Source organism: Lepidochelys kempii, chromosome 3 (assembly GCF_965140285.1).
Source record: "Lepidochelys kempii isolate rLepKem1 chromosome 3, rLepKem1.hap1, whole genome shotgun sequence".
Classification (NCBI taxonomy): Eukaryota; Metazoa; Chordata; order Testudines; family Cheloniidae; genus Lepidochelys; species Lepidochelys kempii.
In genome coordinates this window covers 89,752,529-89,896,707 of record NC_136382.1, presented here as the reverse complement: position 1 = coordinate 89,896,707, position 144,179 = coordinate 89,752,529, and positions in this window count along the sequence as shown.

The window sequence follows — 144,179 nt, the reverse complement described above, 5'->3', positions numbered from 1 at the left end:
CCATTGGAACAATGTACTTAGGGATGTGGTGGAGTCTCTATTGCTTTCAATCTTTCAATAAAGGTTGGATGTATTTCTAAAAATTATGCAGTGGGTCAAACAGAAGTTAGGGACTTACGCAGAAATTATTGGGTAAGGTTCCACAACTTGTGTTGCTGTGCAGAAGATCAGTCTAATTGATCCATAATAGTGCTTTCTCGCCTGAAAATCTATAAATTTATGAAAAAAGAGAAAAGAAAGCAGAAAAAAAGAGAAATCCAGAGGCAGATTTATTTATTTAGATTTTTTTTAAATGCTAAAATGAAAAGGAAAATGAGACAAGAAGACATTTTTCCAGGTGATGTTTGAAAATCTTTGATGTATGGAAGAAGTGATGAAATACTGGAAGGTTATTCCAGATGGCAGAAGCTGCAGAGGCTAAGGTTCTCCATACCTACAATCATGAGAAGGAGGAGAGGGGGCAGAGAGGAGGCTAGTGCTAGATGTGCACAGAGAGTGAAGAGAAAGACAATCCACCACATACAGGGGAACACATCTATAGGAGGTTTAAGAACAAGGAAGGCAGTTTTTAACTGAATCCTGAAATGAATAGGAAGCTCATGGAGTTGTTTAATATTGCAGTCCACTTTTCTCTGAAAAGTGGGCAGCATCATTTCACATATGCTGGAGTCTAGAGAGATGGGAGTTCAGTAGAGATGGGTGCTGCAGTAGTCCCAACAAGTAGAAATGAAGAGTATTTCAGCATAGGCGACATCAAGTCAGTGTTGATGAAATTTATCCCTATGCAGAGGGACAGCAGAAGAATTATATACTACTAAAACCAGGATTTAAATGTGAAATAAGGGAATTAATTATCTTCAGTGAGGAGCAGAGTACATAGGTAGGTGAGAGGAGGGCAACAAGTGTGATTACAATATAACTTCTATCTTGTAAAAGGTAGGGGTAGAATCACATCCTCCCATACACCCAGTCCTGTGAAATGCTGAATGCTTTAAACTCCCATTAATTTACATGAGCTTGATCCAGCCCCTATTCATTGTAAGGGAGTTCTTCCATTCCTTGAGTGGCAGCAGGATCAGTTCCAGTGGTAACTTCTGATGGTCAGCATCTGTCTGGAGACAATGAGTTTTTGAAGAACCAGGCCACATTTCTGGACGTGTCATCATAGGAACTTTTGTGATTCTGTCAACCAAACCATGCATGAGGCACCTAATGTGCCAAATCCTCAACTTGTGTATATTGTCACAACTCTGTGCAAGTCAATGGAGCAATAAGAAAAGGAGTACTTGTGGCACCTTAGAGACTAATTCCACCATGATTTCAACAATTTCCATCCCACCACCAACCTCAGCCTGGTCCAGTCCACACAAGAGATCCACTTCCTGGACACTACAGTGCTAATAAACAATGGTCACATAAACACCACCCTATACCGGAAACCTACTGACCGCTATTCCTACCTGCATGCCTCCAGCTTTCACCCTGACCACACCACACGATCCATCGTCTACGGCCAAGCTCTGCGATACAACCGCATTTGCTCCAACCCCTCAGACAGAGACAAACACCTACAAGATCTCTGTCAAGCTTTCTTACAACTACAATACCCACCTGCAGAAGTAAAGAAACAGATTGATAGAGCCAGAAGAGTTCCCAGAAGTTACCTACTACAGGACAGGCCTAACAAAGAAAATAACAGAACGCCACTAGCCGTCACCTTCAGCCCCCAACTAAAACCCCTCCAACGCATTATTAAGGATCTACAACCTATCCTAAAGGATGACCCAACACTCTCACAAATTTTGGGAGACAGGCCAGTCCTTGCCTACAGACAGCCCCGCAACCTGAAGCAAATACTCACCAACAATCACATACCACACAACAGAACCACTAACCCAGGAACTTATCCTTGCAACAAAGCCCGTTGCCAATTGTGCCCACATATCTATTCAGGGGACACCATCACAGGGCCTAATAACATCAGCCACACTATCAGAGGCTCGTTCACCTGCACATCCACCAATGTGATATATGCCATCATGTGCCAGCAACCCCCCTCTGCCATGTACATTGGTCAAACTGGACAGTCTCTACGTAAAAGAATAAATGGACACAAATCAGATGTCAAGAATTATAACATTCATAAACCAGTCGGAGAACACTTCAATCTCTCTGGTCACGCAATCACAGACATGAAGGTCGCTATCTTAAAACAAAAAAACTTCAAATCCAGACTCCAGCGAGAAACTGCTGAATTGGAATTCATTTGCAAATTGGATACTATTAATTTAGGCTTAAATAGAGACTGGGAGTGGCTAAGTCATTATGCAAGGTAGCCTGTTTCCTCTTGTTTTTTCCTACCCCCCCCAGATGTTCTGGTTTAACTTGGATTTAAACTTGAAGAGTGGTCAGTTTGGATGAGCTATTACCAGCAGGAGAGTGGGTTTGTGTGTGTATGGGGGTGGGGGGGATGTGAGAAAACCTGGATTTGTGCAGGAAATAGCCCAACTTGATTGTCATGCACATTGTGTAAAGAGTTGTCACTTTGGATGGGCTATCACCAGCAGGAGAGTGAATTTGTGTGGGGGGGGTGGAGGGTGAGAAAACCTGGATTTGTGCTGGAAATGGCCCACCTGATGATCACTTTAGATAAGCTATTACCAGCAGGACAGTGGGGTGGGAGGAGGTATTGTTTCATATTCTCTGTGTATATATAAAGTCTGCTGCAGTTTCCACGATATGCATCTGATGAAGTGAGCTGTAGCTCACGAAAGCTTATGCTCTAATAAATTGGTTAGTCTCTAAGGTGCCACAAGTACTCCTTTTCTTTTTGCGAATACAGACTAACACGGCTGTTACAATGGAGCAATGACACCTTACACAAGCTGAGGATTTGATCCTGTGTACCTTACTTCTTTACTGACACAATGATTTCATTCTTAATTATTCTAATGTTTCAGCATGATAGATTATTTTGCTTTATAGCACCACCCATCCCTGTTTAACATATCCATACTGAGCAGTGCTTGGAATTCTGTTGTGATTATTTATTCACATTATACTGCAACATGATCTAGAAGTTGTCAGGATGGAGACAACTTTGGTCTTTGTGTGTGTGTGTGTGTGTGTGTGTGTGTGTGTGTGTGGTGTGTGTATATCTTTTAAATTGAATTTGATCTACATAAATTTAGTTGGTTTTCTATTATAATATGTAAGGAAAGGAAGAGTATAATTGGTGCTTTGAAATGCTGTTTTGCATTTCTTTACCTTAATTAACTTCTCTAACAAAAGATTACATTATAAAGAATAGAACTTTGCAGGCTCTTTATATCATAGACTAACCCCTTTTAGTGTTATGACTAAAATATTGTCGAAATGGCAGTTTCTAAAGTCTGAAATGTGTCTACTTGACACACACAATAGTTCTATAGTATTTCACAGTGCTTTGAATATGGATTTCATTCCATATTATACATTGCATGAGTAACATTCCAATGGTACTTTTGTAAAGAGATTTGCAATAGAATTGGTCCTTTTGGTGCTGTTACCATGTCACCTTTATGGAAGGATTTTAGTAAGCTTACTGCACAGTGTGTATTATTCTTAATGCATATCTTGACAAATACAATAATGTGTCAATTATTATTTAATTATAGGTGATTAAATGCTGTGCTAAATCCTCAGAGAGGTTGGTTTAAATGGAAGAACTGGGACAATTCAGGTTAGGATCCAAAAGGAAAGAAACTTAATAGTTCAGTTCAAATGAGGGAGGTGGCTTTGAAGGCTCTGTAGTCCTTTTATTTACTTGCAGATATTCTAGTTTTGATACGTCCATTCAGTGTCCTGGAATAAATCCAGATCACATGAAAGTAACAAAATTCTGTACAGCAACATTATTGCTAATGAGTTCCTTCCCCCCAAGCCCCTCCTGAAATTTTGAACAGCACATTTACTCTACTGATGCTATATAATTAATAAATAATAGTACCAGTTAAAATATTTAACCTGCAGAATTTAATTTAATTCATTTGACTACCGTTATAAATAACATTTATTTAAGAAGTTAAATGCTACCCATTATATTTCAGTAATGTTATGGGGCCAAATATGGCTGCAGGTTATGCATGTGCATATGGCAGAAAGGACATAGCCAAAGGAGAGGTTGTTCTAGGGCAGAAGTATTTTATGTCTTCTCCCTCCACTGAAGCCCCTGAAGATGCCACATCACAAGTGTTCTGTGATTCGGACAGTCCAGGGTAGGGCCTGGAGGATGTGGTCTAAGTAATTTAGTACATAAACACCCTAACCAGATGCCACACACTCCAGTCTACTGAAGATTTCTCCTGCCTCTGGCTGGGATAATCTGCACACAACACTGTATGGGGCTGGGTCAACCAGAACATAAGCCTCCTTTTAAAAGTGCTACCTGGAATTTAATCTGTGAAAGGTTATTAAGCAGTCATACAGAAGATCTCTCACTGAGGCCAAAAGATGTCACTTTTGCGGCTACATCCTGCTTGTAGTTCAGCTGATCAAATAACATGTTTCTCATTTAGATCCAAATTCAGTAAAGCGCTTAAAGACAGGCTTAATTTTAAACATAACCTTATGTTCACTCCTCTTCAGAAAAATACTTATGTACATGTTTAACTCCCTTTGACTTCAGTGGAATTAAGCATCTATTTACGTACTTTGTAGAATCAGGGCCATAATGTCTACCCACTTGAAACATATCTGAACATGTTAATTCAAAGGTGTTTTTAGTATGATTATTGTTGGCCCCATGTTTTACTACCCTTCCCATATTCCTCATTCTTTTGCATTGCTCCACTGGATTTTTTTCTCTGGGTATTAGTGAGGGTGTTTTAATTATGGGGTTTTATTGTATTTTATTGTACTTAACCTTTTATTAGGTTATGCAGCTCACTGAGCTCTTGGCTAAAATACTATATAAAACAAATATTAATATATTCTATTTTAGTTTTGACTTACTTTGGAGTGTATTCCACATATTTACATTACAAAGTTTAGAAACAAAATAAAAAACAGGTCCGCATAATTTATTGGAACTCTGGTTATATGTTCAACTTCATAAATTATGGCTCAGAGTATAAAACCCAATTGCCATTTACAGAAGTCTTATTTTTGCGTTCCATACTTATATGATCACAGTAGTTATGGATGGAAAAGTCTAAATCATCAAATGCATTGTATAGAGGAGATCTCATATCTTAATTTAATACTAACTTGATGTGAACTAAAGGGAGGATGCATCAGTATAACTGCCTCAGTGGCTGGGCACCAATGGCTGGAACTGGGGCAAATCCTCAGAGTAGACAAGACCTTCAGCTCAGGTCCTTTGAGAATAGTAGTGGAAAATGGAAGAATCCTGTGAAACCCACTCCCCAAAAGTAAAGATATTTAAATGGCAGAAACATAGAACTACACTCGCTATAACTTGCTTCTGCTCATGCTCTTGCCTCTATGGTATATATTTTTTATTTTAATATGGTGTAAGCAGGGTCTGAATGAGCTCTCACCTGACAAACTGGGAGAAAGACTTCAGGAGCAGACCATATTTGCACAGACACACCTATTCTGCCTAGGTGCTCAGCAGGTGGAGTGGCTTTGTGAAAGTGATCAATTTTGGCTGGTTTCCCTTTTGTATTGGAAGCAGGGGTAATGAAATGTAGTTATCCTGGTTGTATGAGTAAAGGGAAGCAGAACTGTACCTAGCCTGTCCTGACTCCTGGATGACTGGTGCCCCCCCCAGTATGTGACCTTCCCATGTGTCTCCTCCCCATCCCACCTCCAGCTTGGGGCCCCCACGCTATCCCTGTCCCCTCCCCTCCACCTCATGTTACCTGTTGTGGGGGAGGGGCTCTGTCCTCCTGCTGCACCGGCTCCCCCCCGCAGCATGTCAGCTGCTCTACCTGACAGCGGGGAGTGGGATGGAGCCACTCCCAGATGCTGCTCGATGCAGCACAGCAGCTTCCTGGCAGAGTGCCTGGTGGCAGTGGTGGCAGACATGCCCCCCCGCTGAGGCTCAGGGACAGGGCCTGACTCTGAGCATGCTAGGAGGTGAGGGGGAACTCCAGCTCTCTCCACCACTGTCCCTGGAAGTTGAGCCTGGGCTGGGTGCAGCCTGACACTGCAGCCAGGTGCTCTCCAAGGCAGCTGCTGCACATCCCAGCATGGCCAGAAGAGGCTCTGGCCTCGTGCCTTTCGCTCCAGGTCTGGCCCTGCCCCTTCTGCTCCCCGCTGGGGCCGGCTGCTTGTGGGGGCGGCACTTGACCCTCTATGTCCTACTGGGGAGTCGCATGCTGGAAACTGAAACTCACTTTGTAAGCAGGGGTAGGAATACCAAATCCCAGTGAAAAAGAGAGGGTCTGAGGACTGTTTCTTTGGGGGTGGTGTGGCCTCTGCTTAAGGAGTCCTAGACACCCATCATTGACTCTCCCTGTTCCAGTGTTTGAGGACAGAGCTGATTAGACACAATGGGGAGTCCATTGTTTCTGTTCAGTGATTACCTGAGTTGAATCCCTGATAAGCAGGTCTAGAAGCAAAACCTTGGGAGGGAGGAGGGCAGTGTTGCAGTAAAAGACAACACAGAGGCTGCCTAGCAGTGGGATTCCCTGCACCTAGTGAAATTGCGGAGAGCTGAAATCTCTAAAAGCTTGGCCAAATGGTCGAACCTCAGAACACAGCATGGCAGAAGTGGCAGTGAGCGGCAAGCAGCCACAGCAGAGGAAACAGCTGCAGCAGTAGCAATAAGCCAGTTGCAGAGGTGTGCGGGAGCAGCAGACATTGTTCAGTGCCCTCTCCTACCTTTCAGAGGTGGGAGGGGAGCCCGCTTGAATGCACCTCAGAACTCTGGGTCTTTGCTGACCAAGGAAAACCAACCGTGAGTGAGGTGCAGAGGAGAAAAAGGGGACATGTTTAATATTTCATTTTAATGCCCCCGTTGCTTGCTACAAGCATGGTAAAGGGACATTCATTCATCAAACTTTCACACTGCAAGGTGGGAAACTGAGGCAAAGGATGCTGCCCACGTACTGTGGGGTGGGTATTTGCTTATGGTTACAAGCTTTTGAATTGTGGTTGTGGTGTTTTCACAAATTAATGCTGGGTTCACTTTCCTTTTTAATAGAAGTGCTCTTTTGCTCTACCTCGACTCAATGCCTGCTGCTAGGGGTGGTGTTTAGTTTCCCCAGATTACTGGGTGGGGCCTCAAGCTGGTTCTGTTTTTAATTGTTAAGAGGAACCCATAGATATTGATCCCACTCCTTGTTGCTGCTGACACCATCAGCCAGAAGGGCTACAATTATGTTATTTTATTATAGTTTCATCTAGAGGCCACATCTTGTATTGGCCCCATCCTACTAGGAGCTATGCAAACACATAGTAAGAGACAATCTCACTCGGGAGGCGTTTGCAGCATAAAAGAGCAGGAGGTTGGAGGGCTAAATAAAGGCACAGAGGTGAAATGACTTGCCCAAAGTCACACAGCAGATCAGTGGGAAAACCAAGAACAGAAGCCAGGTCTGCTGAGTTGCAATCTGTTGTCCTACCCACTAGACTACACTACCTTTCAGTGAAATGTAATTAACATAAAGGGTGTCGGTGTGGAAACAGTGCGGTGAAATCCTTTTTTAACAATACAAAGCGCTGGATGGTGCTTTGAATTACAACAGGAAATGATATACAGTATCCTGTTAGTTTTAAAAAACCGAGTTTAGAAAAATAAAGTACTTGTCTAGTATCGCTACCTAAAAAGAGTAAAATCAAACTAGCACTGTATAGCATGTTAACAAATGGCTCACAGAATTCTTCACACAGAATGGCCCACTCTAAATTTAGAAATTTATTGATAGCAAACCAAGTGAAAAAGTTTTGCAGCTTTATCAGCATTAGAAGTGACTATCAATTTCAAACAGAACATTCAAACATATAAATACATGCCATATTGGTTGCCAGGCTTGAAAATATCACCCTGAGGTGTTTGGATTTTTTAGCCAGTCATTAAGAGTTTAGCATTTCATTTTAACACCCCCATTGCTTGTGGTAGGCATGGGCAAGGATGTTGAACTTACTGGGAGATTTCTTTTAATGCTGTGATTCATCATTCATCGGTGTTTTTTTTAATTATTATTATGCAAATATCTCTGATGGCAAAGACCACTTTACTTCTGACTTTGAACTCAGATTCCTTTAACATTTTTTTCTTATGTGGGCAGAAATTACAGGTACAAAAATGTCTTACAGTTTTTTTCCACTCCAGATTCACTTAACCATTATAAAAATGTTTGAGTTCAACTACAGGCTCTCAATGCTAGCAAATGATTTATAGTTTTTATATTGCTGTGTCTCAACGTGCTAGTCTTAATGCCTAATACAATAAATAGCAGAGTTCAGCAAAGCACAAAAGCTGAAAGTTCAGGGAGAAAACTGTCCATTATTAGGAAGAAGGAGAGAATATTCAGCCCTAATAGGTGACGCTCAGCCTAACAGCGGGGCAGCAAAGCATCTCTGAAACGAACTCATTTAAAGGCTGCTGCCACAGATGTCTGATGTAGCTGTATCACCTTGGCTGTGATCGCATCAGATAGCAGTAATAGCAGAGTTAGATTTGGTGGAAACAGAGTCACTAGAAACATACAAGATGCTGCAGGAAGAGTCACAGACAATTCTTTAAGCTCTCTGAGGGTGTGATCCAACTCCCACTGAAGGCAATGGAAATCTTTTTGGGAGCTGGATCAGATTCTGAGGCTATGTCTATACTAGAGATGGAGGTGTAATTACCAGGTTAGGTAGGCATACCTGGGCTAGCTGTGATCTAGTTAGCATGCAGTGGGACAGGCTAGTATATACATAGGGCTTGTATTCGGCTGGCTAGTCTGTCCTCCAGCTCATGCCAGCGCAGCTACACATCTATTTTTAGGACATGAGCTAGCTCAATCAGAGCTAGCATGGCTATGTCTCCCCAAGTTGGAAATTACACCTCCGCTGCCAGTGCAGACAAACCCTGGGTCAGGACTGAAGCAAAGACTCAGCCTGTTGTTAGCAGGCACTGTGTTGTTGGAGAAGCTGTTTTCCATATGCAATGTAGAACTGACAGTTGCTTACTTTGTATTTGATAAAGAGCTGAAGCAGTGCTGCAGGGCAGGGGTACTGCAGCTGATGATCTGACCAAATTCAAGAGCTGGAAATTACACTCCTCCCATAACTCCAGCAAGCCAGTGAAGCACTTAGCAATCAGTGGGAGGGGTGATGTAGCCAGACAGACTTGTGCGTCATTGATCCCTGGCCAGTAAAATGTTCCCTTAGGGGACAGTTATTGCCAGGATAGTGGTTGCTGAAAGTTACATTGGGACCAAACCAACCCGCACCCAGCCCTAGGCCTGGGGAAGCAGAGAAGTGCCTTAAAAGCCATCTTTTCCTCCTTGGCCTTTGTATCCTGCAGCAAGTGCAGCTGCACCAGGCTGGAGGATCTGGCTCATGAATTTGTGCCCACAAACAGGCAGTCATCAAAGTACCCAGTTAGCACTCAACAAATTCAGTTTGTAAGAGCATGTCTGAGTCTATGCCAGAACAAGAGCTTAGCTATGGACAACAGTGGGCGTAAGTTTAGAAGCACGTTGATGCTTATTTGAAAATTTTGAAGTCACTTACAGGAAAGAATGGATTCATAGATTTATAGAATATATGGCCAGAAGGGACCATTGTGATCATCGAGTATAACACAGGGCATGGGGTTTCTCCAAAATAATTCCTGTTTGAACTAGGGCAGATCTTAGAAAAGCATGCAATCTGGATTGAAATACTTCCAGTGATGGAGAATCCCCCACAACACTTGATAAGTTGTTCCAACAGTTAGGTACCCTCACTGTTAAAAATTCGCATCTTATTTCTAGTCTGAATTTGACTAGCTTGAACTTCCAGTCATTGGATCTTGTTATACCAATAGCTGTAAACTGAAGTCAGACAAATTCATATTAGCTGAAGGTAGATGAGACATACGGTGAAACGGAATTGAACATGTGCAGGAAATGCAAGGATATTTGCTACACAAAACCAAAACATTAAAGACTCTCTTCTTCAGCTTCTTTCCTGTACTGGCATTATGAATTTCTACACTTGCCTAACCCTCTGTAGAACTAGCAGCAGTTATATTATTATTACAATAGTGTTAATAAATTAACTTAGCAATAAATGTGCAAAAAAATGATTTGCTCGCTACAATATTCTGTTCGTCCCTTCAGAGCAATATTCCCTTGTCATCATTTACATTTGTCTCTTCCTCCTTTCCTGTCCACATACTACTTGTCATTTGTGTTATGGTATTGTCCTAATCAAGACTGCAGATTCCTTGTGGCAAGGATCTTGTCTCTTTATTTCCTTAGAAAGTGCCACACAAATGAATGGCACTACAGTCATAATACATAACAGCGTGATAATAAGAATAGGATGAAGCAACTCGTGCTATAACAGTGCTGAGATGACTTGACCCTTCAAGGCATGAGCTGCCTCATCTCCCCTAGAATTCAGCAGGGTTCCAGGATACTCAGCACATCCCAGGACTGGGCTTCAATAAAGCAAAGTCCCTCCCACTTCCCCCTCCCTGAACATGCAGGATTTAAAAATAGGCTGTATGAAGTGCAGTAGCTCTAGTATCTGGACTTAGAGTCTTCTTCAGAGAAGAGACAGTGGAACAAAATAATGTATTAGTCCAAAGGACCATCAGGCAAGATTTTAAAAGATGCAGATAGGCCCCTACTGAGATTTTCAAAAGCACCAAGGGTGCTTTACTCCTATTGATTTCAATAGGAGTTAGGTGCCTAACGTGCTCAGAGGCTTTGGAAAATCCCACTGGTCACCTTATCTGCATTTTTATATTCCTAATTATCTTTGAAAATCTGACCCTTTCCCTACAGAGCTTGATTCTTGGTATATCCCGAAAGCTAACAAAGTGCATAATATTTAGCTGAACTTTAGAAGTCAGAAATCATTCCTTTTCTATTTTGGACATTTTTAAAGTGTTCAAAATACTGCAGCTTAGTCTTTGATTTTAAAGAAAGGAAGGTCTTTGGAAATAGACTCCTCCAAGTTAAGTCAGCAGTTTGATTGCATTCTTCATTATTATTTATTATTTATCCTACATTAATACCCAAAGGTCCCAAATTAATCCTTCCATTAAAATACAATAGATGAATGTAATGAGCTGTGACCTATCATTAGCCTAACTTCTTGTATGCTGGATTTAATTTCTCCTTCCTATGTCTGTCTTGTCTATTTGGATTGCAAACTCTTCAGGGAGGGAAATTCCTTGTTTAGTTGTTTATACAGTGCCCAACACAACAGGACTTCAGTAGGGTCTTTGGTCACTACCATCAACTAATTTTTAATATTAGTACAGCTAACAGGCATTTATCTCACTGTGAGAAAAATAAGTAATGTTTATTTACCCTAATGTTTAGAAATCACTCTTTATTTGTTGTCCCATAGCATTTAGATTGTATCTGTAAGTAGCATTCTGTAAACTTATACAGTATACTATCAACATTCAGTGTAAAGCTGGTAGGAAAATGAGACTTGTCTACAAAAAAATTGTTCCTTTTTTGACCTGCTCTATTTCAATAGGCCAGATGCATCCGGGCCTATGCCAGTTTCCAGATGCAGTGTACCCCAGCAGTGGGAAGTCCACCATCACAAAGCTGCAGTGAGAGATGTGACATTGCACTCCATATACTTTATAAAAATATGCTTATGAGTGTAAATAGATGTAACTGGAATATACTTTATGCAAAAGGTCTCTTATAAGGTATCATTACAAAGCTCAGGATCTACTGAGTGTGTTCATCCCATTTGTTTGCATGTATTATTTCTATGTCTGGAGTTAGGAAAATAAGATATAAACTTGTATTCCATTAAGGGTGCTTCAGAATCAATGAACTGTGAATGAGTTTGTTTACCTACAAGCCTGCCTGGGTACCTGCAGGCCAACACTGGAAGAATGAAGAATGAGGTCTTACAGCGACATGTGTCAATGATACTGGAATCCATCTTAAACCTGGTGCTTTTCCATTTAGAAGGAACGGTGGGGACCCAGAGAAACAAAAGATTCCTGCCTTGTGCCAAAGATATAAAAGGGGGCAGAACAGAACAAAGGGGGTTCCAGTCATGAGAAAGCAGCTACTTTTCACCTAAGATGCCTGCTGGAACTAACAAGGGCTGTACCAGGGGAAGGGAATGGGCCCAGACTAGGAAGGAGTCTAGTCTGTGAAAGAAGCTTATTGGAACATCTCTGAGGGTGAGATATTATCTGTAATTAGTTTCTTAATGTATTAGGCTTAGACTGGCATGTTTTGTTTTATTTTGCTTGGTAACTTACTTTGTTCTGTCTGTTATTACTTGAAACCACTTGAGTCCTACTTTTTATACTTAATAAAATTACTTTTGTTTATTAATTAACTCAGAGTAAGTAATTAATACCTGGGGGAGCAAACAGCTGTGCATATCTCTCTATCAGTATCATAGAGGATGGACAATTTATGAGTTTACCCTGTATAAGCTTTATACACAGTAAAATGGATTTATTTGGGGTTTGGAACCCATTGGGAACTGGGTGTCTGGGTGCTGGAGATAGGTAACCTGCTGAGTGGTTTTCAGTTAAAGTCTGCAGCTTTGAGGGCATGGCCCAGACCTGGGTCTGTGTTGCAGCAGACTAGCGTGTCTGGCTTAACAAGGCAGGGTTCTGGAGTCCCAAGATTGCAGAGAAAATGGACTCAGAGGTAAATTCAGCACATCAGGTGACAGTCCCAAGGGGATCTCTGTGGCCGAACACATCACAATAGGAGGCAGCTACTATCTCCCCTCAGCCAGGGTGCCCCCAGGCAGCCAGCACAACCTCACAAGTAGCAGTGCTGTCATCTGGGGGAGGTGGCTGACTCAGCATATTCCTAACTTCAGTCTCTATTTAGTGAAGTCCTTGAGAACGTGTGGCAGTGGAAACCCCCATCCCTTCCTCTTGGGATGAACTTGCCCCTGTAGAGTGGCCTCTGCCATATCACCAGAATACTGGGCATTCCAGTACTTCCAGGAATGGCATTACCCCTTCTCCCCATGCCACATACTATTCAAAATGGTGTCCCCCATCCATGATACTGGACAAAACCACATCTGGTTTTGTCTCAGTACTGGACAGGGAAGAAACCTTAGAAAAAGAGCGAGGAGCCCGGTGGCACCTTAAAGACTAACAGATTTATTTGGGGATAAGCTTTTGTGGGTAAAAAACCCCATCCCCAAATAAATCTGTTAGTCTTTAAGGTGCCACCGGGCTCCTCATTGTTTTTGTGGATACAGACTAACATGGCTACTCCTCTGATACTTAGAAAAAGAGGACTGTACAGTCCCAAACTGGATGAATGGCCTGTTTATGCCCCTCCTACCCCTCTAGCCTTATTGGAAAAAGAGATGAAGGAAAAAAGTGATGGGGAAAGCCTTGGACTTGGGAGACCTGGGTTCAAGTCACTGCTGCACCACAGACATCTTGTGGTACCTTGGATTTGTCAATTATTCTCTGAATGGCTCAGCTCCCCGTCTGTAATACAGACATACTGGTACTTCGCTACCTCACAGGGGTGTTGTGATGATAACACATTAGGTGCTCAGATAACATGATAATTGGAGAAATTTAAATACCTTGAATAGATAGGTGCTGCAGCCCTCACTGGGGCAAGAATGTGCAAATTATACCTCTCCTGTGCCAACAATGATGGGCCTCTATTATTATAATGATTACAGTATAAACTTAGTTACATGCTGCAGAAATACATACTGTTCACACATTGTTTCTCTGTAAAAATATTCAGGGTATTTAAAAGGTTGCCTGTAAATTTAAATGCTTAAACTGCTTTAGATCTTTATTTTTTGTAACGTAAACCCAGATTTCTCATTGTGAAATCTGGTTCAGGGATCTCTGTCACTCAAAAGTGATTCCCAAGAGCTGGTCATGCAAGCGGGGAAAAAAAAGTAGAAATAGAAGAAAAGGCAAGAGTAATGTTTCTTGTTGGTAGTTTTCTTCAATAATTAATTATTTACTATAATTTCTCTAGATGTGTTGGTTATTCTCTTCTATGGTATGTCTGTTGCCACAATAAACTAAGTGAGCATTTAGATTGCTATGGCCAACGGCCATCTGTGATATGGTTAATCTCTCTGCCTTTGATTCTGGACGCATCCTGCAATTTTGAAATAACTCATGTGGGAATTTTGAGACAGTTCAAACTTCTTTCATCTGTGACCCTCTTTATAGATTTTAGGCATGTATGATACTTGCCCCAGGGGAGACGGCTCACTTCAGAAACTTGTCCTGTGGGTGAAGGCAATAGGCCATCCATTACCCTCTTCCTCCAGTTCTCAGGTTAATGACTATATTAAATATTAAACAGGGTTCTATCTCCAGAGTGCCTGTATAAGTGATTTTACATTATCTCATCCACTTTTGGCATAAGCCCTTCTCTGATTTCTTATAAAGTGTGTTGCTTCTGTCTAGCATAACTCAGAGAAGATCATGATTGATTTGACAGCCATTAATGCAATGTTTAATATTAACCTTCATCTTCAGTAAGTGAGGATGATGGTGGAAAGGAAGGGAGGGGAGGTATTGAGGGAGGTTGTAGATCTTCCCCACATTTTATTTCATATGCAGTCTATGCAGGTTAACTTCTAGAGATGTGTGGCAGGCTGGATGGAGCTGTGTCTGGTACATAAAAGGAACCCTTTGCCTAGATGGGGTTTTAAATCAGGCACAAGGGACAAAGACGGGTTTAAGTTTCTCAGAGTTATGCACCCCATTGTTCCCCATGATGTTCTGTTCAATTGCTAAAGCATCTTTAATTTACATAATTGTACATGCTGCGCTGCTGAAATGCTGTGGTGCCATACTGGAGTGGAGAAAATTCTGGGCTGTGGCATTCCCAGAATGCTCTCTGCTGTGATGCTCCAGGAGCAGGACAGAATGGCATTGCAGCCTTGCAGAGCATGTCAGCAAAACTAGAACGAGATTTTGAAAATGCATCATACCATTTAATAACTCACCCTCCTGCACAAGGTCCTCAACCAATATGCAGCATTTTCAGCATGTGAGAAGAAGCCAGTCACATACTCCCAAGAAGTGTGACTCCATGTGACACAGGAACAAGACAGAGAGGTAAATTTGGAGACTATGCTGGGGTAAATAGACAGTGCAAAGCAGAAGAAAGAATGTTTTGGAGCATTTTGGTTTTAGACCTGGTGTCCTAAAGAGGAGAGCACAGGTAAACGGACAGAGAAGGAGATAGGTAGGATCTGGGAGACAGGAGAGTGGTCACAAGAAGTGTACCTCACAGCATTCCAAGCTCCACAAATAAGATCTCGAGGAAAGGGCTTAGTGCTGGGTTAAGGAATTACTTAAATTCCCTTTTTCTTTGTGTTTAATGAAGGGAATAGGAAAGAGAATATGGAGTGGCAGTGATGGGGGAAGGAAGAGAAAGACATATGGAGTCTGATTCAAGGGTTTGGCTGAGCTATGATCATTTTAGGATATGGAGAGTGGTGGGGGGAAGATGGCTTTATTCTGTGCAACCCCCTTTTCCCTCCCAGGGTACTCGGGAGCAGGCAACCCATCTATTAATAATGGAGATCCTGAGGATCCCAGCTGCGATGGGGAGGGAGGTGGGAATTCTCTAGTCACCCCTCTGCAGTAGTCCCCTTACTCATATGGCTATCTCTAGTTGGCGGTGCCTCCATTGGGCCAGACACTGTCTACACCTGTAGGTGTACTTCAGTTGCCTCCAGGAACAACAGTATAAATAACAGGTCTTACAGATGCAATAAACACCCAAAATAAAACCAACACAATTTTACTTAAAAGTTTTTCCTAGCAACATACAATGGAAAATGCAACCGATTAATATTGGTTAACTGTTATAACTACCGTCCAGGTCAGGAGGTGGTACTGCAATTGTTCGACTAATGGCTGCAGCTTTCAACAGCAACACAAACCTAACCAGTGCTATTAGCATTATACACAAATCCACCCCATAACTGAGTGTGCACTCTCCCTTCAGTGTGTAGTCCTGGGCCCTCTCTTGTGTTGGCACGCTGGGTGAGCAGGAGTTCAGGCCAGCACCCTGTAAGTCTGACAGAGGCGGTCCAGGTGAAACAAGGAGTGAGGCAAGTTTGTACTTTAACCAGCTTAAGTTGCCCAGTACTAGATAGCAGGAACAGCTGTTTATAGCAGTAGCCTCTGTTTCTGACAAAGCCATAAGTTTCCCCTTTTCTTCTTAGACTTACGTAGACACACCAAGTCTTAACACTGTATCTTCAACAAAGAGAGCATGCCCCAGGGCTAACTTACACTTTCCTCAGTTGTCTGTAAGCCAAAGTCAGATCTGCTGCACAACTGACAGCCTCTGGCTTTTGGTCTCAATGCCTAGCTGCGGAGAAGGAGCCCAGTTGTCAACTGTAGTCGCATGTCTTCAACCCCAGCAACTCAACAAAAGGGCTCTGTGACAGCCCATATATTTGGCCCAGACCTCAAAGGGAGCAGCAGCTCTCTTTTCTAGGTCTCTGCCCACAAAATGCAGCCACCTCTGCAGCAGTCTCTGACCCAAGAAGCTTAGTCTAGTCCCCGAGGGCACCCATGACAGCATCCTGGGATTTGCAGTTCTTCAATCCATCAGATGGTATATAGAGGTCTATCTAACCAGAATACCTTTGATAGGTTTCAGAGGCTCCTCCGATAGGGGTCCTACATCTAATTTTGTGGCTCCCCAATTCAAGGGCTACTGCAGGCTGAAGTGTAAATTAGAGCAGCCCCACTGCTGCTGAAACCTACACTGTGCTGCCCAAGATTTTTTTCCAGTGTCTGCAAAAAGCTGGACCATAGAGAAATTCCAGTCATGACCCCTTTTCTGAACAACTTCCCCTACATTCAAGGTTATTGTGGACCATTTGGGGACTCCCTTAATACTGGCACATTTTTGGAGTAGCTGGTTAAGCTGACTTTACTGTCCCTTTCTGCCAACAGAGTGGCACAAATGGAGCCTTAATAGAACAGAGAATGTGACCCAAACTGTAAATGAGGAGGAAATGGGTCCTTTCTGACTCCAACTTCCAAATCAATGCAGTATTTACCATGACCAAAACATATGTCCTAGTTTGGGACTTATAACTAAAGATTATTGCTGAACAAAATGTATTATTGTATATGGGAATCCCGGTGTGAATTACACCAGCTTTTCACTGCTGTTTCTAGATGACTTCCCAGGAGTTATTCTTGATTTAAACTTGTGTTAGCAAGAGGAGAATCTGCCAGCTGCAGTTTAATGTGCATTAGTAGTTTTCTAGTACTATGGGCAAAATCACACATATGGCTTACCAGGAAACAAGCATTATGTGTTGGACAGTTAGTTAAGGTTTTGGACTTCTCCATCTTAGCCCCTGACAGAAGTAGGTTCTTTGGGATCCTGTATAATTCTCTTTTTTTTCTCCCACTGCATGTTTACAGAAGGATCTAATGGGAACAAGCATTCCATTGCATTGTCCAACTCTGCCTTCCAGTCTTTTGCTGTTTAGATAAATGCAGTGAGTGCAGTTCTTTTGCTCAGAGCTTGCACAGCTGCAACCTTGACGTGTGACCTGCGTTTGAAATAGATCTTGACCTGAGCCAACAAAAAATGCCTTCAGTCAAATAGCTGCAAGGAACCCAGTGTGAAATGAGCCTCTTGATTTCATCACTCCACTTTACTGCTGTCCACCTATTCCCAATACTGCTCTCTTCAGAGGCAATAGGTTATCTTAGAGCTGAATGAGCCTGCAGTCTGTAAGTGTCTCTTGGCACGCTCCACTGTAGGTTGAAACCTCCAGGTCAGTACTGAGATACGCAGATGGAACAGCTGACTATAGCATACTATATGTTTAAGCCTCACTGATTCCAACCGAATAAAACAATAATAGTAACACAGAACTAACTTCATTTTCAACTTTTACAGCCTTTTCCATTGAATCTTAGTTAAATCTAAATGTCTCCTATATACTTTTTATTCATAAACCAGGAGCTAGTTTCTTAAAACCTTAATGTAATCATGGTTTTTTTCACTTCATCTCTGGTCCAATATGTCCAATATATTATTTGCAGTCAATCATCTTTACGGAACAGGATAATTTAGCTAGCTGGAAAATATCAAAAGAAAATTTGAAAAAATGATTTAAAGGAGGGATGCTGACTTGGGTCAGGTAAAATACATAAAATGGCATTTTCATAGTTTCTTTAGTGCCAGCTGAAACACATTCTTTTTTGACACTTCTTTTGTCATTACTGTCATGCTGGACCCACAAATCACCAGCAATTAGCTTCAGTGTAAATTGTTGTGATAAAATTTACCATTTACTGGTCAAAAAGAAAAGGAGGACTGGTGGCACCTTAGAGACTAACCAATTTATGTGAGCATAAGCTTTCGTCTGATGAAGTGAGCTGTAGCTCACGAAAGCTTATGCTCAAATAAATTGGTTAGTCTCTAAGGTGTCACAAGTCCTCCTTTTCTTTTTGCGAATACAGACTAACACGGCTGCTACTCTGAAACCTTTCATTTACAGGTCATTATTCTTTGGTTGATACATTAGAAGTTAGAAGCAAATGGCCAAATGGGCTAGAAAATTAGAATTTAATGACAATAAATAAATAAATAAATTAAATTAAAGCTAATAAAATGTAAGGTATTGGAAACACTGTGTAAATAGGGCTGCATATGAGTACAAGGATATGAGACAGACTTTGTTTAGTATTTATCTTCATTTGTTGTTAACTAGAACAGGATGTGAAAATCACAAAGGACACACACTGTCGACATAAATTTAAAAAGCCATTTTCCCCTAAAAACCTAAATGCCAGTTAAGAAGAGTAAACCAGACCCAATTAAATTAGTATTTGCACACGCAGATATTATCAATTATTAAAACATCAGTAGGGGGGGGGAAGAGTGATTACTGCAGCCAATGTAATCGGCCTTTTCCAATGGATTAAAAGAAAAAGTTGACTTTAACTGGCTTTGTGCAGAAAAAAATTTCCATTTAGTTGCACAAGCATGTTTATCTGAATGAAATTAATTCCCACTGGCAATGGGGCAGGATTTGGAGTTGTTCACTTCCCATTATTGCCTGTATATTGTCAGGGCAGATCAGACATTGTAGCCATTAACAGCTTGTCTGCTTAGTTTAATGATCATCAAAGTATGATAAAGGATGACAGATTAATACTATTTTTACTCTAATAGCACAGCAGTTGTGGCTTGGTTTGCTCAGCATGTATTTTCATCTACTTATTCAGGACAGGAGGTTCATGAAAATGAGCTGCTTCATCCCCTCCCTCCATTCTCCTTTAGACTATGTTGTTAAAAAGAACAACTAGAATCTGAATAGCAAGTGGTATGCCCTTCCTCTCTCTTACTGAAATACACTCAGGTGTAATATCCGAAGATGACACAGGGTGCACATGCAGAAACATACAGCACGCACAAAAGATAAAAGCATGAAACTTTTTACGTTTGGATTCTCATTGCACCCTGCATCTCAACTGCCTTTGCCAATGTGCATGGCTGCATTTGTCCTTCAAAGCCTGAGACAGTTGAGAGATGCTGGACATATTTTATGAGACCCTGACAAGCTGCATGCCCATTTTTGAGTTTACAGCACTATGTGCTGCAGCTATCATGATGGATAGTAGACCTACAATTCTGCCTTGCAACATGATTTGAGCTTGCATTCAGAGAAGTCTTTTAAGGAAACAGCTGACAGTATTTATTAGCTGCAGAGTTTATTAACAGAAAGTTCATCACTGCCTAATTTTTTTCCCTTGGATTCTGTGTTTGATTTTAATTGGAACATTTATTTCAATTTGTCTATAATTTTTGTGTGTGACAGCTTTAAATGGTGGTAGCCTGGGGGAATGAGGAAAATGCCTGGGGGTACCAAACTATCACTTTATATTGTGTAACAGTAGAAAAGAAGTATATGTTGGAGTGATTGACATATGGGTTGCAGACCTGCAGACCTGGACCATCTCTGAGATGAATCTTGTGGCCTGTGGAGCTGTGGGAGGGAATGTAAAAGAAGACAGTAAAAGCATAAGAGAGTAATTATATACTCATGATTAATTTCACTTAGTTTGCTCTTTTTTAGATGGCTTCTGTGAAAAACAGAGGAAATAACAAGCCATTGAAAAATAAAATAAGTGGTTTGTAACCCAACACCAGCCAAAATTGATCATTTTGGCAATACAGCTCTGTCTGCTGGTTACCTAGGCAGAGTAAGTGTGTTCATGTAAATTAAATCTGTTCATGAAGAAAATCTTTTTCTCCCCAGCTCATCACTAGCTGTCAGGGGAGAACTCATTCAGACCTTGCTTATAAAGTAATTGAGAAAGATGTCTTAGAAGAACCTAAGTAAAGATTGAGATATGCTTTGAGTTACATGCAACAAACTCTTACCATGGGCCAACTTCTGCCCAAAATTGCACATGAATCCCATGGACTGCGGTGAGAACTTTGCGCCATCTCAGGGCAGGATTGGGTCTACACAGTAGAATTCTGGTGTCCTGCAAGCAGCTATAATAATCACACAACTCTGCTTTATTCTGGCTTCTGGTACAATGTGTTTTAGCAAATGCCAAAGCTTTCAGTCTGATCTCTCTCTCTCTCGCTCTCTGTTCTCAGATGCTATTCTTCCTCTTCTACTCTGTTCCATCAGCACTTTAAGCAGATATGCTTCTGGTTTGAGTGGTGCTTTGGTTCAGTTGCTGTAGGTATTGATTCACTGTGGCAGGAAAGTGGAGGGATGGTTTCATGCTCTATTCAGGAGAAGAGGAAATAGAAATGATTGACTTCTAATTAATTGGTCGGCGTAAACAAATTATTAACACATTGTCAACTCTGAGTTGTTTGCAGGACTGAGCAGACCACCATGGCAAGCTGTAAAAGGTGCGAAACTAAGGGTATGTCTCTCCGTACAGTGCTGCAGGGGAGGAGTTGTACCAATACAGCTGTGCTGCTGTAGCACATCTGGTGAAGACACTCTATGCCAATGGGAGAGCGCTCTCCTGCCAACATAGCACTGTGCAAACAAACACTTATATTGGTGTAACTTATGTCGCTTGAGGGGAGTGGAATATTCACATGCCTGAGCGACATACATTTTCCCAACATATTCTCTAGTGTAGACATAGCCTAAGCAACTCAGTCATTCAGCACCTCATGTACACTTCCCACAAAAGCTCCTCTTAGTCTGAACAACTTCCCTTCCACCCATGCAGCCCATATATCTAGTGCAGACTTACTTTGGATGGAATTTAAAAATAAAGATTTGTAGGGAGTTTAGGGATATCTCATAGCATCTAGCCCCAAAGCACAAATAAGGGGTGCTTCCTGTTATATCTGCCCCCACCCCATCCACCAAGCTCTCTCATGTCAGCAGCAGGAGAAAACCCAGCAATGATCAGTGTGGGTGGAGTGGCAATGCCAGCTGGCAAGGACTGAGAGGAATGGAAAACAGGGAGAACTGTAGCCACAGTGAATAGCTGCCATATTTTGTGCAGCTCTACATGTGACATTTAATGTTAAAATGTTAATGAGTGTATTTGCATACTTGCAACTAATTTGCATACAACTGTATACTCCAGCTTTAAAATAAAAATTATGTGGAATGAATTCAATGCTCACAAAGCCCTGGTGAATGAAGCCCTCCTCTTTACCTATAGAGCGGTAGCAGGGAAAGATTCCCATGCACACTGCCCTGCCAGCATTTGGTAATAGGGGTGCAGCACTCTCCATGGCCCATGAACTTGGTCTCTTTGCTGAGCCTGCCATTTAGTGCAAAGTAAGTTGGTGAGTATGTGGTGATATTGGAGCTGGGACTCACCAAACCTGTTTCATATAGGAGCCAGCAAACATTTGTTAGACTGAAATGACTTTATTCCCTATTAAACTGGACTGTATTCCTAATGAAGACCTACAAGCAAAAGGCTCTAAAGCTTATTGGAAGTGTCCTGAGGCATTCATTCCCTAATAAGGGCTAATAGCAGGGAATGAAGCTGTTTTCTGGAGAGATACGTTTATTAAATCAAGTCATGCTTTTTGGAGTTTGCACAGGCAGGTTTTCCACTCTCTGTACACAGACAAAAATCTCCTATACACTGTTCTCCCTCTTCTTCAAACAAAACTATAGTATGGGTTATAAACCATAACACAAATATAAACACAACATCCAAGTTCACCTCTACATATGTTTTGCTAGATAAAATCATTTCAACAATTATTTCATGTTCCTACACTAACTTACAGATGTGTCTTATCATCATGGGTCAACAGCAGGTTTCAGTCCTCAAATGCACAGAGCCGTTCTATATCACTTCTCCTATCAGAACAACTGGTGTGGGAAGGAATGCTATTATCTTCTATGAGGGAAACACAACACATACATTAGCAGTGGGTTATACATCTCTTTGAGAACTAACATTAGAATGTTGTATGGCAGGATGCAGGATTCCTACCTCCGGGAGGAGAGTAGGTCTAATGCATAATGATACACCTGTTTGGGTCCTCTGCAGTGACTGAATCTGGGACTCGAGAGCTAAAAGCATGAGCTTCTACCACTTGAACTAAAAGGAAAATGTATCTTAGCAGGAGCAGACTCATAAACTTCTGCATGGGGTTGGTCTGTGGTTTGGTCACTAGAGAAGGACTCTATTAGTGTGAGTTAAACTAGCATGTAATTTATGAACCTGTAACTGAAAGGCAGTGTGGTAAAGTGGCTAAGCATTATACCTGTTCTGGTAAGGACCTGTGTTCTGTTCCTGGCTTTGCTTACAGTAACCTTCTTCAACCTCCTGGTCATTTTATCTGTACAATGGGTGAATGGTACAGCTGGGATTATGAAGCCTTGGTCAATGAGGGTTGTGAAGTACACAGAAATATTAAGGACACAGTCAGCAGAAGACTTGGGTTTAGAATTCACTGGCTCTTGGCTTGTAGCTCAGCACACTTCTCTTGACTATGGATATGATCTTTTTCAAGCAGGTTAACCCTGGCATTTCTTTACTGTAGTGGGTTGGCAGTTTGAACTACTGCAGGTGCGTGGGGAGTGAAGTGGATCTGTGGGCTCTGTGTGCTAATTCTGTTCCCTTTTTTGGAGAAGGTGAATAAACACCCTGATGTCTTAACAGCACCCTTCCCATCACCATTGAACCTGTCCCTTACTCTCTAACTGCTAAACCACATTCCTTTAATTCTGTAACTTTTTTCTGAATAGGCCCCCAATAGAGCATAAAGACCTACGTGGCAAAACTGCAAAGTGCTCTCTGTCAGGCATCCCTGATGTATCCATCATCATATTAATATGTCAAAATAGAGGGAAAGAAAATCTGTGCAATCAAAACTTTAAAGCCAGAGTATATTGTATGTTGCTATTTGTGAAATAATTCACTCAATTTACAACAATTTATGATGAGTCCAGGTATGAAAAATAATATTTTTGAGTAAGAAGGCCACTAAATTAAAGCACAGCCACAGAGCTAGGAGGGAGTGGGTGAGTGAAATGCCTTCAGATTTCATAGTGGCATGAAAACTGCTGGAGCCTGGTCCTGAAGTAAAAAGGCAGAGAATCACAAGGGCCTCATCACTTCCACAGGACATTTTTCAATGACACATAAAGAAACTAGGATTCAGAAAATAGGATCCTTGCTATTTTATTGCCTTTAAGAAGGAGCTGGGGTTTTCATGTTTCCTACTTTTTGTACCACTTGTGAATTAACATTAAAACTTGAACAATTGGCTGAAAGAGTTGATGTATTAAGGGAACAATATAAAGCTCACTCTTCCTTCCAATTGCTATATTTACTGTGAAGAAGCTGTACTATCTCCGTTAAATCTTACCTGAACTGAGTCACACAGAGAATTTGATTGATAAAGTGTAGGAGAATTGAACTTTATGACTGAGCACCAGACCTCTATCAACTGTGGGAGGGGATGTGTATCACAAACACAGCTGTCACCGGCACAGCCCAACTATTACATCTTTACAACCAGCAAATTAACAGCCCCATGGATGGAGCACAGGCTGATCCATATATATAGACTGAATATGGAATGAAAACCATTTGAAACTACAATGATTTAAGCTCTGGTGAACAACTTCCTCTTAACTTCCTTGGGAAATTCTGGTTATCTTGTTGCCCTTCATTGGTTAAATGGCAGGCTGAAAGGCAAGCTAAAACTTCCAGCATGGATGTATTAAACTCAGCCTTTTTTAAAATTCAGTTCATGAGGCCATGAGAACAAATAGAGGTGACTTGAGCTTCATCTTTTGTGCCAAAAACCATACAAAGGAGAAACACACACACACACACACACACACACACAGAGGTATAGGAAAGAAAAGTCTTCAATCTGCATTCCACAGGCTATATACAGAAGCCAGAGTAGATACCTTCTGCTGCCCCGTCAAAGTGGCAGTGGACCAGGGGGAATAGTTGGTGGAGGGTAATGCTGCAAAAATTCAGGGTTGATTCTGCATAAAGTAAGACTAATGTTTCGCACAGGACATGAGCTCAGCACATCATAGGTATGATCTGGAGCAACATACACTATGGATTACTGATTTTTTTCTGAACATTTCTGTATAGACTTCAGTTAGGCTCATTGCCCCCTGCCCCAAGCCTAGAGGGCATGGGGGCAGGGTGGTAGAGAGAGAGAGATTTGCTTATCAAATTTTTTTCAAGTATATGCCAGGTAAAAATCTAAAACCAAATTAAGCTGTAACATAGTGTGGAAATAGCAACATGGCCTCTTGCAGCTTCCAGAAATGTCCTTCTTTATATATAGATTTTTAAAGGAACAATGGAACATATACTGTAATCAACATTGCAGTATAATAACATAAACATAAACACAACACTATGTAGAAAATGAGGAAAACCAAGCAGAAGATTTAGGCTCTTTGCTAAGCTGCTGGCTGCTCAGAATCTGCTGGTAGGCTTATTTGTCCAGCTATTGTTTGCCATGTATCATTGTGTGCAGAGGAACATGGATTACAGGCATCACTGCGAGTCTGGATCCAATACCATGGGAGAAATATCACAAAGTGTTCTCCAAACTGAGTGTACCATAAAGTGGAGTATTGCTGATTAAAAGCACTCTGAAACATTTTACAGTGATATTTTAGATCATTGCTTCAGGCTAACATATTCGAATATAGGTGTCTAAAATAAGATACCGGATTCCATATTTCGGCATTTATATAAATTGCCTGATTTTCAGACAGGCTGAAGTCTGAAGACTGAGACTCCCAGTCTCCCAGGTGGAGAGGAAGTACTGGGGCACAAGCTATTTAATGGGATACTATTTAATTTTATAAACTCCAGATCAATTTAACTATCTGTGAGTAATGGGGGTGGAGGTGGTCATATCAAATATTACTTGCATACTAGGAAGTTGAATAAGGCGTAAATTTCCTTGAATTTGCACGTTCATATATTAGTCATTTTTAAGTTTACTTTAATTTACATATTCATATATTAATATTTTTTCTTGCCATACTCCTCCCTTGTGTCTCTCTTGGTTATGAAATGTAACCCTTCTGCCAGGCCAAGTTGATAGCAGCAAGGGCCGAGTTCAGTACACAGGGGTTCCCTCTCATCAAAGCAAATGCAAAACTGGCTAGCCCCCACCCAGTGACCTGGGAAAATCTTACACACCCCCTGGGCGCCTCAAAGAGGCAATACTTCCCCTCTCGCAAGCACAGAGCCTCGTTGTAGTAGAGAATCTTTAATAACATGAGGTAAACAACATCAGCATTAAATTGGAGAAACACCACAACTAGTGTTCATTAACCAAACCATGAGCAAAGACCCACCCCAGAAAATTGGGCCACATCCTTTCCCTCGGGTTCTTGAGTCCCAGAACCCAAACGTCTCTTGAGTCCAGCAATCCACAAATCACCCAAAGTCCAAAAAGTCCAGCCCCAGAGTTCAAAAGTTCATCTGCAGAGTGTTACTCCCCAGTCTGGCTAAAATGTGCCTGTGTGTGGGGGAAAGAGATAAGGGGCACCTTATCAGCTACATGTCCTGAAGCTGACTGCCCCACAGGGCTCTGCTCTGCTACGCTGTCTCACGAACAGCTCCGCTCTGCACAGCTCGCCGTCTCACGAACAGCTCTGCTCCGCTCGCCGTCTCATGAACACACCGCCGTCTCACGAACAGCTCCGCTCCACCACGACCGGCTCCGCTTTGCACAGCTCGCCGTCTCACAAACACTCCGCCAGCCTATCCACAAACAGCACCACTGCACTCTAGATCTTCCCACTCCCCACTACTTGACACAGTGCTCAGTGATTTCAGCTCTCAGTGATTTCAGCTCATAGTAGTGGGAGCCTTAGTGCTGGTGCACCATAAGGCCAAAGTGAATGCAGCACAGTACCTGTAGCAAGATTCTTAATAGACCCAAAATTAGCTCTGACATTCTACAGTGGAGAGAGACAGAGGTCCAATTGGTTCTTCAGGCCCTCACAAAGGGGCCCACACCACCAGGCACTAATACTTGTCTCAAGTCTCTCTCAATTCACAGAGTTTTGGAACCCATGTCCCTTGCCTAGCAAGTGCTACTCAGTTGATGGTGAGTCCCTCCATCATAACAAAAGGCCAAGTACAGTTCCAAGCATAGTTCCCATAATCAGGGTAATAATAATTTATTCTTCCCGCCCCAATAACAGAGACACTGGGGATCCCACAACAGCCAAAGTGACCATTTGGGCAGTTATGGCCTCATTCTAGGTGGGGTGGGTGTGCCTATGCAAATGAGATCAGCCCCTGAAGTTCTTTTCCACAACTTGCCACACCTCACCACCAGATGTCAGGGTGGAGCCCATCCTGACTCTGCTTACAGAATGATGCTGCTGTAGACTCCCTAATGGCTTGGCTACACTGGGAGATATTCTGGATATTCCTACTTAACTATTCATGATTAATTACATGTGTGGACAGTTTTATTCCAGAATAAGAGTGCTTTATTCTGAATTAGTTTAATCCAAAATAGTTTAACGTGCAGTTAACCAAGAATAGCTAATTCCCTTTAAATTCACACTCTACCTTACTCTGATTTTACTTTCACAAGCCTTTAAACAGTTTCAGGCTCAAATAAGGGCCAACTTGAGAGGTTATCTTTATCCCCAAAGGGTGATATGTTGGTAAGTAATTGTAAGTGAGAGTGTAAATCAGTCAATGTAAGGGAAATTAAGGGTGTCTAAACAGGTGTTTAGCTGTGAGAAGAGAGACTGGAAGTAAATGTAAGATGTAAATACCATTATCTGTAAGAAAGTGTAAGCTATAAATTAGATTGCTTTACACTGCGCCACTGTGACCCACCCTATGCTCACTGATGCTGGTGTTAATCCTGAGTTAATACGTGGTACTTTTATATGTGTATGAGGAAAGAAAATGGCCAAATTAGATCCTCTTAGACTCATTTGGGTGCACGTCTGAATTTGAATTTGTCTGAGTGAAAAACTGAATCAGAATCAGATTCTGGCAGTGGCGTGCACAGAAATAAAAATTTGGCCGCTTTTGGTCCGAGGAGCTGGCTCCCTTCCCCCACCCCATGCAGCCCCGGGATCAGAAGAGCTGGCAAGCTGGCTCTCCCCCGCACGGCCATAGGAGATGGTTCTTCCCCCATGGCCCCTGGGCCACTGCAGTTGGCTCTCCCCCCAACCTCCATGGCCCCAGAACCAGAGGAGGTGGCTCTTCTCTCCTCACTCTGCAGCCCAGTGGAGCTTGATGTCCCCTGGCAGCCATAGGAGCTGGATCTCCCAGTCCAACCCAGGGGGCCAGAAGAGCTTGCTCTCCCCACCCCGGAGGAGTTCTGGGCCCTGGCCCTGCTGATTGAGGGGGCCCATGCCCCTGCTTGCCTCCCCCTTTTGCATGCCATCATCAGATCATGGATTTGATATCCCTATTCATCCAATGTATAGGTTGATAAGATAGGAAATTGAGTCTCAGCGGCTTAAATTACCAAAAACTTCCATTGGGATAGTGATGAAAAGTGTCAAGAACAAAACCAGGAGATTCCTTTCTAAATATGCATAATCTTGAATAAAGAGGAAGAATAGCAGAAACATAACACTGAATTTATGTTCCCATTTTGGACCTGCACATTCCCAATCCATGGAACAAGTAGAGTTTCACTTCATCTCCCAGGTGGAGAGGAAGTACTGGGGCTCTAGGGCTTTTTCCAGAGACAATTCAATTGGCAAAAAAAAAAAAAAAAAAAAATTGGTTGTGCATGGGTTTTGTTTTGGTGGCAGCCTGAATAGCGGATAGCTAGGAAATATATTCTTACCATACTACAGCAGTTATTCATTTATGGTGCAAATCCAGTTTCTTTGTTGGCTCATTATTTAAAGTAACATATAGGCTCCTTTTTTTTCAGTAGATATTTATTGTAATGTTACATTTAACTAATGGTGCATTACAAAGGGATTCTTATTGGAGGCAGCAAATGAGAGTTACATGAATACCAAATTAATTCATCATCATCTGAGCTAATAAAAAACTAGCAAATGAATTCATAATGGGACCACTTATTGTGCAACCTTTTTTTCCTACTTGTCTTTAAGAGGTAAGGGGAAGAACAATGATTGAAATCAAAGTAATACAGGAAATGTCCAGGCATTAGCACACAAAACCACACACTTGATATTGCATAGCACCAGTATACACATATGTAGCTTCTGAGTCAGATCCTTACCCGATGTAAATTGACATAACCTCATTAACTTCCAAGGAGTTGCATTGATTTAAACCAGTTGAGGATCTGGCTCTACAGCTAGATGAGAAGTGGTAGTCACAGATGTGTGGTGGATGCATTAAAGGGATGCAGACCTTAGACAGAGGGCAGCACATTGGTGGGCAATAATCGGTGAGGTTTCTTGACTAATCATTGTCTTTGTACTCTTCTGTCACTCTCAGCTTTTTTGAATATGAATGAAATTCCCTTTGCATCTTAGTGTGCCAAATGATCATCCTCTCTTCATACACATAAAACTTACATCCTGCATGAAATCTATCAATGTACATAAGACAGGTGAGCTACTTATGATTTAAAAAAAAATATTCCAATGCCACTGAGGTTTGACCATCACCTGGCCATCTGGTGCCCTTTATCTCAAGTGTATCTCTAATTTAGACTGCAAGCTCCTTGGAGTAAGTACTGTGTCTTCCTTTTTATTTGTTATAGGGTCAAGTACACAGTTAGCACAAAAATAATGACTGCAGATAATGTTGAAGACAATGATAATTGATGTCTTGGACACCACAGCTTTATTAATGGAAATACTCAACTAAGTGAGGAAATTGTGTAGCTATAAATTAAAATGAAGAAAAACAAAACCAAGAGTTTAAAAGCAACTATGTGTCTCTTGCTTTATAGCGCTGCATTTACTGGATGGAGGTGGCTGATGCTGAAGCACAAATCTTCATTCCGATTCTCATTTTAAACGCAGAGCAATGTGATCCATGTTGATGTCCAGGCTCTTGCCCCTGCCTCTCCTGTGGCCATTCATGAATCTGCTCCAGCTTCTTCTCCTCGTTGGATTTCTGAATTTGCTTCTGTGAGTGTCCCATGAAAAATGATGGGTGGCTACTATCCTACTAAAAGCAACATATTTCATAGGTTCTCCTAGTCTTAGCAGTTCTGTATGACAGTGGAGCACTTGTAAGGTAGGTTTATTTTAAAATCAGGTGATTACATAAATCTATAGGGCATGATTCTTATCTCATGATGGTGTAAGTCAGGAGTAAATTCATTCAAGTCACTGGATATGAGTATGATCAGAATCAGGTCCTATTGCTCAGTTGTTAGTGATGTCAGTCTATGAGGTTATGACCAACAGGTGCTGCTAGCCCTACTAGTACAACCAAAATTAGAGATGGAGAAGACCACAGTGTTCTAATACACCATTCCCTTGAAACTGCAGCATATAGTAATAAAAGAGATTAAACTGATATGGCCAGAAGGAACCGTGATCACCACCTGGTCTGACTTCCGGAGTAACACCGACCATAGAATTTCACCCTTGATTTTAGCCAAAAGACCAAGTGGAGTGACTAAATGGCTAATAGAAAAGGAGGACTTGTGGCACCTTAGAGACTAACCAATTTATTTGAGCATGAGCTTTCGTGAGCTACAGCTCACTTCATCAGATGTTTACCGTGGAAACTGCAGCAGACTTTATATACACACAGAAATCATGATTTCTGTGTGTATATAAAGTCTGCTGCAGTTTCCACGGTAAACATCTGATGAAGTGAGCTGTAGCTCACGAAAGCTCATGCTCAAATAAATTGGTTAGTCTCTAAGGTGCCACAAGTCCTCCTTTTCTTTTTGCGAATACAGACTAACACGGCTGTTCCTCTGAAACCTGTCATTATAAATGGCTAATGATATTTGCATTGTCAAATATAATAGTTACAGTATTTGCTTTACAAGGGACCGAGCCTCACTTGTTCAGAACCAGATTGGGTGACCTCCCCATACACTTGTCCTCTCAAGCAAAACAGTTTTAATTGTACCCTCTTCAGACAGATGCTTACATTGTCCCAATCTATTCTACATTTCACCCTTCAGTTTTACTATCAGAAGTGTGTCCACAACTTCATGGCAGCAGCCACATTCTGTTTCCTGCTCATTTCAATACCTGTAATATTAACTTAATTATATAATGTGTGTCATCAGATGTTAGCTCTGTGTGTGTGTTCTCTCTGTGTGCTGTCCCAGCTCTGTGCAGATAGTTGGCACAGCAGACCTCGATCAAACTGCCCAATAAGACCACAAGACCTGTTTCAGTAGCGAAGGTGCTTGGTCAGATTTATTAATGAAGCACAGTCCTAATGCCCAGGCACAATGGTTATAGGACCACTAACACATGTATGCCCCTTGCAGTGGACTCAGCTCAGTGAATGGTGGGACTTTCCATTCCCTCCCCTCGTCTGGCCAAAGACACTCCCTCTTAATTTTATACACTGATACAAACAAGTTACGTATTGCTCCTCTGACAGGGTGAGCTGCCATCCTCTGAAGTGGTTAGCTACCACCCATTATCTTAGAATCACAGAAGATTAGGGTTGGAAGAGACCTCAGGAGGTAGATACGCTGGAGGGTAGGGATAGGATACAGAGGGACCTAGACAAATTAGAGCACTGGGACAAAAGGAATCTGATGAGGTTCAACAAGGACAAATGCAAAGTCCTGCACTTAGGAAGGAAGAATCCCATGCACTACTACAGACTAGGGTCCGAGTGGCTAGGCAGCAGTTCTGCAGAAAAGGACCTAGGGGTTACAGTACGTGAGAAGCTGGATATGAGTCAACGGTGTGCCCTTGTTGTCAAGAAGGCTAACAGCATTTTGGGCTGTATACGTAGGAGCACTGCCAGCAGATCGAGGGATGTGATCATTCCTCTCTATGTGGCATTGGTGAGGCCTCATCTGGAGTACTGTGTCCAGTTTTGGGCCCCACACTACAAGAAGGATGTGGAACTACCTTTAGGTAGTTGAAGGCTGCTATCAAATCCTCCCTCACTCTTCTCTTCTGCAGACTAAATAAGCCTCTCCTCATAAGTCATATGCCCCAGCCCCCTAATCATTTTTGTTGCCCTCCGCTGGACTCTCTCCAATTTGTCCACATCCTTTCTTGTACATGCTGGTTCGATCAAAACATCTCTATCTATCACACTGTCATCCTGACCTTATCTTAAAGATAAGGTCAACCTGTTCCTGTTATCTTTGGGGTATGTGTTAGTATTGGAGCATTCTCGTACCACCCTTCTGGAATGTGTCTGTGCAAGTGTCCTGTGCCTAGCACTTCTCAGGAATGTCTGTGTTTTTGCAATACCAGCCCTGTTCTTGCCAAGTTCTGTGAGCATGCATGCAGGCAGAGCCTGACTCCTGCTCACAAGCTGTCTCTTGCTGACTTTGCTTTATATTAGCAAGGCTTGACCAGTACTTTAATTCAGGCCTCACACCAGACCTCTGATACAAGGGCTGATGTTTCAGGCTCCTTTTCTGCTACAATGGGTGGCACAGGCATTCCTCATACTAGCTTTTTAACAAACATTAGTGTTTTGCTGTGACACAGTATGAGGTTTTACAATGCACATAATATCTCTAGAAGTATGTAGGAGATATATACAGATGGGCTTTCTTTGCATCTAAGTGCCTAATACAGTCTCTGTTTATTCTTTTGAGCCGCCCATGTAAATATTGTTTTTTCAGCTTTATTTCTCGATTTTTGACAAATTTCTCCATTCCAGCAGCATCAACCTAAGTGCACTTTTTTTCCATGAAATGTCATCAAATAAATATAGCCATAATCTTTTATAACCAAGAAAGGACATAGAGTCTCTAGCAGTAAAACCACTCAGCCTCAGAAGCAACCTCTAATGACAGGACCCAGGAGTGGTTAATTTAGTTACTATCTGTCTCATTCTCTCTGGGCTAGATTGTGGCAAATATGCCACTGCCCTATGGAGGGGTTGGGGTGAATCACAATGTCTCCCAGTGCAGATTGCTTTTGTTCCTGGTGCGAACAGGAGGAATGGTCAAGGTGTTACTATGCCTCTGTAATATAATATCACTTCACCTCAAACACCTTCTGTCACAAAATACAGCCATCTCTAGAGGGTGGAACATGGTGACACTTGTTTTAGCAGTGAAAATAAACACTACACAAATGTTCAGGGCAGGACATGAAGAATACTGCATTTGAGGGACACTTCAGGAAGACTTTTGGATGGGTACTATATAATCTGAAACTGGTTGAAAATGTGTTTTTTTTCTCCACAGAAAATTTCATTTTTTTATGAAAAAAACCAAAGTTTTTATCTGGCCAAAAGCTTTCAGTTTTTAGCTGAATAGATTTTGATGAAAACTCAAAATTTGCCATAGAAAGTAGATGCTTTTTGAAAGAAACAACCTTTTAATCAAAACCCCAGTTTTCCATCAAAATCAGTTTTAAATGATTCTTTTTTGACAGCGCTAGTGTTTTGACAGCCTATATTGGAATTTGGCCCTGATGGTTTAACACCTCTACTTCTGCAAAAATTGTGATGAGCTTTTTGTTGACCATAAGTCACCAAGAGCTTAGTCATACATCTCATTTAAAAAATAATGGGCAAAAGATTGACAAAAGCCTAAGTGACTTAGGAGCCTAAGTGCCATCAGGACTTAAGTCCCCCGGTGCAGACGGCCCTTTTGGAAATGGGAATAATGCTCCTAAATCCCTTTGACACTTTTGAAAACATTATTCCATATCTTGAGCTGCTAAGTGCACCAGAGCAGGGAACTGACTCAGTGTACTGACCCAAAGGTAAGAATGACATATACTGAATCATTCATAGCCCTTCCAATGGCATACATGGATTTCCATGAATCCTCTTCACTCAAATATTGATCAGAACTGAGTATTTTTTGATTGTGTACCCTGACAAGCAAAACCTGGGGTGGTCAGACTGCAGAGAATCTCTTTTTTTGGTTACTCACTGATTTTTATTTGGTGGTGTATTCATGTTGGAAACTGAGTATAAATCAGGTCAAATGCTTGTTTTCTGAGGTTTTTTTAGAGAAAACTCTAGTTAAATTTGTGGAAGCCAGAGTATATAGCCTGTCCTGATAGATAATTACAATAAATTTTGAGGCCTACATTAATACAAACAAACCAATACTCATCCCTTTTTCTTGTCCCTGATAATCATTTCTTCTTTTCTAATGGTAATCCGTAGTATTTTACCCAGCAGCCTTTTGACACACATCAAAGTTCTGCTGATGAGTTGTTTTCATGCTGATTGTTGTCAGATAAAAACCATTAGCTGGTCGATTATTTGCTTGCTGGTCAGTTCTGAGGAGGAGCAGATACATTATCCAGAATAGAAAAGGAGTACTTGTGGCACCTTAGAGACTAACAAATTTATTTGAGCATAAGCTTTCATGAGCTACAGCTCGTCAAATAGATTTGTTAGTCTCTAAGGTGCCACAGGTACTCCTTTTCTTTTTGCGAATACAGACTAACACGGCTGCTACTCTGAAACCTGTCATTATCCAGAATGATTTCCAGTATTGTGTATTGCATTTAGTAATAATTCTAGCATATTTCTTTTCTTCTTAAGGGAAGTAATGCTCTTTCTACATTGCTCTTTCTACCTTCTGCCTTATTTTTTAGAGGAAAAATAAATAATACTTTAATAATAAATGAAGATTGATCTGAACAGTTTGCCCATTATGTTGTTTATATGCTCAGGAGAGGCCAGTTCTGCATTTCCATATGGATGGAATAGAGAGTGGGACAAATTCTGAGCACTTTAGGACCAATGAAACTCTATTCCAGGGGTTCTCAAACTGGGGGTCGTGACCCCTCAGGGGTTTGGAAGATTAAGTGGGGGGATGTGAACTGTCAGCCTCCACCCAAACCCCGCCTTGGCTCCAGCATTTATAATAGTGTTAAATATATTAAAAAAGTTTTTAATTTATAAGGGGGTGTCACACTCATAGGTTTGTTGTGTGAAAGGGGTCAGCAGTACAAAAGTTTGAGAACCACTGCTCTATTCTAAGAACTAAGATTAAGGAAGGATAAGTCAAAGATGAAGGACAGTCCTGTGGTTGAAGCACTGACCTAGGAATCAGAAAATCAGGCTTCAATTTCTAGCTTTTCCACAGACTCTATGTGCAATGCTGGCCAAGTCACTTAATCTCTCTTTGCCCCAATAATACTTACTCTGTCCCACTTCTTTGTTTTATCTGTTTAGACTGTAAATTCTGTGAGATGGGGACTGTCTCTTTGTGTGTATATGTACTGTGCCTGGCACAACTGGGTCCTGATCTTATATAGTCATAGAATTTAAGACCAGAAGGGACCACCAGATCTTCCAATCTGACCACCTGTAAATCCCAGACCACCAACACCCCTAGAACTCAACAACCAAAATCAGACCAAAGTGTTTCAGCCCACTGAAGACTAGATTATTGTGTGTCACAGGCAGAGACTAGGAGGGACTGAGATGCCCCTGTGTCTCCTGCAATGGCAGGGAAATGATTAAGTGAGAGACACAGATAATCCTGGTAAGTGACCCTGCACCCACATGCTGCAAAGGAAGGCAAAAAACCCCAATGTCACTGCCAATTTGACTTTGGGGAAAATTCTTTCCCAATCCAACATTATGGCCATCAGTTAGACACTGATCATGTGAGCAAGAATCAGCCAGCCAAGCACCAGAAAGAGACAATGCTCAGTGCCACTGTAGAGCACTGGTCCATCCTGCCCAATGTCCCATCTCCAGTTCTGGTCATCCCTGAAGCTTCTGAGAAGGGAGACATAAAAAACCTACTCCCAAAATACATTTCAAGGGGAAAATCCCTCCTAACCTCTGCTGGTGGCTGATTGAAACCCTTACACATGAGCTTTTAGGAACATAAGACCTAAACCAGAGGTGAGCTCTAGGGATGTTGAGTTCCATACCATCTCGTTTGACGTCTCTAAGTACCATTGTAATGAAAATAATAATATTAAGCTTTGCTGGCTACTGAGTAGTATAGCAGTAAATTAAGTTCAACATAGATATTTTCCTATCTGGAATCTGTTGCTTAGGGAATAGAAACCATCCAAACATAATTTAAAAATATTATATTACTTTTTCATTTATGCTAGAAAAGCAAATGAAGATTCTAAAATGATTATGGGACTTTTGCAAACTGCTCGTGATGGCTAACTCTGCTCCCATTAAACCAAACAACAAAACTCCCATTGACTTCAGTTGTACCAGAGTTAGGTCAAAGCTGGATTTGGAAAATATTTAGGGAATGTTCAGGCTGCTGAACCTTATTTCAATGAATAAAGATATTACTTAAGTTTTAAGGTCAGAATTCACACAAAGAAACAAATGTACAACTTTTTACACCTTATTATTCTTTAGTCTTTGTTTTCTTGTTAGGTAGATCAATCTTTAGGAAAAGTTTCACATAGGATTTCTAAATGAAGAGAAATTCTTCATTGTTTTTTCTGGAAGAGTAAAAGAGCCCCCCTCAGCCTGGTATTAGCTGTGAAATATCAGATTTCCTTTCCAAAAAGCGATTTCTGAAGGAGTTTTCAAGTGCCAGGTAAGTGGGATACATCTTTTCATTAGGTTTTTGCAAAGCTAGGTTAAAATTTGTGAGGATATTTATCTGTTGAAAAGTCTGTCCTGCAGTGCCTCCAGAACTATCTAGAATGCCCTTCGGGGACGGGGGGTTCGGGGCCAGAATGGTGCTTTGATACTTCTGCCAGCACTGGCCAACCAGCTCCTTTTCCTCCTGGGCTGCAGAACATCCTCTGAGTTGGTATGTGTCAGTGCCAGGTCAGTGTGGAGGGAGGTGGAGATGCTGCAGCCAGGACTGGGCAGAGAAGTGCTGGAGCTGGGTGACATTGGGAGCTGGGGAGTGGAGCCATCCAGCTGGTGGAGCCCCCCAGGGGAAGCAGGAGCTGGGTACAGATAGACAGATGGGGACAGGACAGGCTCTGCAGGGAGTCAGCCCAGCTTCCCTGGGCTTCCCTCAGCTTCCCCACTACTCCTATCGTCCTCCCAGCTACATCTAGTATCCCCTAGCAGTCTAGGGTGACCAGATGTCCCAATTTTATTGGGACAGTCCCGATATTCGGGGCTTATCTTATATAGGCGCCTATTACCTCCCACTCCCTGTCCCGATTTTTCACACTTGCTGTCTGGTCACCCTACCTACCATCACTTGTTCCCTCCCGGGGCCTCTCACTGCTCTGCATTCCAGCACTTCTTTTTTAAGGACTCCAGTTCTGCTGTACTGTATGCATAGGCTCTGATTTTCAGATGCCCTGGATACCTACTACTTACAATGAAGTCAGTATGAGCTGTGGGTTATCATTACCTCTGAAAATCAAGTCCATGGAAAAATGCAAAATGCAGCTATTTGGGGAATTTGGAAAAGTATTTCCTCCTTCGTATTGCTTATATGGTCATTTATAAAAAGCTGAAAACATGTGGAGCAATGAACCAATATCCTGCTGCAAAGCCCGTTGAAGTCAATGGAAGGACTCCCACTGACGCCGGTGGGTTTGGAATCGGGGCCTGGTTTAGGATTTATATTTCAGATAGGGAGGGGAGATTAGATACAGTATTCCCAAATATGATGGATTTTCAAAAGCACACAGTGCTAGCCTAATTGTTTCCACTAAAATCCAATGGAAACAGAGCTGTGCCAATTCTGAGCACTTTCAAAAATCGTGCTCTTAGAGTCATGTGTTTACCTCTAGATTTTCTAGTTACTCTGCATAGGGCTTGATTTTTAGAGATGCTGAATGCCCATAATCCAGCTTAAGTCAACAGAAGATGGAAGTGCTCAGCACTTATAAAGAAACAGTCCCATTGTGCTTAGCCACTGCAGTAGGAAGCAGTTTTGTGCCATTAGTTTGAATTGTCAGACCAAATCTGTACGACAAAAACAGAACATTCTGACTGGCATCGATTAGTAGCCTTTTATCCCTGTAGTGGTGCTTTTAGATTTTTAAATCACATACTAACACCAAATGATCATTAGTTCTGAGCAAGCATAATCACCATTTAAATGGATACAAGTAGAGTGTATAAATGAAGGATATGAAGTTCATTATTTCACTTTGCAAATCAGTAACTCTGGGGAAATTTCCATTTTAATATGCTGTTTATTTTAACATAATGACTAAAGGTGAAGATCACATATATCCTGTGGATAATGTAAACACACATTTCTTTCAGCCTCTTTTATTATCTAAACAGGAGCTCATACACAGCAGGTTATATTTATTTATTTACTTTGCACATAACTCCATTATTCATCGCTCTATTCCCTGTATTTTCACCATTCATATTGTTAACCGTTAGTGAAATACTCTGTAATAATGGTAGAGTGTTTTAACAGGATGGCTTCTAAATCACAGAACAGAGAAGGTAAACTCTGATCCTGTTCTAGAGCCAAGTATTTTATAGAAGCCTATATTTTCTGTGGTCAGTGTTATTTATTAGGTTATTATGTTTACATCAAAAGTTCAGAGATCATGATCAGGTATTATGAAGTAAATAACCCAGTGAGTTTCAGAAGTGTTTTGTACAAAGTGCAAGATTCTATTTTAGCTTAATAGTATAATATGTTATCTTGCCAATGGCTATCACAGTGCTATTGAAGTGTGCTCTCTCTCTATAATTTTACAATTATAAACCATTAGCTGTTCTGTTGTTTTTTGTTTTGTGTGTGTGCACTGCATGGTAAAGCTAGAGTTACTTAACAGTTACAGGTACTGGGTGGGGGAAGGTGTTTGTACCGGTTCAAAAGATTGTGCACTGTAGCAAAAAAAAGCTCCCTAGCAATGGCAAATTGATTTAGCAAGGGAATAGGGATCAAAGATTTCTATTCCTCCTAATGGCCTTCATTAAGGAATTAGAACATCCTGCTGAGAAAGACTGACATGCTCTGGCTCAGTGTGAGTGTCGGTCTGCAATACAAACATGTTAGAGTCTGGACTGTGAAATGCTTGCCACATAGATAAATGTTTGTCACAGTCTCTGGGAGACAGTTGTCACAGCCTAGTGAAAGCCTGCTTATCATTCATGTGGTCACTTCCATTACCTCTGCTCAGACAGTGCTGACCTGCTATTAGTGACTCTAATTTAATTTCCCCCACCAGTGTCATGGGTTATTTCTTCCATTACTTGAGAGATTTAATTTACAGGGTAAACTCCATCACTTGAGAGAAGGAATTTTTCATGACACAGGGAACAAGTGCCTTTTGAAGATTAACATGATGCTGGTTATTTATCTTGGTCATCTCTAAGACTTGCAGTTTCAACATCACTGAATGGTAATATATTCACATGTTGGTGCGATTTCTGACAACCATTCAGTATTATGTGTTTTCGTATTTCAGCTAAAACACAATTTATAAAGAGGATTCCAGACCATGTTATTAGGAGACCAGTTTTATTGATGTTACAGGTATTTTATTGATATATTCAGGTTGAAGCCTGTACTTTGAAAATACTGACACCTAGTACTGCAATGATTGTAATATACATAGTTAGAAAACACCCCTATCCCCTAGCAAATTAACTTCTCATGTTTTATGCAATCAGAATATCTCAAAAGTGGAAGAGAAGCAACCCTTAAATATCAAAGGGAACTAAATATTAAATTAATTCTACTAACGTAAAAGCATGTGTTTTATAGAAAAAATCTCTGGTATGCTATACCCATATTTGATTTTTCTATCTGTCCAAATGTAGCTGCACATACATTTACAACCTGTTTGAATGTAGTCATCCATGATTGCATACAGAAAAATGTGTTTTGATTTTTTATATAACCGGAGGTGCAAAACATGAGTGTTTTTTTGTAAATTTATGCCGGAATAAAATAGTTCCAACAATTTGCCAGTAGAAAAGGTATTCCATTTTGCTTGCACTCTCTCCTATATGTATGCATGGTGCAGTCTCCAAAAATTTGCCAGCTCTTCACTCTTGCCTCTTTCAATTCCCCATAAAAACGAAGATCAGCAGAATCATCTGGAATTATATAAAAACAACGAGGAGTACTTGTGGCACCTTAGCCCTGGTCTACACTAGGACTTTAGGTCGAATTTAGCAGCGTTAAATCGATGTAAACCTGCATCCGTCCACACAATGAAGCCCTTTATTTCGACTTAAAGGGCTCTTAAAATCGATTTCCTTACTCCACCCCTGACAAGTGGATTAGCGCTTAAATCGATGTTGCCGGCTCGAATTTGGGGTACTGTGGACACAATTCGATGGTATTGGCCTCCGGGAGCTATCCCAGAGTGCTCCATTATGACCGCTCTGGACAGCACTCTCAACTCAGATGCACTGGCCAGGTAGACAGGAAAAGAACCGCGAACTTTTGAATCTCATTTCCTGTTTGGCCAGCGTGGCAAGCTGCAGGTGACCATGCAGAGCTCACCAGCACAGGTGACCATGATGGAGTCCCAGAATCGCAAAAGAGCTCCAGAATGGACCGAACGGGAGGTACGGGATCTAATCGCTGTTTGGGGAGAGGAATCCGTGCTATCAGAACTCCATTCCAGTTTTCGAAATGCCAAAACCTTTGTCAAAATCTCCCAGGGCATGAAGGACAGAGGCCATAACAGGGACCCGAAGCAGTGCCGCGTGAAACTGAAGGAGCTGAGGCAAGCCTACCAGAAAACCAGAGAGGCGAACAGCCGCTCTGGGTCAGAGCCCCAAACATGCCGCTTCTATGATGAGCTGCATGCCATTTTAGGGGGTTCAGCCACCACTACCCCAGCCATGTTGTTTGACTCCTTCAATGGAGATGGAGGCAATACGGAAGCAGGTTTTGGGGACGAAGAAGATGATGATGATGAGGAGGTTGTAGATAGCTCACAGCAAGCAAGCGGAGAAACCGGTTTTCCCGACAGCCAGGAACTGTTTCTCACCCTGGACCTGGAGCCAGTACCCCCCGAACCCACCCAAGGCTGCCTCCTGGACCCAGCAGGCGGAGAAGGGACCTCTGGTGAGTGTACCTTTTAAAATACTATACATGGTTTAAAAGCAAGCATGTGAAAGGATTACTTTGCCCTGGCATTTGCGGTTCTCCTAGATGTACTCCTAAAGCCTTTGCAAAAGGTTTCTGGGCAGGGCAGCCTTATTGCGTCCTTCATGGTAGGACACTTTACCACTCCAGGCCAGTAACATGTACTCGGGAATCATTGTAGAACAAAGCATTGCAGTGTATGTTTGCTGGCATTCAAACAACATCCGTTCTTTATCTCTCTGTGTTATCCTCAGGAGAGTGAGATATAATTCATGGTCACCTGGTTGAAATAGAGTGCTTTTCTTCAGGGGACACTCAGAGGAGCCCATTCCTGCTGGGCTGTTTGCCTGTGGCTAAACAGAAATGTTCCCCGTTGTTAACCACAGGGAGGGGGGAAGGTTGAGGGGGTAGTCACGCGGTGGGAGGAGGCAAAATGCAACCTTGTAACGAAAGCACATGTGCTATGTATGTAATGTTAACAGCAAGGTATACCCTGAAAGAGTGTAGCGACTGTTTTATAAAATGTGTCTTTTTAAATACCGCTGTCCCTTTTTTTTTCTCCACCAGCTGCATGTGTTTCAATGATCACAGGATCTTCTCCTTCCCAGAGGCTAGTGAAGCTTAGAAAGAAAAAAAAACGCACTCGCGATGAAATGTTCTCCGAGCTCATGCTGTCCTCCCACAATGACAGAGCACAGACGAATGCGTGGAGGCAAATAATGTCAGAGTGCAGGAAAGCACAAAATGACTGGGAGGAGAGGTGGCGGGCTGAAGAAAGTAAGGGGCGGGCTGAAGAGAGTAAGTGGCGGGCTGTAGACAGGGCTGAAGCTCAAATGTGGCGGCAGCATGATGAGAGGAGGCAGGATTCAATGCTGAGGCTGCTGCAGGACCAAACCAGTATGCTCCAGTGTATGGTTGAGCTGCAGCAAAGGCAGCTGGAGCACAGACTGCGACTGCTGCCCCTCTGTAATCAACCGCCCTCCTCCCCAAGTTCCATAGCCTCCACACCCAGACACCCAAGAACGCGGTGGGGGGCCTCCGGCCAACCAGCCACTCCACCACAGAGGATTGCCCAAAAAAAAAGAAGGCTGTCATTCAATAAATTTTAAAGTTGTAAACTTTTAAAGTGCTGTGCTTAAAGTGCTGTGTGGCATTTTCCTTCCCTCCTCCACCACCCCTCCTGGGCTACCTTGGTAGTCATCCCCCTATTTGTGTGATGAATGAATAAAGAATGCATGAATGTGAAGCAACAATGACTTTATTGCCTCTGCAAGCGGTGATTGAAGGGAGGAGGGGCGGGTGGTTAGCTTACAGGGAAGTAGAATGAACCAAGGGGCGGGGGGTTTCATCAAGGAGAAACAAACAGAACTTTCACACCGTAGCCTGGCCAGTCATGAAACTGGTTTTCAAAGCTTCTCTGACGCGTACCGCGCCCTCCTGTGCTCTTCTAACCGCCCTGGTGTCTGGCTGCGCGTAACCAGCAGCTAGGCGATTTGCCTCAACCTCCCACCCCGCCAAAAACGTCTCCCTCTTACTCTCACAGATATTGTGGAGCACACAGCAAGCTGTAATAACAGTGGGAATATTGGTTTCGCTGAGGTCTAAGCGAGTCAGTAAACTGCGCCAGCGCGCCTTTAAACGTCCAAATGCACATTCTACCACCATTCTGCACTTGCTCAGCCTGTAGTTGAACAGCTCCTGACTACTGTCCAGGCTGCCTGTGTACGGCTTCATGAGCCTTGGCATTAAGGAGTAGGCTGGGTCCCCAAGGATACATATAGGCATTTCAACATCCCCAACAGTTATTTTCTGGTCTGGGAATAAAGTCCCTTCCAGCAGCTTTTGAAACAGACCAGAGTTCCTGAAGATGTGAGCGTCATGTACCTTTCCCGGCCATCCCACGTTGATGTTGGTGAAACGTCCCTTGTGATCCACCAGAGCTTGCAGCACTATCGAAAAGTACCCCTTGCGGTTTATGTACTCGGTGGCTTGGTGCTCCAGTGCCAAGATAGGGATATGGGTTCCGTCTATGGCCCCACCACAGTTAGGGAATCCCATTGCAGCAAAGCCATCCACTATGACCTGCACATTTCCCAGGGTCACTACCCTTGATATCAGCAGATCTTTGATTGCGTGGGCTACTTGCATCACAGCAGCCCCCACAGTAGATTTGCCCACTCCAAATTGATTCCCAACTGACCGGTAGCTGTCTGGCATTGCAAGCTTCCACAGGGCTATCGCCACTCGCTTCTCAACTGTGAGGGCTGCTCTCATCTTGGTATTCATGCGCCTCAGGGCAGGGGAAAGCAAGTCACAAAGTTCCATGAAAGTGCCCTTACGCATGCGAAAGTTTCGCAGCCACTGGGAATCGTCCCAGACCTGCAACACTATGCGGTCCTACCAGTCTGTGCTTGTTTCCCGAGCCCAGAATCGGCGTTCCACAGCATGAACCTGCCCCATTAGCACCATGATGCATGCATTGGCAGGGCCCATGCTTTCAGAGAAATCTGTGTCCATGTCCTGATCACTCACGTGACCGCACTGACGTCGCCTCCTCGCCCGGTATCGCTTTGCCAGGTTCTGGTGCTGCATATACTGCTGGATAATGCGTGTGGTGTTTAATGTGCTCCTAATTGCCAAAGTGAGCTGAGCGGCCTCCATGCTTGCCTTGGTATGGCGTCCGCACAGAAAAAAGGCGCGGAACGATTGTCTGCCGTTGCTCTGACAGAGGGAGGGGCGACTGACGACACGGCTTACAGGGTTGGCTTCAGGGAGCTAAAATCAACAAAGTGGGTGTCTTTACATCTAGGAGTATTTCAGGCAGGACTTCACGGAGGGTTCCAATAAGAAATGGTGCGCCTAAGTTATCGTTCTTATTGGAACAAGGAGGTTAGCCTGGCCTCTGATTGATACATGGCTAGATTTACCTCGCTGCACCTTCTCTGTGAGTGACTGCAGTGTGACCTAGAGGAATGAGTCCCCTAGACAGGGGAGGAGGCAAATGAGTACAAAACAAATCTGGTCCTTTTCTTGTTTTGACCCACTCCATCTATCTTTTACATCTTTGGCTGGCAGCAGACGGTGCAGAAGGACTGCATGCCATCCACATCTCATGGCTGCTCGGCAGAAGATGGTACAGTACGACTGCTAGCAGTCCGTATCGCCTGCCCGCTCACCATAAGACGGTTCAATAGGACTGACTGCAGGACTAAAGAGAATGACCTGGTCAAGTCACTCCAAATTTAGTCCCTGCGCCCATGTCTGCCCAGGCGCTCCCAGCCGACGTGGCCAGGAGCACCTCGGACATGACGATGACGGCTACCAGTCGTACTGTACCATCTGCTGCCACAAGGCAAGGGGTTGCTGCTACTGTGTAGCAATGCCGTACCGCGTCTGCCAGCACCCAGGAGACATAGGGTGATGGTTACCTGAGCGGGCTCCATGCTTGCCGTGGTATGGCGTCTGCACAGGTAACTCAGGAAAAAAGGCGCGAAATGATTGTCTGCCCTTGCTTTCACGGAGGGAGGGAGGGAACGGGGGCCTGACGATATGTACCCAGAACCACCCGCGACAATGTTTTAGCCCCATCAGGCATTGGGATCTCAACCCAGAATTCCAATGGGCAGCGGAGACTGCGGGAACTGTGGGATAGCTACCCACAGTGCAATGCTCCGGAAGTCGACTCTAGCCTCGGTACTGTGGAAGCGCTCCGCCGAGTTAATGCACTTAATGCACTTAGAGCATTTTCTGTGGGGACACACACACTCGAATATATAAAACCGATTTCTAAAAAACCGACTTCTATAAATTCGCCCTTATTCCGTAGTGTAGACATACCCTTAGAGACTAACAAATTTATTTGGGCATAAGCTTTCATGGGCTAAAACCCACTTCATCAGATGCATGGAGTAGAAAATACAGTAGGCAGAATATAAATACACAGTACATGAAAAGATGGGAGTTGCCTTACCAAGTGGGGGGTCAGTTCTAAGGAGACAATTCAATTAAAGTGGAAGTGAGCTATTATCAACAGGAGAAAAAATCACTTTTGTAGTGGTAATCAGGGTGGCCCATTTCAAACAGTTGACAAGAAGGTGTGAGTAACAGGGGGAAATTAGCATGGGGAAATTAGTTTTTAGTTTTTGTAGAGACCCATTCACTCCCAGTCTTTATTCAGGCCTAATTTGATGGTGTCCAGTTTGCAAATTAATTCCAGTTCTGCAATTTCTTGTTGGAGTCTATTTTTGAAGTTTTTTTTGTTGAAGAATTGCTACTTTTAAGTCTGTTATTGCGTGTCCAGGGAGACACGAAAGCTTATGCCCAAATAAATTTGTTAGTCTCTAAGGTGCCACAAGTACTCTTCATTGTTTTTGCTGATACAGACTAACACGGCTACCACGCTGAAATCTGGAATTATATGTATATTTAAAGAAAGACTAATACGTGTACATGACTCATCCAACATAGTGGTTATTCTTATTTATGCAACCCATTTTAATTCCATCATCCACCCTCAAACTTTTGTACTGGTGACCCCTTTCACTTAGCAAGCCTCTGAGTGTGACCCCCCCCATATAAATTAAAACACTTTTTTATATATTTAACACCATTATAAATGCTGAAGGCAAAGTAGGGTTTAAGGTGGGGACTGACAGCTCATGACCCCCCATGAAATAACCTTGCAACCCCCTGAGGGGTCCCAACCCCCAGTTTGAGAACCCCTGCTCTAATGTTTACAATTTACCCTCAGCTGCAACTTAACCTAGACTGTAAGCTCTTTGGAGCAGGACCTGTCTTTTACTTGTTTTGTAAGGCATGAAGCAGGCTTTTTACACTTTAAAAATATAATAATAAATAATGAACTTGGGAAGAAATAGTAATGGAGAATAGAACACATCAGTGTGTTGGGACAGCCCCATCATCGACAACCCTGATGTTCAGCCCTACCCACCACTTTGGTTTTGGAAAGGAGCCCTGTGAAGCTATAAAGAAGGGCTCTGGGTTTGTCCCTTATTGCCACTTGCATGATAATTAAAACCTGGGAAATCACTCATAATACATGCATCTTTAAAAAATTGCCTCTTTTTCTTTTTGCAAATTTTTAGCTAGCAGATTTCAATTTTCTCTGATTCATTTGTTATTTGAAATTATGTGCCGCAACATTTATGCAAATAATTCTTGTTCTGTCTGTCATTTGTGAGGAATTCATTGAAATATTTGTTATTCAGACTGCTTTGACTGGCCATGTAGGTCACATTGAATATTTCTGTTCACTGACTGTGTGTGTGAAAAGCTTACACTCCAGTTTCCTGTGTCAATGCTTGTGATTATTAATTCAAAATTGACTTTTTTCAACTATTCTGCAATATTCGCTTAGAATTAGCCTTTTCAGGAAATATTTCTACCCATAAACCTGTTTGCTAGAACATTTTAGTAGGGGGAGTTGCATGAAGACAAGGGGCCCGACTCATTTATGCTCTGCTCCTTATATAATCAGTTACAGCCATGGAAAATTAATGAAAATTAGATGATGGTCCAAAGAAACAAATATCCAGTTTTCCTGGAAAGCTACTTAGCCATATAAAACAAGGTAAGGACAAAACAGCAAATGTATGGAGGCAGATTCTCTTCTGCATCATCACTCTGCTCAGAGAGGTAAAAGTGGGGGTGGAAGGGAGCTATTTCTGGCATCTAGAATCCAGCAGAGAGTCCCAGCACTGATTCTATTTATCCCAGGGCTAAGTTCTGCGACTACCACTAAGGACCTTAAGGCAGCAAAGACTAGGCAAAATGGAGTGGGGCTCTCCCTCATCCTGTGACCATCTCCTGACATGCCCCCGACCTAAAACACAGGGCTGTCAAATATAGGGCATAGAACTGCCATGCTTGGGCCATCGAGGAGTTTCCCTATACCATGGGAATTTTCTGCTGGTGATTTGAGGCCAATTTCTGGCAACTGAATGGCACAGAAATTCTACATCTGATTAGAGAATCTGGCCCATGAAATACAATATAAACAAAACTATCACTTAGCTGGACATTTTTCAAACTTTTCCAGCAGCAGTTCTCTCAGGGATTTATGCATTTCCTCTGGGCTGAAAAGGAAAGGCCCAGCCAAAATGTAATGTCAAACTCTTCAGTACAGAGGATGCACTTGGTTTGATTTGCAGATAATTTAGCACCGTGAAACCGATGCTGCACTTGTTCCTTCCTTCAACAACTCAGGAAGTGAGACATTACTTCTTGATAATTTTCTCCTTAAAGTGCTTCTGAACAACACAAAGCAAATGGCCCCCTGTGAAAAGGAGTCACAGAAAAGTGATATATGGGAGATGATACCAAGCCTAGCAAAACTAACACTTCCTTTGTGAATGTGTAGCATGTGAGCATCAAGTTAGTGATTTTGTCAGTGTACCAGATTTAAAAGGTACCTGAGAGCAGCTTTTCTTCCAGAAAGTGCTGACAGAGCAGTTCAAAAGAATGCTGAATGTATCAAGCCTCTGATCCTCAGGCATGTAGAAACTCACTTGATTAGATTAATGTACTAAGCCTGATGTGCACAACGAGTCCCGGTCACAGTACAGTTCAACCGTAGTACAGAGGGGCAAAAAGCAGGAAAGGCAATGGAGACACTCTATTTACAAGTTATTAATCTATTCGTGAGATAATTATTAGAAAAAAACAAAACAAAACCAATAGAGCTGTGCCATTTTACACCAGCTGAGGATCTGGCACAACTAGGATGTTTTTTGATTTGTTTTTGTTTTTTACTAATTCTCCTGATTTACTAGTCCTAGTTTAAACTTCATTGAATGGTAATATGAAATGTTGGAGAGAGGGAGGATTAAATGAAAAAAAGTTCCCGAACCAAATGTGCTACTGGTTCTAAGATTGTGTTCAAGTTCCGGAAGCTGATCTGGGTTTCCAGTAAATCTGGGACAATTTATGGTTGTGCATTGAATTACGAGCTTGCATGATGAAAAGGTGAAAGTGCAATTTTGACAGTTTAGGATACAAACTTAAAAAAAACAAGAAAAACACAAAGGGAGCTAACCCCCCATGTTCTGAAAGTAAAGCCAGTGTTCTTATGAACCCCCCGAAAAGGAAACTTACATATTAACACAACTAATAGTTACACAAAAAGTGGAGAAATTACCAAATCAGTATACAAAGAAAGAGTGTAATCCATGGTCCCAGTCTGTGATACCTACTTGCAGTTTTTGCAGGTTGGGTTACTAGGTGTTTCTTGGGAGTTTCAGAAAGGTTGTGGTCTCTAGGAACAAAGATGGAAGCCAGGCTGGTTTTTTTTTTTTTTTGTAGTTTGTTGCTGTCTTCTCTAATAAATGCTTGTTTAAGAACTGTGGCTGTAAATAATTATGACAATCTGAAACTAAAGAAGGAAAGGCTTAGATTAAGGAAGGACGTTGGCACTTGGAGCATTCTATCAAAAACAAAACAAACAAAAATAGTGAGTATTTGTGACACCACTTGATTCTTTTCAAAGATATTGATACAGCAATTCTATTCCTTGGTCGATCATTTCAACCTAATACAGCTCAGAAATTCCTTGAAGCAGGAAAAGTAAGCATTTGAGGTAGTTATTACACACGATTGCTTCAATTTTTCAGTTCTGCATCAGATAAAATAAATCTGAATTCTAGGAGGAATTGTGCATGAGGGAATCAAAATATTTCTTGGCGCTCTTAGGCTGGCAGTAGGAAGAGACCCAGTGCTGCACCTCTTAGGAGTCTGCAGCATGTAATACACTCTGTACATAGAATGTGGTATGGCAGATCCCAGCTCCTCCTGGTTCCTCCTTACCATCTGTAGATGCCTAATGCTCTAGTACAGGGGTTTTCAAACTTTTTTTTGCTAGGAGCACTTTGAAAATATTTCAGGCTGTGAAGAAGCGCCCCCGAAAAGTGACCGCCCTTCCCCGCCCCGATACCATGCCACCCTTGCTTCAGTGCTGCCTTCAGAGCTAGGTGGCCGGAGAGCAGCAGCTGCTGGCCAGGCACCAGCTCTGAAGGCAGCACTGAAGTAAGGGCGGTAATACCATGACCCGCCCTGCCAGATGCTTGTGACCCCTTTTGAGTCAGGAACCCCAGTATAAAAAATGCTGCTCTAGTAAGGGCTAGAAGGAAAGATTACTATTGAACTTGTCCAAGTAAAATCTGACCTTTTGTGTGTGCTATAGCAAATCAGGGTCCCAGAACAGTTATGGTACAATTTGCATCATACAGTAGAACCTCAGTGTTACGAACACCTCAGGAATGGAGGTTGTTCATAACTCTGAAATGTTTGTAACTCTGAACAAAATGGTATGATTTACAATTTGTTTACAAGTTTACCATTGAAAATTGACTTAGTACAGCTTTGAAACTTTATTGTACAGAAGAAAAATGCGGCTTTTTAACCATCTTAATTTAAATGAAACAAGCACAGAAACGTTTCCTTACCTTGTTAAATCTTTTAAAAAAATTCCCCTTTTTTTAGTAGTTTATGTTTCACAAAGTACTGTACTGTATTTGCTTTTTTTTTGTTTGTTTTGTCTCTGCTGCTGCTTGATTGTGTACTTCCGGTCCCAAATGAGGTCAGTGGTTGACTGGTCAGTTCATAACTCTGGGGTTCGTAACTCTGAGGTTCGGTTGTATGAACTTGGATGTGAACTTTTATCATGGAACAAAACCAAAACCATGAAACTCAGTTTCTAAACTGTTATGCCTATCTAGACTTAACAATAAATGCCTCTTTTCGATTTTGGCAAAAGATTTTCAGGCTCAGAAAGAACTTCATGAAATATGTCTACATTTAATTCCTTTTTCAGAACAAGCAGAGTCTCACAAGGCTTCAACTTTGGAAAGAAAGCTTTAGACCCCTTATGATGAGGCCAAACACATTTATGGCCCAATTTTCTGTTGTAGACGTGATGGTGCTTCTCCCAGAAATGTGTGCATAAGCGCACACACACACATACACACACACACAGAGATTATTCCAGTTCTATGCCAACTTTTCTCCTCCTTTGAGGGGCCATAGAAAATGGAAGGAACTGTGGGTGGAGCACTGCTGCCAGGATAACACCTCAGGGACCACTGCAGGCAGATACGAATGAATGCAGCACTGAGACTGCTTTAAAATGCAATGAAAGCTGAACTGGCCATCAGCCAGCCTCAGGGAGGCTGCTTAGGTAGGATACTTTTGCTTTAGGTGCAAAGGTGTTTACAGAATTGTATGATTACCTCAGGTTTTTCAGTCATGAAAACGTTCTGTTCACATGCTACCAATTTATATTTTGAGGGGACATGGGAAGATTTTTCTTTCATTCCTGTGCTAGTACTGACAATATGTACAACTTTTATTTTTCCAGTAGCGGAGAGTAAATCAGATGGATAATCTGAATATAGAAAATTTAAATATAGACATTTTAATTTTTAGAAAAGATCATTCAAATATAGAAAAACAATTTAATTTCTTTTCATTGGAATGTAAGCTTCAGGGGCAGTTCTTCTTTGGTTTTATTCACGTTTAATCACATATTTGATACTCCAAGTCGGGATTCAACAATACACCTTATCAGGTGTATAATGATTTTCAATTCAACGTAAACTCAGTTCATATCTCTAACGTGGTATGCTGTAGTTCCTTATTTTAAAAAATTGCATTCATTTGTATAATAGTGAAATTATAGTATATTTGAACTGGATTTTCAAAGAGCTGCTATATGATTACTTTGTCCTTCTGCTGACCCTTTTCCTTCATGATTGAAACTTGACAGGTGCTTTTGCTTCAGGGCACTCAGGCTTTATACTATTAACAATGGTGACATTTTTCTCTTTTGAATTGTTGCAGCAAAAAAGCTGACCAAAAACTGTGAGTTTCCCTTTGTCCCTTATGTATCTCAAGGGGCTATTGTTAGTACAATAATCATCAGTGAAGAATTAGCATTCACTAACAGTTTTCACACAGGTGTATTTGAGATACCACCATTATTTCCCATTTTCACAATACATAAGAACAGCCATACTGAGTCAGACCAAAGGTCTATCTAACCCAGTATCCTGTCTTCCAACAGTAGCCAATGCCAGGTGCCCCAGAGGGAATGAACAAAATAGGTAATCCTCAAGTGATCCATTCCCTGTCGCCCATTCCCAGCTTTTGGAAAACAGAGGCTCAGGACATCATCCCTGCCAATAGTGGTTAATAGCCATTGATGGACCTATCCTCCAGGAACTTTTCTAGTTCTTTTTTGAACCCTATTATAGTTTTGGCCTTCACAACATCCTCTGGCAAAAAGTTCCACAGGTTGACTGTGCATTGTGTGAAGAAATACGTCTTTTTGTTTGTTTTAAACCTGCTGCCTATTAATTTCATTTGTTGAACCCTAGTTCTTGTGTTGTGAGAAGTAGTAAATAACATTTTCTGATTTACTGTCTCTACACCAGTCATGATTTTATAGACCTCTATCATATCTCCCCTTAGTCGTCTCTTTTCCAAGGTGAAAAGTCTCTGTATTATTAATCTCTCCTCATATGGAAAACGTTCAATACCTCTAATAATTATTGTTGCCCTTTTCTGAACCTTTTCCAATGCCAATATATTTTTTTTTGAGATGGGGCGACCAGATATGCACGCAGTATTCAAGATGTGGGCATCTTGAGTGCTATACGAAGAGTGCTGTATCTCAGATAACTCTGAGTGGTAAAAGTGGACAAATGGTGACATTATAGTGGAAACCATTGTACCCAAAATAATTGTTATTGTTTAGTATATGGGCCTTCTATTATGTTAGCACCAAATACAGGAGTTAACTTGTCTTCCTTGGTTAGACAATTAGTCCAAAAGTCTCATTTCCTTTCTCTGGCAGACTGTTCTTGATAGTGGACTGGCCAGTGCAAACCCTGCATGACAAACTTAGCCAATTCTGTAACTGTGTACATGGAAAAAAAGAGGACAGGTTCTGCTGTGATACCTGTGGTAAACAGTTAATCATGGAAGTCATTACTAGATCAGGATCTGGTCAAGGTCAAATCCAAAACCCATGGAAGTCAATGGGGGTCTTTCCATTGGCTTCCATGGGCTTTAGATGAGGGCATTGACCTGGGATTTTCTAAGGTGCCTAAAGGAGTTAGGTGCCCATCTGCCACCGAGTTCCCTAGCCTGAAAATACTAGCCTGAATTAATTATGTTCATAAAATATCTGGCCTTTTATTAAATCACCATGTCATTTGTCTCAGTGATTTCCTGAGACAATGAATTCCACAGGTTAATTCTATATTACATAAAGAATCATTTTCCTATTTCTTTTTAAATAACTGAGGATAATAACACTCTCCTACCCCATGGGAGTATTGTGAGGTAAATACATTAAAGATTGTGTTATACTATACTAATGGGGGGTTTATAAGTACCTACTAAAATGGACTTTTTCATATCCATCTATAATTATGCCTCTCTGTCAAGTTAATATTTCTAGGTCAGACTCTCTGTTGCCCTGTACTTTGTGTAGTGTCTATTTAAACTGGGTGTACAACATCACCATTCTGATTTCTAAACAAGGTCCAGAGTAACAGCTAATCAACCCCTTAGTATCTATGGGTTGGAGAATTAAAAAGCAATTATTTCTCCTTATCTTCCTTGACATACTATTATCTGCATTACTTTGGGGTCAGCCTCATGGAGCATCTTGGTTTTCTCCGTCATCAGGCTATGATACATTTGGTTTTCTTCATGATATTTGATTAGAGTGGTCTATTCTATGGTACTATGAATCATTTATCTATTTTTGTGTTAAACCAGCCTTTCTGGATATATTAAAGTCACCTCCTTGTGGAAACTGAAAGGGTTTGATGGCCTTGTGAAGCAGCCCTGAGGACAGAAGAAGTATGCTATGCTGTACATAGGGTTTTGACAGCAGATTTATCATCAGATTAAAGCTATTTTCTATACCTTTTATATAGATGGAGTTAGGAGAAAATCATCATCTGTCATAACCTAGTAAGGAAAGAGAGGAGGGGGTAATCGTATTTTGTATGAATCTTCTTCTGACAATAAAGGAAGTTATCTCTGCCTCTCGGGAAAGTAATACGATACTTCATATTATGGTATATTGTCTAGCTCATATATTTATGTCCCATGAGATCTTTCTAAATATGTTCCAGTTAATGTTTGCTTCTCTGCTGATGAAAATTTCAATTGTATTGTGAACATTTCAATGGACAGTTTCCACAACCTCTCCAAGAACATTGCAAATTATAGCAGCACTATATGTCACTTAAACCAATGTGTTTAAAATTGGATGCCTAAATCCACATGTAGGCACCTAAACACACATGGTCTTATTCTCAAAGATACTGAGAAACTGTAGCTGCCACTGATTTCAGTGGGGACTGTGGCTGCTCAGCATCTCTAAAAATTACCCCGTTTTTATTGAGGTGCTTAAATATGGATTTAGGAGCCAGACTATAGGCCCTCAACTTTGTCATTGTTCTCTTTAGTGCATTCCTGAAATAACTTCTCCATCTGAACAAGTGAAAAATGATCAATATTTTTCTATGCCTGTACTTAGTTTTTACCAGAATGAGTATTTCTTTCTTCCAGAACTTATGATAAATGTTGTTTATCTCCGGCAATGTGTAGCATTGTCCTGTTTAAGAGAAAGAGCTGGGATTGGGATGCAAAAAATCCTTTCTTTTTATAAATTAATGCCTGTCTTCTGAAACTTTCACGTCATGGACAGAGCCCACATCAGCATCTCAATTACAGGGAATGCCACTGACAGCAAGAAAGAGAGTATGTTTGAACCTAAGTAGACCTCAAACTAAATATCAATCTTAAAAAAGGAAATTATCTAATTCAACTGGGTCGCCCTCACTTTCACACTTGAAGAACTGGCTTTATTTCAATGAAGTCATAAAACCAGGAGGTTAATATAAAGAAAACAGGCAAATTCCTCTACTGTATCAAAAGTTTAAGAATAATTAGATTATCAAGTTTCTGGATGCTAATGAGATAAGAAGTTTTATGAATGCTTATATATGAATGATACCAGGAATCTTGAAGATAACATAGACTCCCTTAATGCAAGGAGAAATTATCTGTATTCTCTCAAATGACTGTACATTTAAAAATAAAAGGGAAGCTCCTTAGAAGCAATTGTCACCTCTACTGAAATCGCCAAGTTCATAGAAAGCCTGATTAAGGTTCTGACCAAGGCAGTCTGCTAATGATATTCTAAAAGGTCTCATCAATATTTGAGAGATCGTATGATGATTAAACAAGGTTATTTTAAAACAAATATTCTTTTCTCTGCTTTTGCACATGACACTGGTGCTACTGAATTGCTAATTAAAGGGAAAGACATAGTGAGGTGGGCATCTTATTTGCAATCGCAGAAACACAGAAGAATATTAACATTATAGCATTTAGATATTCACAAAATGTCTGACTATTTGTAACAGAGTCCTTGGTGGTTCCTCCCCCAGGACGTGGGGCAACTTGACTAGACCCAGTTATCTACACGTGTTGATCACAACATTTCCCTCAGGGAGGGACTCTGCCCTTTGTGGGCCTTCTTAAGTCTCTCTGGCCAGGAGATCAAAATGAAAGTCACAAACCCACAAGCCTTCAGGGCTACTCCCTCGCTGAGGTCCAGGCAAAAGGGGGGAAGGATGGCGAGTCTACAATACTGCCAACAGTCCAGTGCCAGTGTCATAGGTTTGGGGCAATTGCTCTGTCTGGGTCTCAGAGACAGGCTCAGCCTGTCTGTCCTACCCTGGAATTCCGCTGTACTCTCCTCAGGGTTGGGGTGAAGGTCTCCTGCCTAAGAGTTCCCTCCACAGTGTTAGGAAGTCACTCCTGCAGTTAGCTTAGAGCAATCTTGTTCCTTCCCCACCAGTAACTGCAGTATCCTCCCTTTTAAAGGCCTCTTCCCAATCATGCCTGATTGACATGGCCAGAGGGTTGGGGTTAGCCCTACCACCATGGTCTCTCTGGTCCCTTCGTTATCCATTGGGACCTATATACCACCTATATACCACCGGCACTGGAACTGGGGGGAAGGAGGCAGTGCAGAATTCATGTCCCCTGCAAATATTTTTTCTCACACAAAATAATAGATTCTGCTGAGGAGCTACGGCAATTACATCTTTCGCCCACCGCTGCGGTGCCTGAAGAGAGGGTGACTCGCTCACCGCTGGAGCAACCAACCATAGAGAGAGGACACTTTGGCTTGCTCCCCCCGCCCTTCTACAAAGGTTCCAACGCCCTTGCTATACACATCATCACACTATTACTGAACCTTCTTCAGTTTGAAGTTAATGCTTATTTTATCAGGATATGGGACCTACTTCATTGATCTACCCATGGAAACTGTTGGACCCACTGGAGTTTCAAGGATCTCTGCATTATCTCAATGACCTAGCAAAGCATTATGATCATCTTTGTTATCCCACGTGGCTCTCAGATGCACTGTCCATGTACAGCAGCCTCATCCTTGAGACCAGAGATGGCCTGCAATAGATTAACTGCATAATGTGGAGGTAAGACTGTTGTCATTGCCTCAGCATCCTAATTAGGCAATGTGTGACAAAATGCTGTCGCTTTTATTATAATTGAATTCATGGAGTAATTGATCATTCCGTGTAAAACCACTATGTCTCTACTGAGTGACTCTGTCTCCTGTGTTTGCAAAAAGAAAAGGAGGACTTGTGGCACCTTAGAGACTAACAAATTTATTTGAGCATAAGCTTTCGTCCGATGAAGTGAGCTGTAGCTCACGAAAGCTTATGCTCAAATAAATTTGTTAGTCTCTAAGGTGCCACAAGTCCTCCTTTTCTTTTTGCGAATACAGACTAACACGGCTGCTCTCTGAAACCTGTCTCCTGTGTTGTTACATTTTAAAGGTTAGCAGGGTGAGAGTCACCCTGAGGGATTACCTTAGGTTTTAAAAGACTCTAGGAGCACATGAAGAATGACTACAGTGACCACAAACACAGTTACAAGAAAGGAATTTTGTCTGTAAATTATAAATTACAATCACAAACACAGATACAAAACCTGAGAAAGCCCATGCCATGCAATAGTCAATGCTATATTCATACTCACATACCCAAAGATATCACAGAGTCAGGTAGATCTCTCAACAGGTTGTCATCAGTGGGGAGTGAGGGGTGTCTTTTCTTAATGGAGTCTTCCCCCCTTAGCCATACCAAGGAACCCTCCTTATCCTTTGTTACAACAATACCTACTAAATACACATGAGAGTTCAAGCCCCTTTTTTCTTATCTGTACTTCCATATCCCATAACATTTGGGGTATCCTGTTTTTTATAGGCTGTTCTCTTAGTTCCCCTTATTCTCATTAAAATCTCTTTAGCAGCTACATAAACAAGTTCCCATGGTAACCTGTGGTGAGAGCAAAAATTTTTCATGATGTTACCATCAGGTGTCTTGTGGGCTATATGGGTACATTACGGCATATTTTCCAAAACATAATCTATTGGCACATTCTTTACAGTAATCCTGTAACTTTACTAGTACAGGATTATCCTACTCATGTCAGCCCTTCTTAGGCCTGTATGGCTAAGCTGAAATCTTACAGAACTATAAGCCTTGCATTATAGCCTTACCTTGCTTATATACCTAATACACACTCATAAACACTTGTCAATCTTATATTCGTATGATCCTATCCCACTTATTCCTGTACCCATTCCTACAACTTAAATCTATTCACCACACATCGATTACATATGAAATAACATGAGTAAACCACAACAATAAAAAACACAATCAAATGATTAAATGAAATAATTGGCTACAATGTGGAAAAAATATAAAAAACGAATGCATTATTGGAAATAACACTTTAAAAGCATACAGTCTCCTTTGTTTTCATCTCTTCCTGGTTTAAAAGGCTCTCTCTCACACACACAGCTGGATTTTTAGTTGCAGTCAAGTGGGGGACAAATATGGCTTTGTTTTTTCTCAATAATAGGGCCACCTTGGTGTGGGGATAATACCCCTGATAAATTAGAGCAATGGCCAACAGTCTGACGGGGCCATTATGACATCTGCAGATCATCTGGGTAGAGGGACTGTCATGCTGTCTGGAGTCACTCATGCCCATGAGTGCCAACTTCGGGGCAGACTGTCAAAAATCAGGGAAGAAATCCCAAACGGGTTGTATGCTCTCTAATTTTATTTCACCAATCCACTAACAAATGTGAACTTCTCAAACACAATAACAGTCTTATCATGAAGTCACAGACAGTCCCTTTGGGTACTCCAATCTATCTTGCCACCCAGACAAGCTGGACTGAGTGATAGATGGTCCCTTACGCCAAAAATCACAACAATATTCAGGTTATTCCCAGTCCCAAAGGACCATTCAGTTATCCCAGGTCAATTGTACTCAGATCTTAAACAAAAGACAACACCTGTAGACAATCTTGTAATAAACTAACTAAAGGTTTATTAACTAAGAAAATAAATAAGCGTTATTTACAGGGTTAAAACAGGAAACATACACACACAAATGAGTTATAGTCTTAGATTTAAAAAGGTAACATAAGCTTCTATAATAAGCAGCTCTATATGTCCTTTAGGACTGACCCAAGCCAAGAAGCATGGGGATCTCTTGCTTATGTTTGGGGTGGTCTCTTGCTTATTTTTAGGAATCTTTGCCCCTCAGAGTCCAGACAGCATAAAGATCCAAGTTTCTCCTTTTCATGGATTTTTATCCCCTTCATCTCAGATTCCAAGCTTCATGCACAAGTTTCTCCTTCTTGGAGGGAGTGAGGAATGCAATCAATAAAGTCTCTGTCCTTTGATGCTACACAAAGCCTCGTTTGCCTTCTGTGAGCCATCTTATCTGCAGGACAAGCACTTTACCTCAATTAATGCTTCTTGTCCTGCTTGATGAGTTATAAAGATTTACAGTGCAAACACTCAATATAACTTTACACCAGTGGTTCCCAAACTTGTTCTGCCGCTTGTGCAGGGAAAGCCCCTGGCGGGCCGGGCCCATTTGTTTACCTGCCACGTCTGCAGGTTCGGCTAATCGCGGCTCCCAATGGCCGCGGTTCGCTGCTCCAGGCCAATGGGAGCTGCTGGAAGCGGCGGCCAGTACGTCCCTCGGCCCATGCTGCTTCCAGCAGCTCCCATTGGCCTGGAGCAGCGAACCATGGCCACTGGGAGCCGCGATCGGCTTAACCTGCGGACGAGGCAGGTAAACAAACCAGCTCGGCCCACCAGGGGCTTTTCCTGCACAAGCGGTGGAACAAGTTTGGGAACCACTGCTTTACACCATGGGATACAGATATTATATGTAGGATTAAAACATGCGGCATCTTACAAGAATTCCATAAAGTCTAAAGATTAAACACATGCTTAGAAGACTAATATCTATTTTAACTATACTAATCCATAGGTAAGCCAGACAGCTATGTATTTGTCAGTGTTCAGTGACTACTGGAGGCCTTGGCATGAGCTGGCACCTGGACTGCCAGCATCACAGAGACATTCCAGCCATTTCTCCTTTCCACCAGCTGTACCTGCCACACCAGCAGCCAAGGGAGGGTGATGTAGAAGATACTGTGGTGATGCTCTGTCACCCATGGATTTCCCTCTACTGGGCAATCTCTCCAAGTCTGGCTAAGCTGTCTTTCCACAGGTGGGCCTGCACCAAGCTGCTTTAGGGCCAGATATCAATATTAAATAATAACAAAAGTAAACAAGATTTTGCAACTGCCACTATATTAATAACTTAAAAGCCTGACTTTTAATTGATTTATTTAAGATGGATTTATTAGGGCTTTTTGCTATGAGGTATTGAACAGCCTTGATTCTTGTTGCAGTCAAAACCATGATGGAAGTATTTTGCAGTTCACAAGACTGGGTTCTTATGGTAATATTGCCATAAGAGCTAAGTAGCTATAAAGTTGAATAAGATCAGTTAAAGATCTTTAAACTGTACAAGATACTTGTAATTTCAAATCCACCTTTTAAAATGTGCTTTGTTTAGAAGTATTTCCCACTCCTTTCCTTGAATTCTTTGTGTGTGTGTGTAATATATGTTGATTGATTTACATTTTTCACTTATTTCTCCTTACTGCTACTTGTCAGCATCAGAGCACATAGTCTCAAGTGTTCTCTCGTTAATGCACAAGCAAAACTCCAACCAATGTTGCATGTATGATTTGAGAGAAGTTGTTCCCCTCCATCAGTTTAGCAAGGTATAGTGGGCATAATCCTTACTCAGGCTATAATCTGACCATTGACTCAAGTGTGCCGTTGACTTCAATGGGTTTTGGATCAAACTCTACATGAATAAAGATACTCAGATGAACAAGAGTTTGCAGGATCGGGGCCTGTGATGAGGTGTCCACTCCACACTCACCTGGAAGAGGTTAATAGAAGCCAGATGGGCCAATTAACCTGTTAGGCTGAAGGCTGACAGGAAAGCCCCAATAAGGGAAGCTCACCTGTGTGGGAACAAGGGGAGCTTCTAAAAAACCAGGGAGCTGATAGCAGGAAAGAGGCTGTTGGGAGGGAGTCTGCAGTCACTCCCTGGGAGAAGAGAGGTGTGTTTGGGAGCTATAGAGAGAAATAGCCCACAGTTGCTCCTTCAGAGGGAGTTGAGAGGCCAGAAACCCCAGAATGTGGGGGAGTGCTGGGGTAGCATAGGAAACAGCACAGGGAGTAAGCAGCAAGGATGGGGACTGTGCAGACCTTGGCTGCATGTTGTAGGGTCCCTGGACTGGAACCCAGAGTAGAAGGTGGGCCCAGGTTCCCCTACCTGTCTTCCACTATTCAAGTCAGACATCTCCAGCACTGCACCTGGAGTAGAATAAACAAACACTGAAGTGAAAAAATAAAAATACCCAAAATAAATGAGGGGAAGTCCTCCAGAACCCCACTCCAGGCCACAATATTGAGCCAATTGCTTTCTGTCTCTCCCCCACTTAGTATCCAAAGATTAGAGGAAGAAATATTAATAGAATTTGAGCACAGTCCACACAACGGGCCTTTAAAAATACACGAGAATGGTCATACTGGGTCAGACCAATATCCTGTCTTCTGACAGTGGCCAGTGCCAGATGCTTCAGAGGGAATGACCAGAACAGGGCAAGTTTCAGTGATCCATCCCCTGTCATCCAGGCCCAGATTTTGGCAGTTGGAGGTTTAAGGACATCCAGAGCATGGGGTTGCATCCCTGATCATCTGCGGTAATAGCTACTGAAGGACCTATCGTCCATGAATTTAGCTAATTCTGTTTTGAACCCAGTTATATTTTTGGTCTTCACAAGACCCCATGGTAATGAGTTCCACAGGCTGATTGTGTGTTTTGTTCCTTTTGTGCCTATTAATTTCACTGGGTGACCCTGACCTTGTGTTATGTGAATGGGCAAATGACACTTCCCTGTTCACTTTTTCTGTACCATTCATGATTGTATAGCTCTCTTTCATATCCCCTTTAATAGTGTCTTTCTCAGCTGACAGCCTCAGTCTTTTAAATCTATCCTCATATGGAAGCTGTTCCATACCCCTAATCACTTATGTTGCCTTCTCTGGAGTTTTTGCAATTCTAATATATCTTTTTTGAGCCAGGGCAACCAGAACCGAATGCAGTATTCAAGCTCTGGGTGTACCATGGATTTATATAGTGGCATTATGTTATTTTCTGTTTGAATATCTAGCCCTTTCCTGATGGTTCTTAACATTCTGTGAGTTTGTTTGACTGCCACTGCACATTGAGCAGATGTTTTCAGGGAACTCTCCATGATGACTCCATGATCGCTTTCTTGAGTGGTAACATCTAATTTAGACCCCATCATTTTGTATGTATAGTTGTATTGAATATTGATATCAGACCCAGACTCATATAAAGGTCATGTAAACTGGATAGCTTTTATGGATCCCCTTATTAAATCTTAATATTAGGAGTGAGCCTAGCATACAAAAACATAATCAGCATTTGTAATTAAGTGAGAACATAATTTATAAACCTGATTATAATTGCAGTCTTTTAAAGCCCTGTTTCAGAAATCAGCCTTTGGCATTGTGAGTGTAATGTAAGGATTTTTGTACTAAGCATGATTTGGAAATTAGTTATTATATGTATTGTAGGAATTTTAGATCTGTAGTGGCATTTATAAATGTGTTTCCTTACTGATAAAACAGATGTATGTTAAGATGATCCAAACCCAAGCTTTAAAGTGATTTAAATTTTTAAAGATAAAGGTAAAAATAATGGACTAAATTAAAACAACAAAATCAAATCAAATCATAGTTCATGCTCAGCATCCATCCTTAACAGCATGCTCCATTTCGTGGGCTAAAATATTTGAAATGCAGAGCACACAGCCATCCTCCATCACTCCTATATGGCTATAGACTCCTTTAACACTCCTTTACAAGTTAAGCTAGCATGCAGCTAATTAGAATACCATGCCAGTTAAAGTATAATTCACACATTAGCATAGAATTTTCCTGAATTTGATGAATCTGAGTGATGTCTTTTGCAAACTAGATTGTAATAGCTTCCTTGATGCTTTTAACATCCAACTCTTCCAAGATTATGGTATTTCAAAAATATTTAGTTCATGGATTATAGGCCCAGTAGACTGAAACAGTGTTTATTGATTTATTATGGCCATGAGGTACATTGCATTTTCCAGGATTCCATTTACTAAAATATATTGCCAGGATTATACTGAATCCCAAAGTCTTATTTTAACAGGGAGTAAATTAGAAATGTTTCATTACAAAATCAGAGCAATGTGCTGTCATTAAGATTAGAGTAATGCTGTCAACATTTTCAGATTATTGGGAGCTAGATTCTGACTCAGACTACATACTCCCTCTTCTCCCTTGTGTAGGTAAGAAAGTAACAATCCCTCTCATGCCCCTACATTGGCTACATGACCTCCAGTCCAGGCCCAAGGAATAGAGCTGGATTGAAAACGTGAATTCCATTTCACCACAATGTTCAAGGTTTCAAAACCTTGTTCATTCCAGACTAGAACCAGTTCAAAACCTTCTGAATGTTTTTATGCAACGGAATAGCACAGAAACATCTGGTTTTGGATTGAAAAGGTCAGGTTTTCCATTCTGGACTGACTCTCTCTCCAGGAGTGACTGGAGAGTTCATGCTGGACCTCAGAAACTTCCCTCCTGAAAACTTCATTAGAATCAATACATCACTGCAAAAGATTTTGGCTGAGATAAACCAGCATATTTTGACACAAAACAAAAGAAAAAAAGAAACAAACAAACAAAAAAAATCCAGCCAACCAACCAAAACAAACAAATTCAACCACCACACATTTATCTGAAAAGGTCTCAATCAGCTCTACCCGAACAGAAAGTGAGGCTGTTCACCCCTTTACTCCTCCCGCCACCCAAAGCAGGTGAATGGAGAGTGAGTGGAACAGGAGGACAGAAAATGGATGAAACCTTAACTCCTCCACACTTACCACTTTGATGTCCAGAGAAGCTGAGCTGGAGGTGAGTAGTAAACGACTGCTGGTACAGGCCAGCAGCAAACTAGTACCCCCTTGGAGCCAAGAGGAAGCAGGGGAGGCATTGTAACTTGCATTTCAGAGTCACAGTGCTCCAGGGGTTACTCTAGCTTGAGCACCCCCTGCCCCCCTTGCTCATGGTTGTGCCTAAAGACATAATCTATCCCTTATAGATGCAACCTGTACATTGCTTGTTCCCCTTCCCTTACATGGTTTTCCTTCCATGCTCTGGTTGTTAAATAGTGGTCTCATATGACATTACAACTCCTCTCTGTAACCTAGGAGATCCCCTTCATAGTTTGTTTGGCATCTTATTCACACATTCCTCTGTGTCACAGGGTGACTTGCCCTTGGGTTGGAGAGCCAGGGACCACGCCAACCCTGATTACAGGATGAGCCCCAGGTTAGATGAAGCAGGCAATTTCCTATAAAGAGCAGAAGGTGGCTGCAGTAAGGGGGAAGCCAAGTAGACTGTATTGAGACTGTAGAGGATGAGAGAGGTCCCTGTAGGGAAGATCTTGAGACCAAGGAAACTGCTCCAGCTAGGAAGGGCTGGGAGTAACCTATTAAGGCAAGATGGACTCTAACTGGACATGGGTAGTTTGGGCTGTACCCAGCTGAAGACTGGATGGAAGACTTTAGAGTTTAGTTTTTAAGTTTAATTTAATAAATCAAAACTTAAGGAGGGCTCGAAATAAACCTGTGAGGAGTTTATTTGGGAATTCAAGAATGGAAACTGAGGCGTGGAACTGCGTGCAAGGCTATTCCCAGCATTGTAAGATGGCCACTCATCTACAGTCTGCCTAATCTTTCACTCACACACCCAGGCACAAACAATGCATTGTCCCTGTGACAAATGTACAACTGATTATGTATTTCAGACTCTAAAAACTACTGATTTATAAATCTAACTAATCCATTACAAGGAAACCTACCCACATGATTTTCAATATATAATATTTGTTCAACTGAAGCCTCATAATATCAAAAAAGCACTGCCCAATATGTTTCTCTCCCCATGGAAATGGAATTCAATTGTCCCCAGTGATTTTCACCTAATCAGAAATTGGGATCATCCTTTTAAAGACAAAATGAAGGAAATGTAGTTCATTCAGACAATTCTACCTTAACACAGGAAATCGTAAGAATGCTGCTATGTATCACCAAACAGTCTTTAAGATGAAAACAAAACAAAACAAACAAGCTTTGACCTTAAGTTCTTGTGAGTTAGTAAGGTAGCACCAAGACATTTAGGCGGGGGGGAAGGGGGGAGAGACAGGGGGTTGTGTGCGTGCTGTTGACATACAGCCATCAAACATCCTGATGAGAATTTAGAAGACTGTTTAAAGCATAATCACTAAAGTGACTGCCTAGAAATGTGTAAACAGGAAGAAAAATGAGACACTGACAAGAGATACAACCTCTTAGTCTTGTGGATTTGATGGCAGTTGTAGAGCTTTATTATGATTATTAATGATGCAGGTGGAAATCACAAATATCCTGTGAAAAGTGACAAGCTTTATGGTTCCAGGATGCCATAGTACAGGGGTTCTCAAACTGGGGGTCAGGATCCTTCACAAGGGATCACAAGGTTATTACGTGGGGGGGTCACGAGCTGTCAGCCTCCACCCCAAGCTCCGCTTTGTCTCCAGCATTTGTAATGGTGTTAAATATGTTAAAAAGTGTTTTTAATTTATAAGAGGGGGTCGCTCACAGATGCTTGCTATGTGAAAGGGGTCACTAGTACAAAAGTTTGAGAACCACTGCCATAGTAACTATGTAATCTATGTAACTATGTAATACTCCTCTGCCATGTACATTGGCCAAATTGAACAGTCTCTATGCAAAAGAATAAATGGATACAAATCAGACTTCAAGAATTATAACATTCAAAAACCAGTCGGAGAACACTTCAACCTCCCTGGACACTCAATTACAGACCTACAAGTCACAATTATTCAACAAAAAACTTCAAAAACAGACTCCAACCAGAAACAGCAGAACTGGAATTAATCTGCAAGCTGGACACCATTAAATTCAGCTTGAATAAAGACTGGGAGTGGATGAGTCGTGACACTAACTAAAAACTATTTCCCCATGCTAATTTTCCCCCTACTGTTACTCACACCTTCTTGTCAACTGTTTGAAATGGGCCATCCTGATTATCACTACACAAGTTTTTTTTCTTCTGCTGATAATAGCTCACCTTAATAGATTGGTCTCGTTAAGAGTTGGCATGGCAACCCCCATTTTGTCATGTTCTGTATATACAGATATATATATATATATCTTCCTACTGTATTTTCTACTGTATGCATCTGATGAAGTGAGCTTTAGCCCACGAAAGCTTATGCTCAAATAAATTTGTTAGTCTCTAAGGTGCCACACGTACTCCTCGTTCTTTATGTAATTTTTGTAACAGTGTCCCCAAAGCTCAAGGCATTTTTCATACTTTACTATCTTAATGCAGTTGTAACTAATTGGTGAGGCAAGCAGTTACCAGGACAGTATATTGCACATTTCATATTTTTAAACTTGTTGAATTAATAACACAGCTGGCTTGAAGTAAGCTTGACAACTGAGCTGGACCTACAGTGCAAGCAATGCAGCATCTTGGTTAGTAGCATTTCTGTAGTCCCTGGTGGCAGCACCTATGACTCTGGACACGGAGCAAATATTGCAATTCACAAAAAAAAAAAAAAAAAAAGAAGGCATGGAGAAAGATGCTGGCTAAGTCAGATATTTTTTAAAGTGCTTACAAAGTCAATATTGAAATATGATAAATGGAGAAATAGAACTAACTAAAGATTCAGAAGTGACATATTTCTATTGCAGTGTGTCATATAATATTAATAGAAGCATCCGGGAAGGATGGGGAAATGAAGATTGTTATTTTAAAGAAAAACAGAGCAGCAAAAATTAAACTCCTGACAAACAATCTGAACCTGGGAATTAGTTGTGTTTTTTAAAACCTGAAAAACAACAGTTGTGTGCAAATGTAAGGATATGTGGTGTGATGCAAAGATGTAATTTAAAAAGTCCCACTGGGTTTGCCCCATGCAAGATTTATGATTGTGATGGAGTTGAGCCAATTGGAGCTGACGTGATAGCTAAATTAATAAAGGCGTGAACACGGAAGCATCAGGAATCTGTCATACCTATAACTCCTCAGAAGAATTAATTTTGTAAGTGAAACACCAGGGGAAAAAAGTAGTCAAAATGTACCGAAGAGCAGTCAGCTTTAATAGTTATTGCATTTAATGTAGGAGTTTATACCAAATGCTTATAGCAAAACCAACCACAATTTGGAGGACTTGAGATTTACACCCAGACTTTGTAGCTAGCTCCTATACCTAGACCAAGCTGAAACAAACTCCCAGATTTGAACACATCAGTTAGCTAGGATCCAGATCTAAATCTGAACTGTGCACATTAGAAAAGAACTTTAGTACCGAACAAAGTATTAATCTAGATTTTTTTTTCTTCCCAATTTATTTTTAAAATACCATGGAATCAAAAACTCTGTTTTATATTCTTATGTACATGTACAAATATTGGCCTGGATCATGCGCTTCCATGGAAAAAACTCCATGAGGACCCTCTCATGGAGTTCCTCTCCTAACATTTCATTTTTTTGGGTGGGGGAAAAGGTGTTGCCCCTTTTGGAATAGCTCAGAAGAACCACCCCCCTCATCCTGGTGGATTCCTATGCACATGGAGGCCTTATGTTTCTTCAGCTGATCTTCCTTCTCAGTCTTGGCAATATGGATGTCTTCAAATCATGCTTCTAAGGATTCTCCTTGGCCACCTGAGATGTGCAGGGTGTGTGGTTAAGAGAAAAAATAATGCACCCTTCAGCTGTATTGTTTTTTAGGAATTCTCCATGGGGACAGAGTGATGATGCATGTTCCCCTGGCACTATGCCCACTCCCCTATCTATCCACCACTTTCCTAACCCATCTCTGACCATACCCCCATGTGGATTCTGGACTTATGGAACATTCTTCACAGAGTCCAAATGAGATAAGGAACAGTGCTGTGCAGTGAGAGAAATGATGAGATGTTCCAGGATGATACTAATAATACCTTACATATGTAGGCCCTAAATGGTTTATCAGCTTTAAAAGTTGCATATAGAGAATCCTCTTCTTCCATCACCAGAATGCAGACACCTCTGAGTCAGAAAGAACAAGCAGCTATTGACACAGCAGCACTACACAACAGTTTAAAGCTGGAAGCGAAGAGAGCCATCTATAGGTAATGTTCATAGCTACTGATCTGCTGCTGGTTATGCAGAGATACCAGCATGTACCGCTGTACCTCGGGGGGGGGGCGTTGGGGGGTCTTCGGAAGGCTCATGATGCACTGAGCATGGTTATTATAGTGGGCATAACTGGACACTGCAAGTTGGAGGTTCCTAGGGTTGTGTCTGGGACCGGAGATATTGGCTAGTGTCATTTGCTTGCAAGTAGCTGGGAGCAGCTTACATGCCAGAGGCTGGGCGTGAACAACCCAGGAGTGGGGGTTCTCAAAGCAGAGCAAGGTAAGGCTGGCTCCCAGAGTCAAGGATTGGAGAGGCCTAGCAGATCACTGGTCCAGATAAAACCAGAGGGGAACGTCACACCGGGATCCCATGTGTAGAGCAGCTCCGTTGATCACAGAATCTTGCGTCCTACCCTGTGCAGTAATACCATTATGTTTCCACTGTAGTCAGGTCCCTTTACAGCTACAAGGAGTGCAGGTGGTGATGACTGTATATACAAGAGAGCGCAGTAAAGTAGCTTATCTTGTTTTTTTTCCTGGATGCAGAGCAATGGCTCCCAACCTTTCCATAGAACTGTATCAGTTTATCTAAGAACTCTCCTATAACAACCAGTTTTTGAAACTCTAATATCAAGGATTCAGGGGGATAAGAAACTAGACCAGAAAAATATTATAGTATCTTCTTTTATTTACAACAATACCTTCCCTCCTAATGAATGATCCCCTTTCCCAAGCACAGTGACAACTCTCCTCTTTCAATGATGAATTCAAGATTTAGCCTCTGAACTTGGCCCCAGTGTGAAAGCTACTTGCTGGAGTCCCAGTTGGGCTATGTCTACACTGCATTCCATTGCTGGCAGTGTGGGGTATGCATAGTTATACACTGAAGTGAAAAGCAGATTATGTACACACCAAATTGTGATTGCAGCTACATGTGCCAGTGAAAGGCTCTGGAAGAGGCGAGGCAGCAAGGAAAGGGTTGAGCAGTTCCCGACTGCTGGAGCCTTTCACTGCAGTGAGGAAAAGTTCTGGGAGGGGAAGGCAGTCTGGAAAATGCTGCGAGAGCCTTTCCCGACTACTGGAGTCTTTCCCTGAGGTGGGGAAGAGGTCCAGCAGCAGGGAGTTGCAAGAGCCTTCCCCCCGCTGGAGTCTTTTCCTGAGATGGGGAAAAACTCCAGCAAAGGAAGGCAGCAGGAAACTGCATGGCTAAAAATAGCAGTGTCAAGAGGGAGGGATAGTTTGGGTGAGTAAAGAGCCATGTAAGGGGTATATACTTGGGTACATACCCAAACCCTTCATGTACTCTACACATCTAAAGCCATGCCTCACCAGCTACACTGCTATTTATACTTGTTCTATAAGAGTATGTATGCTACATGCTGCCAAAAAAAGCATGCAATGTGGACATGCCCAGTGGTGTATGACAGAACTGGCAACTTGGTTCAAAGAACCCTAAGTTCACACTGTGGGCAGAATACATACTTCAGAGTGGGAGTGGTCTCTGGCAATGGGCCCACCATAATAAATGGGCCATAGATTCATCATTAAGCTGGAACTGAGGAGTTCAGAGCCTGAAAAACTAGTGCATTTAAATGTTTAGAGCCTAATATTTCTTGGCAGTGTGTTTCCTATTTCAGATCTGTAGTAAGGTGATTTACCACAAGAAGTGAGTCAAACAGATATCTTTCTTTAATGTATATATAGTTATTTTTTAAAAATAAACATGCGGTGCGTGTGCTTTTGCTGCATAATTGCGTCATCTTGTTGCGATATCCATGCTCCTAGTCATGCCCCTAGCCCCAGTGATTTTATTTTGTCATGTTTCTTTTAGATTATAAGATATTCAAGGCAGGGACTGTGTCTTTTCAGTATGTCTATATGGTACCTGGCAGACTTTTAAGTGTTCATTAAAAATAATAATAACGTAGTGCAGGGGTGGGCAAACTTTTTGGCCCGAGGGCCACATCAGGGTGCAAAATTGTATAGAGGGCCAGGTAGGGAAGGCTGTGCCTCCCCAAACAGCCTGGCCCCCGCCCCCTATTCACCCCTCCCACTTCCCGCCCCCTGACTGTCCCCCTCAGAACCCCCGACCCATCCAACCTCTCCTGCTCCTTGTCCCCTTAACCCCTGAGACCCCTGTCCCAAACCGCCCCCCCCAGGATCCCACCTCCTCTGCTCCCTGTCCCCTGACTGCCCCCCGGAACCCCGTACCCAACACCCCCACTGCCGTGCATGTGCACCACCGCCGCCCCCTTACCATGCCACTCAGAATGGCAGGAGCTTGCAGCCCTGCTGCCCACGTGGCAGCATAACTGCGGGGGAGGAGGGACTGTGGGGGAGGGGCCGGGGGTTAGCCTTCCAGGCCAGGAGCTCAGGGGCTGGGCAGGACGGTCCCACAGGCCAGATGTTTGCCCACCTCTGCTGTAGTGTATATTGGGCCTAATTCATGGGTCTATTACAGCAGCTTTCAGTCAGTGTTCCAAGACACAACTTCTCTAAAGCTAGCAGATTTGCCTAATCTAGGATTTCCCCCTGCATATAGGAATCCTTCAGTGATAAAGAGCTTGTTGGGAGCCCTCCTCAGGAAAACAGTGTTGCTGAGGTGTGTCTATTCCCTGGCAATCCTCAGCTGCTGGAATGGGCCCTAGGTTGGCAGCCAGAACAGCTTAGCTAGCCCAGAGGCTGAAACCGGGCCAATGTAGAACTGATCCCAGAATAGTTGGGTGCTGATGGCAAAAGGTTCCCCCTTTATGTCCCTCTGTTTGCTTCTAGCTGTGCCCAGTGCTACTTCAGTGCAACTGAGAACATGCCCCATTTTTCTTTATGCACAAGTCTTCTTTCAACATAAAAATAAAAATATGTTTATTATTGTTACTAGCTGCAAAATTCTTGAAGAAAAAAACGGAAGAAAAAGTCCATAGCTTCAAAAATACAGCTCTATTATAATATTCATGATATTGACTGCTCCCTTTACCAGGCCAGTAGGAAACTCTAGATTTAGCTGTTTGAATCTATTATTTATTCAAAGCCATATTTAAAATTTTCTGTGGGACAGTCCTTTCCTACCACCCTATTTTAGGATTAAGATTTACAATTATAAGGATTTTCCCATATGAAAGGAGTTCACTTGATTAAATAACTATTTGTTACAGAAGGTTTAGTCGCACTTTTCAGATGATAAGGGACTACCAACCAACTCTCTGCACCACTTGCATTCTCAAATTTCCATGCCTGTGTCTGAACTCAAGTGCAGATGAACAACATAGATATGGAGAAGGGTACTGAGGTTTAAAAAGAAAGCATGCTACATTAACGGGGTTTATTTCTGGACTGTATCATCCATGAGAGGGTTTTACCACTTAGCATGATAACTAGATAGATCCTCTTTTAAATGAACTATTTTTGATAATAGCTAGGCATCTGTTTTTTCTCTGAGACATCTTAACCTCCCTTTTCACTCAGACACTAGAATGGAAGTCCATGTTTTTAGGCAGTTAGTACTGTGTATTAAATGTAAGGCTCTAAGTCTGTAGAAACTATGTAAGTGGCTTTCCCATTGATTTCTGTACATGGAATGACAACAAACTTGGACTCTGAGGATGGAGTACTACTTCATTTACTCTAGCCCTTGATTTGTTCTGCCACTTCTCTGCTTCCTTTCCCTACATTACAGATCCTCTCTTGGCTCAGCAAACCATATTGCAGAAATCTCTGTCTCTCTCTCTCTCTCATCTCTCAATCACGGCTAGTGTTCTAGGAATGAGATATTGCAGGATGATCTTTGCTCAGGTAGTGCCTTCTGCCTAGAAATTTAACACTTGATATTGTCTGTCCTTAATCTTCTGCACAGCAGAGGAGTCGGCAGGCCTCACAAAAAAAGAGGCCTATCCTGTGTTGAATTTGTTTATATCTATATTTGTGGAAAGATTAAATAGGATGGAACTAATAAAGTCTTATCAAAATTACTCTAAAAGCCGATAAGGCCAGATCCTTAGCCAAGATTCATTCCCCTCTGTACCACTCCAGCAGGATAAAGGAGAGATGAAGTGACTTAAAAGGATAGTTCTGCATTCATTTGTAGAGGAATCCACAGGTGTTATAAAAGGAAGAGGGCCAAATTCTGCCCTCAGTTACATACATGAAACCCCACTACCTACAATAAGCCTAGGAGGTACTTGTGGAGTTGGATGCGCTGCAATCCAAATCAGTTATGTAACAGACTAAAGGGATATAATTGGAATCCCATCAAGGAATCAATATTGTAAAGAATTGTAATTAGCCAGAAGTCAGCAAGAGAAACAGAATAAGTCTGTTCTTGACCTTTATATAACAGGAAAAAGATCAGGTTGCAGCAGTATCTTAGTGCAGTAGCTGCTTCCAATGTGTTGCTGATATCAGGAACAATACAAGCACAAGTGAATATATTCCAAAAACAGAAAAACACGAAGAGGAATAAAATGATAAGGCATCATAGGAGGGATGGATGGGGGTTTTGAATATTAGGCAGACTAATGAACTGTCTGAGAAGGCTCTGAAAGGGTAGGAGGTCACAAAACCACTGTCCCTCAGGAGACTGTTCCTGTTACCAGACTGTTGAAGGGAACAGGTTCTATGGGAAGGCATGGTGGGGTTGAAGTCTTTCTTGGGGAGAAGTCCTGTAGAGAAGGGCAACTGTCTAGGACTGTTCTGTGGGGGCGGGGCGAGGCTCCCTCTTTGCAATAATAAGAAGTCAAGACAGAACTGATCAGATGAACATTTTCACTACTCATCCCCTTCAGGTGGTAGGTTGACCAAGATTATGTGTTCATCTCTTTATCTCTTTTAGTCCAGAGAGAAGGGGAATTACATATAGAGGGTGAAGGGAAGTTATTATTGATTATTATTAGTAGTAGAATTAACACAGCATCTAGGAGTTCCAGTCCTGGACCAGGATCCTATTGTGCTAGGTGCTGTACAAACAGAACAAAATGATGGTCCCTGCCCCAAAAGTTAATTCCCTCTTTCACTATGGATGGTGCATCTAAGTGACTTCTTTCTCCTCACTCCATGGATGAAGCTACTGAGTAGTTTCATAACCTCCCTTCCTTCCACTAGTGGGAACAGTTTTAGGGGAGGTTAAGAGCCAAGAGAGCGGGAAGTTGGAGGCAGATAAGCTGATGAACCTTCCCTAGTTGATCTCACCCAATAATGAGTCTGATACTGTTTCCTTATAGCATCAGGCCCCAATTCAGTGTTGGAGAGACAATTATCCATGAGTTAAATATTGCCCAAGCAAGCTCACAAAATTGCACCATTTGTGCTATTCTACAAATGTATTAATTTGATTAATCCATCCCTGCCAGTTTACAGTTTATCGTTTTCCCAAGGGACTGGTTAGGTAAATATCTACAGTGGAGAGGTTGCCAATGTTTTTGAATTTGTGAGCAGCTCCCTGGTATACAAAAGCATTTTCATGGGAGCTGGTTTTCAAGCTCATTTCAGTGGAAACAGAAAATGGACCCTCATTTAAAAAATACACATATATTGTTATTGCTTTAAATAATTAGTTACTCATAAGCAGTTCTGCCAGCCTGTTGACTGATACTCTGCTTTGACTTCCTCTGTTTGTGTCAGGCACCATGGGACATTCCAGTGATTTGCTTTGTTATTTTAAATGAATTGAAGTTTCTAGATCTCAGCAATTTTGTCATTTGCCCAGGGAAGGGAAGGGAAATTATTTATAATACTGTATGTACATTCCTCTGAAATGGCAGGTAGGTCTATGGCTTGCCTAAGCAGCCTCATAGCTGAAATGAGCTAGTGGGTGACTCCTGCATGTTTCCATAGTTAAGGATTTTGGAAATATGGTAGGTATCTGATCAGGTGGGAAGACAAGCAGTACTCTAAAGGCTAAGCTGTGGCTTTAGCAGCCAATGTAGCATCAGCGGGTGGGGTGTAAAGTAACATGGCAACAGCTGCTGCGGCCAGAGGAATTATTCCTGTGTACACAGGGAGGCAGAATGTTTCTAGGAAGTGTGGGCCTTGCACACAGGAGGAACAACTATTACATCCTTGTATCCACAGCTCCAGGGCATCACCCAGTGAAAAAAGCCACCCTTTTGCCCAAAATTAATCAAACCCCTTTTGGGTATTTACCATTACTGGGGGCACTATGAATCCTTTTGGACTTGCATTCTGGTCAATGGAGGTTGGTCAATATGGAGACCAAAAGTGCCACACCCTCACCAGCTCACAATAACTGAGTTTCAGGCAAGCCCATCATGCTGAGAAAGCATTGTTGAAGAAGTCAGGGGCAGGGCTTGCCTGTGAATGAAAAGATGATAACTACAGGAAAGGATAATATATCACACATGTACAAATAATAAAATACTCTGCTGTCTCCTGCAACTCATGAAAACCTTAACCTTAACAGTTTATCCTATGACACTAAATGAAATGTTAAAGCACTGACATGGGGAGAGGGATAGCTCAGTGGTTTGAGCATTGGCCTGTGTGACAAAGTTCCGGCTGTACCTTGGTGGGTCTTGCACTTATTGGCGGATTTGCTTGCCTTGGAGCTTCACGGCAGCCCTCAGCTTGGCCTTTTTTCTGAATTCACAGTTCAGGTCGGCTCCTCCTGTGTCTGACCAGGAGTTGGGAGGATTTGGGAGGAACCCGGGCCCGCCCTCTACTCCGGGTTCCAGCCCGGGGCGTTGTGGAATGCAGCTGTCTAGACTGCCTCCTGGAACAGCTGTGTGACAGCTACAGCTCCCTGGGCTACTTCCCCATGACCTCCTCCCAACACCTTCTTTATCCTCACCATAGGACCTTCCTCCTGGTGTCTGATAATGCTTATACACCTCAGTCCTCCAACAGTCCACGTTCTCACTCTCAGCTCCTAGTGACTCTTGCTCCCAACTCCTCACACACACACCACAAACTGGAGTGAGCTCCTTTTTAAAACCCAGGTGCCCTGATTAGCCTTCCTTAATTGATTCTAGCAGCTTCTTGATTGGCTGCAGGTGTTCTAATCAGCCTGTCTTAATTGTCTCCAGAAGGTTCCTGATTGTTCTGGACCTCATTGGGTTCCTCTTCCCAGATTTCTTTTGCAATATCTAGTATGCCACAGCGTTGGCGTCCGTATAATAATTCAAAGGGGGAAAACCCAGTTGAGGCCTGAGGTACCTCCTGGATTGCAAACATAAGGTAGGGTAGTAGGGTGTCCCAATCCTTCCCGTCTTGACTTACCACTTTCCTTATCATTGCCTTGAGGGTTCGGTTAAACCTTTCTACCAGCCCATCAGTCTGCGGATGATAGACTGAAGTTCTCAGGGTATGTATACGGAGCAGCATACAGAGGTCCTTCATTAGCTTCGACAAAGATGTGGTACCTTGGTCTGTTAATATCTCCTTTGCCCACTCAGGCAAAGATCCCCACCAACTCTTTAGCTATCGTTTTAGAGGCTGTGTTCCACAGGGGGATGGCTTCTGGGTAGCGAGTAGCATAATCCAGAACGACAAGTATATATTGGTGGCCCTGGGCTGTCTTCTCCAGGGGTCCCACTAGATTCATGGCTATTTGCTTGAAGGGGACCTCTATGATGGGAAGGGGTACTAAAGGTGCCCTCAAGTGGGGACGGGGACTGTGCAGCTGACACTCCGGGCAGGACGCACAGTACCTCCGCACTTCTTCATGTACTCCGGGCCAGAAGAATCGTCGCAGGATCCGTGCCAGGGTCTTCTCTACCCCCAAATGCCCCCCAGAAAGATGACTATGGTCCAGACTTAATACAGCATTCTGGTGTTTTTGAGGTACTAGGACCTGCTGTACCTTCTGCCCCTGTACTGGTGCAACCCGGTATAAGAGATTCTTCTTCATTATGAAGTAGGGGCCTGGTCCCCGGGTTTTCCCTTCCACGGGGACCCCATCTATTTCGGTCACCTCCTTCCTAATGTTGTCGTACCTTGGGTCTTCAGCCTGTTCCCGTCCAAAATTTCCTCTCCCGGGGCTAATCTGCCCGAGATCTAGGGGGCCAGTCTCTGTTGCCTCTACTGGTTCAGAGGCGTTAGGGTGTGGGTCAGACTTGGGTGCTTCTCCCTCCTGGGTGTCCTCCTTTTCAGCTGCTCGGGTCCGACTACCTACGAGAGCGACCCTCTGGCTTTGGGCCAGTATTCAGGTTCCCAAGGCCTTAGCTGCCTTCTTTCCCTTTTCATCTTTCTATGCTGTCTGGGAGTGGAGAACAAATCTGGGGATATTTCAGAGAAGGTTGGGGTTGACAGTCTACTGTGGATTCCTCACTACTTTCAGGGCTTCCCCCTTTCTCCAATTCTCCTACCGGGAGTAAATCTCCAAACCCTGGGAAGTCCCTCCCTATGAGCACTGGGTATGGGAGTTTAGGGACTACACCTGCTGCTACCTCAGTAGTGTTCCCCTGAATCTCGATTTTTACTGGGATGGTGGGGTAATAACCAACTGTCCCATGGACGCATGTTATCCCCATACGCTTAGCCCACAGCAGCTGACTACGCTTCATGAGCTTCCCCGAGACAAGCATGATAGCACTCCCCAAATCAACCAGTGCTGTGGTCTCTACCCCATTTAGCTTCACTGGTCTAGTATACATATGTGGGGTTAGTGAGACCCCCACAAGGTGGATTAGGGAGCATGGGTCTGCCTAGTTCCCTAGGTTACACTGCATAGGCTCCTTGGCATTGGGACACTGTGCAGCTATGTGTCCCCACTCCCCGCAGGTGTAACATCTGTATGGAGCCCTAGGCATTCCCCGGTCTCTTGGTTTGGGTAGTCTAACATCACGATCCTCTTCCCCCTCAGTGCTCTGACTCTTTGTGGCTTCCGGTGGGCCTTCAGCCCCTCTCTTTGTCCACCTGGGCTCTCCTGGCGGCCCAGTCACCCGAGCTCTAGGGCTTGGTGCTGCTAGTTTAACCCAGGGTGCTTCTTTCTTAACTGGTCAGGTCAGCTCCCTCGCCGTCCTTCGCCTTTCTACCAGTGCGACAACCTTGTCGTAGGTGGAGGGTTCGTTCTGGCTTACCCAGGCATGAAGGTCTGGTGGTAGTCCTCTCATGTACCAGTCGATGACCAGAACCTCTAGTATCTCCTCCGGACTCCAGGACTCAGGTTGTAATCACTTTTGTGCGATATGGATGAGGTCATATAATTGAGACGGCGAGGTTTTGTTTTCCTGGTACTTCCACTCATGATATCGCTGGGCCCGCACTGTGGTCGTTGCCCCAGATCTGGCCAGGATCTCTGCTTTCAGCTGGGGGTAGTCTGCTGCAGCCTCTTCAGGCAAAGCATAGTAGGCCTTCTGGGCCTCCCCACACAGGAATGGAGCGAGGATGCCAGACCACTGTTCTCAGGGCCAAGCCTCCCGCAGGGCTGTCCTCTCAAAGGTCATGAGGTATGCCTCTACATCATCCTCCCGCGTCATTTTCTGCAGCCAATTTCTGGTCCGCATGATCTGCGTCCCATCATGGCCGCGGTTCAGCTCTGTAAGGGCCTTTCCCTGGTTTACCAGCTCCCACAACATAGCCCGGTCTTGAGCAGCCTGGTCCATCAGCAGGCGATTAGTCTCTTGCTGCAGCCGCACTGCCTCCTGTTGGGTGGCTGCCTGGATACGAGTAGCCTCCTGCTGGGCAGCTGGGGCTTGTATCAGTGCCCGCACTACCTCCTCCATTGTGGTGAAAAAAAATAAAAATAGACCCTCTTCCCTTTTTCTTTTCCCTTCCAAACACCCTCCTTCTTCCACCGCGCTGTGGACACCAGATCCCACTGCTGACACCAGTTGTGAGAAAGTTCCTGCTCTACCTTGGTGGGTCTTGCACTTATTGGCAGATTACTTGCCTTGGAGCTTCATGGCAGCCCTCAGCTTGGCCGTTTTTCTGAATTCACAGTCCAGGTCGACTCCTCCTGTGTCTGACCAGGAGTTGGGAGGATTTGGGGGGAACCCGGGCCCATCCTCTACTCCAGGTTCCAGCCCAGGGCCCTGTGGAATGCAGCTGTCTAGAGTGCCTCCTGGAACAGCTGTGCGACAGTTACAACTCCCTGGGCTACTTCCCCATGACCTCCTCCTAATACCTTCTTTATCCTCACCATAGGACCTTCCTCCTGGTGTCTGATAATGCTTGTACACCTCAGTCCTCCAACGGTCTGCGTTCTCACTCTCAGCTCCTAGTGCCTCTTGTTCCCAACTCCTCACATGCACACCACAAACTGAAGTGAGCTCCTTTTTAAAACCCAGGTGCCCTGATTAGCCTTCCTTAATTGATTCTAGCAGCTTCTTGATTGGCTGCAGGTGTTCTAATCAGCCTGTCTTAATTGTCTCCAGAAGGTTCCTGATTGTTCTGGAACCTTCCCTGTTACCTTACCCAGGGAAAAGGGACCTACTTAGCCTGGGGCTAATATATCTGCCTTCTATTACTCTCCTATAGCCATCTGGCCTGACCTTGTCACACCTGCTAAACCCAGGGTTGTGAGTTCAATCCTTGAGGGGGCCATTTAGGGATCTGGGTCAAAAATTGGGGATTGGCCTTGCTTTGAGCAGGGGGTTGGACTAGATGACCTCCTGAGGTGTCTTCCAACAGTGATATTCTATGATTCTATGTTAAACTGTAGAAATTGGTTGATTCCACCCACCCCCAAAATAGTTTTGGAGACATATAAAAGAACAGGCAGTGCAGGTTAATGTCTTTATTTCTCAGGATAGATAACCAAGTCACACTACTGGAAAAACTTGGGGGAGGACGGGGAACCCCAAGCATAACTAAAAGATTTTTCTGTTGCAAACATGGAAGTAGCCTTGTTACTCCTCATCAACCCTGTCCTTGTTGAAACTTTGAGATTTCCTTTCCTTGCCCCTTTACCGTACATTCCCTGCCTCGCAGATATCACTATCATGACTGGATGAGACTCTTCTAGGAGTCTATCAGTGACACCTCGTTCATAGCCCATGTAAGAGACAGAGACCAAGGGCAGAAATTGATCTCAGCTCTGAGCAACTGGCACAGCAGGCCACTATGCAAGACAAGAATGATAGCTTCTACATAAAAATTATATTCAGAAGGGAAAAAAATATACTGAAAACCTTGTCAACATTTGATACTTCAGTATCACAGGGGTAGGTAGAAGACAAATCCTTCCACATTGGTCCCTTGTCCGACAAAAATCCTAAAAGCTAGATTATCACACAATGAACTATAACTGAGGGTATGTCTACACTACGAAATTAGGTCAATTTTATAGAAGTCGATTTTTAGAAACCAATTTTATAGTGTCGATTGCGTATGTCCACACTAAGCACATTAAGTCGGCAGAGTGCGTCCTCACTACTGTGGCTAGGATCGACTTACAGAGCGGTGCACTGTGGGTAGCTATCCCACAGTTCCCGCAGTCTCCACTGCCCATTGGAATTCTGTGTTAAGCTCCCAATGCCTGATGGAGCAAAAACATTGTCGCAAGTGGTTTTGGGTACATGTCGTCAGGCCCCCCTCTCTCCCTCCGTGAAAGCAATGGCAGAGAATCGTTTCATGCCTTATTTCCTGGGTTACCCGTGCAGACGCCATACCACAGCAAGCATGGAGCCCACTCAGCTCACAGTCACCGTACATCTCTGGGTGATGCTGGCAGACGCGGTACGGCATTGCTACACAGCAGCAGCTCCTTGCCTTCACAGCAGACAGTGCAGTAGGACTGATAGCCATCGTAATTCTCCTGGATGCTCCTGGCAGACCTTGGTGAGGTCAATCGGGGCGCCTGGACAGACATGGCTATTCTTCTCTTAGAGCACTGAATGGGAGCCAGAGACTCCAGGCCATTCTCTTCTTTAAGTTTCGTCTCATGGAGATTCAGTCCTGCCTGGAATATCATGCGAGCTGGAGGCTTCTGCCTCAGGCTGCTCTCCCAGCCAGCAGCACTACGCCATTGCACCTACCCCAGCCTGTCCCTTGCTTCCATGGCTCATGAAGCCTGGACAGTAGTAAGGAGCAGTTCAACTATAGGCTGAGCAAGTGCAGAATGGTGGTAGAATGGCCTTTGGACATTTAAAAGCTCGCTGGCACTGTTTGCTGACTAGGTCAGACCTCAGCGCAACCAACATTCCCATTGTTATTGCTGCTTGCTGTGCGCTCCATAATATCTGTGAGACTAAAGGGGAAACGTTTATGGCAGGGTGGGAGGTTGAGGCAAATCGCTTGGCATCCAATCTTGAGCAGCCAGACACCAGGACGATTAGAAAAGCACAGCAAGGCATGCTGCGCATCAGAGAGGCTTTGAAAACCAGTTTCATGACTGGCCAGGCTGCAGTGTTACAGTTGTGTGTGTTTCTCCTTGATGCAAACCCTCCCCCTTTGTTGATTTTAATTCCCTGTAAGCCAGCCATCCTCCCCCCTTCGAAATAAAGTAACTATTGTTTTGAAACCATGCATTCTTTCTTTATTAATTAAAAAAAAAAGTGAGATAACAGACAAGGTGGCCTGGGTGGGGTGGGGGAGGAGGGAAGGACAAGGCCACATTGCTTATTGTAGCCGTACTAAAAATCAAACTGTTTGAATGACAGCATTCTGTTGCTTGGTCCATCCTCTGGAGTGGAGTGGTTGAGTGCCCGGAGCCTCCCCACCCCATGTTCTTGGGCATCTGTGTGAGGAGGCTATGGAACATGGGGAGGAGGGCAGGCGGTTATACAGTGGATGCAGTGGGGGGGTCTGTGTTCTTGTTAGCTTTCCTGCAGCTCCAACAGACGCTTCATCATGTCCGTTTGCTCCCCCAACAGACCCTTCATCATGTCTGTTTGCTCCCTCCTTAGCCTCAGCATCGCATCCTGCCTCCGCTCTTCACGCTCACTTAATTATTTCCTGGCCTCTGCCACTGAATGCCTCCATGCATTTAGCTGTGCCCTATCAGTGCGGGAGGACTGCATGAGCTCGGAAAATATGTTATCGCGAGTGCGTTTTTTTCACCTTGTAATCTGTGATAACCTCAGGGACAGAGATGATAGGAGCAGCGTAGAAACATTCAACGCTCTACGATTCTGGGGGGACTGCATGGTCATCTATGCTGCTGAGTGCTGCTGAGTTCACCACGCTGACCAAACAGGAAATGAAATTCAAAAGTTCCTGGGGCTTTTCCTGTGTACATAGCTAGTGCATCAGAGTTCAAAGTGCTGTCCAGAGTGGTCACAATGGAGCACTCTGGGATAGCTCCTGGATGCCAATACCATCGATTTGTGTCCGCACACTGCCTCAAATCTGACCCAGCAAGGTCGATTTTAGCGCTACTCCCCTCGTCGGGGAGGAGTACAGAAGTCAACTTTAAGAGCCCTTTAGGTCGACGGAACAGGGTTGGTTGTGTGGACGCAGTCATTTTTAATTCAACCTAACCCGGTAGAGTAGACCAGGCCTGAGTAATCAGGAAGCTAGGTGCACAACATGGGATGTACAAAATTATTAAGAATTATTTTCAAAAACTGCAATTTAAGTTCCTAGAGCAAGTAAATCAATTCTGGGATTTTGAACAATTGCATGTCTAAATCATTCAAGTCCATCTATTGGAAATATTGGCTCTCAGTGCTATGTTTATATTCCTTCCCCTCCCCCCCCCGATTTTCCATTCGATTCCTGCTGTTTCTCTCATTTCCTGTGCATTACTTTTAAAAATTTCATGCTCCTTGACTTTTTTTAGATATTGTTTAAAGAGCTGTGAAATAATCTTATATTATCATGAGGGAAGATGGTATTTCACATGCCTGCATGTAAGTGGTAGGTTCTAAATAAACACACAAATGCCTGAATCATCTGAAAATGCAAGAAAATGGAATTCAGAAATGGAAAATGTGTCTGCAGTAAAGACAATTTGTCTTAAAAACAATACCTTATATGTCAACATTGCTACTATATGAGGCAATTTGTGCAAACTGCTCAGCAACAAATATACTATAATAAAATATAAATATAAGGTGATGAGTACTATAGAAAATAAACAAATGTAAGCTGATGAGTACTGCAGAAATAGAAGTAAATAAATAAATAAAATCCAGATCATGTTTAATACTATATTTGTGGTTACATATCAAAGTCAACATACTGTATGCTATTACTGGCCTCCACGTATCCAATTTATCTCCTTTGTCTGGTGAAGGGATTAGAGCAGGCTGTACAATCATTTTAAGGAGGTGTATTACAATAGTGCCCAAATGCTCCAGTCAGCTTCAGGACCCAATTATGCTCTCTAAAAATCAGTTTGGGAGATAAGCTCCCTACTTCTAATTGTTTATTACAGGCAGAATAGCCAGTGAAACCTATGGTTAAGATTGCCCAGTGCTTTCCATTATAAGACCCTGTGTTCAGTTCTTATAACTTTGCCAAACTTAAACCATTTAGGCTGAAATTTTCTATGCCAGTTGTGTGTCTGAGGTTGAATATTTCTGGAAAATGTAATTTAAAATGATTCAGCCTTTTCCTAGAATAAGGTTAGAGAAATAAGATTAGAGAAACTCCTTTGCCCATGTTAAAAAAATGTTGCAACCATTTCACTGAGTACCTCTAGTGCCTTTATGGTTTGTAGCAGGGGCATTCAATTTGGTGTGGGAGATGCTCTGGTGCTGGGGTGTATGTTTTGCTGTCCCTGTGAAAATATGCCCAAATTTGACTAAGTTATAAACCTTTGATAAATTTCCATTCACACGTGCCCAGTAGAAATGTACTAGAATTTGGCAGCTTAATTCACGTATGATTCCATCCACACTGAGCATGTTCCATCCCCTCCCAGCTCCTATGTTGCAACTGAATTGTACATGTGCCATCCCCACAGAGCAATTGAACATGCGCTATCCCAGGACTGCAGGTGTGAAGCAGGACTTTCCCTGTAATTTTGTTCCTCCCAGCAGCTGCAGTTCTCGACACTAGAACTGAGAAGAGAGAATCTGTCTCTCTTTTCCTTTCAGTATACTAAATGAGGCAACTGCTTACACCAGCTGAGGAACTACTTGATTCCAACGGATGACTTACAACAGCTGTATTGACACATACTGCAGGACATCAATTATTTTGGCATTAACAAATTATTATATTGGAATGCACATAACATGGATAAGAATCACATGTAGAAATTCAGGTAAAGAGGATTGACATTAATAAAACTATGATTTTGGCATGGATATTTTTATTAAAAGTCATGGATTTATTGAAGCTAGAGCCCAAGTCCCGCTGCCTGAGGCTGAATTATTGGAATTTTCAAGAAGTCATGGAGGTCTCATAAACTCACGTAGCCTTGGAATTACACCTGCAGATTTGATGGGAATATATTCTGAGACACCTTTAAAATTTCTCTGTCACCTTTAGATCAGTATAGAAATGAAACAACCTTTAAAAATGCCAGGTAACGTTTTTTCATCACAGCAGCTAAAAATAATACACCTAATAAAGCCTGACATAAAGTATATTTTGGGTCAATTGTATAGTTTTAAAAATTAAATATTTTTTGCCATTTGTCATGTTTCTATCTTTGATTTACCATTATTCTGTCTGCAGCTCTGTGTCAGATCCTAAGCTGGGGTAAATCAAGCTATGCTGAGGATCTGGCCTGTCTCCTTCTATTTTTGTCTTTCCCTAAAATTTTCTCTCTCCATATATATGTCTTTCTACAAGCTTCCCTCAGGCCTCTCTAAATCTCTCTAAGCTTCCTCTCTCTCCTCTCTATGAGCTTTGTTTGAACTGTTATTTCAATTTGTGCACCAATTCCTGCAGTCCTTAATCATTCCTTGTACTCAGGAGATGCTCTGGCTGACTTCACTAAGAGCTGTGTGATTTAGCTCTGTGTTTTGTGCACTTTTTCTTTAGTTTCTTTCCTATTTTATTTCTCTGTCTGCAAATCTGATTCATTTTCTGTGTTTTGGTCTTCCTGCTTCTTTCTTTTTGTTGTTGCCCTCTCTCAGTGAAGTTTCAAGTTTTTTCTCTCCCTTCCCTCCTAAAGTGGCTCTGGGTTGAGGAGGAACAATTCAAGAAGTATTCTACCTCATTTGTCTGGGATAAAGAACCAGGGGTAATTACATTCTGTGCGTTTGTGGGGGCTGAGGAGCCATAGTGTTCAAGTGAAGATTTCAATGCATTTCACCATGTCCTCTTTGTAACATGGCCATTTGGTTAGCCTTATATAGTTGATTTTTTTATAGTTAGCTATTTCTAACAATTTTATATTACAAGATATTTATCTAGAAATGCCCATCTTTTCCATGCTAGCTCAAAGATGTGAAAATGTATAGCTGTATGACACAGAAGTGGTGAATATTTCATTGGATAAACAGTAGGCCAGATTCTGCCCCAGTTTCACCTGTGAAGCTCCACTGAAGTCAATGAGATGGCATGGGTGTTACGTGAGGGCAGAGTTTGCTCCTCTGAGATGATGTATTGGAATGTGATCACATGCCAGAAATGTATTGTGATCTACATACATTTGTGTCCTTTACATGCATACTACTTTAAGGAGAACATGACACAGATAACAGCTGCGACAAGTCAGGAAGTGGTGCTTCTTGCCCCTAAAAGCGGCCACCAGCATCCCTTGAATTGCTCTCTCAGCTACAGGGGCTCTACTGTATGGACCATGAGGACGTGTTATGAAGAGTCCTGCTCCTGTGGGCTGCAAGTAGGTTTTAATTTCCTAATTTCTATGCAAAATAGTTTCTAAATGGCAATTCTGTAGCAAACTGAAAGTACACTTGGTAGTTCAGAAATTTTTATGAGCGATTGTAAGTGAAAATCTCATTCTACAGAACTGTTATGAGCCCATATATATGCTATACTTATATCTAATGTAATGATTGACTAGGTAATGGAAAAATCATTAGAAGAGCTAATTTCATAACATGTTCCTATTATGGGGTGGGCCAGGTGAATGGGAGAGAGCGAGGGAAGCCCTCCTCTTTACACAGCTGCAGAGAGGCAGTCATGACCCCAGTCTTTGCACTCCCTTTAAATGTCAAGTGACTTCCAAGTCTCCTAGCATCTGGTTGGTACCAGTGTACAAATTAGTAACAAAGAGTTAGGAACACTTCTGCCACCCGGATCGTAAAATCCAAATGTCATTAGAGACAGAAAGAACCTTAATAAATGACTTTGAATTACATCTTTAGCAAAGCCATATAAAATAATAATAACCTTGCCAGAAATTAACTCTTTACATCATTACAATAATGAGGCATAAAGGTCAAAGAAAGGAATACTGGGTTTTAAATTAGTATTTTCTCTGCAGTGATCAAACCACTGCTGAATCCTCTAATCCGCTGTCAGATCCATTATCTGCAATTATTCCTTATTCAAGTGTAAACCCACCATTATGCATGGAGATGCTGCTACTGCAATAAAATGTTTAGAAAGCCATATACTGTAAGTAACAGCACATTTTACGCAGCTATGCGGATATACTGTATAAATGCATCATTCCATTTGCAATCACAACTTATGTTTTATTGTCTCCTTTCCAAGCAAGGGAAATAAGTCATTTGAAGTCTCTGCTTTAATCACAAAGGTGTACCATGGACTTTTTTTTAAATTAGAGTAGTCTGCAGTCAGAGTCAAATTAAAAATATAAATAAATTAATACAAATTGCTCCTACATCCTGGGAATCCTATTAATTAAAAACATTAGAAAGTCAAGACTCATTTTGTGCATTCATTTTGTGTTTCTGTGGTAGGAGGCTGTTGAGAAGAGCTGCTAGCTGTAGGGAGGAGAGTACCACCTCCATTTTAGTTTTGTCTGAATCCCTCTTTGAGGGGGATGCTCAGTGTTAAACTGTTAACTGTCAGCTGTAGAGAGGAGATATGACCCACTGGGTGGGGTATTATCTAGGACTTAGGAACCCAGGTTCAATTCCTGCTCTGCTCTGTGTGACCTTGGACAAGACACTTAGCCTCTCTGGGCCTCAGTTCCCCATCTGTAAAATGAGGATAATAGTACTTCCTTGTTGTTGTGTTGTGACGATACATACATTAAAGACTGTGAAGTGCTCAGACACTACAATGGTAGGGGCCGTATAAGTACTACAGATAGAATGACGTAGCAATGTTTCTTGAACTCTCCCACCTGATCTGAAGTCAGTGGACCATTCCACTGTTGAATAAAAATTCAGTCATTGCATCGGAAGTACAGAGGAATAACTGCACATGGAAGTTTATTGGGACTTTGATACCCTACTTTCTTTCCTGGGTAACTGTAGAGTTGATAAGTGTAGGTGGAGGAAATCTGCTTTGCAAGAGTTCAATGGATTGGCTACCATTTTAATGGATCAAGGGCTCACACTTCTAGTGCTGCTGTCAGGCATTAGGAAATGAGAAGAAGGGGTTGATATTCCTGAAAAAAAAAGGAATGCAAATCATGATGAAAGGAGTGTCCCTGCTAAGATAGAGAGCGGGAACCAACTATAGGCCAAATGTTGCTTTTGGTTACACTGGTACAGAGCTATAATAATATGGGTAAAAAGGTCCTAAGTCACTTAGGTACTTTTGAAACTAAGTCCCATTGAAAGCCACTTAAGTGCTTTTGAAAATATTACCTTATGAATGTATACAGGTGTAACAGAGCAGAATTTGGCTCCAAGGGTCTATTTCCTCTACCTGTCATCAAATGTTAATATGGGGGCAGCCTAATTAAAGCAAATTTCTGTAGCTGGTTTGAATTTCAGACAAGTTTTCTCCCCAATCTGGCCTACCACCTTCATTCTCCCGGATAAAGAAATAAACACAGGCAAGACAAAATGGGTAGAGATAACAAAATAAAAATTAGAAACTCCTATAAACCCACCCAAAAACAGAAAAGGGGAAAAGATATTAGACATAAATAGGTACAGATATCAAAACTACAGATACATAAAAACAAAACTATACATAGACAGATGCATAAAAATAAAAACAGAAGGAAACAGAGGTATTAAAAATACACAAAAAATCCAAACCAACACAGTACCCAGACATTTAGTTTATGTAACCTGTGAACTTCTGCTCTCATGAGCCCTCCTACTTTCACATTTGTTCCAAACGTTTGTCAACTGCCTTTGTTGCATTTTCTCTTAAATCAGGCTTTGATCCTGCATCAGAATCTGCTGATTTCAGTGGGATTCCATCTGAGCAGAGGTGTATGTCCAATGCAGGATCAAGGCTTAAAATTGTATTAGGTCAAGAAGATTGTTAAGGTTGCAAAATCAAACATTAAAAAGTTAGTAAATGCTAGAACTGAGGATACAAAGTTGAATTGCCTCTCTCATCCACATGTGTTATCATACTACTGTTTTTTTATATGATTACAAACAGCATATCAGCACTGAAGTCAATGGAGCTACAAAAGTCTATACCAGCTGAGGATCTAACCTAAGAAAGATATGCATTGGTTGATGTAGGGTTTTTATTAGTGTTCTATTTCCATGTTTCTATAATTATCTCCCTATAATAACAAAATTAAGTGAGAAAGAGGAAAGCAAATTATGTTAAAGAAGTATATTTCAGTTGCAAGTGGAGTGTTAGAAACAATATTTAAGTTATTTTTAAAAAATATAAACAGGCTATAATGGAGATCTAAACATCTTAGCCAGGCTATATTTTTTTAGGTGACAGAATTCCTAACTCAATTTCCTAACTCAAAAAGTATTGCATCCAACAGGCCGAGAATTCACTATTAGATCCTGTCTGAACAGATCAAGAGGAACTGATCACAGAGCTAAAAATTAAGCATCACTTAGACACAAGTGATCATGATTTGATCACATTTATAATGTACAAAGTCCAGACCAGTGATAAATATAGTCTTGGTGCTTTAAAAGGGCCTATTTCACAAAGCTCAATACAATTATTAGCTAAATAATAAAGGAAGAATGTAATCAGTAAAATGTGAATGAGAATTGGAAATTTTTTAAGAACACTTTACTAGTTGCCCAAAAAGCACAATCCAAAAATTGAGGAAGGCCATACTGGTTAAAAGTCTGACGTGGTTTAGAGAGAAAATGAAGGCAGATATGAAAAATAATATATAACAAATGGAAGAAAAGGGAATTGCATAGTAATGAGTATAAATCAGAAGCTAGGAATGGTAGAACATTGATAAAGGAAGCAAAGGGACACCAGGAAAAATCTATGGCCAGAAAAGTTAAGGAAAATAAGGAGGTTTAAGCAGTGATGAGATGCCAAAAGCTGAAGAACCAGTTTCTTCAGTTGCTCCAGGTCTTTGGCGGCACTGAAGGACCCCCACCGAAGTGCTGCCGAAGACCCGGAGTGCTGCCGGGTGAGTAAAAATTAAAAAGGGATTCTCAGGGGATCCTCCCCAGCTGAGAGCTCAGGCGGGCCGGACAGGACGGTCCCGCGGGCTCGATGTGGCCCGCGGGCTGGAGTTTGCCCACCCCTTTTACAACCGGTTCTAAACCAGCTTCAAAATTTAACAACTGGTTTGCGCAAACTGGTGCGAACCTGCTCCAGCTTTCCACTGGGTTTAAGTATATTAGGAACTAAAAGAATCCTAACATTGGCATTGGTCCATTACTACATAGAAATGCATAAAAGTCAGAATGGTTCAATAAGTATTTCCATCCTGTATTTGGGGGAAAAACCACTTCATGTAGTTATATCGTATGATAATACTTTTTCCATTTTGCTACTATCTCAGGAGGATGTTAAACAGAATTTATTGAAGTTAGAGATTTTTAAATCAGCAGGGCCAGATAACTTGCATCCAACAGTTTTAAAATAACTGGCTAAGGAGCTAGCTGGATTGTTAATGTTGATTTTCAATAAGTCTTGGAACACTGAGAAAGTTCCGGGGGCTGCGAGAAAGCTAATGTTGTGCCAATTTTTTTTTTAAAAAAAAGGTAAATAGGATGGCCCAGGTAATTATAGGTCTGTCAGTCTGATATTGATCCTGAGAAAGATAATGGAATAGCTGATACAGGATTTGATTAATAAAAAATTAATGGATAGTAATACAATTAATGCCAATCAATATGGGTCTACATAATCTAGATCCTGTCAAACTAACGATATCTTTTTTTGATGCTATTACAAGTTTGGTTGATAAAGATAATAGTGTTGATGTAATATACTTATACTTCTCCATTTAACTTGGTACCACATGATATTTTATTCAAAAACTAGAAAGATATAAAATTAACATGGCACCCATTACATGGATTAGAAGATAGCTAAGTCATAAGTCTCAAAACATAACTCTAAATGTGTTTCTAGTGGGGTCTCACAGGGATCAGTTCCTCTCCCTATGCTATTTAACATGTTTATTAATAACCTGGAAGAAAAAAAATAAAATTATTACTGATAAAGTTTGCAGATGTTACAAAAATTGGGGGAGTGATAAATAGTGAAGAGGAGAGATCACTGATTCAGAGTTATCTGGATCTCTTGGTAAGCTGTGTGCAATCAAAAATATATAGTTTAATATAACTTAATGTAAATGTATACCTCTAGGAAAAAAAGAATGTAGGCTGGACTATAGGATGGGGGACTCTATTGTGGGAAGTAGTGACTCTGAAAAAAGATTTGGGGCTCATGGTGGATGTTCAGCTGAATATGAGCTCCCAGTGCGATGCTGAGGCCAAAAAGGCTAATGTGATCCTAGGATGCATAAACTTGAGCTTACCTTTGTGTTTGGCACTGGTGCAACTACAGCTGGAATACTGTGTCCCATTGTGGTGTCCACAATTCAAGATAGATGTTGATAAATTGAAGAGGGTTCAGGGAACAGCCACAAGAATGATGAAAGGATTAGAATACATGTCTTATAGTGACAGATTCTAGAAGCTCAATCTATTTAGCTTCACAAAGAGAAGGTTAAGAGGTGACTTAATTAAAGCCTATAAGTACCTACATGGGGAACAAATATTAATAATGGGTTCTTCAATCTAGCAGAGAAAGATATAATATGATCCAATGGCTGGAAGTTGAAGCGAGACAAATTCAGACTGGAAATAAGATGTAAATTTTTAACTGTGAGAATAATTAAACACTGGAATGACTTACCAGAGGAATGGTGGATTCTCCAACAATGATTCTAAAAGATATGGTTTATTCATTATTTTGGGGAAGTTCTATGGACTGTGTTATATAGGAGGTCAGACTAGATGATCACAATGGTCCCTACTGGCCTTGGAATCTACGAAAAAGACTTCAGCATTCAGGACATGATTTCCAAACTTGGGACCTGACTAATGAAAAAACTGAAAAGGAGTACTTGTGGCACCTTAGAGACTAACCAATTTATTTGAGCATAAGCTTTCGTGAGCTACAGCTCACTTCATCGGATGCATACCGTGGAAACTGCAGCAGACTTTCCACGGTATGCATCCGATGAAGTGAGCTGTAGCTCACGAAAGCTTATGCTCAAATAAATTGGTTAGTCTCTAAGGTGCCACAAGTACTCCTTTTCTTTTTGCGAATACAGACTAACACAGCTGTTACTCTGAAACCAATGAAAAAACTGTCACCCCATTCCCATTCTTTGGATACCTAACGTAAGCACCCTTTTCCAAGTGCTAATCACTTGCAAATCTCACAAGCAAATGCTCAGTGCCTCTGTAAATTAGATTACTCATGTAGGGGACTAAATATGCTAAATATGTATTAAGGTATCTAATTTTAGGCACTCAAGTTTGACAATGATCAGTTGCATCAGTTGCAGTTTCAAAGATCCACCATGACTCATCTCTGTACTTACTGATAAATATACTTACTCTTACCATGAGTCTTCAGCTGAGTCCAGGGAACTGGATCACCAGCAGCTACCTAAACTAGTTTTGTTTTTAAGACCAAGAATTATCAGTTATGGTGGACTAATTCATAGCTACAAGCCTCTAAATCATGTTCACTAAGAAATATTCCATTTCTTCAACGTGTGCATTCGTAGTCTTGTGCGTAGTCTTTTTATTCACAGAGAGGCTGCTACATGATAAATGCTATCTTAGAGTACTAGTTTGGTTGTTAGGTTGACATGCATGTGACAGTACTGAGGTTTCAATTATCCACTTGCATCAATCAATCTTTTAGTTCCCAACACTGTTGCCTGCAGTAATGTCACAGCTTTTCTGTCAGACAGGAGAACTTTGAGGGAAATGTTATTCATTACAGCTGCAAATCTGTCACTGCGCCTGGCATGGCTTGTTAATGACAACATTTATTTCAAAGAGCTGTGTTTCGCTTTTGTTACTGGAGAGTTGACTTTGTGATTGTAAAATATAATGAAATGCCAAGAAGATGAAGTGAATGAAATTTGCCAAAAATTCAACTAAACTGATTCAGATCTACTTAAAACATACACACACACAAATACATACTCTATGTTTCTTTGAGAACATTTAGTCACTGACTGAGGGCATGAACATGGACAGAGCAAACAAGTCAAAGGTTAGAAACTGAACACATTGCATCACACAAATACTTGAAGATAATGAGAGCTTATTTTGCGTTCCTTAATGAATGGTACTTATCAAAACAACCTCTTAACCACTGTCCCCCTCCCAACAACCAAATATCCACTTCTAGAATTAGTATTTAGGTGTCATGGTTCAATTCCCAGTCAAAGCCTCTTCATGGCTGATGCTGCTTTGTTGAACCCCTCAGAGCAGGAGCAGGGGACAGAGAAGCCAAATTTCAGTTAAAGATCCTCACTATGCAAAGTGCGAAGAGTATTCCTCAGCGTACAGCGTACAGGAGTACAGCGTAAGGACGAGGCTCTGTTGGGGTGGGTGGAACCTTCAGTTTATGTCTTAGATTGCAGACACCACAGGCCTGGGACCCATACTTTTATTTGCCCCATAAAATGCCATTGCCCCAGTGCTGCAGTGTAAATAAAATAGCAGTGATTGTAATAGTATGATTCCTGTGAGGAGAAGTGGAAGAGACAAGGCCAAACAGATGAAGGGAGGAAGCAGTGTGAGCCAACTGGTATAACTGCCAGTACTTCTCTAGGAACAGATCAGTGGGTTAGGACAGTGTCATCCCCTTAGCAGCTCCTGGCCAGGTGAGCTACCTACACCCCTCTCTAATGACAATTGCACATGCCACTTGCTTGTTTGCTCCCTTAGGGAATATTCTGTACATGTGGAGGATGTGACAATGCTTTTATATTCATGTTTATATGGGAGAAGGGTGTGAATGTCATGGTTTCAGCATACCGGGCAAGATTCCAAGGTAATCTCAACTTGACCTATGCATATGTACATTCAACCATTTGCTGTTGTTCCCTTGCGTTTATTTCCCTGCACTGTTGTTTGATCAAGATTTTACATATCCCAAACCTCAGAGTGTGCAAAAGCTTGCGTGCATCTAACTGTAATTAAAAAAACCCTAATGGGCAGAAGTTTGGTCAAGTACATTTAGAAGCTTTTGTTTTAAAAAATTCAGCATATACTATATCTTCTGAAGTTCAACAGCACATAGAGTATTCAAGCTTATAAAGTAAGAAGCTGGGTATTTGAAAAATCAAGGAATGAGGAAATATATGTATTTTGTTTTTCACTCATGCATGGAGATTCCTACCATTTGACTTTTTAACTAACCTATTGTGATTGCTAAGCCATCTCCAAATAAATACCGAATGTGAGAGAGAATGGAAGTGGCTTGGATAATCACCAGTACATGGAATGGAATTCTTGACTCCCAAATCCTTGAATGTTCCATACATATTCAAAGGGAATCAAATGCAAACAAAACAAGAAAAGTCCATAACAATTACCTCATTGGCTAAAAGGTTTCTCCCTCCCTCTTCCCCCCCGCCAAGATACCTTGAAGCTATTTAAACCATGGGGTTATTGGTCTATTTGTCTTCTTTCAAGATCTCCAGCTCTTGAGAGACTTCAAGCTTTTGAAGCTTCCCTTGCAAAATAAAATAAAACAAAACAAAATAAAAATAAAAAAATGGACAAACAGCATAATTGTTGCTCACTAATTTTTCTAGGAGAAAAACATGAACTCGCTTTGTCTAGACATGCTGATTGTAATCCATCAAGTAATGATTAAAGAGTAATACTCTTCTTCATTTTACAGAGAGAATGTTGAACAGATCCTTGAATTGCAATTAGAATTCTTGAAACACAAATCATGAGGGACCGTAATCCTTCAACATCTTTTCAATGAAACAAAGGCTTTGTAGATAGACTTAGAGGAGAACTAGGTGAGCAGGATCTGCACAGTAGGCTTCACAGTAACATTTCCCCCCCATAAATCAGCAAATAAATATCTTAAAATGAACCAATATCTGGTGAGTATCAGGTGATGTGCTTTAAAATAAAATGATGCCCTTTCCCATGGTCTAGCATCCCCTTCATTTAAAAGAAAAAAATATAAGTAGCATATGAATAAAAACATAATGCTGCATTTCTTTGAAGGAGGAGGAAGAAATGAGCCCCTCCTCTGTAGGTGCAATATTAACTTTGGGAGTTGTTACATTTACATTTGTAAAGTCTATCTTGGAACCCTTCCTGCTCCTGATTCCTAATTACTTAAGGGTCAAATATATGTCAGACTATACAGTTTCTAATCTCATATTAGGAACTGCACAATCAAGATGACTAAATTGTTAAGCAGGCTGGCTGGAGATACAGGATCTGATTTTCAACCCAGTTATCACCATGATTCCCTTGAAAAGTCTCATTTAAAATGCAATTACTTACAGGACTGTAAATAGATGTAACACAGTTCCTACATTTTAATAACATGCACTGCTCCATACTCCCGCTGTAAAACTTTTTATCATATGGTTTCCCCCTTTTATGGCTTCTGAATGCGATTCCAGGTCAACTCCATCCCAAGCCTATTACAAAGTCCCTTTCATTATGTCCACCTTGTGCTCATTTAATGAGGGCATGTCATACATAGCAACCAACCAAGTATTTGGATGAATTACCTAGTTTCCTTCTCTATAACAAGAACAAATGCTTCTTTACTTGATAATGCCAGTTGATGGGTGTCTGACAAAAGGATTATCTGCAAATGTGGTAAAGGAAGCCATGGCATTCACAAGTATTCATGGCTGCTAACAAAGTACATTATATGCAGCAGGCATCTAGAAAGTCTATTAGGTTATCAGAATGCAGGTAGTATTACACAGTAGCCTGTGGGCACTCTCTTTTAATGCAACTCCGTGGTATTAAGGGACAAACTCAGCCACTAAAATGGGAAGTCAGTTGGTAGCAAATTTCCCAGAGAAATGAGCAACTTATTAAAGGGGCACAGAACACAAGCTTGTTAAGAACTGAGTGTGACATGCCCTTCCACACAGAATAAAGCCTAAAGGGAGCACCACTCATATTTGTTTCTATGAGAAATGCCACAGATTACGTGTGGAATAGGAGCGAACGTAGAGAAGCAGGAAGCCCATAGGCCAAAATAAAATCATCACACTTGAGTGTGAACATAAAAAAGGTAGAGGCAGTCATAGAATGGTCAAGAACATTTATATTTCTCCTTAAAGTTGCTGAGTTTTGGGGTGCAGAGCAATCTTTCTCTTTGTTATATGCTGATTGACCTATGGCTAGTCAAGTAAAATTAGGACTGCAGAGTACTGTGGAGAGGCACATGCTAAGTAATTTCAATGCCCTCAGACATCCATGTGCCAAGTTCTCTTATGTAGCAGTTTGAGTAAGAGGGAATAGATTTTCCTTCTAGGAAAATAATATTGGTGGTCCATGGAAGCCTAAATGACACTGTGGTCCTTGTGGTGTCTTAGATAAGTGCATGTCTAGTACTTGGTTGCATTTCTTGTGTAGTTGTGGTACAAGATAGACAAAAGGCTTAATCATAGCGACACTTGGTTGTATGCAGTGTTATAACAGATCAGTAAATTTTGGGTCAGGAATAAATTGCCCCTGTGATCATATTGGCAAGAACCATGGTTCTTTCACCTTGTTCTAGAGCATTGAACTTGGATCATCAAATCAGTCCACTATAATTAATCTTGTACTACAGCAGATGGTGATTAATGTTTAACCTATTTCCCCTCTTTTTCTTCAGAAGGGGAGAGATCCATATTCAGAAGGTCCCTTCCGTATGTAGATCTAGGGGCACAATGTAGCCCACTTCATGCAAATTCAAAGAGAAGATAGCCAAACAACCTGAACTCTGCCCTTTAGGGAAGCCAGCCTAGCCTCTTTCATTCCTTTATGTATAGAGTATTAAAATATGCACCATAGAACATAGGTTTTGTTTTATAAATACACATCTCTGATCCTAAATATGATGGTTTATCACAGCACACATTATGAGGGGAGGGAGGATTGAGGGTAACAGTAATAGGTATATGAGATTTAATAGACAAGCTATGTGCACACTTAGCAAGTTGATTCAGAACTTTCTTTTCAATCTAAATAATTACAAATAATAATCCCTACTGTCTTCCTTCCAGTTTTTCTTAATTCTTTGTGCTGTTTTCTAAAAAGCCAAAGAACTATCACAGCTAAAATGTTGTTGCTAATCTTTTCTGTTGATAAGGTGTGCAATTTTCTTTTTGACAGTCTAGACCCACTAGTGTGATTTATATGGTGATGTAAGTATTATAAGTTTGTTTTCACAGTTCTGCGACTATTAATTTCTGTGAGTCTGTTGTCTGCAAAGAGAGCTGCCATTTTGTGAAGTATAATTGATACAGTGTGAAACAAAAGAGAAACTTATTATGCTCTCTTATAGAAACAATAAAATAAGAGAACAAAAACTAGAGTTGTTCAGGTTGAAAGTGTAGTTGCTCCTTGTTTATAGAAAATATATACAGAATTCTGGTGAGAAGGGTAAGATCTGAATCAGCCACAGAATTAGCCATTGAAGCTAAAAGAGATGTGGTGTGAATTATAATAATGAAATGTGCTGTTTCCAGATGCTTGGATCACATGTCAGATAAGAGATATCACTTCAATTTCTCTAGAAAAGTGGACTTGTCAGTAGAAAATTATTGTTCACCAAGAGACGCATGGGCAGTAATACCCAAAATCTTGCTTACATGTGAAAATTCTAGTTGAAACATTTTTGTATTAACAAGACATGGTGAAAATGAGAGCCCTGTAAGACTAGAACCTTGCTCCTGTGTGGTTTCACAGATTCATAGATAAGGCTAGAAAGGACCACCACAATCATCTAATGTGACCAGTGTAACACAGACCATAGGACTTTCCAGAAGTAATTGCTGTTTGAACTACAGCATAGCTTTTAGAAAAATATTCAGTCTTGATTAAAAATTTCCAGTCATGGAGAATTCACCACAGCCCTTGGTAGGTAGTTCCAATGATTAATTTCCTTCACTATTAAAAAATGCATCTTATTTCTAATCTAAAATTTGTCTAGCTTCAACTTCCAGCCCTTAGATCTTGTAATACCTTTGTTTGCTAGATTGAAGAGTTCTCAATTATCAAGTTTCTATTCTCTGAATCAGAAGACCTGAAGAAGAGCTCTGTGTAAGCTTGAAAGCTTGTCTCTCGCACCAGGAGAAAGGTGGTCCAGTAAAAGATATTATCTCACTCATCTTATTATCTTGTCTATCTTCCCCATTTAAGAATTTATAGACTGTGACCAAGTCACCCCTTAACCTTCTTTTTAATAAGATGAATAAACTGAGCTCCTTCAATCTTTCGCTATAAGGTATGTTTTCTAATTTTTTAAACATTCTTATGGATCTTCTCTGAACCCTCTCCAATTTGTCCACGTCCTTCTTGGATTATGGACAGCAGAACAGGACACAGTATTCCAGTAGCAGTCACACCAATGCCAAATACAAAGGTAATGTAATCTCTCTATTAGTACCTGATATTCCCGTTTACGCATCCAAGGATCACATTAGCTTTTTTTTTGCTACAGAGCTGCACTCGGAGCTCATATTCAGCTGATTATCCACCATGTCTCCCCAAGTCTTTCTGAGTAACTGCATCCCAGGAGGCAGTCCCCCATATTGTAAGTATGGCCTAAATTATTTTTTCCTTGATGTATACATTTACATTTGTCAGTATTTAAATACATATCACTTGCTTCCACCCAGCTTTTCAAGCAATCCAGACTGCTCTGTATCAGTGACCTGTGTTCTTCATTATATACCACTCCCCTGATCTTTGTATCATCTGCAAACTTGATCAGTAATGATTTTATGTTTTCTGTCAGGTGACTGATAAAAATAACATAGAGTCAAGAACCAGTCCTTGCAGGACCCTATTAGAAACACATCTGCTCAGCGTTGATTCACCGTTTATGATTACATTTTCAAATGGTCAGTTAGCCAGATGTTATCCATTCAATGTGTGTCATGTTCATTTTGTATTATTCTAGTTACTTATAAAAATGTCGTGCAGTACCAAGTTGAATGCCTTACAGAAGTCTAAATATGTCACATCAACACTATTATGTTTACCAACCAAACCTGTAATCTCATGAAAAAAAAGATACCAAGTTTGTTTGACAGGATCTATTTTCCATCAGCCCTTGTTAATTGCCATTAATTACACTACTTGCTTTAACTCTCTATTACTGGAATTCCCTTTTAGCCTTTCCACTATTTTGACTAGGATCGATGTCATGCTGACAGGCTTGTAACTTCCCAGCTCATACCATTTACCCTTTTAAAATATTAGCAGAACATTAGCTTTCTTCCAGTCCTTTGGAACTTTTCCAGTGGTCCGAGACTTATTGAATAGCAAATGTAATGATCCAGAGATCTCCTTGGCCAGCTCTTTTAAAACAGTTAGATGTCTGTTATCTGGACCTGCTGATTTAGATGTCTAACATTAGTAGCTGCTTTTATAGGTGCCCAGGGGAAGCAACTCCCACAGGGAGTACCTAAACTCTGTAGGAGTGGCTTTCTTATGATGCAGAAATAATGTGCACTGGTTATGCATTTTCATTTGGGGCAATATTTTTAGAAATATTTCTGTAATAATGAAGGTTAGCAAATGATTTCATTATAAATTAACATTGCCTCATAATTTCCAGGTTTTGTACTTAATTTTTAATTTCTACTTAATTTAGCATAGCACTTAGACATAAACCGGAGTCTTGGTGACTAATTTAGCTCTAATGTGTCACATTGTATACAGGGCCTGGATGGCTAAAAGGAGTGCACCTACTGAGTGAAAACTTACGAACTAAGGTTTATGAGTACTGAGAGGTCTGTCTGTCAGAGTTTAATCAGATGTTGCAAACACTTTGCTGGATCTCTGTATTTTTTTAAACAAATAAATGAAAACAATAACTTGTATTTTTAAATAGTAAGAATGTAGCACATTCCCCATGCTGAATTATTTGAGTTGTTTTGAAGTCATTGCCAAGTCATACACTCTCACACAACAAACCCACATTTCTGCTGATATTTTTCTACTTCTGTTTTCTATTTGTAACAGGCAAGTATAACAAAGAATATTCCTAAAGCCAATGTTATGAAATTTCAAAGCAAATACTCAAGGGAACACACTGGATACTTGATATTTCTTAAATTTTATGACCAGTTGGAAGTCAGACTAGTTGATCAAGGTATTCCTTTGTGGCCTTAAAATCTTAGGGTGAAATGCTGGTCCCATTGACTTCAATGAGAGTTTTGGTATTAACTAAGAGTCTATAAAGTTAACTAAACAAAACATACATATAAAGCAGTTCATTAGCAACAGAGGCATAGAAATAAAAAATTTACTACAGTACTAAACTTCTGTCCTAACAAAGACCACTCTGGCAATTGGTTTGTTTCACTACTGTTGCTATTGCTTTTTCATTTCAGTATCATTTCAGAAAACATATTCCTTTTATTGTGTTCTCATATTAATATCCATTTTAGTCCATAGCAAAACTCCCATTAAAGTCAATGGGACTAGAATTTCACCCTAAGATTTTAAGGCCACAAGGGACTACCTTGATCAATTAGTCTGACTTTCAACTGGCTATAAAATATAAGAAATATCTAGTATCCAGTGTGGGTATGTGTGTGTGTGTGTGTGTATAAAACGAAAAAGGAATTAGATTTATTCCTCTTTAATTTAGAAAAAAAATGGAACCTTTCCAAAATAAATGTGTTATTTATAATACATTCTGTTGTAACATGGAATGCTTGCTTCATTTAATCCAATGTGATTTTGATTAATAAGATTAATTACTGTGTGGGTGGCCATTATAGAATAATACTATGGCGTTAATGATCAGTTTCTAAATTCTTCCTCAGCTGTCAGTTAAAGAAACCTTACAATTCCACAGCTGCTGTTTTCATAGCCACTATAAATGTAAAAAAAACCCATATAGCTAATTCTTCTTTTTCCTGTTTCCTTAGTTTACTTGCACAAATCCTGAAATTTGTACTGTGCATGGCATGTGCCAATATTGATTGATAGTATTAGTAATAATGACTTTTTATCTATTAAAAATTATTGATAACAGTTGGGTCATTGATTCAACAGAGAAATTCTGTAAAAATGTGTGTGTTTGTCAGCAATGGTTCAGCTGATACTTTCTCTGAGGCATAACCAATTGCTGGAGTATTTTATGATCTTTTGGACTCTACAGAATACCTGGTTTTAAAACAGAATACCTGATGCTGTCACTACAGGGCATATTTTTCTCCTTGCGCATCATGTCAAGAGTGTTAGTTTTCAGTTTGAAAACATATTCCTGACTTCTGTGTTACTGTCTTCTTTCACCTTTTGCAGTGTGAGTGGGAAATCTGCAAAGCTTAAATTGTCCCCCCTACAATGGATCAACAGGATGTCCATGAATATTGATCATCGGTCTTGGTCTTGCAAGAGCTACTCAAGTCAAATTCTTCAGATACCTTTACAAATGGTTGTGTAGTTTCTCAGACATATTAGAATGCTAGTGAATTTTTCTAGCATGGTATGTTGTACCAACTGTAAGTCCAAGTGTGAGGTGGAGCTCAATTTAAGCCCAGGGCGAGAAGGTGCTTGGAGAGCTTGGGGGGTTGCTTGAAGGCCAGAAGCGGGCGTTCAAGAAAGATTTATTTCAGTATGTGGTTCCTATAGAGTATGGGTTGTAATTTGTGTTGTCACCCACTAGGTATGAAGGGGTTAATTTTTGCCCTGGGTTAGAGGAGAGCTTTGAAGTGACTAGATAGGAGTCACCTAGACAGGTCTGCACGGGTATGAATACTCTGTAAAGAACTATCAACATGTGAATAGAAAGACAATGGAAGACCAATGAATGGACATTAACTTTAATGATGCTGGCCAAGGGGGACAGGACCTGTGAAAACCACATGACTGGAGCGTGAAACAAAGAACAAAGGTATAAGCAGACTGTAATAAAAAGGCTGCTGCTGTATTGTCTTTGGTTAGACTACTCCTAGGAAGGGAGATGCACGCAGGATAGGGTAAACACAACAGACTTCTGTGGACAATTGTTTTTCTACTTACTCACTGCTCTCAGCAGCACAGGTCAGCACATGCATGTGCACCCGCGAACCAGTCCTTCTAAGTCCCTTACTATGCCTCTCTTTAAGGGACAGTGCACTAGTCATCTTACTGCATGGATACAATGTACATACCAGTGCAGGGAGGGTTGAATCTTGGGCACTTGGGCAAGAGATGCAGGACGTGCTGGAAGTATGCATGTGTGGACTGCTTTGCTTTACCATTCTAGCCTAAAGATCCCAAATACTCTATTGCAGTTGATTAATAAATGTGGTCTTTTTTTTGAAACGACTGTCCTCTGTCCCTGCAAACATTTGCTAGTTGTATAGCTCCACACCGGGTAAATCTCCAACAGGGATTCAAGCTCCGTTGAATCTGCTGAAGGAGCCACAATGAGAAACAGAGATGCTGAAGCCAGAGACCCAATTTTGGAGTAACAGAGTCTTCCCCTTGTAAAAAGTGGATGTCCAGGGCCTAACACTATGAAGGGGATACTCCCAGAGAGACTATATAAAGGTCAGAGGCATAGCATGTCCTGTGGATCTGAGACAGTCCCTATTTAAAAAAAAAAAAAGCTTTTACCATATCATTTGGCTCCCTCATCAAAGATGCCAAGGATCTGAGGAGTGAATTCAGCTTTTATGCCCTAGAGATGACATCTGTAGAACTAAGCTGTGATACATTGATGGCGCAGGCTGGTGCAGGGAAGTTTGGACTTCCCCTACCAATGCTGAAAACAGTAGAAGACTTAAGGCCTGCTCCAAAGCACATGGAAGTCAATGAAAAGACTCCCAACCAGCGTTAGATGAAGCCCACCATCTTCAATAATGACTATATGTTAAGGTATTGCATTTTGTTAGTGTCTTGACCATGAGAGTCATAATGGGGCCAAATCCAGATTCCATTTGGCTTGAATTGGAAATGCATGATTAAAGCGAGCAGGATTTTGCCCAATGTGATTAATTATGTTACAGGACAAATGTCTTTGAAAGGGTTTCCTGGTCTTTTCAGGGCTGATTTTTAAAATAATCAAAAAAGGACTATGCTGGCATCTCAATTTGAGCACTTAATATATGAGAAGGAAAGACAGGAATTTGATTGGTCTATTTTATTACTATGTGTGGAACTCAAGAGACATAACTAGGGATGAAACAGCTGGAGTCCTGTTATTTCTTTGAATGTGTGACACTCAATTTTATCTGTAGCCTTTACTTTAAATATTGTAATTTCTTAAATTGTTGGAAGGGAAAAAGAACAGGATATTGTTCATTGTGAAGTTGTTAATGCTCTTGTTTTCACAATTCTTACTTTTCTTATTACAGCTGTATGTAATATGTAATATTCTCTCTCTTTATGTGCACTGAAGGAATTATTCTGACAGCATAGCAAATTTTGAGAAGGACTAAATATTTCACAGATTTTTTTTCCCAGTTATGAACTTTTAAATGTTCACTGTATTTGTTTAACGTAATAAGAAAGCTTCTTGAATATTATTTGCCTGCAGAGAGCTGATTTCCAAAAGGTAGTTTATTGCCTTCACATTTATTCTATTTATTTGGCAATTGAAAGGTTGCGTTTTTTGTTGTATTTTTCATGTATGAATGTTTAATCCATTTTTCCGTGAAAACTGTTTTATGGTGATTGTGGCAAAAGGTAGGGAAAAAAAGAATGGATACATTTAATGAAATGTTTTTTACAGGATGGGAAGCAATTTCTCAGTAAATAATTAAAAACATTGCAGTACAGCTGCAGACAATTGTAACTAAAGGACAGGTTAGCTCAATTAATAGCCAATTAATGAACAGTTAAGATAATCTACAGACACTGAGCCATATGCTTCCATGCTGCCATGACAGCTGACTAATAAAAAGTAGTGCAACATGCAGGGAAAAACTGATGTCATCCAAACATTGCCCAGTCATGAGACATCCCAACTCAGAACTGATCCTCTGTAAATTGTTCGTGGAAAAAATCAGCAGAGAGCACAAAAGGAGGTGTGGTACGTGGCAAAGTAGAGGGAATCTGCAAATACAATAGAACTTCCATAGGAAACAGCAAGTATCCGTACTTTGCAAGAACTAATGATGATCAACCTATGAACTTTTCTTGTGAGGCCTATATGTAATGCTGGTGTAAACATGTGGGCTGCTTTGCGGGACAGTTTTGTTGTTAAGACACTGAACTGGGACTCAGAAGGTGTGAGTTCAATTCCTAGCTCTACCAAAGACTTCCTGTGTTACCTTGGGCAAGTTTCCTGGTCTCTCTCTATGCCTCAATCCTCGATCTGTAAAAGGGGATGCTAATATTTTCTGCCACTATTTGTCTGTCATGTCAGTTTAGACTGTAATGTATTTGAACAAGGATTATCTTTTATTATGTGCTTGTGCCAATGATTAGCACAATGGGTCACATCCCCGATTGGGCTGGACATTACTAGACCTATACATCCAGGGAGCATAGGCAGAGGACATCATGCTTTGGCCATGCCACCTCCACACTCTTCCCTGCCTCCTATACCAGGGCTAGATGGTATAGGAGACAGGGATGTTGGTATGGGTGGCACAAAGGATTATGGGGTTATGTTAGCACCATCTGAGAGCTTCCCTGTATTTGGGGGAATTCTCATCTGGCCAGATTGACCTCAGTAGAAACTGAGGAGTGCTCAGATCTTTTGATAATCGGGTAAGGGCTAGAATATATCGTATATAGGAGCCTCATTTTAGGCTCCTGTTTTTGAAAATCCTGGCTAATAATAATAACAACTGCAGGGGCTTTATTTAGCAATGTTTCACAAATGAAGTGCAAGATAAGATAAACATGGAACACAGTTGTCTGTTTATCTGTCTCTAAGTACAGTTTGTAGGTAGAGTTCAAAGTATTGCTTTTGGTTTATAAAACCCTTTATGGTTTAGTTCCAGAATACCTAAGAGACTTTCATTTTCTCCATGCTTTACCTTGAGAACAGTGAGCAGCAGGGGTAGTGAAGTTAACTGTCTCCCAGTTTTATACATCATATCCCTGGAAAAGGCTATTTTCAGAGGAATTCACTTCCATCCCATGGTCAGATATAACCTGAGTTTGATAAATGTCATGGCATGCTCCAAGATTTGTGTTTACTAAGGCAGTTAAAAAAAGGAGTTGAAAATTATTTGAATCTAATTTCTTGCTTGCTTGCTTGGATTGGTGTTTATTTGGAGGAATTTCCAATTGACACTTTTGTTGACAAAAGCCCTCATCTTGTAAGCCTTATTTCATATGTTCCCATGACTTCCATGGGACAGATGGTATGAGTAGAGATTGTTCACGTGATGTAATATAATACCGGTTCTGAGCTTTAGGTGATATTGCCTCTAGTGGCTAGCCCACAGAAAAGGTAAGGAACTTACTTTGACGACTGCTGCTAGCTGCGGCGGTCTCTGTGAGCTCAAATGGCTGAAGCCTGTATTTTTGAAGATGAAAGCCCAGGGTTCTCATCCTGGTTCCTGAATAGCATGTAAGATTTATTTGCAATGTGAAGCACATGACTTGGTTACAGGGGATAGTCTGAAAAGATAAGTGTCCATAGTATAATTTTTTTATCAGTTCAAATGGTGGGTATTTTTTATCTCAGTGTATTGTAACATGAAGGCACAATCATTCCTTTAATATCTGTAAAAGAAAATGCAACAGAATTATCAAATTTTAATGTAGCATTTGTATGGCTATACAGCATCTTTCAAAAATAACAATCACCTGAAAAATCATTGGTATGTCTAATTTTTTTAAAAAAAATTCATAATCACTTAATAATGTTCTTTGCCTCAGTTTCCATTTACGTGTTGCAACTATGCTCATTTTAGAACACAGTGAGTGACTCATTGTTCCACATGAGTGAGCTCTTGGAGTTACCTATAAATAGCCTGGAATCTTGCCCAACTCCTAAAAGGAATGCAGCCCTGACAGTCCACTGTAACAGCTTTTAGCATTCTGCTTATAGGGAGGAAAACTATAAACTTGTGCAAAGGAAGAGGATGCTGACAGGGTGCCCTCTGTTATAGTTCTGAAAAAATGATGACTTCAAGAAACCCATTTTGGAAAATCATTTCAAAGGAACAGAGTAGGCACTGAAAATGGTAACTCACTCTTGGCTTTTTAGTAAAGCTGCATAATTTTTCATTCTGTTCAGTACCATTTATTTTGGTTGTTAGACTGAGCCAGTCTTTCCAAATAGGTAGTGACAACCAGGGAACAATGACAAAGGAATTATTAAAAAAAAAAAAAGATTCAAGTGAATGCTGTCTACCTGCTATTCCAGGATTGGCTGACAATTCCAAAATGTATATTAAAGAATATTTTCCTCAGTGCACTGCTCATTTACTTGAGCTTTTTCTGATGATTGGGTGCTAACTATTAAAAACAATAGTTATATAACAATTCTCAGAGACTTCAATGGATGTGCATGGAAGGCAAGATTTAATCCTAAATGAGTTAATGACAGTATTCAAGAGTTTAATATTAAGTAAGATGAAACTGATAGAACAGTAAGACAGAAAATTGCTGACATATGATAATGCAACTAAGATTGAAAGAAGAATCATCAGATGAAGAAAGACAAGCTATTCATTGACAGTACTGGTGAGAAAACATATTTTGCCCAATAAGCTCATTCACACTATATGAATATATGTCTACATTGGGCCTGAGTGAACTATGGTTTTAAATTTAATTTGAATGTTAGCATGAGCAATAGGCCCAAAGAATGTGAGCGTACAGAATAAGATCATGAGAAAGAGGGACTTTCTTTTCAGGAAACAAAAACCAAAAAGGTCCCTGATTTCCTGGAATAAAACTAGCACACCCCGTACATTTAGGGGAAAATAAACTAAAACAAGTCCTTTACTTCAGGGAGTAAACATGGACTCCATTTTCCATTAGGGAAAGGTAAGTAAAGTTGGCCCACAGGATTAGCTAGGTTCAAAATAACACAGAGATAAACAAATAAAAAACACACTTCTTCTCTAACCTAAGGTTTTATAAACTAAGTCCTCTACCAGCAAGGGCAGAAAAAGATTCCTCTAGAAGGGAAGCAGCCTGCTACATCTTCCTTTTTTTATCCCTGATTCTTAAGGACTCTCAGATGGAAGATACTCCTTCTCTGATTGGTAACTCAGGCAATTTCTCCATAGTGGAGCTTCTCCTGATGCAAGTTTTTAACTCCTTCTTTGTCTGTCCACACACCCTATCATATGCAGAATGGGGTATTTGCCATGGACACTACTAGCTTGTCGCTATTGTTGGAGAGAGCAACCAAATCTGGAAAAGACCATGTGTAAATTGTGGAAATCCAGTCCATAAAAACTGTTGTTTTCCTTTCAGGATACTTTCAATCTAAACTTCAGCAATCAAAATGAAGGGGAAAATTCCCCTTAATTTTTGAAGTAATTTAAAATTGAATTTCTTTAAATCATTTCTTGCTCATCATGCATAGACCATTATTGGTAATTAGATAATAGACCATATCAGTCCCTGTAGAAATACCAGGGACAAGAAACAGATAAATAGCTACTGTAGATTTTCATACGTAAAATAAGGGGATTTATATACATTTTACTGTGTTGTGTTTAACCTTCCTAAATGTCTATAAATATTTTTTCTTTTCCTAAAAAAAATTGAAGTATGAAATACACAGTAGTGGGGGCCTTCATGCCATACCAAAAAGGGTACAATATACATCGCTATAGCACTGTGCACTCATTTGCCAGTAATTGCTCCATATCCAGATGCAGGTAATTCACGGCAGGTGTGAATAATCTGGGAATTGATATGCATAAGTCTCATTGCTGGATCAGGAAATGTACATGTGCAAAGATGTGGACCACACTATCTAGTCACTAAGGCCTGCCCTTTGCAACTCCTGTTGTGGAGAGCTTGCCATGCAGGCTTTCTGCCAATGGTAGGAGGAGCCAGAATCACCCTGCATTCCTTCCTACTGCAGTTTCACCAGAGTGGGCCTCTGTGTGCATGGCACCCACAATTTGGCTTCAGGTCTGGGAAACAAATATAGAGTCATATTGTGAACCTCTTATTCACCCTGATGGGCAGTTACTGAAGTCAATGAGACTATTGGTATGAATAACTGCTCAGTAATGTAATAACTGCTCAGAATAAACGGTTTAGCACTTTGCCCTTTGTAATAAAGAAATTTTATCAAGTTCTGTCAGCCATGACAAGGATTGCCATTCTGGCCTCCATGTCCTGATTTTCTGACAATTGTCCTGCTGCCTGCTCCATCGTATCCTCCCTGTCTCACAGGTTCTGTGTTCAGTCTGTAAGTGTTTGCCACTTCCCCAAGTGGAAGCTAAATATTTTCTGTGTGTATGCTCCGGAACTGAGTTGGAAGCAGGGACATACCACCCAGGGAGAAAGGGGGGTGGGGGTGGAGGGAAAGACTGGGAGATCCCTCACCTTTTTCTTAGATACTAAGGTCAGAAGGGACCATTATGATCATCTAGTCTGACCTCCTGCACAACACAGGCCACAGAATCTCACCCACCCACTCCTGCAAAAAACCTCTCACCTATGTCTGAGGTATTAAAGTCCACAAATCATGGTTTAAAGACTTCAAGGAGCAGAGAATCCTCCAGAAAGTGACCCATGCCCCATGCTACAGAGAAAGGCGAAAAACCTCCAGGGCCTCTTCCAATCTGCCCTGGAGGAAAATTCCTTCGCAGCCCTAAATATGGCAATCAGCTAAACCCTGAGCACATGGGCAAGATTCACCAGCCAGATACCCAGGAAAGAATTTTCTGTAGTAACTCAGATCCCACCCCATCTAACATCCCATCACAGGCCATTGGGCCTATTTACCATGAATATTTAAAGATCAATTAATTACCAAAATCATGTTATCCCATCATACCATCTCCTCCATAAATTTATCGAGTTTAATCTTAAAGCCAGATAGATCTTTTGTCCCCACTGCTTCCCTTGGAAGGCTATTCCAAAACTTCACTCCTCTGATGGTTAGAAACCTTCATCTAATTTCAAGTCTAAACTTCCCAATGACCAGTTTATATCCATTTGTTCTTGTGTCCACATTGGTATTGAGCTTAAATAATTCCTCTCCCTCTCCGGTATTTATCCCTGTGATATATTTATAGAGAGCAATCATATCTCCCCTCAACCTTCTTTTAGTTAGGCTAAACAAGCCAAGCTCCTTGAGTCTCCTTTCATAAGACAAGTTTTCTAAACCACGGATCATCCTAGTAGCCCTTCAAAGTCTTGGCCGCAAAAATCAGGTGGTGATCTGCCCACCACAGTAGGTCATCTTAGATTTGTCCATTCTTTCAGACCACTAGCTTCTCCTAACAGGTTCCACCTGTGGATTTTTTTCTTAATCTAGTGTCTTGGTGGGGCTTACATCACAAAGAGGAAAGGTTTGGGAGAACTGGAGCTGGGGGAAGCAAAGAGCAGGGAGGCATCCAGAAAATGGAGAGGAGTATGTAAGACTGGAGTAGTGGCAGGTTGAGGGCTAGGGTTTCTGTCATAAGAGGGGTGTAGGAACATGTACACATTATAGGTGCTATGGAAATCTCTAAGACAGAGTGGCCAACCTGAGCCTGAGAAGGAGCCAGAATTTACCAATGTACATTGCCAAAGAGCCACAGTAATATGTCAGCAGCCCCCCATCAACTTCCCCCCCACTCCCAGTGCTTCCTGTTCACTGGCAGCCCTGCTGATCAGCGCCTCCCCATCAGCTGTTCTGTGGTGTGCAGGAGGCTCTGAGGGTGAGGGGGGAGGAGTGAGGGCACGGCAGGCTTAGTGGAGGAGGTAGGAAGGGGTGGAGTGGGGGCAGGGCCCGTGGCAGAGCCCGGGGTTGAGCAGTGAGCACCCCCTGGAACACTGGAAAGTTGGCGCCTGTAGCTCCCGCCCCGGAGTCGGTGCCTATACAAGGAGCCGTATATTAACGCCTGAAGAGCCGCATGTGGCTCCAGAGCCATAGGTTGGCCACCCCTGCTCTAAGAGCTTGATTGTGTCACCCTTACTTTCACTGAATACCATTTTACTACATTTATTTAATAGGAGTGTGCACAAACTAAGTCATTATTCAACATGAGTACGGCTGGCAGACTTTAGCCTATTCATAGATGTACAGTACGAAGTATGTGTGTGAGAGAGAGAGGTAGGGTAGAAATGGTACTAGAGCAGTGGGAGGCAGAATGCAAGGAGTGGTGTGTTGAGGATTGAAAGCCAGATTCTACCATCCTTGGGATTGCTCATGGAGTAAGGTATTATTCAACCAGAGTGTGGATGGCAGAATCCAGGCCTAAATTCTTAGAACAGTAGCTTAAAGGAATGATATGATAAAGCAGGCCTCTTATGGAGAACCTTTCTACAATTAAAACAGTATATAGCATTTCAAATTGAAACAATGCACTGTTTTAAGACTTCACCTTCTGCTGGTCATCCTGTGTATATGTCTAATCCAAGATTTAAGCCCCTCTGTCTTCAACCCCTGTACACTGCAGCCTGAGGTGTAATATACAGCTCAGTTTGTGCCAGTTTTGATGTGAGCATGATAAAAATAGCAAGCCTCATGAATACAATCCCATCCAAGACCCTAGGCATGTACTCAGGCAGTTGGCCAATGCCAACTGGTGTGGCTACACTGCTATTGTTAGTAAAGAAGCTCAAGCATAGCTAGTACATATATGTCTACCCAAGCTAGTCAGTACACCTCCAGATGCAATGTAGACTTAACCGTAGAGGCAGGGAGCATATCTTCCTCAATATTTTGACAGCCACCTGACAAAACTTAATAATAATGTTAGAAATTATTGAAGTTTTAAAAAAAGATCCTTGCTCCTGCAAGCACCGATACGCGTGCTCAACTTTACATGCACAAATATTGCTATTACGTTAAAGGCACTACTCATGTGCATGAAGTTAAGCATGTGCACAAGTGCTTGCAGGATCAGGGCCATCATCAATAAAGGTTCATTTTTAGAGTTATGTCATTACAATTTAATATTCTGAGATTTTTCACTCTATCAAAATGGTCACTGAATTCCCACAGCATTCAGTACTGCTCTACCACAGACAGTAGGGAGCTTTGCCACAGAATTTAGACCTGGTGTGGTCTTTGAGGTTCTAGTTATATTGTCACTATAGGCTAAGAGTGCAAGGACCCAAAGCTTTAGGCTTTGTTTTTGCTACCTAGAAGATCCTTAATAAAAAGTCAGGCCCTTATTCAGTCTTTTAAGTCTGTTCCTCTTATTTTCTATTTTCTGCACATTCAGCAAAGAGGATCCATATAGCCAGGAAATTGCCTTCCACTTGTTTCATATAAATATATTTTCCTTAACCAATGTAGCCCAAATTCTTATAAACAAGTAGGTAAATCTTCCTGGTTTATTCAACTACCCTATCCAATAACCCAATAATTTCAGTTGTCAGGCTTTTTAGATTAACAGAATGCATACTCTGGAGTCCATTGACTTCAAATAGAACCTTGCAAATTGAGCTAGACACATAATGATATATTCAGAAAGTATATAAATAGTAGGTTAGTCATTCCTCAGTGAATACCCTGAATAATTTAGCTTGTGCCCTTACTATTCACTGTAGTCAGTTTGACCCAGATATCATCTCTCTAAATTAAAGGCAGGTACCAATCAGAAAAAAAAGGGTTCCTTAATTTAAGCCTCATTATTGGCACTGCATTACACTTCTTACTCCATATTTTAGAGGAGAAATTCAATGCCTCATAATAACAATATTTTAAAAGCCACCGTTGATTTGTCAACACTACATTTTCACTGGCTGATAGGTTGCAAACAGCGTGGTCAAGGGAAAACCACGGCATGCTGAAAAATCCCAAGTGACATCTTGGATGCAGAAATTAAGGTTGTCAAATTTCCCCTTATAGATTCATAGATTCATAGATTCATAGATATTTAGGCCAGAAGGGACCATTATGATTATCTAGTCTGACCTCCTGCACAATGCAGGCCACAGAATTTCACCCACCACTCCTAAAAAAGACCTCACACCTATATCTGTGCTATTGAAGTCCTCAAATTGTAGTTTGAAGACCTCAAGGAGCAGAGAATCCTCCAGCAAGTGACCCGTGCCCCATGCTACAGAGGAAGGCGAAAAACCTCCAGGGCCTTCCAATCTGCCCTGGAGGAAAATTCCTTCCCGACCCCAAATATGGCCATCAGCTAAACCCTGAGCATATGGGCAAGATTCATCAGCCAGATACTACAGAAAATTCTTTCCCGGGTAACTTGGATCTTACCCCATCTAAAAACCCATCACAGGCCATTGGGCCTATTTACCATGAATATTTAATTACCAAAACCATGTTATCCCATCATACCATCTCCTCCATAAACTTATCGAGTTTAATCTTAAAGCAAGATAGATCTTTTGCCCCCACTACTTCCCTCGGAAGGCTATTCCAAAACTTCACTCCTCTGATGGTTAGAAACCTTCGTCTAATTTCTAATCTAAATTTCCTAGTGGCCAGTTTATATCCATTTGTTCTTGTGTCCACATTGGTACTGAGTTTAAATAATTCCTCTCCCTCTCTGGTATTTATCCCTCTGATATATTTATAGAGAGCAATCATATCTCCCCTCAACCTTCTTTTAGTTAGGCTAAACAAGCCAAGCTCCCTGAGTCTCCTTTCATAAGACAAGTTTTCCATTCCTCGGATCATCCTAGTAGCCCTTCTCTGTACCTGTTCCAGTTTGAATCCATCCTTCTTAAACATGGGAGACCAGAACTGCACACAGTATTCCAGGTGAGGTCTCACCAGTGCCTTATATAACGGTACTAAAACCTCCTTATCCCTACTGGAAATACCTCTCCTGATGCATCCCAAGACGACATTAGCTTTTTTCACAGCCATATCACATTGGCAGCTCATAGTCATCCTATGATCAACCAATACTCCAAGGTCCTTTTCCTCCTCCGTTACTTCTAGTTGATGCGTCCCTAGCTTATAACTAAAATTCTTGTTATTAATCCCTAAATGCATGACCTTACACTTCTCACTATTAAATTTCATCCTATTCCTATTACTCCAGTTTACAAGGTCATCCAGATCCTCCTGTAGGGTATCCCTGTCCTTCTCTAAATTAGCAATACCTCCCAGCTTTGTATCATCTGCAAACTTTATTAGCACACTCCCACTTTTTGTGCCCAGGTTAGTAATAGAAAGATTAAATAAGATTGGTCCCAAAACTGATCCTTGAGGAACTCCACTGGTAACCTCCCTCCAACTTGACAGTTCACCTTTCAGTAGGACCCGTTGTAGTCTCCCCTTTAACCAATTCCCTATCCACCTTTCAATTTTCCTATTGATGCCCATCTTATCCAATTTAACTAATAATTCCCCATGTGGCACAGTATCAAACGCCTTACTAAAATCTAAGTAAATTAGATCCACTGCATTTCCTTTATCTAAAAAATCTGTTACTCTCTCAAAGAAGGAGATCAGGTTGGTTTGGCACGATTTACCTTTTGTAAAACCATGTTGTATTTTGTCCCATTTACCATTGACTTCAATGTCCTTAACTACCTTCTCCTTCAAAATTTTTTCCAAGACCTTGCATACTACAGATGTCAAACTAACAGGCCTATAATTACTTGGATCACTTTTTTTCCCTTTCTTAAAAATAGGAACTATGTTAGCAATTCTCCAATCATACGGTACAACCCCTGAGTTTACAGATTCATTAAAAATTCTTGCTAATGGGCTTGCAATTTCTTGTGCCAATTCTTTTAATATTCTTGGATGAAGATTATCTGGGCCCCCCGATTTAGTCCCATTAAGCTGTTTGAGTTTCGCTTCTACCTCAGATATGGTGATGTCTACCTCCATATCCTCATTCCCATTTATCATGCTACCATTATCCCTAAGATCCTCTTTAGTCTTATTAAAGACTGAGGCAAAGTATTTGTTTAGATATTGGGCCATGCCTAGATTATCCTTGACCTCCACTCCATCCTCAGTTTTTAGCGGTCCCACTTCTTCTTTCTTTGTTTTCTTCCTATTTATATGACTATAGAACCTTTTACTATTGGTTTTAATTCCCTTTGCAAGGTCCAACTCTACTTGACTTTTAGCCTGTCTCACTTTATCCCTACATATTCTGACCTCAATAAGGTAGCTTTCCTTACTGATCCCTCCCTTCTTCCACTCCCTATATGCTTTCTGCTTTTTCTTAATTACCTCTCTAAGATGCTTGCTCATCCAGCTTGGTCTACAACTCCTGCCTATGAATTTTTTCCCCTTTCTTGGGATGCAGGCTTCCGATAGCTTCTGCAGCTTTAATTTAAAATAATCCCAGGCCTCCTCTACCTTTAAACCCATAAATTCTTCAGTCCAATCCACTTCCCTAACTAATTTCCTTAATTTTTGAAAGTCAGCCCTTTTGAAATCAAAAACCCTAGTTGCAGATTTATTTTTGTTAATCCTTCCATTCAGTTTGAACTGAATTAGCTCATGATCACTTGAGCCAAGATTATCCCCTACAACCATTTCCTCTATGAGGTCCTCATTACTCACCAAGACCAAATCTAAAATGGCATCCCCTCTAGTCGGTTCAGCAACTACTTGCTGAAGGAATCCATCAGCTATCGCATCTTAATATGTGACATTTTTAACCCACAAGGAAAGTGTGCACTGAATGCTTTTCTTGATGACCATTTCTCTTGTCTCCATCGACATCCAAACTGATAAGGTGGTCCTGTTTCTTGGTAACCATTTTATTTCAGACATTAGGAAATAGACCTTTAGGAGTTTGTGTAGAGTGGAGATCAGTGCAGACTGGTGCTGCTGGGAACCAATAATGGAGAAAGGAAGGTTTAAACTAAAAAGCAATGTATGGTGTATAAAGTTGCCTCTACCAGCGGTAATAGGCTACATGAGGAAGTACATTGTGAGGAAAATGGAAGTAAATGAGGACCATGACACTCTGTGCCCTCAAGCAACTCCCTGGCACCTCCCCCCATCATCATTGTCATATAATTATGATATGTTCTGTACAAAGTATGCCTTGAGAGGTATTATTCTAAAACTCTTGATCCGTTGAACATTAATATCCTGTTGGATTGTATGTGCTGTCATTGCAGGTGAAGTTATGAGGTTTTGCTATGTGTGTGTTACTGAAAGATGTTGTGAAGTTGGAAACAACCATAACTAGCCTTTCAGGTACAATAACGAAGAAGCTAGACCAGCGGTTCTCAAACTGGGGGTCAGGACCCCTTAGAGCGTCATGAGATTATTACATGGGGGGGGGGGTCGGGGGCTGTCAGCGTCCACCCCAAACCCCACTTTGCCTCCAGAATTTTTAATGGTGTGACATATATAAAAAAGTGTTTTAATTTATATGCGGGGGATTGGGGGGTCACACTCAGAGGCTTGCTATGTGAAAGGGGTCACCGGTACAAAAATATGAGAACCACTGAGCTAGACAGTGCTAATGGCCCATCAACAAAGACAATATACCATAGAAAAGTGCTATCCTCACCTGGGGATGGTTCAGACTGCCTATGAATAAAAGCTGTCATGACTCATCAAGCATTCAGGGGCATGTGATTAGATCACATGATATTGAACTCCATTTTGGTAGCTGTATTTTTCCACAAACTGGTTCAGAATTTGGCTTGAAACAAAGGGGTTCCCGCCATATGAAAGAAACTATAAAAGGGGAAGTGACATCACCAAAGGCCCCCTTCCCACACAAGAAAACACTTGGAAACACTTGAGGAACAAAGACTGAACTGGGGGAAGTGCTGGACCCATGCAGGAAAGAAAGAAGCCTGCCTGTGTATAAAGCCTTCGTGGACTGTTTATACTATCTAACAAGGTGAGACACTGCTTAATTCAAATCCTATCTAGTATATTAGGCTTAGATTGCAATTTTGTTTATTTGATAGGTAATCTACTTTGATCTATTTGCTATCACTTATAATCACTTAAAATCTATCTTTCTGTAGTTAGCAAATTTGTTTTATATTTTACCTAAAACAGTGTGATTTGCTTGAAGTGTGTGGGAAACCTCAGCTCAGTTAACAAAGGCTTGTGCATGGTCCTCTCTACATCAAGGAAGGGGCAGACTGGTAATAAATTCATATTGGTCAGGCTTTAGACCAGGGCAGGATGGTACAGCCCTGGGATCTTAGTCTGGGGAGCTGGGGGTATTTTGCCTGGAGACTCTTTATTGTTGGTTCATGCAGCGACTGGCAGAGCATTCATGAACACACCTGGGTGTGGCCCCTGCCTGCGGATGTTGGTATGAGTGCAAGCTTGGAGGGCTTTGCAGCTTGTGACAACATCACAGTGTGAGAGGGAACCCGATCGGTGAGTCAGAGGGCTCAGCTGTACCACAGTTCCAGGTGGCACCCCGGCAGGAAGGGGTACCCATCACAAGGAGAATGGATTTTTTTTTTAGGCTTGGCATGGAATGCATAGCAAAAACATATGCAGGCCATCAGTTGCATTTGTATGTAGTACTACAGCCTTCAGATACATATTCTGGTGAGAAGTAAAGATGGGAAACCTGGAAAGATTCTATTACTTATCCTGAAGACTCCGACCTTCTTCTGCTCTGTCTTACATAAATGTAAATCTACGCTAAAGTCAATGAGCTACTGAAGAATATCTACACTCATTTAAATAAAAAGTAATTGAGCCCTTAGACTAAGCCTAGAATTCAAATTAATTCTGGTGTGACATTACCCAGGGTACAATCTGGACTGATGAATAGCTGTGTCCCCTCCATTCTCTAACCTGGGGTGCCTTTCACACTGCTTCACTGTGAAAGAAACCACTTCAGGTTTGCTCACACACAGCCTCCAGCAGGTAAGTTACTCCCATTTATACTGTATGAGTGCTATGGCCAGCCACTCATGAATTACACTGCAGAGTAACACCAGCGAATTCCCAGTCCCAGACTTTTCCCCAGCAATGTGTGTCTTGTACTGCCCAGATCTCTCCTGAATGATACAAGCTCATCTAAAGTCCATCATTTTATTAATAGAAAACAATATGCACCATTTATTAATAGAAAACAATATGCACCATTTATTAATAGAAAACAATATGCACCAATCCGGTTATCTCAAATGGAGTTTCCCAAACACTTCAATCCAAACACAGTGGCTTAGATTAAACAATAAACAAATGTATTAAGTACAGAAAGATAGATTTTAAATGATTACAAGTAATGAGGCATAAAAGTCAGAATTGGTTACGAGAAAATAAAGGTAAAACACAACTAATACCTAACTTAACAAGGTAATTGGATTCAAAGCAAAAGTTTCTCTCACCACATGTTCTAGCAGTCTTACTGGCTAAACTTCTCTAAGACAGGATACCTCCCCAGTTCAGTGCAGTTTCCTTTGTCCTTCGAGTGTTGTTCATGCTGTGAGTAGAGATGTAGGAGGAGAAATAATCTGGGGCATTTACTTCCCCTTCTTATAGCCTATCTTTTCTTTGAGAATCATCTCCAGCTGAGGTACAGGAGACATGTGGATGGGAACTTCAAGCTGTTCCATTGTGATTTTGTTGACCTCTGGCTGAGGCATCAGTTTGCATTTTGTCTCTGAGGAACTGGTTTGTGGCTGCCCTTACTAATATCATACAGTATATTCTTATAACTTTACATATAATATTGTCATACATACTTTACCAGGACAATAATTAACAGCAAATTATGAGTTTTCAAACGATACCTCACAAGGCATATTTTGTACAAGATTTATCATAGTCCTATGAAAGGGTGAAGATAGGGGTACAGACTGTCACATCTGGGGAAAAATATTTCCAAGAACATCATGATATAACAGTATCTTTATATATTATGTCATTTTAAATATTTTGGGAGAATAAATACATTGTGATAATTTTGCAGATGGATAGATCAGCGTATCACATATTAGTATTGTGAAGCTTGGTCCCTTTTCACAAATGAATTGTATGTCATGGGGAGGGGAGGAATTCTGCTTCAAATCATAACCATTTGTCTACTCTTAGAACAACAAAATAATAGCACTTTTCAAGAGCAGAGCATAGTACACTTATTGGGAAAGAAAAACAACAAATAGATAAATCTCCCAACCAATGTTAAAAGGACATTCATTGTCCAGGGTCAAGCTGGAGGGCCTAAAAATATTAGAATTTCTTACTATATTTTGGTCTGCAAGTGTATGTTTTGCTATCCTTTTATTCTCCTTGCATGTTGCATGCTTGTGAGCTATATCTTATTTTGTTAAAGTGTGGTCAAAACTTAGAGATATTCCCACAATATGACAAAAGTAGAAATTATTGCCAATTGCATTGGCATGCTTCTAAAGTTGCCAACTCTGGATTTAAAAAAACCTCAAGGTTATTACACTTACATCTGGGATTAAAGGAAAGATATCAAAAGAAAGACATAAAGCAGGGAAAGAACATACCGTGGGGGATGTGGCCTAATCAGTTGTGACATTTTTACATTCATTTTCCTGGAAAGAGAGCTGTCATCCATATTGAAATATAAATATCCTATAAAAATGAAGTCCCTTTGGTATTCTGGAATCCCAGTATTAACATGGTGACCTTTTGGTAATGGGATATGAAGCCTTTAATTTCTAAGCCATAAATTCAAATCCAACCCAAATCAGTAGTGACTGAAATTGCTATCCTCTGACAGTTGTTAGATTGACAGTGTAAAATGATTCAGTAATCTTAATGCAGTTCTCATATAGTGGCAAGTTATCACAAAAAGCACAGTCACATTACTCACCCATTTTGGCAGTCTCAATAGGATGCAAAATAGTCAATAAGTATAGAAATTAAAATCCCCTTTCAGCCCTAGTGATAGTTCCTACAGCACAGGGATGAGAAACATTTTTTCTTATTGTCAGCAAAGTGTGAGGAGGCGTGCTCTGCTCATTTCTTTGCTTCTGTGTTGTGTGGATAAACAGAAGATTTCAATCCCCAGGGCTGACAATCAGACACCTTCAGGATTCCTAAATTCAAAAGAAAAGAGAGAAAAGCAGAAAGAGAAAAAGTGTGACCATGCACCGATTTCAAAGAGAGATTGGAAACTCTACATCTATTAAGAGGAAATTCACCTAGGAAAATGATGAGAACAGCTCTTTTCCTCTTGTATAATGACTTTGTTTTAAATTTCTATAGCTTCTTTCACTCCAAAGGACCTAAAAGCATTACACATACCATGTACAAACAGTGCCATTGAAATGCAGCCATCTCTGAGGTTTAGTTTAGCAATCTACCAGAGCACAGCACATTGCATAATAGTATATAAAGGAGAAATGCTAGCTAAGGACACTTACAAATTCTTGTTCTTACAGAAAGTGTCATGGAGATCTACTGAGTCCACTCTAAAGCAGACAGAATCTCACTCTTTGATTATTTTTTAATAAAAAGTTGCTAACTAATTATAGGTTTCAGAGTAACAGCCGTGTTAGTCTGTATTCGCAAAAAGAAAAGGAGTACTTGTGGCACCTTAGAGACTAACCAATTTATTAGAGCATAAGCTTTCGTGAGCTACAGCTCAAAGTGAGCTGTAGCTCACGAAAGCTTATGCTCTAATAAATTGGTTAGTCTCTAAGGTGCCACAAGTACTCCTTTTCTTTTAACTAATTATAGACAGCACACATTATTTTCATACATTAGTAGTAAAAAAGAGGATGATAGTTATAAGAATTAACAGAATTATTCAGTAGAGTTGAGCAGTGTAGGTTGAGTTACAGTAAATATCCCTATTGATATTATAAAAGTGATATCAATTATATTTTCTTTATCAGTTTGTCCTATTTGACCCACGTTTCTTCAAATTCTTCAGATGTTCATCTAATACAGCCAGTGACTCCACTTCTCTTAAATCTTTCATTCTGCTCAAAGACACTTCAATAAATGGAAGCTTGTTTTTGCAACCATAGTGATAAATACATTTAATGGGTTAAGTCACAATAATTCTAAACAAATATCTTTGTTTAATTTCAGAAAATGAGGACATTTTCCTAAAATCATAGTAATTGGTGTTTGGGCGATAAATCCCTATGATGTTTTGAGTCAAATTTCTGATATCAGATTAGCTGCTTTTCAAGTGGGAAAATGCCAATGCCTGGAAGATGCAATGTTGTTCCCTCCAGTGTTATTTTTTTCTTCATTGCAGAACTGATGGGAATCTCTATGCACTCCCTTCCTAGTACCCCTTTGATCTGCTACTGGGAAAGACAATACAGGCTGTGTAAAAGGTCAGCCTTAATCTCACATACATATTATATTTTAATTTTAATTTCAGACATTTAGGAGCTTTCAACTGATGCTCCTTTTTTTGCCATTTCTCAGGGAACAGCACTTTTGCCTGCAGACCTGGGTCAGCAGCAGATTTAAGTCAACCTGTGATGAAAAGAGAGGAGCATTTGTTCTCCCTTCCCCCTACACCCAGAGCAACTGGGGAAGTATAAAGGAGGGATGAAGTGGAAAAAAAAAAACATACTCCTCAAAAATGGGATACACAGCAGAGGGCAAGCCAGGTGCATCCTGGCCCAAACCTCCAGGGAATCTGTAACAAACTGCTGGACAGGAAGGGATGCACCCTTCTCCAAGTAATAGACACCCTGGTAGAAGGAAGGAGTATAACAATACCCATCAGGGGATCTCCATAGTGATTAAACCTTAAAGCTTCAGTAACAAACCACAGATCTCTACTACTTGTGCTAAAGGAGGAACTCAATTAGCTGGCAGCTATAGTAAGTTCTTATCTTCTCTGTAGTCCAGGGGACATGGAGCGTTTAGTCAGTGTATTGCAGAAGCATTTGAAACAGCGCTCTTTCCCATCTGCTTCCTAAAATAGGAACCTAGTGGTACAGGAGAAATCTCCTTCCAAAGAAGATGGCAGACAAGTGAGGGGGAAGAGTTTCCATGGAGTGGAAGAACTGACAGGAGCCTCTGTGCACTCTCTTCCCAGAGACCCTTTGATCTGCCACTGGAAAAGAGAAGACAGAATACAGGGCCTTTGAGAGCCCTCCTCAAGGCTTGTCTCAGAGTGGAGGATTCATCTACTGCCGCCCGGAAAGAAAAGCCCTGGATGTTTGATGGAGGCAGGGGAGACTCGTAGGAGCTGTCTCCTCTTCCCATTCTCACTATCGCAGATCAAAGGGCTTTCCATCTGTCAGCTCTGCAACAAACAGTAGAAGTACTAGTTAACTTACAGCTGGGGTAATGGTAAACAGCCTGCTGGCTCTGGTGCAGCAATCTCACCTCTTCTCACAGCCCATTGTTACAACTGGAGACAAACAGAATTGGGGCCAGGGACAAAAGCAAAAGATATTTTAGAATCCAGTCATAAAGATAAAACAGAATTCATGCCTAAATGAAAGACAAGTCAGTTACTTTATACTATAAAGAGATTTCAGTTCATGTGACGAGAAGTAACAACATGAACACAGCATCCTTTGGGACCACAGATGAATGCCTTGACCGAGGTGGGTCAGGGTCAGACCAGAGAACAGATATTTGGAAGCAGTCATTTGAGAGATTCAAATATTCCTTCAACTTCACTAGACTCTAGAATTTCACTACATTGCTTTTATGACAATTAGAGTGTTATCAACCATAGAAAAGAAAGCTTAACCATTATATATAGATATATCTATATATATCTATGAAATCAGAAGACTTTACTATATTTTAAAGCTCATTCGGTGCAGTAACAGGATGATATGAAGATTTAAAAACCTGTGACCTAAAATTAAAGTTAATGCTTTTTATTAAATTGGTCACAGTAGGAGCAGGAATTTCAGCAATAAGGCTGAATTGTAGTGGCAGTTTGGTTTCTTGAAATGATCCAACATTACAAGATATTTTCAAAGGGTAGCTAAGAGTGGGTGATTTAATGTACAGATGTAGTTCTGAATGCTCACAAGGAATTAGGCTCCTATTATTTAGTCTTACATTCCATTGATTTCAATGGAAATTAGGAATCTAAATAGAAGTTAGGAGCCTAACTCTGTGTGAGCATTCAGCCTGTAGAGACTATGGAATGGATTAAAAGCTCAACTATGAATTTCCTTCCTTTTTTCCATGGTAAGACATACCTTTAATAATCACATAAAGGGACATTAGCAAGGCGAGGAGGTGAGAAGTTCACCTTAGCAGTTGATTAAGGTGTTTTTATATGTTTCATAAATCTGTTCACAATATTCTACAGATCCATTAAACATCTATAGAAAGCACTGAAGGGGCACCATGTGTCTGAGGAGATTACTAATGGTATTTATGGCCTTTCACCTCTAGCTTGCTCTTTCAACTCCAGCCCAGGTTGAGCGTTGTCCCTCTCCGATGGCTGTTGTCATGGTTACCAGTCTAACTGCATCTCTGAGTTCTCCTGGTTTCGCTGAATGACCTGCCTCTCAGGTCTCAAGCCCCAAGCCATCACGTCTCTCATGAAATCATGTGATTTTCCCACTCTCTCACCAGGACTTGGGCTGCAGTCCCCTGTGTACTAATTGTGATTACTTCAGCAGACCCAAGTTATATTCAGATCCTGCAGTTTTGCTTTTCAGGACCAGTGTGTAGTGGTACCTACTAACCAGATGACATTCTTAAAGCAAAGTATTGTTTTATTTAGAACCAAAGTATTTCAGAAAAAAATTATTAGGTATCTAGCCATCTGCCTCTTGGGGATCCAAGTAGGCCTAAGCTTCCTATAGACTCCCCAAGACCTGTAGGGTTTGATCAACCCCATTCATAGAATATCAGGGTTGGAAGGGACCTCAGGAGGTCATCTAGAATCATAGAAACATAGAATATCAGGGTTGGAAGGGACCCCAGAAGGTCATCTAGTCCAACCCCCTGCTCAAAGCAGGACCAATTCCCAGTTAAATCATCCCAGCCAGGGCTTTGTCAAGCCTGACCTTAAAAACGTCTAAGGAAGGAGATTCTACCACCTCCCTAGGTAACGCATTCCAGTGTTTCACCACCCTCTTAGTGAAAAAGTTTTTCCTAATATCCAATCTAAACCTCCCCCATCTAGGCAAACCCCGGCTCAAAGCAGGACCAATCCCCAATTTTTGGCCCAGATCCCTAAATGGCCCCCTCAAAGATTGAGCTCACAACCCTGAGTTTAGCAGGCCAATGCTCAAACCACTGAGCTATCCCTCCCCCCATAATTTTAAGATAGGGGTCAGTTCTCCCCCTCTTCCATTCTTTATTTTCAGCTAAGGAGCAGTTTTACTCAGCCTCAAGTTGCTGTTACTGGTACTCAAGTCACTATTTAACTGTTCATAACCCAGGTACCCAGTCCCAGGTACCAAGTCACTATTTAACTGTTTATAACCCTTTTATCTATTAGCTCCCAGCATTGTCTTGTAATTGCCTCCCAAGTGTTGGCTGGGAGGCTTCTTATCTATAACCAACATGTTGTTTCCCTGCTTGTTTTTTTCAGCAAGTCCCTATTAATCTAAATCATTACATTCATACAGGAAAGTCTAATAAGCCAATATAGCTTTGGTCACCTAAAGCGTTCATAAAATTATCACAGATCATTACATAGCAGCTCCAAAGCTGTGATGTGATGTAGTGGTTTTAGTAAAATACCTTGAGGACAGATGTCCACATGACAAAATCCAATACCACAATGGGCATCCTTGTTGACAATCTTGCTCTAAAGAGTAAAAAATTATGGACTGGACTATTTGGGGCCAGTCTTACCCACGGGTGATGTGGTTGACTGCCTAGGGCACTGTGGTTGTGGGGGAGCACCTTGGTCAAGAGGCTGCAGAAGGGCCATAGCCACCTGCTGCCCTCTGCCTGCTGCCTGCTGCCTGCTCGGGGAGCAGTACTTAAAGATCACCAAAGAGAGTGCACCATTTTCCCTAAAGTCAGCCCTGGGACTATTCGCTCACCTTCTGTTGTGATTCCCGCAAGCCATGCTTGAGGTAAATTGGAAAGTAGTATGGGATAACGCCAATCCAGGCAGTGATAGCTATACATCTTCTGAGGATAAACGGAGGACTTCAGGTTCTAGGAGTATGAATCCTAAATATTTTATGAATGCCATTACATTTAAAATAACTATATTGAAAGAATGTTATTAAGGTTGTAAAGTCAAGCACTTAAAAGTTAGGAACCACCACCAGAATTAAGGTTGCCTGTGCAATTTTAATTTGCCCCACTTGTGGGTATGCATTATGAGACAGTCTTTAACTACATGATCACACACTATTTTTTTCCACAAGGCTTTCATTATTAAGCAGAGCTCTGTGAGATTGAGGAAACTTGCTTGACAAGTGAACTTTTTCTTTGAAAACAATCCTGTCAAGGTTCCTTCCCCACTCTGAACTCTAGGGTACAGATGTGGGGACCTGCATGGAAACCTCCTAAGCTTATTTTTACCAGCTTAGGTTAAAACTTCCCCAAGGTACAAACTATTTTACCCTTAGCCCTTGGACTTCCACTGCCACCACCAAACTTTATCTGGGTTTACTGGGAAACATGGTTTGGACATGTCCTTCCCTCCCAAATCCTCCCAACCCTTGCACCCCACTTCCTGGGGAAGGTTTGGTAAAAATCTTCACCAATTTGCATAGGGGATCACAGACCCAAACCCTTGGATCTTGGAACAATGAAAAAGCATTCAGTTTCCTTATAAGAAGACTTTTAATAGAAGTAAAAAAGAATCACCTCTGTAAAATCAGGATGGTGAATACCTTACAGGGTAATTAGATTGAAAACACAGAGAATCCCTCTAGGCAAAAAAGACACACAGACGGGAATATTCATTCTATTCAGCACAGCTATTTTCTCACCCATTTAAAGAAGTCATAATCTAACGCATATCTAGCTAGATTACTTACTAAGTTCTAAGACTCCATTCCTGTTCTGTCCCCGGCAAAAGCATCACACAGACAGATACAGACCCTTTGTTTTTCTCCCTCCTCCCAGCTTTTGAAAGTATCTTGTCTCCTCATTGGTCATTTTGGTCAGGTGCCAGCGAGGTTACCTTTAGCTTCTTAACCCTTTACAGGTGAGAGGATTTTTCCTCTGGCCAGGAGGGATTTTAAAGGGGTTTACCCTTCCCTTTATATTTATAACAAATCCAAATACAAACAAACAAATCTTAAAAAACTCCCAAGCCTGGAGGTAGCTTAATTAAAGCCCACAGAGGTTTAAAGTTTGAGGAAAAAATGGGGGAAGTGATACATCAATACAGTTACATCTTTACACCAATCCAGAAAAAAAAAGTAGCCTGATGCCGATCATCATTAAATAGAAGTAATGGGTTACATCTAGGACAGAGAATGCTATGTGAGAACTACAGTAATAAGGTAACGTTGTGTGTGTATGTGTTTGGGGGTGAATGTGAATGAGTAGTATCCATCCACTCACAGGAGAGCATGGAAGATATAGAGTATCTTGAGTTATATGCAGCTTGATTTTACTGACATGAAGCCATTTCTCCTTTGTTGTAATTATTTATAGTACCCTACTGAATTCCCTCTAATCCTCAGTTCATCCCCAATTAAAATTATATTTCTCCCTATACAACATGTTTTAAATTATGACTGGCATTTCTAATCCTATTTATGGGGATGGATGCCCATTTTGTGGCAAGCTGATATTATTTGTGACACCAGCCATGTGAAAGCTCAAAGAGGAGACTGTAATTTATTTTCCAATGTGTTTTAATAATGTCTAAAGAAAACGATTGTGCTAAATCTTTCTCCTGTGCTGTGTTAGTGCACAAGGTTGGGGACAGGACAAGAAGAGGGTAAAGGGGGATCTTTTCCTCCCATGCTCACAGCAGGGCAAGATCACATTAAAGGACTAGCTAGGCGATGTGGCCAGCTAATTATCAGTCTTTTACCCTGCATTCCCAAAGGGGTGTAGTTAGTGTCTTTGGGAGCTTGTTTAGCTACCATCTTTCTACCATGCATGCTGCACTTAGCAGCTATTTGGTAGTGCATTGTACTCCTGTTGAGAGCAGCAGTAAAGTGCTGTCTATTATTAGCTGATGTTAAGAGCTGCCAGATGAAGCTGAGTACAACAAGAAGTTTTACTGGCCCTACAAAACCTAGGAACTATACTACAGATTCTTGCTCACTACCTACTGATGGCTTATCTATGAACTATTTACTGATGTACAGATACAGTGCATGCCCCATAGTGCGTTTAGCTGGCTCTCACAAGGAATCTAGCCTATGAGGATTTTTTTTTCCCATAGGGATGCACCAGTCAGTGTCTTTCTTACTCTTATAGCTTTTTGTATACTTGCCAAGCCATTAATAAAGCAGGTTGGAAACAAACAGCATCACTTTTTTTAGCAAGATGGCCACCTCCAGCCCTATGTACAGAAACATTAATGATCACAAAAATCTTGTAAAAAACAAGCCCCATACATTTCACAGTTTATTCATAGCAACAAGTGCTTCTCACCTGGTGAGCTTATAGACTGCTTCTTGGACAAAAATGAGTGAGATAGTCCTTTATTCTAATGGGTAAGGAAATAGTATACAAATATTTTTCCCTGTCTTGGCAACAGATAAGCTGAGATGGTCCCATTGCAAAAAGTTCAGGTCTGATCCATCTGAATTCTAGGCAGAGCTGGTCAAGATATTTTGCATGAAATAACTTCCCTATCAGGGCAATTGAAAAGAAAAATGTCAATCTGAGCATATGTTTTGAAACAAAATTATATTTTTCATTTCCAAATATTGATTCAACATAAAGAAGTTATTTTAACAGATTGAATCATTTCATTTCAATTGAAAAAGTTGACATTTTCTGTTTCCATAAATCAGTTCCAAACTTTTCAGAATTTTTCACTTTGCAAAAACATTTGATGTTTCAACTTTTCTAGATTTAGGGGTGTATAGACTGGAGTTTTTTATTGGGTGCTACAAATAAGTGCTTTGCATTCAGTCATCTCCCAATGTGTAGTCAGGGTTCTATGTTGATTCTATAATGTGAATGAATTTATGCTGAGAATGCCTTTTCAATGTGCTATAGTTTTTCATCTTCATCTTATGAGATACATGACTCATCACTGTCAGCATCAGAAACTAGATCAGCATCTGCAGCACCAGAAACAGCATCCTCTAGATAAAAAGTCTCAATGTTTATTTTTAAAGCATGTCAGTTATTCTAAATGTTTCCACATGTTCATTCTTCTAGCTTCTTTATGGGTCAGAGGCAATATTTTTCCACTGACTTGAGAGAACTGAATGAATGCTGGAAAAAGGAAACACCTCTAAATATTTGACTGCAGTTATTTTTCATTTCAGAAAGATCTTTCTTATTGGTTGTAAATTTTTTGTTACTGATGCATGGGCACCTTCCACCATAGAATAAGCAGGCAGAAATACATGAAAGCATCTATTTTCTGACATCAATTGAAGAATTCTCAGTTTTGAGCTATAGTTTAGGAACAAAAGCTGCTTCAAGTAACAGAAGTGGCATCTATAATCCAGTTTTAGTAACATCACCTGCCAGAACCTCAAATAGAATAAAACTGCTTGTCATTTCCTGGTGTCCCATTTATTATTCTCTATATAATTCTGAAAGCTAACTAACAAACACACATTTGGAAGTGCGTATACTCTGACTAGCACCTGAGTAAAAAAAAAAAATTGCACAATTTTACTCCACGGATCTGTTCCTTTTGTTTACTCAGTTAACTCTGATGACTTGACTGAAAAAAAGATGTTTTTACGACTTTTGATCACTGTCATCCCTACACAGACAACATAGTAATGAGGGAGTGACAGATTTCACATTGAAAGGTCACTTGTGCTACCTTAATATCTTCAAAATCACTTTAACAATCCCATGAAAGTAAAAAAAGGGGTTTGCAAGTGTAACTAAGATCAAAGTTGAGGACAATGAGGGTACACAAGTCCAATTGCCTATAGAATTTGCAGCCTACAGAATCTTCATTACTGATGATGATGTGCAAACCACAAATGTGTGAGTCTGACTTTCAGATCCCAAGGTGTGTGTGGGGGTGCCAGTTGTGACCCTAAGCACCGTTGTATTCACACCCTACATACCATTATAATCTTTATACAAAATATGCCTTGTGAGGTATCATTTGAAAACTAATAACTCACGGATCAATAATATCATGGTAAACTGTATGTAGCTACATTATATGTAAAGTTATGATTTTCCCCAGTATGATGTTACGAGTATATGTTCAGGACCAAACAGCCTTGCCTAGATAAAGGTGTTAAAACAGGTGTATCCTTGTGACGCATGGCTAGAAAGGGTTAAACAGCTTGCAGGCTGAATGACCCAAAGCCTACCTTTAAAGTCATGTTAGAAAGGTATATGCAAAAAGAAAAGGAGGACTTGTGGCACCTTAGAGACTAACCAATTTATTAGAGCATAAGCTTTCGTGAGCTACAGCTCACTTCTTCTGTAGCTCACGAAAGCTTATGCTCTAATAAATTGGTTAGTCTCTAAGGTGCCACAAGTCCTCCTTTTCTTTTTGCGAATACAGACTAACACGGCTGTTACTCTGAAACCTGTTAGAAAGGTATGCAAATGATAATTAGGCCCATTCATGCTAAATAGGCTAGAACTTTGAAATGCAAACCTATATGGTTATAAGTAATACTGTGTGTATCTTAGATGCTACCTGTAAACAGACAGTTCTTGTCTGTCATTATAACTATTGATCCAGAGATTAAAAGGGAATATTAACATTTGGATGACTCTTGGGTAAAATAATTTCATTGTCTATATGTCTCTTTGAAGTTTGTAATAGGGCAATTTATCCATTAGGCAGTCTATGTTAATTTGTGTAATTACTTACTGGTGGTGTTTAGAAAGCAAAAGCAATTAGGAGTCCTTGTGGTACCTTAGAGGCTAACAAATGTATTTGGGCATAAGCTTTCGTGAACTAAAACCCACGTCATCAGATGCATTGAGTGGAACATACAGTAGGCAAGTATAAATACACAGCATATGAAGAGATGGGAGTTGCCTTATCAAGTGCGGGGGTCAGTGCACTTGGTAAGGCAACTCCCATCTTTTCATACGCTATGTATTTATACCTTCCTAGTGTATGTTCCACTCCATGCATCTGATTAAGTGGGTTTTAGCCCATGAAAGCTTATGCCCAAATAAAAGTGTTAGTCTATAAGGTGCCACAAGGACTCCTCATTGTTTTTGCTGATATAGACTAACACAGCTATCACTCTGAAAGAAAGCAAAAGTTTACATCAAATGCCTATTGTTTAACCAGGACTGTGTGGTCAAGTGGATGCTAGAACACTGTGTAAAAAGACTCTTGGGTCCTGATTGTGTTATCTCAGATCTGCTTAAGCTTCATCAGGGGAAGTTTGAGTCGCAAGACTGAGGTCCCAGTTGTGCTGGTATGCCCTGAATATGATATTTGGACATTGGACTATGACCTATTAACTGAATTCTAAAGGAACTCTTTGCAACTACAAAGCTCACCATCTCTGCTATGAATCTGAACCTCAATGGACTGAACTCATGTCTGAAAATATATTGATCTTTTAACCATACTCTCTCTCTTTTGTTTTTTAATAAATTTTAGTTTAGTTAATAAGAATTGGCTGTAACGTGTATTTGTGTAAGATCTGAAACATTCATTAACCTGGGAGGTGATGTGTACGATCCTTTGGAATTGGTAGAACCTTTTCTTTTACAGAAATTATCATATTTGATGTGTGTACCTGGATGGGCACCTGAGGCTGTATCACTTTAAGGTAACTATGTTGTTTGGACTTCTGAGTAATCAGTCAGGTAGTAAAGAAGCTGTTTTATGCTGGCTTGGTGAATCTAAGTATTGGAATCTAAGCATTTTGGGGATTGTCTGCCCCATTCTTTGCTGTTCACACTAATTGAGTGACCATAGCTGGCTCCCTACCAGGACCCCGGTCACAATCCAAAGCAAAGGAATATGGATTTTCCTCAGTTTACATAAAAGCAGTAAACAGGGTCAAACTAACAAGGGGAGGAGAATATAGAAAACAGAACTATTTACATTTCAGCAAACACCTGTGAGGGGAAAAAACTCCATGGACTTTCCTTCATGACCAGATTCTGTCACCGTCCTCACAGCTTGAATTAACTTTATTTTGAGGGGTAACCTTCAGAAGAATCCATTTCAAAGGTTCACTGGACTATAACAGAAAGGGGCAGAAAACTGCAATTTCTCTCTTTCACCTAAGAAGACAAAGGAACCAGCATCCTTGCTCTTCTGGAGAGATCAGCCATTGTCTTGCTGGAAGACTGTAGGTGAGAACAGCTATCTTGAACAAAGCCTGGACCTTGCTAGATTGTTTTAGACGTGTTTTCATTTTTATTTGCTTGCAACCATTTCTAACTTCATCTCCTATACCTGAACTTACTTAAAATCCTATCTTATTTGTTAATAAACTTTTTACTTTTAATCTAGCCCAACGCAGTGTTGTGTTTGATTTAAAGTGAATGTTAACTCCAGGTAATGTGGCAAGTTGTTGAGTTTTGTCTGTTTAAAGGAGCAAACAGACCTTTTATTCCTCTGGATTTCCAGTAGAGGGCTGGACATTGCAGGGCACATGGTTTTGGGAAAGGTTGCACTCACTTGCTAACATCAATCAGGTCTGGTAAAGGCAAGAGTGTGTCTGTGATGACTTGGATTCAAAATGATTGAATCAGAGCAGTACAGCATACTGAACACAAAGTACATGCTGGCTGCTGGCTGTCTGCGTCTCCCAGGCAGGAAACCACAAATATCAGAAGCATTTTGGGGCACTCAGGGTTCTAAAACAAGCTGTGACAGAACCACTCACTGGTCTGAATTGCACCCCAGATCATGACAGCAGTTAGAAAATTTTTTTTTAACTTTTGAAAAAAGCAACACTGAAATGACAACAACAGACCGCAATAAAAGTGAAGCCACTTTTCTTTCTAGAACCATACTTTAAATACAGCCACTGAGTTTGGAGACTGGAGATTATGAGCCTGACTCTTGGATATGCAGAGGCAGTTTTGTATTGCTTTCAGAGTAGCAGCCGTGTTTGTCTGTATCCGCAAAAAGAAAAGGAGTTCTTGTAGCACCTTAGAGACTAACCAATTTATTTGAGCATAAGCTTTTGTGAGCTACAGCTTATGTTCAAATAAATTTGTTAGTCTCTAAGGTGCCACAAGTACTCCTTTTCTTTTTGTATTGCTTTGTGCATGCAAAGCTGCCATAAAGGTGTTTAAGTAAAATACAACAAGCTGTGGGTTGATGGTCAGTGCACTGATAATATCTCTGAAGACTTACTGATTATAATAAAGAGAGACAAAGTCAGTGAGGTAATATGTTTTATTAGACCAGCTTCTGTTGGTGAGAGAGACAAGCTTTTGAACTACTCGGAGCTCTTCTAGCATGTCACAGCTAAGTACAAGTTGGAACAGATTATTTAGCATAAGAGTTAACACATATTCTAAGGGACCATTCAAGGTGAAGTGGCCCATTAACCATAGCAAACTTTATCTGACTTGAGATATACTTAAAGTGAACCATCAGCTTTATTTAGTTAGTATGAATTTTAACTCATTCTGGAATTGTCTCTTCAACTTGGTAAAACATCTATCACTTGGATCTCCAGCTCCTCATCCCACTTCATACACAAATGGTGGACGTATTCCAAGTAGTTTACAGTTGAATGTAATAATAATGACAAAATAATGACAAAATAATGAATGACAAAATAATTCCAGAGGTGTTGTAGCACTTCAGCAGAAAGCTTTGGACTGGGTATTTCTACAATATACACTGTTTTAGATTTTAGGTCATGAATAGTGTCCCTTGCCTCTGTTTGACAGAAGCTGGGAATGGGCGACAGGGGATGGATCACTTGATGATTACCTGTTCTGTTCATTCCCTCTGTGGCACCTGTCATTGGCCAATGTCAGAAGACAGGATACTGGGCTAGATGGACCTTTGGTCTGACCCAGTAGGGCCATTCTTATGTTCTTATGGTTTTTTACTTTTTTCCCTAGTCTTTCTTTATCTAGTCTTCTTCACAGAGTTCAGTCTTACTTTTTCTTCTCCTATTTTTGGGAGGGCCTCGTAAGCCCCTTTCTTTTCTTTCTCCTACTCGCACTAGCAAGCACTTACAGCTTCTATTTACTGCAATGGGAGTTGTGTAGAACTGGTCAGAAAATTGATTTTCCATTCTGTGAAAAATGTTGAGATTAAAAAAAAAGTCCTGATTTGGGACAAAAAAGCAAACTTTAAAAAAAATGTTCATAAAACAAAATAAAGAAAATCATTTTGCATCAATCAAAAGGTTCAGTTTCAATTATATAAAATAATACAACCTTCTAAATGAAAAAGTCATTTCAAAATGAGACACAAGCTTGGTGAGGTAATATCTTTCATAGGACCAACTTCTGTTGGTGAGAGATACAAGCTGTCAAGGTTCCTTCCCCACTCTGAACTCTAGGGTACAGGATGGGGACCTGCATGAAAGACCCCGTAAGCTTATTCTTACCAGCTTAGGTTAAAAACTTCCCCAAGGTACAAACTTTGCCTTGTCCTTGAACAGTATGCTGCCACCACCAAGTGTTTTAAACAAAAAACAGAGAAAGAGACCACTTGGAGATGTCTTTCCCCAAAATATCCCCCCAAGCCCTACAACCCTTTCCTGAGAAAGGCTTGATAATCCTCACCAATTGGTACAGGTGAACACAGACCCAAACCCTTGGATCTTAAGAACAATGAAAAATCAATCAAGTTCTTAGAAGAAGAATTTTATTTAAAGAAAAGGTAAAAGAATCACCTCTGTAAAATCAGGATGGTAAATATTTACAGGGTAATCAGATTCAAAAATAGAGAATCCCTCTAGGCAAAACCTTAAGTTACAAAAAGACACAAAAACAGGAATATACATTTCCTCCAGCACAGCTTATTTTACAAGCCATTAAACAAAAGAAAATCTAACACATTTTCTAGCTAGATTACCTACTAACTTTACAGGAGTTGTAAAGCTTGCATTCCTGATCTGTTCCCAGCAAAAGCATCACACAGACAGACAGAACCCTTTGTTCACCCTCCTCCTCCAGATTTGAAAGTATCTTGTCCCCTCATTGGTCATTTTGGGTCAGGTGCCAGCGAGGTTACCTTAGCTTCTTAACCCTTTAAAGATGAAAGGGTTTTGCCTCAGGCCAGGAGGGATTTTATAGCACTGTATACAGAAAGGTGGTTACCCTTCCCTTTATATTTATGACGCAAGCTTTGGAGCCACACAGAGCTCTTCTTCAGGTCTGGGAAAGGTACTTAGAGTATCACAGCTAAATACAAGATTGAACAGATAGTTTAGCATAAGTATAAGAAGTTAGCACATATTGGTCCAATAATAGATATTACCTCACCCACCTTGTCTCTCTAATATCCTTGGACTGACACAGCTACGCCAACACTGCATACAATATATTTCAAAATAAGACATTTTCAAAACATTTTTTCAATTTTTTTCCAAAATGAATTTTTGTCAAAACAGATATGATTTTAGAAAACAATTAAACTTAATTAGGATAGCATTTTCTAATGGAAAACTGTTTTGACAAAACATTTCCTGCTGTACTTGTGAGTGACCTGAACCCTGGAAAATCAGACCCCCTGACTTTATCAGTTTTATGATATATTGATGGTATGATGATATAATATATTTAAAACATTCAGTTTTATAATACCTGGAAGATGAAGGGGAGATTACTAGGAGCCAGCATGGATTTGCTAAGAACATATCACGCCAAGCCAGCTTGGTTTCCTTCTTTGACAAGGTAACTGGTTTGGTGGATGGGGAAATGCAGTGGACCTAATATACCTGGACTTTAGCAAGGTATTTGACACAGCCCCACATGACATTCTGATAAGTGAGGTGGAGAAATGTAGCTGGGTGGAACTACCATTTAAGTGGATACATAACTGGTTAAACAATTGCAAAGAAGAGTAACTATTAATGGAATGATGTTAGGTTGGAAGGAGGTCTCAAGTGGGGTCCAACAGGGATCTGTTCTGGGTCCAATGTTATTAAACATCTTTATTAATGAGCTGGATATAGGAATAGAGAGTGTACTGATAAAATTTGCAGATGACACAAAGTTAGGGGATTGCAAACACTTTGGAGGCTAGAGCTACAATTCAAAGTGATCTTGATAAATTGGAGAACTGGGCTATAAACAACATTTGTCAAAATGAAATACAACAAGACAAATATGAGGTGCTACACTTAGGGGAGAGAAACCAAATGCACGAATACAGAATGGGGGATAACTGGCTTGTCAGCAGGACTATTGAGAAGGATCTAGGAGTTGTAGTGGATCACAACCTCAACATGAGTCAGCAGTGCGATGCTGTTGCAAAAAAAGCAAATGCAATTTAGTTTGTATTAACAGAGGTCTAGCATGCAAGTCATGGAAGGTGATGGTACCGCTCTCCTCGGTGCTGGTTAGGCCTCAACTGGAGTACTGTGTCCAATTTTGGTCACTGCTGTATAGAAAGGATGTAGAAAAACTGGAAAGGATCCAGAGGTGATGAACAAATATGATCAAAGGGATGGAATGCAAACCATCTGAACAAAGGCTGAAGAAACTGAGTATGTTTAATTTGGAAAAGAGAAGATTGAGGGGGAACATGCTAACAGTCTTCAAATACTTGAAAGGCTGCCACAAAAAGATGAAAAGTTGTTCTCTCTTGCCACAGAGGGCAGGAGAAGAGGCAATGGGTTCAAACTACAGCATAGCAGATTTAGATTAAATCTCAGGAAAAACTTCCGAACTGTAAAAACAATAGGATATTACAACATACTGCCTAGGGAAGTGGTGGAAGCTTCTTCACTGGAGGTTTTCAAAAAGAGGCAGGGTAGCCATCTGTCTTGGACAGTTTAGACACAATAAATCCTGCATCTTGGCAGGGGGTTAGACTAGATGACTCTTGCGGTCCCTTCTGACCCTATAGTTCTATGATTCTGTGAAGTACATTCAAATAAAATTATTAAGGTTGCAAAGTGAAGTACTCAAAAGTTAGGATATGCCAAATTTAAGCATGCCCACATAACCATATTTCACCCCTCCCCTTGTGTATATGTACTATAATACAGACTTTAATTACATTATCACATATCTCCACTGGACTCCTGTTTTATTTAGTTAGTGAGTAGTTATTCAATATTTTTTTTCCTCCTCATTCAGAGTGTGGCCCTAGGCCTTATTTATACCACCCAAATCCTGTAATGGACACATAATTAACTTCCTCCAGAATTTTCTGGTGGTGCTCATCACTATAGTATCTTCACAATCAATCAATTTATCTTCCCAATATCCCTATGAGAGTAGATGCTCTTATTATCCCATTTTACAGCTAAGGAACTGAGGCACAGAGATAAGCAAAATTGGCAAGTATCCATTAATTTAGGGTATCCAACTTGTAACACCTACGCCCTGATTTTCTGGAGTACTTAACATTTTAAAAACACATTATACGTTCAAAGCACAGCTCCAACTGATTTCAGATGCAGCCATGAGTGCTCAGCACTTCTGAAAATCTGGCCGCTCAGGCATGTCTCATTGGGTACCAAGACAATAAGAAACACACAATTGCTACTGAACGCATGCAAACTGAGATTTTTCTGAGGCTTATAACTTGGGCCAAGCTTTTATGGGGACAGTAATAGGTACATCAGTGTGACCATCCTACCAAACTGTAAATCCCTGCTCCAAAGCCCGTGGGCTGAAGAGCTTGGTTTAAAAACAAACAAACAAACAAAAAAGCCTGAGGCAGATATGAATGGAAAATTTCAGTCTAAATGGTTAGTTTGGCAGATTATGAGGAATTGAAAACAGGGTCTTATAATGGGAAACACTGGATAACCTTAAATATAGGAGTTGCTACTTGCACTGCCAATAATAAATAACAGTGAACTTTAATACATAATAGTAATCATTATAAGAAATTCACTCTAGGTGAAATCCACACTTGTGGCAAACCACTTATGTCCAATTTAAATCCTATTGTGACCTAATTTGATGTCTACTAGAGTCTCTCTTCATTCTACTTCCATGTTTTTTGAAGAGTGAATTCATTGCTTTCTCTTCTTTTAGGCAGCACAAATTTCAAAGGCATTGCTGATTTCTCACTCAATTTTGTTTTATTTTCCTCCTTCCTTTAAAAAAAAAATTCTGCAGACTTCTCTGTATCCAATGGGCCAACAGCCATTTCTAGATTCACTCATTATTGACAACTGAATAGTTGAAAGGCAGCAAGCTGCTGAACCTGCAGAGACATGTCTGTCAGTTTGAATCTCATACCAACATCATGCTTTAGCTCTAGTTTCAGTGTAATTTTGCCATCTCCATTTGTTATTTCTTTACAGGAAGTTCTTCTGAGCAAGGCTTTTGTTGACGTTATTCTTCAGGAAAGACTGTTTCTACTTGGAATGTCAATGAATGAGATTTAAGGAGAACACTTGTGGCAATAATGGTTGAGCATGAAGACTTAGTACAAGCACCACAGCAACTGTATGCTTGTTATTTTTCATTCTCTTTTAATGTATACATAGAAGGCCCTGAAAAGATGAGGCAAACTATTTCAGACTAAAGCACATCATTGCTCAGCTAAGGCTAATACAATCATTTGAAAGCTGGAGAGTCCTTACAGCACAATTGAATGGAGACCTGCAGAGGTTTTTTATAGCAAGGTGGTACATGTTGCTGTTTAAAGATTTGTGTTCCTTAGGGGTTTATATAAAGAGCCGCCCATGTAGATTTTATTCTGATCACATTTTATGAGCTTGTGAAGATGAGTTAAATAGTCTGGTTGGGGAGAGGAGGATGGATATTGATTCCATAAGAGGTGGCTAAGGCTAGGTTATATAATTTCCAAACAGTGTTGCACATTCATTTTTGTATTTGGCATCACTGCAGACTTTGTGAATGTATTATTTTTTACTATGTGCTTAGCTTGTACTATTTCTGCTTAACAAAGGGTGATGTGAACAAGCTAGCATAGAATTAACATGGCAGCGAACATATATATATTCTTAATCTAGATAGGCACATGAACATTTTATCAATTATTTCTCAATCATTGTTGATTTCTTACTCAGGTTGTCTTCTGTTAAACATTGGTTTTCATACTGCAGCCAAATGAACATTTTTATTTTGCTCAATGTATTTTTTAAAAATACAATCATCCTTAAATCATAAGGGCAACTGTCCCTCAGCCTGCACTTTTCTATACATCCCTGACTCTGGATTATGGGTCATCAGATGCAGGGGGATGTGGGTATTGTGTACCCACTACTCCTGTGTCTCACTCCTGGAGCTCACACCTGTGACTCTGCCAGCTTGAGGATATACGCAATGAGTCTGCTCCACCTCCATAATACTCTGACCAGTGGAGCAGAGCCAGCAGTGGTGGAGACAATAGAGATATGTCATGGGTATGGTTTGGTAACTTTGAAAAACATGTTTCAGAGTAACAGCCGTGTTAGTCTGTATTCACAAAAAGAAGAGGAATACTTGTGGCACCTTAGAGACTAACCAATTTATTTGAGCATAAGCTTTGTACAACTACAATACCCACCTGCGGAAGTGAAGAAACAGATTGATAGAGCCAGAAGAATTCCCAGAAGTCACCTACTACAGGACAGGCCTAACAAAGAAAATAACAGAACGCCACTAGCCGTCACCTTCAGCCCCCAACTAAAACCCCTCCAATGCATTATTAAGGATCTACAACCTATCCTGAAGGATGACCCAACACTCTCACAAATCCTGGGAGACAGGCCAGTCCTTGCCTACAGACAGCCCCCCAACCTGAAGCAAATACTCACCAACAACCACATACCACACAACAGAACCACTAACCCAGGAACCAATCCTTGCAACAAAGCCCGTTGCCAACTGTGTCCACATATCTATTCAGGGGACACCATCACAGGGCCTAATAACATCAGCCACACTATCAGAGGCTCGTTCACCTGTACATCCACCAATGTGATATATGCCATCATGTGCCAGTGATGCCCCTCTGCCATGTACATTGGTCAAACTGGACAGTCTCTACGTAAAAGGATAAATGGACACAAATCAGATGTCAAGAATTATAACATTCATAAACCAGTCGGAGAACACTTCAATCTCTCTTGTCACGTGATTACAGACATGAAAGTTGCAATTCTTCAACAAAAAAAACTTCAAATCCAGACTCCAGGGAGAAACTGTTGAATTGGAATTCATTTGTAAATTGGATACAATTAACTTAGGCTTGAATAGAAACTGGGAGTGGCTAAGTCATTATGCAAGGTAACCTATTTCCCCTTGTTTTTCCTAACACCCCCCCCCCCCCGACATTCTTGTTAAACCCTGGATTTGTGCTGGAAATGGCCCACCTTGATTATCATACACATTGTGAGGAGAGTGGTCACTTTAGATAAGCTATTACCAGCAGGAGAGTGAGTTTGTGTGTGTGGGGGGCGGGTGTGAGAAAACCTGGATTTGTGCTGGAAATGGCCCAACTTGATTATCATACACATTGTAAGGAGAGTGATCACTTTAGATAAGCTATTACCAGCAGGAGAGTGGGGTGGGAGGAGGTATTGTTTCATGGTCTCTGTGTATATAATGTCTTCTGCAGTTTCCACGGTATGCATCCGATGAAGTGAGCTGTAGCTACGAAAGCTTATGCTCAAATAAATTGGTTAGTCTCTAAGGTGCCACAAGCACTCCTTTTCTTTTTGTAAAACATTTAACTTTGACCACATCACCTTTTGCCACTTTCTGCAAGCAGGGTTTTTACAACTACGTCTGCTAAGGCCCAAATGTGAGGAAAACCCGCAAATGCAGGACGCCCAAAAATTATTAAGTTGGGAAACTGAAACTGTGACGGGATTCATTTCTTTAATATGAACAACTCTTTCTGTAAACTCAACTTCCAAATTCCGTATTTCTAATGTAAATAATTATCAACAATAAAAATGAGGGGACACCAACTTTGTGTGGAACACTGGTGACTAAACACAGCAATGTCCTTCAGAATAAGGTGCACTTCAGAGGTCTGACTGACTGATTGTAGGTGACAAATTTGGGGCTTATCATACTAGCTAGATGGTAATTTTACCACAAGCACTTTGGATAGGGAAGCCGTGGGTTTGCCTTACAAAGAGCAGCACAGGGAAGGAACCTCAAGGAGCTGTGATTCCTTCCTTGCTCCTCACCTTACTAGCACAGTTGTACTTTGCTACTGGTTCATACCAGTTTCTAAGGAGAGGCCCATGTGTTGCCAAGAGCCAGAGGGCAGTAGGATGATTCATGGAGTATATGTTCACTGGCACCAATAACTGTAATGCAAAGTCACCCTGCAGCTCTCTAATAACACTGACATATACTTGTGCTATAGCTAGTTACAGCTATCATGAAGCTTCTGCTGAGACCGGCGCCGAGCAGCACTGTTAATCTGACTTCCATCTTCTCTGATTAAACTACATAGAGAGATTTCTTCTAGGATTTGAGAATATTGTTTTTAATATTTATTTTAATATGAAAGAAGGATATGCTCATTCATCACAAAGGATGTTGTTAAACAGCACTTCTTATCAGCCATCCCAATGATCAATGGGGATATGCTTTTTTAGCAGTGTAATAAATATTACAGAAATCATCTTGAATCTCAGAGCAAATTTTTCTTCACATAAACCAGCTTCTAAAGTAGGAGCTTTTCAACTGAATTGACAAGAACAATTCAACTCACTATGGGGGTCCCACAGATAATCTCACGGAGTGCATTCCTGCCCACCATGCACAGATACACACAGAATCATTCATATATATATATATATATATATATATATATATAATTTTAAATGAATTGTAGCCATTTTTCAGGAATCAGTCTTCTCTTCACAGGACAAGGTATTAATCTACATGGTCTCTATGAAGGATACATCTTTTTATAAAATATCATCTAACTTCTGGGGAGCTGTAGACCAGTCAACATTTCTACCCTTCCTTTTTATGCATTTATACTTGAAGAAAAAAACATTCATGCTTCTTGCTTATATTAAAACATAAAGTGATAAAATATAAAAGATGAGCAGGGTGTGCCACTAGGTGATGTGGTCAGAATAAGCTGGAGTCTGCTGAGCTTCCAGGCCCGCAGTCTAGTTAAATAAAAGTCGTAGAATTGAAAATTTATCAGCTAATAGAAAGCTTTATTGAAAAGAACGTGTTCCACTGGTGTTGAAGAGCCAGGAGACTGCTGCTTTTAGGGTTTCTAGACTGCCTGCTCTGTGGCTAAAAGCCTGGAAGCCCTTGGAGCCCCATCTTGAGCTGGGACTGTCAGAGTTTCCAAGCTTCTGGCTTCTAGATAGACCATCAGGTGTACAGTTAGAGCTTCAGGCAGCTTGGAGAATCTCATAAATTTTATTTAAAAAACATCAAAACAGAGCATCATTTTGATTTTTTCAAAACAAACGTTTCTGGCTCCTCCCATTCTGTGGGAAATGTCAAAATGGTGAATTCTTATTCCAACATGGAACATTTTATTTTTTATTTCAGAATTTCCTGTGGAATGGGAATACCAGGTGCCAGCAAACACTCTACCATACCTCTTTGTCTTGGCTTGGACAAATCTAACAATCTGTGTTGTGTACCTTGCTCAATACCATATTATCTGAGCATGGACAGATGCCACCAAAGCAGACAACAAGAACACAATGTGCCTTTCTGTAAACATTTCTCAGGATATTTCTGTTCACATTAATACCTGCTCATAATGGAGATTTATGGTCTCCCTGGAAGCTCCAAAATGCTGATGGCAGATGACATAACAGAAATTAAGGGGTGCCTAGACTGCTGCAGTATGGTTGAGAGACCAGAGAATGAACTTGAAGATTTACTGAGTTGTGCATGGTGTAATAATATTTGATTGATTGGCTCCCCAAAGGGAATAGGGGGAAGAAATGCTGTAGATTCTTCCAACACCTGCCTGGCTCAGGTTACATGTCTTGAAATTAAACTTGGTCTTATTCAAGTGCAGTACTGCTCTGAAAAATGACACTATGGGGATCTGTGTTTACTCCCATGTTATTTTACATCAGATCTTTTCAGGGTTTCCTAAAAGCTAGGTCTACTGAAAATTCTACTGGGATTTGAAAATCAAACTGGGTTCTTGCTTGTTTATTCACCAGATATGACTATGTTTAGAAATTGGTGAGGAGCTGTTTGGTAAGAAAGTGCAATTTTGCATAGTCGACTACAGTTTGACACAAATACAGAACCCAACAGACTCCCCCTAGTATACAGAGAGGCTAAGAATCTATTTTGAAGAGGCTACCTCAGCCCAGTGACTTGTCTACAGAGCTTTATACAACCCTCTGGTAGGGATGTGTAGAGTATGACACCATTTAAGGAGCCTTGTATCCTCCATTCTTGTCCCTACATTGTCCCACTACACAAGGGATTAATATGGAACAGTGGTGTACAGAGAGTGAGCATAACCTGGCAGACTCCCAGCATCAAATCACTGCTTGCATAGAATTGCAGAGGTTCTGCTGCTAAGGGGGCTTCTGCATCTGTTGAGGAGGGAAATGGACTGGAACTTTCAGGACTGAGACTACTTTTGACCCTAGGCTGGCAGTCAAGAACTGCTCATGGCCTGTGACAACATATTCTCACCAACATGGTGATAAAACACAAAGGTACTCTAAGCTTACCAGGAAAAGCAAGAAATACCTTTTAATAGTAAGTATATCCTGAATAGGAAGACTTCTGTGCTGCCATACCTTAGAAGTGCCCTGATTTTAATTTCATTTTCAGGAAGTTGGTTGAGCTAGGGGCATAAGGTTTATAATTGGCTACTATACTAAGTTGGTGATTTTCTTGCTAGATGACAGAAAACAATGTGTCTCACCTGTCAATGATGATTCTTATCTGAAGGGCAAGGCTGGCCCACAACATTTTGGCACCTGAGGCGGGGAGCTCAAATGACGCCCCCATGCTCTCTCGCTTGGGCCAAAACTTTGAAAGGTCTCACTTCTGCCTTCTTCCTGTTCTAGTCCTCTCATGGTACTGCTGTGCTACCTACGCCAATAAAGGAGAACTAACAACTTAAAATGCCTTGTTCAAAAATTTTAAGTAACACTTAACTTTCAAACTCCTGAACAGCAAATGTAACTTTTCTTGTCTGCATAAAGAAAAGGAGTACTTGTGGCACCTTAGAGACTAACCAATTTATTTGAGCATAAGCTTTTGTGAGCTACAGCTCACTTCATCGGATGCATACTGTGGAAACTGCAGAAGACATTATATACACAGAGACCATGAAACAATACCTCCTCCCACCCCACTCTCCTGCTGGTAATAGCTTATCTAAAGTGATCACTCTCCTTACAATGTGTATGATAATCAAGTTGGGCCATTTCCAGCATAAATCCAGGTTTTCTCACCCTCCGCCCCCCCGCCCCCCAAACTCACTCTCCTGCTGGTAATAGCCCATCCAAAGTGACCACTCTCTTTACAATGTGTATGATAATCTAGGTGGGCCATTTCCAACACAAATCCAGGTTTTCTCACCCCCCACCCCCATACACACACAAACTCACTCTCCTGCTGTAATAGCTCATCCAAACTGACCACTCTCCTTACAATGTGTATGATAATCAAGGTGGGCCATTTCCAGCATAAATCCAAGTTTAACCAGAACATCGGGGGGGGGGGGAGGAAAAAACAAGGGGAAATAGGCTACCTTGCATAATGACTTAGCCACTCCCAGTCTCTATTCAAGCCTAAATTAATAGTATCCAATTTCCAAATGAATTCCAATTTCAGCAGTTTCTCGCTGGAATCTGGATTTGAAGTTTTTTTGTTTTAAGATAGCGACCTTCATATCTGTAATTGTGTGACCAGAGAGATTGAAGTGTTCTCCGACTGGTTTATAAATGTTATAATTCTTGACATCTGATTTGTGTCAATTTATTCTTTTACGTAGAGACTGTCCAGTTTGACCAATGCACATGGCAGAGGGGGGTTGCTGGCACATGATGGCATGTATCACATTGGTGGATGTACAGGTGAACGAGCCTCTGATAGTGTGGCTGATGTTATTAGGCCCTGTGATGGTGTCTCCTGAATAGGTATGTGGGCACAGTTGGCAACGGGCTTTGTTGCAAGGATAGGTTCCCGGGTTAGTTGTTCTGTTGTGTGGTATGTGGTTGTTGGTGAGTATTTGCTTCAGGTTGGGGGGCTGTCTGTAGGCAAGGACTGGCCTGTCTCCCAAGATTTGTGAGAGTGTTGGGATGGGCCCAGTTCATCTCTACCTTGGACTTAACCAAGGGGTACTGGCAGGTACCGCTAGATGAATTTGCCAAGGAAAGGTCAGGCTTCACCACACATCTCGGGCTGTATGAATTTAATGTACTCCCTTTCGGGCTGCGAAATGCACCCGCCACCTTCCAAAGACTTGTAGATGGTCTCCTAGTGATATTAGGAGAATATGCAGTCGCCTACCTTGACAATGTGGCCATATTTTCGGATTCCTGGGCAGACCACCTGGAACATCTACAAAAAGTCCTTGAGCGCATAAGGGAGGCAGGACTAACTGTTAAGGCTAAGAAGTGTCAAATAGGCCTAAACAGAGTGACTTACCTTGGACACCAGGTGGGTCAAGGAACTATCAGCCCCCTACAGGCCAAAGTGGATGCGATCCAAAAGTGGCCTGTCCCAAAGTCAAAGAAACAGGTTCAATCCTTCTTAGGCTTGGTCGGTTATTGCAGACGATTTGTACCGCAATACAACCAAATCGCCGCCCCACTGACAGACCTAATCAAAAAGAAACAGCCAAATGCTGTTCAGTGGACCGAAAAGTGTCAGAAGGCCTTTAACAAGCTTAAAAAACACTCATGTCTGACCCTGTACTAAGGGCCCCAGACTTTGACAAACTGTTCCTAGTAACCACAGATGCGTCTGAGCGTGGTGTGGGAGCAGTTTTAATGCAGAAAGGACCTGATCAAGAATTCCACCCTGTAGTGTTTCTCAGCAAAAAACTGTCTGAGAGGGAAAGCAACTGGTCAGTCGGTGAAAAAGAATGTTACGCCATTGTCTACGCTCTGGAAAAGCTACGCCCCTATGTTTGGGGACGGCGTTTCCACCTGCAAACCGACCGTGCTGTACTGAAGTGGCTTCACACCGTCAAAGAAAATAACAAAAAACTTCTTCGGTGGAGTTTAGCTCTCCAAGATTTTGATTTCGACATCCAACACATCTCAGGAGCTTCTAACAAAGTGGCTGATGCACTCTCCCGCGAAAGTTTCCCAGAATCAACTGGTTAAAATCGTCCTTGAGATGTGGAAAATATTGTTAGTCTTTATGTACTTGGTAGTATATTTAGAGATGCATATGTCTTATTAACTCTGTTTTTCCTAGAGCTCCAGGAAGAAATCCCAGCCAGTGTTTCACCCTAGCTGAGATTTGGGGGGAGTGTCATAAATATAAAGGGAAGGGTAAACCCCTTTAAAATCCCTCCTGGACAGAGGAAAACTCCTCTCACCTGTAAAGGGTTAAGAAGCTGAAGGTAACCTCGCTGGCACCTGACCAAAATGACCAATGAGGAGACAAGATACTTTCAAAAGCTGGGAGGAGGGAGAGAAACAAAGGGTCTCTGTCTGTCTATATGCTGTTTTTGCTGGGGATAGACCAGGAATGGAGTCTTAGAACTTTTAGTAAGTAATCTAGCTAGGTATGTGTTAGATTAGGATTTCTTTAAATGGCTGAGAAAAGAACTGTGCTGAATAGACTAACTACTTCTGTCTGTGTATCTTTTTGTAACTTAAGGTTTTGCCTAGAGGGATTCTCTATGTTTTGAATCTAATTACCCTGTAAGGTATCTACCATCCTGATTTTACAGAGGGGATTTCTTTACTTCTATTTACTCCTATTTCTATTAAAAGTCTTCTTGTAAGAAAACTGAATGCTTTTTCATTGTTCTCAGATCCAAGGGTTTGGGTCTGTGGTCACCTATGGAAATTGGTGAGGCTTTTTATCCAACATTTCCCAGGAAAGTGGGGGTGTAAGTGTTGGGAGGATTGTTCATTGTTCTTAAGAGCCAAGGGTCTGGGTCTGTAGTCACCTAGGCAAATTGGTGAGGCTTTTTACCAAACCTTGTCCAGGAAGTTGGATGCAAGGTTTTGGGAAGTATCTGGGGGGAAAGACGTTTCCAAACAACTCTTCCCCAGTAATCAGTATTTGTTTGGTGGTGGTAGTGGCCAATCCAAGGACAAAGGGTGGAATATTTTGTACCTTGGGGAAGTTTTGACCTAAGCTGGTAAAGATAAGCTTAGGAGGTTTTCATGCAGGTCCTCACATCTGTACCCTAGCGTTCAGAGTGGGGGAGGAACCTTGACAACACCAAAATGAAGTGGGCAGATTTATGAATAGTGCTCAGCTTACATTGATTTTCATTAATGGGATCTGCTGGGTGCTAAAGACGTTTCAAAACTTTGCCCACTTCATTCAGGTGCTAAATGGGACCTGAGCTCTTTTGAAAATCTGGCTTTTGAAAATACATGTTTTGCTGCATAACTGCTTTGCCAGTGTAATTCTCTATGATCCTTTGTCTTTTCTCTATTTCCCTGGGAGGACAGCATTCCTTTTCTACCTGGGTTTTCTGGTGTCAAGTTTTTATTTGGTTATTTTTATTCTCTCTCTGTCTCTCTCTCTCTCTCGTGCTTTATAATATGAAAAAAACCCTACCTGGAGTTCCTAAGTTTACTCTAACAACTATCATGCTAATAATCAATCAAGAGGTGTGTTAGAGAGAAAAAAGGGCCCACATGAGTAAATTAATACATTTACTGTTGCACATTTCAGAGAGTTCTATTACTAATGCTTCCACATTGAGCTTAAACTGTTGCTAGCCATTCTGACTCTGCATCATTTTTCTTCATTATCCACACAATTACTTGACATCTCTCCCCTATTATTGCAAATTCCCACTGTTGTTATCTTCTATTATCCCTATGTATCTAATACCTGATCTCTGGATCCGAACCTGCACTGGCATCTTTACTTCCCTAAAATCCCACCTGTCCCTTTGGACACTAGGGGCACACTACGAGTGACTGGGAAATTAAAGTTACTTTAAATGCCATCACTGTGAGCTGGACTGGTCCGAGTATGGAATTTTCAAATAGTCATATCTTTGATCCACTAGTTATAAGGATTTTTGTGCAAACTTTTTTAAATAATTCACTTTTGGATATAGTCCAAGCATGGAAAATTCCAGCCCAAAATGACAATGTTACTGAAAGTTATGGGTGTGGAAAAACAGGGTGTTTATTATGTGACCCTGTTAACCATCTGTTACTCCAAGAAGTGGCAAGTTGTTGGAGAATTTATCTAATTAAACATTTATTTGTTTATAATGAAATGAAAACTGATTAAAAGTATTAATGGGTTTTTTTCTTCCATTGCAGGGGATTGACAGGAATGACTCCCTATAGCATTAGTAGGAATTATGTGCATAAATCTTCTTAATGATGAAGATTTCATGACAGCAAAGCAGTGGAGTTTCAGTTAGTTTAGGAATACGTGCATGATACCAGTATAAGAACACTGTTAACCGAATGACATAATAAATATATGCAGTATTGCTAAGCATAGCTGTTAACTTCTCATGGCTCAAATGTAATGCTAGCTTTTACAATGTGTCAATTTCTCAACAGGAGTAACATATATTTAAAATTAAAAGACAGAAACATAGACACGGAAGTGAAATAGGGCTAGTTGCCTTACCCTGAATAAAGCCTCTCTATGGGTTCTATTTTAAGAATCATCTTCTCTGCTACAGTTATTTGAAGTTAAAAAAAAACTGTTTTGCTAACATCAGTTTCTGTAGAAAATAAGTTAGTTTTGTTCTAAATGAGAGATATGACTCATAAAATATGAAAAGAAAGCAGACAAGTCACTTATTTTAATAATAGATAAAACAACATGAATTGTTGAGGTACTATAAAAGATTGTGTGATACAATAATTACTCTTAAAAAGTTAGAATGTGCTAATCAGAGTTACCAAACACTGAGACAACACAATTATTAGAATGGGAGATCAATGGTGATATTTCAGACACCAATTATTGGCAAATATTGAATTTTAATGGCTGCCATTCTAAATCACCAAGAAGAAGACAATTGGTCAACACTATAGGCAGTGGTCTCAATACACCAGCAGCTTAATTGTTGTCTAGTTACAGTTGACAGTGAATCTATGCTTGCTGATTATACATATCGGATTCTACAAGCCAGTACAGTTAAGATGCAATAGGCAGATAAACTCTGTATAGAGAAAACTGATCGGCGAATT